This window comes from Centroberyx gerrardi, chromosome 18, assembly GCF_048128805.1.
Source record: "Centroberyx gerrardi isolate f3 chromosome 18, fCenGer3.hap1.cur.20231027, whole genome shotgun sequence".
Lineage (NCBI taxonomy): Eukaryota > Metazoa > Chordata > Actinopteri > Beryciformes > Berycidae > Centroberyx > Centroberyx gerrardi.
Genome location: NC_136014.1, coordinates 18,142,314 through 18,286,492, shown reverse-complemented (window position 1 = coordinate 18,286,492; position 144,179 = coordinate 18,142,314). Strand labels below are relative to the sequence as shown.

The following is a 144,179-nucleotide window of genomic DNA, read 5'->3' as shown; positions in this document are numbered from 1 at the left end:
CCAAGCCCCCAGACGGCACAGGCCGTGACCCGCCATCCGGCCCTGCACCGAGGATTGGCCCAAAACACTGAGAGATGTAAACACGGCAGAAGAGACTACAGTAGATGTTAGTAATTTGCAGTGCATGTAGGTCCTGACCTTGTTAAGTGAACAATAACATTACTGCGGAGACTTCATGGAGGTGCAAATTGGACAATCCAGCTTTTACTATAATGAGCTATTTCTGTATATAATTTTTCACAGCTCTTGACTCCACATCAAAGTGAGAAATGATGCAGCCTGTGTATCACTTCCAAGGCTGCAAAGTCAAGTTAGATTCATGCCCCGGACCCATACTGGTGTAGATCAAAAGTATTGGGCCTTGTAATATGATCACAGTGGGAGTTCACAATGTGAGCTAACTCGCTCTTTAGAGGAGGGGAATGGAAATAAATGTGTGATCCTTATCTGCCATTGCCCATAACCCATGCAGGCATGGTGGTAGTATGCATCGATAAACTCATAAACAAACTGTAATTACTAGCCCATTAGAGTCAGACCCTCACAAACACAGGCTCATAATCCGTACACAGGGGGGATGGAAGCTTGTCGCTCATTTTCATAACCCACTGAGCAAAAAAGTAGAGCAAAATACTTAATGATTTGTGACTGAGGGACAAACAAACCATTTTGATATAAGGAGCTTAAACTCTCGAAAGAGATGCAGCGATGTTGATGCCCATGCTCATGATTGTACACATCTCATGTTTGAATTTGAGCACTGCTTAATTTGTATTGGAAGTGGAGACAAATGGATGTTTTTATTTGAGAAGGATAAACTCATATTCCTTGACTGGGAGCAATCAGTAAAATAATTGTTCTAATCATTACATCAAATCCACTTGAGAAGTTCTCCCCGGATGATAGCCTTGTTGTTTGAACTGGACCCTGCGGAGAAAAGAGTTTTATTTTCCCTACATGTCTAGACAGAAAGTCTCTTGACAGTCCCGGCCACACTCACTCCAAGGCAAAACCAAGTCCAGAGGGATTGAAGGCAGGAACCCGGAGTTCATTCATTATACAAGGCAAGTCTCACACGGGCTCAAGATGCCACTCCACAACCCCAGCCAGGCCTGTCGCGTTTTGAATGATACCATGGCTTTCCTATGACATTTTGGACATTAATATTGCAGGGATTTGTTATATCTCCTCACCGCATCCTTATGTATTCTTATGGACTGCTTCAAAGGCACTGGTCAGGTTCCCTAACCTGGGTCACGTAGGTGCCTCTCCATCTCCATCTCCTCCTCTTGCCTCCTAGTTGGACAGGAGGGATATGATATGATCCAGAGCTGCGCTGAGATTCTGAGCGAGTGTGTGTTTGTGTGTGTGTGTGTATGTGTGTGTACAGCTCTTCTACCTAAATCTGTCTCAGCCCTAACCTTCAGCAGAGGCAGTATGACTGAGTGATCAAGCATATCAAGCCCACATCTACCTCAGCTCCTCTCTGTGGTGACATTTCGCCAAACCCCAGGCAATCCAGGCTGCCCTGATCCTCCACACCCCGTGTTTATTCAAGAGACAGGTGGGCCAGCAAAGGCTAGTGACAGCAAAGGCTACAAAAACAAGGAACTTTAACCAAAGGAGATGGGTAATACTGTTATCAGTAAGGGTGGGGATTGGGAGCAAATCAATGTGAATAACAAAGCAGCCAATATAGAACTAGAGCATCATTTGTAAAAGAAACACTGCTGGTTTATTAAAATAGGTGGCAAAATTACAATATCTGCTTTGCTTTGAAAATTTTGCCTTTGTCTTTAAAGCTGTTTTCTCTTTTACTGTAACTGAATGAAACTAATCATTGATTATTCATTAACATTTTGAAAAGTGCCAAAGATTATTCCTTTTTGTTACACAATCAATCTGTATAGCGAATAAGAATACGGCAATATTTCTGTCACTGCTCATTGCCTCAAGAAATAATTCTTCAATCATAAAATGTAAGAATTATTGAATTATTTTTCCGCTATGGCTGGAGGATAAGTTTCTATTCTATTCTATTCTATTCTATTACTATAAATGCCACAAAGCTAATAGCTATCTTTTTGCTACATGAGAGAGAGTCCTTGCATGCTGCAGAAAGGCATGGGAACACTAAGAGAAGGCACAGAACATTTTACGCCTTAACAGAACACTTCCACCAACTGTTTCACCGACTATTAATAAACTGGAGAGCGAACGCTATTGTTCTCTCGTGCCGGCAGGAACAAAATGTCTTTAGGTCGGAGGTGGTAAATAATAACCGGTGATGCTTGAGCGGGTAGAGAGGTAGTTATTAATTAGGGTACCTGGTGATGTGTTAGAGCGCAGGGTACCAGCCTCTGGAGCGCTAACGGGTTGCTAATGCGGTTAGTGTTTGACCGGCACTGAGCTCTCTAATATGTCTGCTGGGACGTCGGGGGTTCTAATTAATCCTGAGCTGACGGCCAAGCCAGGACGTCCCCTGGGAGGCATCAGGGAGAGCAAGGAGTATCACCGCACTTATCCACAGATTAGACTCAACACCCTCGCTGGGATACGGAGATGGGATGCTGGGCTAGAGGGCTGCAATTGTTCTTCTCCCTCTTGGGTAGGTAGGAAGACGGGATGCTTTGACCATATCTGAGGGAATTTGTCTCTCAGCATATCTCTTGTTAAGAAGAAAATTGAAAATGATCCTTTTCTTTTATTTTTCACAACTTATCTGTCAGTCAAATGAGAAGGTGTCATTGGAGGGAGGTGTTATTAAAAAAAAGAATATTCATGTCCTGCCTGACTCACTCAAAGTTCCCTCTGCTGAAAAGGTTGTCTGACGGAGGATGAATCTCATGCATGTTTGTCAATATAATTTGCTCTCCCCTTCACCCCAGAGGAACACGCCAATCCCTTAAGGTTTCCAACTCAAATGCCAACATCTGTCTGGCAACACAGCCGGAATGAGATGGACTAGGACACCTTCATCAGAGGTATTCTCTGGTTGATAGAAGCCACAACGTGGAATTTGGGATATGAAATAATGGACGAGCTGAAAGAGAGGCTTGAGTATGCAAATCCCCCATCGCCCCCCCCCCCACCCCCCACCCCCCACCCCCTGTCTAAAACAATCCATCTTGATTAATATTTCATGTAATGAAAATCTATTAATCAGGAAAAACTTGAAACTTTTTGCTTTCCCAGAGGAATCCAAATCCCCTGTTTGTGCCTTTTCTGATATTTGTACATGTGATGTCATGTTCTTGGCAGCCATCTTGGAAAAAAGGAGACAAAACATGCTGTAATAACGGGCCAAAAGAACCAACCTCTCTCTTTTTCTCTCTGGAATAGAGATCATGCTCGTCTGCGCTAAGCAAGGCCAACTAGGCTCGAGGTCCAAAAGCTTCAAGATTCACAAACAATTTGGCATGGCTACTCACACTTATCCCCATTCACAAACATTCATTTATGTATGTTGTACTTGGCACCATCCACCCCAGCCCCCCCCCCCAGCCCAAACACCCTACACTCAGCTGATAGACACAGTGGGTGAAAGCAGCACATCACAGTACCACACCGCTCTCTACCTCACCGCTTTCATTATATTGTCATTTTGAATTATCAGCAACGATGGGCCGGCAAGGATGACTGACACATTCCTGCGAGCAGAGCAGCTACAGCCTGGCTCTCCAGCATGTCCTGGCAAGCCCAGCTTTACGCCGTGCCAGACGAGAGAGGGCCGGCCAAGTGTCTGGCCAAGGGGCTGCACTAATACTACATAAATAGGGGGGGGAATCCCCAGCCCCCATGCTGGCTGAAAACAATACATCTATGTTCAAATGGAAAGCGATATACCTGGGAAGACATGTGCTCATCCTATGATTATATGTAATTGAGTAAGAAAGTCACATAAAAAGGCTCCGATGCAGATATGGTAGGGTGAGTACATTTTAATATCTGCACTGTATCCATTACCAAATGTCAATTTCAAGTCAAGTGTGATATAATTGAATAAAACAGATGCTCTCTTGCCAGAAATATGAAGCACTATAACTAATGTGTCAGTGAAAATCTATCTGAAACAAGTGAGGGTGACAGAAAAGATATCACTATAAAATGTGGTTTTAGCAGCAAATTAGATCGTGGAGCAACGGATTTCACCATAATTTGCATTTTGCATGTAAGCAGTGTCGAGCCAAAAATACTTGGCGCAACACCACAGCGGCAGTCTCTGAGGGCTTAACAGCACCAGCAGACGAGAGCGAAAATGGGAGAGAAAGACAATGAAAATGAAGAGGGGGGGGAAAGAGAAAAAAAAAAGGACATGCTAATAAAAAAAGGAGTCCCAACGCAGCAGGGCGAGGGCCGGGATGGGGTCTTGTGGGACGTTACATTTCACAAGACGCTGGGATCCACATCAACCAGTTAGCAGCGGTTTTACAGCTATGACTCTGTGGTGAAAGCCACTTTGTTGCCTAGGATGTAAATTATGTGTTCATACAGAATCATGGGCTCTGTCACTGAAAAGATCCAAAACACTGGTCCGCTGTTTTTTTCCTCACCAGACAACACTTCAAATTTGTGTTTTGATGAGAATAAAGTAAGACGGACATCTCATAACTAGGAACGCCTGGGCATTATGAGGGCTTGTGTTACCTGTAAGACGAGTGTGAGGGGTAGAGACAGATTGAACATGAACAAAAAGCAGCCGCTGCCCTTATTCTATTTTTTATTCGATTTTTTGACTAACACTACTTTTTAAGATAACTTATTGATTGCTTCGTTCTTTAGAGAGCTACTCTTTTAGTAATTTCCTCAGGACTTGACTAATGACAGTTCATTTGAGCTCCTAGACTTCACATAAATATTTTTGTCGGTAATGGTTAATTCCTGGACAGCTCTCTTTCATGTCATTTGTCAAGCAAGAAGAAGGAATTTGAACAGTTTGACAGCTAAACCCATGAGTTGAGGACATGAAGGCCTTTATCTAATTTGTTTAGCAAAACACCTGTGGTTTCATTAGATAAATGAATATAGAAATGAATCAAGATAGGAGACATGAGGTGAACTCTATGAACCTCCAACCCTCCAAAATGGGTTTTTTCGGGTTTTGATGTTCACAAAAATAAAAATAACTGCAGTAAGACTTGTCCCTATTACGTTGCTGGGTTCCTTAGATGTTCCTCGACAGCCTATAGGCTGTGCAGGTCTGAACATATCTGAAATAATAAAGTAATGATCAGTTCACAGCAGTGTAAAACAGAAGAACGAGCTCTGTGCAACAGACACTCGCAGTGGTTTCCCACGCCCGTCTCTGTGAACATTGTGAAATCCTTTGCTAATTTGTATCAGGGCAATGCTGGAGAAGGATTTGTTGCACCTCATTCGATCCACATTATCTTAAGCATATCTTAGCGTACACAAACACACACACACACACACACACACACACACACACACGCACACACACACACACATACACTCTCCAAATGCCAATCCCCCTTGTAAAAGCATATCGCTGTGGTGTACAAGTTCGTGTGGCAGGCTGTCTAAGGCTTACCAAGGCTCTGCCATCTCCTTGGCCAGCAAGCACAGAGGTGAACGAACGAGAGACAAACACACACACACACACACACACACACACAGTCACACACCAACTTTCCCTTGCTGTTGTTTGTGTGTTGAAGATTCTGTGATTATGCGGCAGGCTCGGTGTTTTTCCAGTTAAAATCTCATCGTGAAAAGTACTCAAAGTGTGCCACATGTCAGCCCCCTCGCCCATCCTCACCTCTCTGCGATTCTTGGAACACGCTCCGACTGGTGTCAAACTTCGTGGAACTAGATTGAGTCAGATAGGAAGGTATTGTCAGGCATTTGTTCCTATTCTGGTACACAGAACTGTGTGCACTGAGGAAACAATGCGCTCAAGGACCCGCTGACTTCTCACAATGCAGGAATGACTTCCGCTTAGAAATACTACTAAAAAAAAAAAAAACTCAGACAATTCAATTAGTGAGGAAAAAATGTCCTTTGATTTCAATGTGAAAAGAGAATGGCCACAGCCAAGGTTGGAACAGATTTTCTCCCTATCGGAAAGACCCCCGAGGGCCGAAAATGAATTATGGATGCTCCTTTTTTCTCTCTCTCTCCATAATTTCAGTATTAAAGAGAATGAGTGTTTGAGGCCGCAGCTGAACTGACTGAGGACCGGTCGCTTAAACTAACTCTGCCTATAAACATCCTGACGCCAGTTAATTGTTGGTTGGTTTGAAGATCAACCCCCCCCTCCCCCCCCCTCTCCTTCCCTTTTTCTCCCTCAATCTTCCTTTCTTTCTCTCTCGCACTCTCTCCCTCATTCAGTCTTTCACTCTCACCCCATTCTAACATTGACAAACATTGAGTGGGTGAGGCAGAGAGAGAGAAAGAGAGAGAAAGAGAGAGAAAGAGAGAGAGAGATTGCAGGCAGTGGTGGTGTGAGAAGGGGCGTATGGCACCCATTATCTTGTTTATTAAAAGCAAGTTTCTTTCCTTCCCTCCCTCCTCCCCATGCAGCTGACCGCAGATATTTCCAAGGGCCTCGCTCTGCTGTTCTGTGCCTACTTCACAGGCGGCTGGAAGGGTCACAGAAGTTTAAACCAGAGGGTGTCAATCGTCTGTTTCGCTTTGTGACCCAAAGGAGGCATCTCAAAGCTTTATGTAACGCACAGACAAAAATGTGTGCATGTGTATCAAGTATGTGCGTGTGCGTGTGTTTGTTTGCATGTGTGTGAACAAGTGAGTGCGTACATGCCTTGACTCCTACACCCAGATGAGAAGTTTACAGTGACCTGCTATGCGCTGATCAAGTCCCGATCTCTAACAAAGGAAAAGTTAGAGACTATAAAGCCTGCAGCACAGTTTGTATTGTAGCGGATGGGAAGTCCACACCTTAGTTTTTGAAGCCTGATTTTCACACGTTCTACCTTGGAAATGACATCATCAGACAGTAGTTTATTATCTGGTTTACTAGTTAATTTTTGGGTGCACTTCCATTGAAGATTCTGACATAATTTAGGATAACACTCCACACTCAGATTTAGAGTAAGGACAAAGAATCAAACATTTGATCTATTCACGTCCCATTATGTGCCATTTCTTATTTATTTAATTCATTTTATTTTCATTTTTATTGTTAGACTATTGTGTGTGTTGTTTGTAACTATCTGAATGTGTGTATGTCTTTATTCGGCACCTTACCTATCCTCTGTAATCTCGTAAATGCGTTTTGTTAGTTGTTGGTAATAATTAAAAACTTAATAAAAATAATAATAAAAAAAAAAAGTGGTGTTCTCATAGTAAACTTTGATTGATAAATGTGTCGATTCTCAAAATTGTTTTTGGGATGTAACCGGAACAACCAGACGCTGCTGTAAAGGGAAGCAAATAACGTTAACTTCATTAGAGCTTATACTAACAGGTAATGTTAAATAAATATCAGCATGCCATCGACTTCTGCTAGCTGCTAAAAGATATTGTTGGTGCAGCTTCAGAGCGTTAACGCCAATTAGCTAACAGTAGGCCAACTATATGATTAGCAGAAAACAAGTGGGTCAGATTAACATTACAGATATTCTTTCTTTTATATATATACGTATATATACAGTATTTTTAGCGTTCTTTAACGTTCCAACCTACCTTCAAAGCAGTGGTTGAAGCCAGCATCTGGCCTCATCCCAAAAATAAGTTTAAGAGTTGACATATTTATCAATTAAAATGTACTATAAAAACACCCCAAAAAATTAGCTTGTAAACCAAGTAACAAATTGCTGTCAGTGTCAATGCCACGGTAGAATGCATCTGAAATATTAAGGTTTTTATTCCCTTCCCATCCGCTACAATACAAACTGTGCTGCAGGCTTTAGAGTTTGTCTCCAATTAACGGTGGCGCGCCTGGCTCTGACGTATCTGACTTTTCCTTGGTCCCAGCGACTTGTGCCCAGCATGTCTCATTCATTTAGAGGTGAATTCACATGTTATCCAAATGTTGTCTTGTGTAACGAGGAGCACCCCGCACACTGTCAGTGGTCTTGCTTTATATTTTTTCCATGCAGAATCAAGATGCCCACATGTTACCCAGAAGATACTGAATGGTACTACTGTACACGGATTGAGTCAATTTACTGCTGGTAAAATTGACTGTAAAACATCTGAAGCATTGCTGTATCTCCTCCATCTTCTGTTAAAACAAATGGGATTCAGACTCGTGCACTGACGGCGAAAATCCACCCTGAAACAAAATTCATGTTTTTTTTTCTTTCCTTCCTATAATTGTGTACATGAATGAGTTTGTCCCAAAGCTAGAAGTAAGAGAGTCAAGAGGCACTCATGAAGCTGCTCTATATATTCTGTGTAGATGCTGTGTCGACACTGGGTGGACCGTTCCCAGGATGATTTCCCTGTGATGTGGCTCATATTTCTGGTGGAGAACTGTTAACACTGCGCTGAAGTAAAGCTTATTTGTGTGCGGAAAAAAAATTAAATAAATCTATGATACATTATTGCCAGTTCCAAAATCATTGCCACTGGAGCAGCTCCAGAAAATGTCTCTTGTAAACATCACAAATTAGAGTGCTGGTCTGGTTTATAGTTTTAGGAGAGAGTTGGTCATGTTTGCATACATAGACTGAAGTGTCATCAGAATATCATTAGGATAAAATAATATCAGACGTCTGTTTTCGGGTGGATTTTCCCCTTAAATACTGTTCATACTGTAACATGTCAGAAGGGGTAAAAATACATTAACAGATGTGACAGATGCATCAGATATTGCACACTTTCCCTCACATATGACATTTCAGTGAACCGCTGCAACGTCCCTGTTGTCCTCAGGAATAGGACGTATAAGCAATGCAAAACTGAATACGCCGCACAGCTACATTCATGCACACACGCATGCACAATCAAACATACGAACACGCACTCACAACACAAACGCACACGCACACAAACACACTCAGAACCCGTCTGTGCTCTGGTCATTGTGCGGTGTTATTATCTAACGGGGGATAAACATCTACAGCGGGAACACACCCGTTATTCAATTTGCACCAAGCAAATCTCTAAAGCTGTTCAATTCATCAGGGCCAATTACTGATGCAATGCGCTGGAGGTTATCTCCACTCGCCACATACTGCAACTGCACTCAGTCAGATGTAGAGCATCGATTCTGTTATGAATCAGGGGTGCTGCCTGCCTGGCTGCACAATGGCCTTATAGTGCAGCGCTGAGACTGGGTGGTCCAAGTATTTGACACTGCCCAGCGTAGTCAAGGACCCCACTGTACTGTAAATCCAAGGGTCTATATGCTGGGTGATGTTTCTCAAGGACACTGGTTGAGATTACCTCAAATGAAATCCATACCCATTCCAGAGTGGAAAACTAATACCGATAACAGATCAGAAAACAAAGCGGTATCTAAGTTGCTGGCGGCCGCGGCGCAGCACAGCGCAGCTCCACCGGGTCTGGTCTGCTGGGTTCTGTTTGCATGTCCTGCTTCGTGATCCCTTCTAATTGGCCGTCATTACACCCCACATTACCCTATCAGGGCCTGGCTAGAGGGGGAAGCAGACCATGGTGGCGGATGGCATGCTTTGGTAAGTCTGAATTACACAACTCCGGGGCCATGACTAATATTGTTGTAGTCGATAACTGCTAATGTAAGCAATGGAACAGATGCCTACGGTGGAATAACAACAAATATAGTCCAGTTAACCTTCTCGCTACGCTGCCTTTGACCAGTCAGAGAGGCACAGGCTCGGTCAAGCGCACATGATGGCTCTCATTCAGCAGCGATTGTGTTGCGCTAAGTGTTTATTAGTTTTAGTTGTGGGGATTTGTATTGTTGTTTGTGTGTTTTTTTGTGTCTCTGTGTGTGTGTGAGGTGTCCATTTGTCTGTGTATTCAATTGTAGTGTGATTTAATTACGGCCAGTGTTTATGAAACCCAGTACCACGAGATTAAAAGTGGAAAAGCAATCCTTTATGGTAATAATCGGTTCTCAACTGAACAAACAAATATATGTTTATGGAAGTTAATGCATGAACAAGGAATCACTTGAGACTAGCCAAAAACTAAGATAAAGACAAAACAACAAAGATTACTTCCATATTTTTGTGTGACTCATGAGTTTAATTGTTTGTTTTTGTTTGGAGAGTCTGCTTATGTTAATTACGCTGTCCTCTGTTAAGAGGAAAAAAAAAAAAAGAGTCAAAAATGTTTTTCAGCACAAACACAAACACTTTGACAGAATGCAAACACGAGAAGTCTTCCCCCCACAAATCCACACCTCTCAGCCCGTCGCTCTCACACTGAAGGAAATTAAACATCTGTCTTTTCTCTCCCTCACTCCTGCAAAAACTCGGCATCTTTGAGTAATTTTTCTTTCTTTTTTTTTTTCTTTTCTTTTTTTGGTCAGGCCTGGGATTCCCTTGCCACAGACGAATCCAATTTACAGCAGTTTTTTTAGTGGGGAGCCCAGTTCGCTGCCACAAGCTGCCGTCTCGCAGAGGAGACTTGGGGATAGGAGCGCCGGGACCGAGGGCCCGGTCCAAACCGCCGGGACGGGCCTCGGTCGCCTTCAGACCCGCTAGATGAGACTCCAGCCTTGACCTGAGTGCTGAGCTGCCTGGTCGGTTGATTGAAGTGCACCACACTTGAGAACATCAGCGCCTTGCATCCATTGAAATAATAAGCTGACCCAGAGAGCTGCTCGCCTTTGAGCTGTAGCCAAGCCATCTGAATCCACTCTGCCCAAATGAGGGCTTATTTTTCAAAGCGTCTCTCTCATGTGCGCCGGCCGACCCTGCACCCGTGCTCTGTGTGTACTGTATGTGTGTGTGTGTCTGTGCGAGTTAGTGAGCGAAGGAAAAGGGCGTCGGGGGCCATATTGGAAGGGAGCAGATCACGTCCATGGCTAAACAGTTTGTTTGGTGAGTCACACGTTCCTGGGACGTTGTGTGTTTTCACAGTTTGGATAAGTCAGAGTTCTTCTTTCCAGTTGTTTCCCCCTACTTTTGTTTGGTTTTTAACTTCAGCCTTAAAGGAATAGTTCACGCAAAAATCATGCTCATGACAGTCAAAACACCAGTGAAGTTTGCATGTCCACATAACACAGTGAGTTTGCTAGCACTGCTCCATCAGCCTTCTCCAAAAGAACTAAAGCGACCGGGTCCTGGTTCTTTAGAGTTCCAAAAAGGGCAAAAAATGACCATAAATTTACTCCAAACAGCATAATCCAAGTGTTCTGAAGCCAAATGATTGCACTGTGGCTGTTACAGAGCAGTGCTAGCAAACTTCACCAGTGTTAACGACTGACATGAAGGTGAGTAGATAATGACCAAATATTCACTTTTGGGTGAACTATTCCTTTAAAGTCACACTGGGTTGAAATATAACTTCGATGGTGTCTTGCTTCTGTAATCCAACATATTTCCAGTTGAAACAGGATGGGTCATAACGCAGGAGAGGGACTTCAAAAGTAACCAAAAAAATCAAAAATGCTTTACACATAATATTGAGCTGTCACAAATTCTGGCTTCTTCAAAATGAATAAATTCCAGCCACAGAGATGCAACCATGGTGTCATAGGAAAAGGAAACTGCTACAAGGTGAAAGTCTTTTTTATTTCACTCACCATTCTGAGGTCAAGAAAGTTAATCTTGTCTATCTCACCCTTTTAAAGTCACAATGAAACGGCATTTTGAGAGCATCTTGCTTCCTTAATGTGATGCATTTCCTGTTGAAACAGGATATTGGGGCGGGACATAACAGGGGGAGGGATCATTCAAAAGTGTAAACCAATGGGATATCAGGAGAGAAAGGAAGTTTTATTTGATGAGAGGGGTGGAGTGGTGAGATTGTTAAAAAATCTGTGATGCTTTTATTGGTTGGAATGTTTTATGTCGCCTCCTGGTACACAATGATGTCACCACTAAAGATTTTTCATTTCCCAGGAAGTAAAAGTAATGTCAAAAGTGATTTTGATATAAAACTGCAATAAAATATTTTTTTGTCATTTTTTTGGCATAAATTCGTGTATGGCACGATCGTTAGATGAGCTAAAAATATATTTTTAATTTCGTTGTGACTTTAAACTCCTCTATATGGTAAACTTGTGGAAGCAATAAGATACAATAATTTATATTATATATTATGCTAGATATAATCAAATAGATATTATACTGAGAGGTTCTCAATGTGGTTTTCATTGTCAATAATGTCATAAAGGCCAGTGAGATATCTCAGGCTCAGACTTCACTAATAACACTTACTAACCAGTCTGTCTCAGCCTTTCATTTCATCTGTCTGCTTCTTTCTTTCCACTTTGACAAGTCTTTACAACATCTGACATGTGTTTGAATTCAAAAGGCCAAGTGGAGACTCTTCTTTTTCCATCCTCATCTATCCATTACTTTTTTTTTTCTTTCATTCTTTATGCATCTCATTCCTGATTAGGACTGTCATTTGGCCATCGTCACTCTGTAGCCCCAGTCTGCCCCACCCACACACACACTACACTACACTACAGTAGCTGGTTAGTGGAATACATGAATGGGAATTCATCTGTAGTAAAGTGGATGTGTGGCAACTTGCTGTCCATAGTGGGTGCTTAGAGAAAGAGTTAGATTAGTGTGAGGTGTTCAGTGGGAGAAGGGAGAAATATGTCCATCAATGATCACTTCTCAGGCCTCAAGAGTAGAGGGAAGAGAGGAAAGAGGAGAAGAAGAAGAGCAGGAGAGGGAGAGGAGAGAGTGAAAGAAAGAAAGGAAGGAGAGAGGAGAGAAAGACGTCACCGTGCAATCTGCTCCCTCAGCACAGCTTCTCAGATGTGGTCTGGCACCTAGTTCACAAAGCCAACCAGATCCACACATTGCATTCATATATCTCTGGAAGAGGGAGGGAGGGGGGCCGGGGCGGGTGTGATGGAGAGTGAGGGGGGAGAAAGGGAGAGAAAGAAAGAGGGAGAGAGGGAGCGGGTGACAGGGGAGGGGGAAAGAAGAAAGGGAAGAGCAAGTCTTTTGTGTTTACTCACACCGAGTCGCTGCCAGAAACTTTAGACCACATAAGCGATTCACTTTTGTCATCTTTGCTGACCCAGTCCCATGTAAAAGATTGATGAGGGAGATGATGAACTAAAATAAACCAATCTCCCAGTCACTCACACAGACAGGCAGCCAAGGAGGCAAGCGAGCAGACAGGCCCTCTTCTGTGAGTAAACCCAGGCCCAGATTCTCCCTTTATGTCTCTCCGGCCAACTCTCCTTTTTTCTCAAAGAGAAAAAGGCCTGGCTGGTCAATCAATAGCAGCCTGCTGCCCTCTTTTGTTAATATAATAGCTGTACTAAACGGCTGTCATATTGATTACAGCAATATAAGACCTGCTCTTAAAAAAATCTTACATCTTTGCACTCTCCAGGGAATTAATGAAATCATAGAATTACAATGGATTGAAATTGTTCTTCCAAATCTTGATTTGAGCAGGAATGCCGAGCCAATTTTTATCCATTCTAATCCTGTGGGTTAGGCTGCATAAATGAAGCAAATGAAAACAATCATTTTGATTGGTGAAATGTGATTTTGGAGACGCATAAAAATAATTCAAGCTTTAGCTCCTTCTTTTCTTCACTTTTCCAAACTAGAATAATAATATACTATTCAATAAATAACATGTGGCAGGATAAGTTATAACAGTAAAACTGCTTTTTCTCATTTCTGTGTTCACTGCGTTGCTTGTACAGTATACAGAACTGCAGCTTTTATGAATCCATAAAATGATATCTTGTTTTAACGAGAAAAGAAATTCATTGCCACCGTAATTGGTAAGTGCCCAAATCATTAAGCCCTAATGCAGGGCATTTCCTTTGGAGGTAGTTTCCATTTAAGAGACAAGTGTCTAATTGGTGAGTTGTTGAAAAGCACCACTACCTCCCCAGAGATAATTTCTGAAATCATATAGAGGATAATTCCCTTTCAATTAAATGCTACAGTATTCCAAGTTTGATTTAATTGAATGCGTTTATTCAAATCGTGGGGGGCGGGGTGGCAGCACCGTGATTCCATTAAGGGTGGTGTAATATTACGAGGCCAGTGTGAAAATATCACTCTGTCTCAGGGAAATAGAGCAATATCAAAAATAGATTGCGTGAAAAACAGAACACTCCAAAGTAGACGGCAGCCGGCATTGGTTGCAGATTGAATAAACAATGTTCTGTGCAGAAAGCATAATGCTGAATAAAGATGACCTGCTGATGCTGCTGTATTTGAATATTATTGGAATTAATTTGTCAGCCAATACTGAACGTTGACTATTTGTCTGGAAACTGAATAGATCTCAGGCGGTTTTCTAGTAACGCATGTATGGAACACGGTGAGCGCAAATCATTTTTTGTGTAAGCTGGGATAGAGTCGGGGTCAGGACAATATGGGTGTGAGGCAGCCAGTATCGCTGCAGTGGTTCTGGAATGAGGGCATTCCCAAAACAAATTTAATTTCATGTCATTTACATTGAGTAAAAGTATGAGAAAGACCAAGACCTAGAGAGGCTCCATATAGTCAAATCATGAGTGCATCTTCTAAAAAGTGAAAGGTGAAGATTCATCTCAATCTCTTCATCTCTGTCTCTGTTTGTTCTGCACTCCTTCAGACAACTCTGCTCTCTCTCTCTCTCTCTCTCTCTCTTTCTCTCTCTCTCTCTTTCTCTCTCTCCCTCCATCTCTCTCCCTGGCAGGTGTCACACCCACACTGTGGCCTCTGGGCTGCAGTAGCAGTGCAGCATGGCGAGATAAGGGCTGTACGGAGACAAGCGCACATCCTGTATGAGGTTAGGGCCCCACCAGCACTCCGCTGCAGTGTGTGTGTGCGTCTGTGTGCGTGTGTGTGTGTGACCGCAGCTCCTTCCCGTCTCCACGCCAACGGGGACAGAGCCTGCGGTCGCCAAAGCGCAGGTGTGTGTGTGCGAGTGTGGGGCGACGAAACAGAGACCTGAGAAACTCCGTCGCGTTCTGGTCTCATGGTCGTTTTGATAAGTCTCTGAGCAAACAAGGTCAGGGAGGGTGAGGCGGCCTGCCGTTATGACGGCGGTCTACAGATGTCATGATCTCACTGTATTCAACAGCTTTCAACTCCCCTCAGTGAGGCATGTCTGCGGTTTGAGATGTCAGTGCTCAATACAAAGGTTTTTGTCTCTATTTCATTGTCAAATATCCTCACTGATCTTTTTTTCCAGGCTGTTTGGCACTTAGGGGGAGGCCTGTGAAACTCGTTGGTGGTCCAGGATTGAAATTCAAATCAGAGTCACACACCCATTTGTCAAAGACAATGTGTATAACAGTTGAACTTTGACAGTTAAAATCCAAGTTTATTCACACTTTCTTCACACATCTGGGACTGCAATGCCCTCTCATGGCTGCAGAAGCATACACCCACTGCCGTGTGGTTTGAACGGAGAGAGGGAAAGTGAAAGCGAGCCTCCCACAATGCGAGCAAGACATTGTGTCGTGGAGCAACGAGGGGAGACGTGTTCAAGGGGAATATCACATGTTGTCAATATGGAAAGGATATAGTGTTTCCTGCTCAGTGCTGCAAACTGCTCTCCCTTCATTCGAGCCTCGCTGTGAGGAAGGGGCTTCTTCTTCTGTGTGCCTCATCACTGGTGCTGATCCGTGTGCATAAAAAAAAAGCAAAAAAAAGCCCATGTTTACCAGCTTTGTGTGAACTTATGAATTTATGCATGCGCACATGTGATAACAAATTTTCCAATATTCTTAAAGCTGTGATATTGCTTGAAACTACTGAAGTTTATACGCATCCACGCACGACGACGCACGTGTGCACACGCTCACACAAGCACTCAGAGGCACACGCACACACACACACGCAGGCACACACCGGATGTCATCCACAGGCCGTCTCACAGGCCGTCCCATCAAAGGAGCGACTATTTCTCCCACTCCCTGGCTTTTTCTCTCTAAATCTGACACCGCTCTCATAATAAGCAGCCTTGCATATCAGCTCCTTGGAAAGAGATGCAACTGCTCAACTGAAGGGAAGAAGGGAGGAGGGAAGGAAAAGAGAGGAGAGGGGTGGGGAGGAGAGGGAGGGAGGGAGGGTGGGGTGTAAGGGGGGGTTGGGGGGGGATAGAAATCGCGAAGACTTCTGTCACTTCATGAAAAATAGCTTCCCCTTTGGACGGAACTTCACAGGCCACAATCAAGCGGTGCCAAGACGCTGCAATCGTGGCAAATCAAGTCAGCATCTATTAATAATATTTCTGGGGCTGCTGCGGTGAGTGCGCGGCGTGTCCTCCCGCTGTCACAGCCCCGTGATGGAGCGCTGCCTTTATCTCAGCCCTGGCACGCTTCTGTCACCGTGATAAACAATTCACACACAAATATGAATAAGGATCCTCCCAGTAGGCCCCTGCACACCCTGCCTTTTCCCCTCATTTTCTAGATGGGGGGAATGTAATCTACTGGCTTGGTCTCTCTCTCTCTCTCTCTCTCTCTCTCTCTTTCTGTTTCTCTCTCCTTTTCTCCCTTTCTCTCTCTTTCTCTCTCTCTCTCTCTTTCTCTATCTCTCTCCTTTTCTCATCTATGTCTATCTCTCTGTTTCCTCTTTTCTTCCACCCCCCCCACCCCCTCCCTCCTCTGTTCCTTCCTTTCTCTTTCTTTTCAATCTGTCTTTCAAAGATATGTAAATGACCCTGAGATGGGACCCCAGTGCGTAGGTGGTGTAGCGTGAATGTCAAAGCCCGGGCCTGTGAACCCTGCACACACACGTGCACGCATATATATACACACACACACACACACACACACACACCCCAACACATGTGCATGTGCATACACACGCATACACACACACACCTGTACTGTACAGATGTCTGCATGCTCATTCACAATCCTGATATGTTCCTGCATATAGAGGCACACATGTGTATACCATGCACAAGCATGTGCACTCCCTCAAACACACACACACACACACACACACACATACACACACACAAGCTGACAGAGAGATACACGCACACTTTCTTTCACACACATTCACACATGTCTGAAGGACACAGGTTTTGTGATTGTCAGGAAGCACAAGGACCTTGTCATACACTGTCACCTTAGTGTCACATTCCAGCTTTATCACAACTATAGTGAAAATGCTATCCATTTTATTTTTTTGAACTGAGCCGTGGCACAGTGTGTAGAAAGTGATAATTAATGGATGAAGGTATATGTGTTTCATTTCACTGCCTACCAGCTGTGCTGACTTTAATATTTTGCACCACCCCTAATGTAATAATTATTAAGGGATTATTCCTTTATTTTCATATAACTTATTTCATGTGATACTTATTAAGCCTGAGGGGGAAGAGCAGGGGCAATTGCAACATAATTCAAATGGTGTGCAAAATCGTAAAAAGCGTAAAACAAAGCACTGCTGATTTAAGGAGATTTGCCAAAAAATAATGAAACATGTCACGGTTGCCCCTATGAATCCCAATCATTTTGCATCAGCAGCAGCTGAATTTGCACAGTGAATACCAGAAAACCAAACTGAGCATTCCAGTTTTACCTGGTGCCATGGCTAATACTCAAGCTGAAGAGAGATTTTCATATCGCATGATAAAAAAAAAAAAAGAAAAAAAAAGAAACAATAAAATATATTTAGAGAAACAAACAAACAATAAAACATTTCTAAATAAACAGACAGATAGCTAGACAGACAGGCAAATAGGCAAATAAGTAAATAATCATATAAATAAATAATTAAATGAATAAATAATCATATGAATGAATAAATAATCATATAAATAAATAAACAAATAAATAAGCAGTTCGATAGATAGACAGACAGACAGACAGACAGACAGACAGGACTGTCTTCTCTGGTGTGCAGTACAGTTCACACCTGGTCTGTCTGGTGACTAATTGTCAGTGGCTGCTCCCTGCAGGTCCGGGTCCTGCTATGTCCGTGATGTAATTGTGTATTTCCGTAGTGAAACATCCAAAGAGGTCTAAATGAGATTTCACTCTGCGGGATGGAGCCTGTGCTGGGGTGCTGGTGATGAATGTATTGTAAGATTGATTAGCGCTAGTAAGATGTGTGGCGGATATGGCCACCAGAGGTGTGTGTCTGTGTGTGTGAGAGGTTGTTGATGGGGCGTATGTGTGTGTGCGTGTGTGATGTACCTTATGTATGGATGTGAGATGTTGTCAGGTGCTAATGTGTATGTGTGTGTGCGTATGTGTGATGTGTTTTGAGTGTGAGCGTGTGCTTGTATGTGTGTGTGTGTAATGTGGCATATTAGTACGTGTGTGAGTGTGCACGTGTGCATTTGAGAATGTGTGTATGTGTGTTAGTGTGTTTGGAACTGAATGGACTGCAGAGAGTGTCATTCAGGTGAGAAATGAGACCGGGAGAAGAGTTGAGAGTTGAAAAAAATGTGCGCGAAGAAAGAAAGGAAAAAAAAAAATCTGAATCAACAGAAATAATAAAAATGAATATAACATGCATTGCAAGTCCTTTCAATTAGTATTCAGTCTTAAAATCTTGTTTTTCTTAAAGCTACCACGAGTAGAATTTGAAACTTGGTGACTTTGGCGACCCCTTAAGTCCCTTAGCGGGAGTGTTTTACATCACTGCTGCAAAGACGACTCGTCACTTGTCCCCTCTCTGAGAGAAGACAAACACATATACTACAGATGAAGTGATGTGAAATTGTTATAATTTAAACTGAATAATGGGACTGGAATAAACTTGTGAGCCAAATTCAGGTCAGTCAGTCGATCAGTTGGTCTCTCTCCTCATATTAACTGATGCACTGTTAGGTATAGCTTAGCAACTGCGGTGGATAATCTATATGTGACAAAAAATATTTTTTGTTGGCGAATATTTTAGTAGCAGGGTGTGGAATTTATTAAGTTGCTAACGAAACACTTTGGCTAACAGGCTACTATGATACTGAAAGACAGCTAACCTGCCGGAGCATAGCACTATAGTAGAGTGGAGTAAAAGCGTAAAAGTAAAAGATCTGCCAATGGCTTGATTTAACTTAAATTGCAAACTGACAAATGACAGTTTTGTTTTCTTGATACTGCCTTGTTTCAAGATGTGGACCCTTGTTTTGAGAAAATCCTGATTGGAAAAGCGTTATTATCTCACGCCAATGGCACAATTTTTTGCTTGATTTATGAAAAAGATTTCAAGACGTTAAGATGAAAATCTTTTGCAGTGTAATCAGTACCAATCGCACCAACATACAGACCGAACAACACAGTGAGCCGGTACAAATCTGACCCGTTACAGTGGCGGGTCAGACAGCACTGGTACACCAAAAATGAAAAAGGAGGTCCAAGGCACTCAAGTGGATTAAGTAATTATCAGACTCTTTATTTAGTTGGGCTAAGACATTATCTTGGCTGGTGACCTATGCGTTGCGGCTGCAGAGGCCTTCATCAGCTCTGGTACACTATTTGCCCCAGACAGACTCGCTTCAGACCAGTAAGCATGGAATATATGCATGGTGTCCCCTCCTCCCTTGTCCAGCTCCATCTACATCACCAGGCGTCTCTGCTGCAGTGACAGGGCTTTAGCTATGGACCTGCCATGGATGGGCCTGCAGTGACAGCAGTAGTAGTAGTAGTAGTAGTAGTAGTAGTAGTAGTAGTAGTAGTAGTAGTAGTGGTGGTAGTAGTAGTAGTAGTAGTAGTAGTAGTAGTAGTGGTAGTAGTAGTGGTAGTAGTAGTAGTAGTGGTGGTAGTAGTAGTAGTAGTAGTAGTAGTAGTAGTAGTGGTGGTAGTAGTAGTGGTAGTAGTAGTAGTAGTAGTGGTGGTAGTAGTAGTGGTAGTAGTAGAAGTTGCTGAGGAAGGGTTACTTTAAAAGTAATTAGTTACTTTACTTTGTTACGTTAAAAAGTAACTATAGAAGTTCCAAAGTTGCTCTTTATTAAAAGCAACTCCCTATAGTACTTTTGCATTACCTAGCAAAATGGTTTGTGCAGCCAGGTGTGTTGTCGATTGTTGTTTTAAAAATCAATACAAGACTATTGCTTTGTTTTTAAAATATTGCCAATCAATAGCCAATCTCATTTATATCAAGCATACTTAGATTGCATTTTTGTCAATTAGCAGCATGTTGTTTGCATGAGATGCCGTGGGATTAATACTATGAAAGAAAAATAAACGCAACGACATGCTAATAGGCTATTAAAAAGTAACTAATAATGGATGCCAGGAATTGAAAAGCTAATGTGTTAACGGTTAAGTTACTAGTTAACAGTAATCTGAGTACAAAGTAAAGCATTATCCCCATAGTAGCAGTGGTAGTAGTGGTCGTAGTAGTGATAGCAGCAGTAGCAGTGGTAGTAGTTGTAGTAATAGTAGAAGTAGTGGTAGTAGTGCTAATAGTAGTAGTAGTAGTAATACAATATTTATCTCACAATAAGAAATTCCTTGTCACTGCAAGTAGGTTAATACACTTAGTAAAGCACAATCAAAACTCTACTCAAATAGACAGAACCAAATATGTCAGAACCATTGATAGTATACAATACAGGCTAAATAAACATCTGTATCTTTTGGGAGGCCACACTTAAAAGGATGGTCAGGTAAAATTCAGGTAAAATTCTATTATGTTAATTCCAAAGTGTCAGGGCCTGATGCCGCAGACAGGGGCAGGAAAGTGATGTTGGGATGGGAGAGATGGAGGCCAGTAACGAGACCCTCGGCACTGCCCACACCCACACAGATAGCCAACATACATGCATTTGAATGGTTTATTTGTATCTGTCAACACACAACAGAGCGAAATCTCTGAGAAATCTCAAAGGCCCCAAAGACCCTCTTACTGTATAACACCTGGTGCTCATGCATCAAGGCCCAAGACGTATAAAGAAACATTTCATTGCCACACAATTTATGAGAACGTACTCAGTCAGTTAATCAGATATGGTATACAAGTGTATACTGTAAACACATTCTCACATATTCATATACTTCGTTTTCATGATCATTATATGGCACTTCTGATTTATTACACAGTACAGAGGGGACAGTGATTGAGAACTGGATTCAAACACACAATGTTTGAGTACGTACTATACAGCCAGTCCCAAATAAAATCTGTAGATATTTCTGTCATATTCTGTGGTATTATTAGCTGAAATTCATGGAAAGTCTGTGAATTCTGCAGAGCATGTCTTTTTGGCCTTTACAAACATAAAAAACATGGTTTGTTTTTATAAAAACAAAGCAGTCCTCAGATTCCAGTTAGGCCTGGCTGTCTCATGGTAAGACACAGGCCTCTGGGCTTTGGCATAGGATTGCCCTACCTCCTTCATAACAGGGAAACGTCTGTGCAACCCTTCCACTGGAACCTAGCCACTATGCAGAGAGCCAAAAACGCCACACGGACAATTCCCCCCACTCTGTTTTTAATGGCGGTACACAGAGGCAATAATCATAAAAAGCCAGGGTCTTTTTTTTTTGAATGGTTACTGACATTCGTCTCCTACAGTAACCGCAGCCCCAGCGCTGGGCAATTTCCCCTCAACATGCAAAACTGTGGGGACAAAATGTGGGACCTGCCATTCTCCATGCATATTAAAGACACTTGTCATCAAGACGTCACCCAGGAGCTATGAGAACAAGAGGCACAGTTCCTCCGAGACAGACTCACTCACCATCAAAACCATGAAATTAGACCCGGGAAAATATCCTTGTGATGGGAAAAATGCTACACTTTAGTGCATTTTGCATATAAAAAAAACTGAAACGGATGCATGTAAATTGCCCGTGCCACAAAGACAAATTGGTAATTCAGGTTTGGAATGAAAATGACACTAAAGTGCAAAAAGGAAATGGTGCAGCGTGAAAGGAATAAGGGTTGTTAAAATGTCACATTTGAGATTCTGTGCCTTTAGGAATCGAGATGTATTGTTAGAGGAAATGTGATAAACACGAGCCAAATGTACCGGTAGCAAATAGAGCTCCATGTATACCACGTTGTCTTAGTCAACGTGTTCAGAGCTACGCCCACAGAAAAGACACAAACTGATGAATGCACAATTTGTGGTTATATACTTCCTCACTCCTTTCTTTTAGGAACACTGATTCATTTTCTCTATGACAACAAAAAGGAACGTGCACCCCCACAACGACATGCAAAGCATACTTGAAAGCAAATGAAAACCAAATGTTGATTTATTCAGAGTGTTGACAGCTCTTAATAACACTTATGCATACTGTATGTACTCACATCATTAGGAGACACAATTTTCAAATCGGCCAAATCCACGGCGTTTCTCAATCCAAGCCAAAATATTATGTCACCTCTTTGCGTACCGAGTACCTTGGACAAGCATTCTGAATACACAACCAGCACCATTGATTTAAGTATCCACCACTCAAAACACTATTCATACCCACTAACACCTAAGCCAGTGTTAGCGGGTAAACAATGGACTTCATTTGTTTATTTGTGGCCTGTGTTCAGTGTGTGCGAGGAAGGCCGGGGGAAATCGCTTCCCCCACTTGGGCGCCGGTGACACAAGCCCCCCTCGGTTTGTCCCTGGGCTCCTCAGGCCCAAGACCAGTGCCCTCCAGGATGACAAATGGCCTTAATGAAATTGGACAACTCAGCATACATGCATAAGAGGATGTTAAATATTGATAGTGAAGATCAACGTAGCGGTGCATATTCCTCTCTTTAATATTTTAAGTGTCAGACAGGCCTATTGTCTATCTATTGGGGGGGTAAATCACTTTCTGTGTCCCTGGTTCTCTTTGAGACATACGTGACGGCCGGGCAGCGTTCACTCAGCTACGGATGAAAGCACTCAGGTCTGCGCTTTGCATATATGCTCAACAAAAGCGTGTCATGGCGGGACATCTTTTCATAAATTTTCATTCTGATCAAGTGAGTTTACGACGGAGAAGCGCACGTTAGCGGGCAAATGAAAGCTACAGCCTATATTTATTTACAATGTGAGCGCCGACAATCAAAGGCCCGTCCTGATAGAGTTCCATCTGAGCAAGGACAAAGGAAGCGCTCAAATCTGGCTTCACTGATGATAAAATGATCGTCATTTTGATCTCCGCTTGAAAGGATATTTCTTAAGAGTTTGTTTTAATTTATGCCTTTGTGATCTCTTTTGTATCCTCTAACCTCTAATGTATTAAACATTTTTACATTTTATCAAGTTATGCAAGAGCATGTAATATCAAACAGAGTAGGCATGCCAACACTATCATATACACTGTACTTATCACAGTGGCAGCGCTTCTCCTTGAGGGCGTGTCGTTGCGCCGCACTGTAGCAGAGGCAAAGATCACATGAATAACCATTATTCAAATCGATTCAAATTAGGGGGGCACTCAAAGTAATCGGCTAATATCCTACAAAAAATCAATTCCACTCCCATTTGGACACAATTGAATGCGTCTGAAGAGGGCAATTATTAAACACACAGATCAGATCCATAATTGGCAGGGGGGGGATACATTGTCATGAGGGCTAATGCACTTCCAGTGAGCCAAGAGCCACAGCAGACACTTAGCGCCAGCTAGGTTGCATAGCGGGGGTAGATCGAGCTGGCAGGGGATAGGCTGAGGAGCTGCCAGGACGGGGGGTGGGGGGGGTGGAGGGGGGGTAGGGGTGGGGTGGGGTGGGGTGGGGGGGGGTACCTGGGGACTATGCCTAGCGGGGCCCATTCCCCTGCAACCTCCCCCTTAGCTCACACCCCGCCCCCCCCCCCGTCTTCCACATCCCCTGGAGGCTTGCTTCACTACGGGTCCCTGACACACCGGAGGGATGACCCTGGGAATCTCATTATGCATACAACCAAAGTGTGCCCCCCACCACCACGCCACAACCACCACTACCGCCACCCTCAACCCCTACCTCCAGTCCCCCCCCCCCCCCCCCCCCTTCTGCATTTGCATACAGAAGACAGACCAAATAAGGTAATAAATCAGCGGCCTATATTCAAATGGTTTGCAGGGAGATTGAAACCCCCTGCATACACTACCTAGAGTAAATTCACCCACATGCTGCGGAGCCAGATACCCATTCTCATCAGCGGACACAGGCGCTGCGTCCACCGGACACCTAGATATAAATATATATCCCCCTTCATTGCATCGCCCAGGGACGAACCACCTCAATATATCAATATACATATGCTTATATCTCATATGCCTTGGGCAAACTAACTGCCTTGGTTATCAGGCTGGGCTTTCATGGCACCCGAAGGTCACAGCTCATACTGAGAGAGAGGGACAATTTGAATATTGCACTTAATGTAGGTCTTTGGACACCACCTCTGCCAATTCACTTTGCCTCATCAATAATGAAATTGCCATGAACATGGAAATCAAAGTAATTTCCTTAAGGTGGGATTACAAAGGGTTTCAATTTTCTTATACCCAGCTCACTTGTAATTGAGCCCTGTTTTTTTGTGCTGGCCACAAAGTGATACTTTACTTTAAACTGAAGTGATTCATATAAGACATGAAGGAAGTCTGTAACAGCATTGCACATGCTTGATATGGCTGATCATAAAAGTCTGGGAATGAATAAAGAGAAATGTCTGGCTGTTGTGCATGCTTGAATAGGACACAGTGAGATGGAATAATGAAATCAGATCCTAAACAAAATAAGATGTATTTGTGCGTGTGTGTGTGTGTGTGTGTGTGTGTGTGTGCTGACTGGCACAATAAAAGCAGGCCTACTATGATTGCATTATGATCTGGTGGAAAATGAATTCTGTTTAACAAGCCCCCCCCCCCCCCCCCCCACCCAGCCCCACCTACACACACTTACTTCCATTCCATTATTTTCAATAAAAATGGGGAGAAAAAAGATGCATTTTAAGATACATGCAAATAGCTATCCATCAATCAATTTGTTGGTCCCAAAACTACCATCAAAGGGGCAGAGGCTGTGAAGTATGCAATTCCCCATCAACAAATGGAGGATTGAAACTGAATCCTTCAAGCTTAATTAATGGGAAGTCTGCCACTATTACTTGGTTTGTTTAACGCGCCTCACACAGAGGGCAAGTTGTCCTTTTTTGAATCACTGCACCGAATTCCACTTGTTCAACATCACTGAACTGCTTTTCATGCAAAAAAACAATCAATCTCGTTTTTAATCCTTTCCTCTCATGGGTCGACATGTCATTATTTTGATCCCCACGTACAATGGCTTCACACATTCATATCGCATCACTCTAAGAGCGCGTGGCGGTAATTATCACGAGGCAGAGAGTCCTATTTGTAGAATAACCACCTACAGTTATCTCAAGCAAACACTGCAATGAGTCTGAGTGATTGCCTTGAGTTTAGATGTGTCCACTGTTGTATGATACATACATGTTGATTCATTTCCAAAACTCTGATGCGATTGTGTACTTAACCGGAATGGTATATCGAGGCAGTAATTTCTGTTCCATCCAAAAGTTCAGTCTCGCACCAAATACCTCTCTATTCTAGATAGCCAATTACATCTCGGTAAACAGTGACTGAAAATCCTATTTTTACAGGGGCATCATTGCAAATGTATAATAATAGCTAATAAGAAAAAACACAGAAGTTTGTTCAAAAAATGTCAAGCTCTAACTTTTTGTAGAGAACCAAAATGGAAATGAATCAATGTAAATAATGGTTTAATAAAATCCCCTCCAGTGTAAATCCAATGTGAAATTCACCAAAATACGGGAAACTTTTCACCCTCTTGAGCTAATAACTGGTGACAGGAAGAGGGCTTAAACAAAAGATCAGTCAAGCGTTCATTTGAATATTCAAATCCTTTTTAATAAAACTCGGCTTGATTCATTTCCCAAAGATTTGCCAAAAACACTCGTTTTGCATTCGAGAGAACATCATTTGAATTTTATAAAAAGAGAGAGAAAGAGAAAGAGACTATTGCATTCAGAGCGCACCGGCCCACACAGGTTGGTTTGAGGTCATTGTCCCAAACTCTGAGCATTACTACAGATGTTCATAAGAGGACTCACAGTGCAAATTAATGAAACTAATCATCAGAGCCAGCTTGCACGCATAAACACGGAAGTGTGATCAACACACAACACTCAGACAATATCCACATAAAAGAATAGATCAAAACATCTGTTAGCATGGGAGCTGTCGTCACTGTGCTGTATCCGGTTTTTCTCCCAGATGTGTTTTGTAGACTATTTTTTATGACAGGGTGTGAAGGAAACAGTATAGTCCAAATCAGAATTTTTGTAAACAAACAGATTGGCTATACTTCCGGGTGGATAACTCGCACCTGACGGCAGCGGAAATCGTTCGTTTTCAGCAGCGGTAAATACGAGTCAACTAAGCAAAACATTAGCGATTATGCCGAAATCGGGTTGTGTTTGGGGCTGTAATGCCAAATGTAGCTTGGTACATAATGGATTAGGTTTAGGCTTTTTCTGTTTTAAAGCAAGCTAACGGAATCGGTGGATACAGATAATAGTTTACAGGCCGTCTGCATCTACAGAACTGGGGACAGGCTGGCAGCAGCCACTCATGGCCGCAAAACTCATGGTTTTGCGGCAGGCATTTTCTTACAGGTCAGTAATAAAAAATTATAAACATCACTGTTGGGTAGCATAACGTGCAAGCTTGCTAGAGTGACAGTAATACAGTCTCTCGGTTTTGCTAGTCTCGTTTGGGTCTAGCACAGCAGCAGCTCCGTTGTGACTGGCACTGCACTGCCAGTCTCAAGGCGTTCCATTAAAAACCGTTCGGGTAAAAATCTTTCACTTCATGTAGGTAAGGTTTCCTGACCGAAATTTTGCCAACATGATAAGCATTCTGAAATCCTTGAGCCCTTTTCTGTTAAACGAGTAAAACATATTGTCAAAGTGCCACAAATGTTTTATCCGCACAGTTTTTGATGGACCGCGGTTCTAGCACAGCACAAGTAGTCAAAGTCAAAGTGTTTTATTTATCAAATGCACAGTATCACACAAGGTCATTCTGAACAATGAAATTCTTAAAACAAGGCAAGCAACAACTACGTAGTAGGCATAAGAAAGGGAAAAAAAAGTACAAAATATTAAATGTTAAAAAGAGTCACAAATAAGGGCAAAAATAGCAAAAGTACAGCAGTTCCAGAGCCAGTAAAGATGGGCAATATGGACAGTAAGTAAAAAAAGTAAATATTATAAAGGAGTATTAAATATAAATATAAAGTGTAGGAGTGCTATTCTGTGGGTGAGTATGGGGGAGGAGGAGTAGGAGGAAATCCCTGACCTGGGACTTTCACACCTGCTTCTTCCTACCCATTGAGGTGATCATGTGATCAATGTGATCACTGCTGGTTGAGAAGCCTGATGGCCTGGGGGTAAAAACTGTTTGTGAGTCTGGTAGTCCGTGCCTGGATAGTAGCACAACACACGCAGTGGTTTGTGATCTGGCTTTGCTATCATACCCTGCTTTACAGTCAAGATGCTTTACAATCGAGTCTGAAAGTAAATAACCAACAGTCCACAGTTTCTACTATAAAGCAAAACACTACAGAATGACTGGTTTGAGGTTGCTGAATCACACTAACAGCCTACTTTGTGTCACTGGCTGTCACTGTTTGGCTATATAACATAATATAAAATAAAAACAGATGGTTAATTTGTATAAGACAGTGGCCAAAACAGAACTTTTAAGCATTTCTAAACATTTTGGTAAAATATAGTAGTTTGTGGACACATGCTTAAATAGGCTATATATTTAGGTTATGTTAGGTTATACACTAACAAATATCAACAGCAATGACATCAGGAACGTCTCGTTTTCGGTGGACAGCCAGAACTACATAATGTCTGTGTGTTTCTAATCACAAGAGCTTAAAAAGGGGTCTTACTTTGGTTAAATAACACGAAAAATACTGTAGCGCCGATGCAGCACCACCGACGTTATCCACCCGGAAGTAAGTTCTTTGTTGTTGTGACATCACACTGATATGGCCTATTGTCCATGTGGCAACTGAAACGTTCCACTGAAAGCAGTATGAGTCTAGGTCTGCTATCCAAACCATGTAAGCATCAATAAATGCTGCACTACTCAGCTAAAAAGAATACACAACTGAACTTTAACTGTACACAAGAGAGAGATGTCTAACGTGTAAAGATCAAATGACATCCATGACTGAAAATCAAACTTTACACTTAAGCAGCACAGTAGCAATACTAGACTGGGATTTTATTTTATTTTTTTCCTCATTTTGTATGGTGTGAATAGCGCTCCCTTTTGACTCCCCTGTTCCCAAGGCCTCAGCACTCATAAACAAAGTGATTTATTCAAACTTTCCATATCAGAATTCTGCTATCTAATTACTTCAGGGGGACAGCATATTCCACTCGCCTATGAGTTATGGAGAACCTTCTTTATGAGTGAAGTTGATGGAAGATCAGGCGAAGAGCTCATCATAAATCCTCAATAATGCAAACGTTTGAGGAATATCTCAAAATAAAAATGCAAATGTGATTAAGAATGGGTTAGCCTGTGCTGATATGGCAGCTTGTATCATCTAAAGAGATGCAGAGCCCTTATGGAAAAAAAAAAAAGGTGCCACGTACTTAGGAGGCACTCAAATAAATAAATAACATTCACTAGCATAGATGCTGTATGGTAATATCTGCGTTGCACAAACACAAACACGTATGTAGACACACACACACACAAACAGAGAGAAGCACACGCACACACTCACGCAGAGTCAGTACGCTTATGAAAATGAAAGTGTGCCCAACATTTTAATCTCACACCTACGTGGCCCTAACGAGAAGGCATAAACTTTTAGGAGGGAGGATGAAGTGGAGGCTTGCAGATGCAAATGGAGCACGTGGAAAATGGCGGAGGTACAATGCAGAAGCTTGTTAGTGACTGAGAGGCGAACAGTGAGGACGATCGCGACACCTCGTCACTCGCCTTTTATCTCTCGTCACCGGCAGATGAAAAATCACTGTGAATCTGCCACATCCGTCGGCATTAACATAACAAAGCCTCTGAGGAGAGAGAAAGAGAGAGGCAGAGAGAGGTAGAGAGAGAGAGGGAGGGAGAGAGAGAGAGAGCGAGAGAGAGAGGCCATATCAACTGTCCTTCTCAAATCTACCCAAAGTCCAAGCAATGTGCCGAATTGACAAATTCTGCACGCTTTTTTACCTATTATTTATTCTTTTTCTTTCTCTCTCTCTCACTCTTTCTCACACACACACATCAGCACATACATGTGCGTCACACACACGCACGCTCACACACGCGTATGAAGCCCTTTTTACCTATTATTTATTCTTTTTCCTTCTCTCTTTCACTCTCTCTCCCCCTCTCTCTCTCGCTCTCTCACACACACACACACACACACACACACACACACACACACACAGGATACAGACACTGAGAGAACAGATGTCGAGCAGGCACCTAAAGAAGATCCTCCCCAATCTTAGCATCATCTCGCCACTCAGCCAGTCTTGTCAGCACAATAGATAGGACAGAATTACAGACGGGTCTCTCTTTCTTTAAAAGCCACGAAGAAAGAAAAAAAGAGGCAAAAAGAGGGACTCATCACCCCTCTCTCTCTCTCTCTCTCTCTCTTTATCTCTCCCTCTCTACCCCTCACCCCACCCGTACATACAAAGCTCATCGGGTGGAAAGAGAGAGAGAAGGGGGGGGGGGGGGGGGGGGGGGAGTTGGATGAAAGACATTATGCATATGAAAATGTCCTGAAAGAGGTGTGATTTATGTATGCATTAGATGCAGATTCCATTACGGGCCAGTGGGCTCAAGTGAGATCTTTCCAGGAACACCGAGGCGACCTGATCAAACTCACTCTCATTACTGGCCATACAGGCAGCAGGGAAACTACTGAAGGAGGGAGAGACAGAGAGAGAGAGAGAGAGAGAGAGAGAGAGAGAGAGAGAGAGAGGGTGCAACAGAGGGGAAAAAAAAAAAAAAAAGAGATAGAGGAGGCATATTTACAACCTGGACACACACACCTCACCCACAGGGAGAGAGTAAATTGCAATCTGCCCTCCAAGACCGCGGCGGATCACAGACAGGCGTTCACCTGAAAGACGAGTGGGAGAGAAAGAGAGGAGCGGGGAGAAATAGATGGGGAGAAAAGTGTGAATATCTGTCCGTCTGTCTGGCTGCGTCTGTGGATAACTGTGGTCAACTGTGAACATTGTTGGGTTGCGTGTGCGTGTGTGTGTGTGTGTGTGTGTGTCCATGTATGCTTCTGTACTTACCTGCCTATCCCTACTTTCCCTGTCTATCCGTACATCTCCCAATATGTGTCTATACAGTAGGTTTACTTGTGCGTTACTTGTGTCTTTTTTGTGTCTAAAACGACTATACGCTATGTTCTGCATGTGTACCGTTCCGTTCCATATGCATTCTTAAAAAAAATATATGCCGGTGCACGCCTGTAGGATGGGTGGGGTGGGGGTGGAGGTGGTGGAGGGGGTTGTTTGGCTTGATAATCACGTGCCTGGTCGAGATAAGGAAAAAGTGTTTTGTGAAAAGAAAACATGGGCGGCAGTCCTCCATCCTGGCTGACCCGGGCGCTGTAGCCCCTGTGATTGGGGTCAGCCTGGAGATTCCTCTCTGGCCAGCTAATGTGATTGCATCGGAGCAATCCCCTTAAACGCCATCAGCTCTGATCTGCATAGTAATTGGCTCGACTCTCCTTGGACGTGACCTTGGGGAGGGGCGCTGTCACTCCCGCCGCTCTCTCCTGTACCGGCAATCATACACACACACACACACACACATACACACACACACACTGGTAGCATGTCCATGGAAGCAGGCCCAGACAAGGCAAGGTGAGGAACGGACACCCTGCATGCTTCGCTGGATAGTGACTGAATGTGAAAACTGACAAAGAAATCCAGGTGACAGGTGTTAATAAACTACCGGGAAACGGCTTGTAAACGTATTACATGATAACGAAGAACTTGTGTTGCACATAGATGCAGATGGCTGTTTATTGATGCACACAACGGTCAAAATCCTCATGACGCCATGACGTTTTAGGAGAAATATGCAGAGTCGGCAGGTGACATGGGTCGTAGGAAGGTTACAGGCTAATGTCACCTCATCGATCCCGTTGTAACCCGGAGGAAAAGCCCGGCGAAAAGTGCTAAAAATACCCTTAAAGCCGCTTTAAGAAGGAATTAATCCTTTTTCATGATCAATAGCAATTCATATCTTCATCTATGGAAAGTTCAGTGAGATAGGGTTAAGTTGCACTGCTGCAATTCCATTTTTCAAACACACTGTAACCTTCTCTCTTTTTGTCCTTCTTGCATCAGCACTATTTGTCGAAGATCTTAAGGAAAGACAAAGAAGCAAATGTATATTTTATGAATGTGTGCCTCTGGTTTATCTTCCTTTGTGGGGCTTGTGTATACAATCGAAACCAGCTCTCGAAGAGAAAGCGCGTTTCTTCTCCTGTCCCCCGATGTCAATGACAAGGTAAGTTGTGGCTTTGGCTGCCTTTTTGATATGCATTTCAAACGGGGAAACTTCACAACCATAGAGGCTAATTTGCAATGGAGATTTTTTTTATTATTATTATCATTCTCTGCTTCGGAAGCAAAACAGAGTGTCAAGCGAGTGACAAGTTTGTTTTCCTGTAATGATTTCCGCAAACTTGAGGTCTGTTCTGTTTTGTTCCTTAGACAGTTTGACCTAGTTGGAGTGCGAGCACGTCCCCTCTCTCTTTCCCTCACTCATGCATTGTTAAAGCCGTGGGCCCGTATTAGGCACTCCCAAGTCATCACCAGTCAGAAGGAGCTAATACAAACTGTGCGTGGCTAATAGAAATGTACGATTTTTAAAGTCATCATTGCATTAAAATAAAAAATGATGTTTGTTCTGGCTGAGTTTAAGCCAAACCCAATGAGAAGCTGATCAAGAATCCAGACGATTTTATCTAATTACCTGCAAGCAATGAAACAGACTGCCATCGGCATGAAATTCACCACAGGGGACACAGTGACACTCCCTCAACTATAATGTCTGTGTGAGTCTGACATTAAACCGCCATCTATCCTGACTCCCAAGTAACCCTCTGCATGGCCGCAGCAGCATTGGATTATTCATTTGAAACATCAGCAGTGAAACGGGCCCGATGTCTGCGAGAAAAAGTTTCTGAGGCATCCTCAAATGGCTGAGGGGAAGAGTGAGGCCCAGAGGATTTGACTGGAGCGCACCCAGCAATATTCAAGGAAAAAAAAGAAAAAAAAACGAAGAAGTGCTTTGTTAAAAGAGCGAGAGGCATCCCTTGGGCTGTCTCTTTGAATAAGCCAGGAGTAAAGCATCCACCACCACCACCACCACACCCCTCCCCCTCCTCCACTCCTCCTCTCACTCACTCACTCTCTGTCTCTACCCACCATCTCACCCCCCCCCCCACTCCCCCCTCACCCCCTCCTCCTCCTCCTCCTCCTCCTCCTCCTCTCCCTTCAGAGCGACAGAGGTATAATTGTGCCACAGGGTTTTAGGTGGTGTGACATATCTGTCACCTGGAGACGTGCTATACCGTGCTCTCCGGAGGAGCCTTGCCTTCCTGTTGGGTGTCGGATAGAGAGAGAAAGACAGAGAGAGAGAGAGAGGGATAGAGAGAGAGAGAGAGAGAGACAGAGAGAGATAGATGCCGGCTGGCTGGGGCTGTTTGCTGACTTTTTGTCACTGCACTGATGCTTTGTAAACTTTCCCCCCCGCCCAAAGTTTTGTTACCCCGCTCCAGTACATGAGGCCACATGTGAGCTCCATGGATGGGCTCCATTTGGGTGTCATTAACTTTAATATACAGTCACAGACAATGAAAGATATCTGTTTAATTGTGTTTTCATAAACTCAGAGATCCCAGGTGTTGCTGCAGAAACACATTATGTTTATCAATATATGCTAGACAATGTGGCGGGTGGTTGTTGTCCCTCCTGGCAGGATAATATGGCTTCAAATGAAAGCCCCGTTTTTTTTTTTTACATAAATTATGAAATGTGGTCCTGAACTGTCTCTCTCAAATAGTCCTTCACTCTCTTTCTCTTCACCCTCTCACTTCACAGCCAAATCAAGAATTCTGTTGGCATTGAAATATATTGAATTTGACAACTCCAAGAAAGACTTACTGGAGGATAGCGTTTTATTTTGGGTGACCTAATTGTACGCTCCCCATGGCTGCTCCTTGTGCGGTATCTCACTCACTCCTGAAACAGCTTCATTTCTACATTCAAATTATTCATCATCGCCTGGATTTATTTCCTCCTTTCTTCACTTTTCATACCTTTGGTGTTCTCTGCGGGGATTTGAGACGAGGAAAAAAAAAGTGCTTCTTTGTTTTTTTTTCGCAAGCTATTGTTGAAACACCTTAAGTCTCTGGTGTACGGGAGAAACTGAAGTGATAGACAGGGCTGCCCTATTTACAGCCAGATTAAAAAGAATCACACAGGAAGACGGTGTTAAATGATGATTGTCTATGACATTTAACAATTGATTAAAGAAAGATAAGTTTTAATAGGTGGTGGTGGTGTGTGTGTGTGAGTGTGTGTGTACGGGGAGGGAGGGGGGGCATCTGAGCAGCAGTATATTTCTTTTTTTTATTTGTGCCAAATTCTGCCGCTTGCAACGATGAAATGATGAATATAACATAAAACATCTAAACCTTATACATGATCAAAAGAGTCTAGGTATTGAAGCAAGTGATGATTCTTAACTTGTACAAACACAGGCGCACTCCTCTTCACATAACTGTAAACACACACGCAAACATAGCAATATATATTGTAAACTGTATGGGTGTTAATGTTTAATAGTTGTTTTAATAAGTGGAAAGTAACTTCTAGTCAGATTTTCTGTTTTCTTTCGAGTGCTTTCAGAAGTCGAGTGTTTTCAAGCGCGTAATCCTATATTTTCTCAGCTTTTTTCCGACATTAAGTGGAGTGAATACAATGATATTTGTCATTTACAGTAAACTACATTCATCCTACGATCAAGCTCCCATAACTGATACTGGTTTTGTTGATGTGATTAAAAAGGGAGCATCTGGAAACATTGGTCCAACGCCTGTAATGACCCATTGAGTATTTGCCCCAAATGGGTAATCAAACAATTTTTGGAAGGGACAGGTTTGGAACTTGGACAAAATTTGGAATTATTTTCATTTAAATAACAACGTACTTGAGTACATTTTTAGTGAAGTTTACTTGAGTAATCTTCTATAAAAACTTAGTCTTAGTCAAACTTGAAAAAACAGAACAGAACTAACTTTCACTTTTCTGCTTGAGTGAAATATTTCTGCACTTTTCCATATAGCATAACTACAGCTCACATCTTCAAAAACACTCAGAGAATCATAATCTAGTGGAGTGTGTTTATTAGTAATGTCAGTCAACAGCGCCAAACGTCACGTCAGTCGACCTCAGCGTGCTAATTACAGACGTGAAATGAGAATTGGGAGGAGGGGGTGGGGGGTGGGGGTGTAGCATGAATACCTTAGATAGAAACATTCATAGACAAACAGGCAGAGAGACAGACAGCCAGAGAGTCATTGGCAGAGAAGTTACTCCTCTCACTGAAACTCAAAACCATTTTCAGAACAAGAGGACAAAAGTGACAGAGAGGATATTCATGTTTTCCGAAATAGACTGAGCAACGACAAAGAGACGATCAGCGGAGGGCTGTTGTTGTCTAGGCCAGTGGTTTTCAGAGTCTGACTCAGGACTTTAAGGTAAATCATCAGGAGAATGAGGTGGGCGGCGAAATTATTTTGGAGAAATGTTTGAGGAAAGTTATTGACTATGATGCTGAAAAAATCCTCCAAAGTACTTAAACACCCCCTTGGCTACTGAGCAGCATTCTAATAACATGGTAAAATTTTTGGGTAGATATGCAAATACACTAGCCTGCTGAATCAGTTTTGGGTTGCAAGAACAAAATATTTTGAAAATGGGTGTAGAAAGGTTTGACAAAAAAAATGAAGTCAATCTTTTTATTTTTACAATAACACTACAAAATTAGAAAGCGCTAGAAAGTTGCAATCCTGATCCCATTCTGATCCCCAAGGACTAAAACACAGACAGAAAGCATACACCTGACAGATAAATTTGATCCTAGTTGATTTTTTGTTTTTTCGGTTTGCTAGCTAACGAATGCATGTGAAAAAAACAACCAAAAAAAAATGGCAAAGCTGCATCAAAACATTTCCAACCAAAACTTTCATAACAAAAAAAAAAAAAAAAAAAAAAAGAGGGAAGTGCAAATCCCACGTTATCCATCGAAGAAACGCATCAAGTTTTCCGGCGCGAGTCGACATCGACAAATACAACTTCATCTGAGAGTTTAATGACTTGAATTGTATTGTGCTGTAAATAGTCCCTCTCCACAGGGCACTGCATTGGCCTGCGGACGGTTCCCGGCATGTCTGTGAAGTGTGGCGGTGCCCTGTGGGGACGGGAACGCACACACACACCAGCCCCACCAGCATCCCCCTCGCAACAGCTGCCATGCTGCAGGAGGCAGCCGTACCCCTCGCTGATCAAATCTTGTCCGTCACATTTCCCCTAATTAACGGGCATCTGCTTCCCCCATTTTGCCTACATGGCTACACACTCTCCCTCTCTGGTTCCAATCATCTGATCGTTACGACCTTTAACCCCTCCGGCTCGTCTGCCTCGCCGCCTGCCTGTTCGCTCTGCCTGCCCTCCTTCCTGCTTACCTGCCTGCCACACACACACACACACACACCAGCCGGGGAGACGCAAAGGCACGCAAACAAATAAACAAATAAGCCTGTACGGTCTTCTGGGACGCAGACAGCACATTGTAGCACTTTACAGCGGTAATTATTTCTGCCCACCTCCTTGTAGGATTCTATTTTTACTTATTTCTTGCAGGATCTTCCACATAATTCATTCACAGGGTGGAATAACAGCGTGTAAAAAGGGGAACTTCTGTGATGGCTACATAACGTATATCTGTGACCTCCACACGGCCTTCATTTAGGTCTTTATTTCTTTGAATCGCTCTCTTACGCAGCGGTGAGACGGTGGCTAATGATTGATATTTTCCATGACGATACAGTAGTTTTCTCTGATGCTGTTAACCCACACTCACTTCTGAGTTTCTCAAAGCCAGAAATGGGCAAACCCGGCGCTGTGTGTGTCACACGCAGCATCCTGTTATGGAATAGAGGCTTCGTCAACTATTTTCATCTTATAGAATCCAAATTCAAGAGGTTTGGTTTCTCCTTGGGCTAAAGGCAACTTACTGGCAGTGATGTCATTTTGGGTCCCGTCGTCTAATTTTAAGGTAAACTTAGCTTAATGATTTTCATTTCATTGAGAGGAATGACATAATTAAACTGTGGTGTAGCACAAGTCACTTAGACCCAACACCCAACCACCACTGTCTCTGAGAGTAAGTGTCTTTCTGTGTTAGTTGAAGGTAGGAGGGTTTATGTGGTATGGAAGGGACAGGGGATTGTGTGTGTGTGTGTGTGTGTGTGTGTGTGTGTGTGTGTGTGTGTGTGCACGCGCGCATTCCGTCATTCACAACACAAGAGCACCTGAACAGGCACCAGCTGGCAATGTGAGAGGTGCGCTCTAATTTAAAATGCATCTCATTAAAAGCAGCCCATAGCCTGTCACTATAGTATTTCTCTGTGTAAAGACACAATCTGGAATTAATGGTTTTCTCAAAATCTCAAGAAAGAGCACCTATCGATGACATTCTCCTCTCGATAAATATTTGAGATAGGAAAGAATTATTATTATTAATTATTATCCTTTTTTTTTTTTTTTTAATATATATATATATATGTATTCATTTTAACCAATAGGAGGTTTATGTAGATTTTGCTGTTGAAGTTTGACCTTGAATTATGTGCATTTCTATGGAGCAGAGATTGAAGGCTTTTGTTTGTTTGTTGCTATTGTTTAAAACCCATTTCCCATTTGTAGGGAGAAATATACTTAAGAGAAGTGTTTATTCATTTGTAGAGATGGCTCCACTGCCAAGGAGAGGAGACTTGATGGAAGCTCAGATTCATTAAAACTTAATTAATATGCATCATTATGTAAATGAGGGTGCAGTTAATGAGTTTTTAAAAGAAGCATTCCTTAATTAGTTCACTTTTAATGGCATCATCATTTATCTTTTTCTTCTTTGAAGCAGAATGATGCACTAGATGCAGGCAGTTCTAAAATGCTAATCTACGTTTTATCATCTTATTTTTCTGATTTCCATGTGATAGCGACGACATCTCGAATCTTGTCGCTAATGAGGGACGTTTACACGTTTTAATGTCAGTTATTTCAATTCAAGACACTGTAAAATCTCTGAGAAGGGGGAGGACTCACAACAACACAGAATGCTTATCACATATCCTTAAAAAACGATAATTAAAAATGTATCGACCATGAGAAGTTAAATCCAACCCCTTAGGCTACTTACGAATGCAGTCTTTTTTTTTTTCCATCCCGTTTGGGGAAAAAAATATCTCAACAGTTCCATTTCCCAGAGAACAACACTAGGAGGGTGTCAGAAGACTTGACAAAACCAGGAGACTTCTGACAGTGTCACACTTCTAGATAATTGGTCCCCGGCACTTCCTGTAAAAAGCTAGCAAACTTCCTCCTTAAAGAGGTCCCAATAAAAGTTTCTTCACAGTGTTGCACCTGAACCAACACCACATTTTCTTATTCATTGTTATGCATCCCACACTGCTGTTTAAGCCGTAACGTAAACTGTAAAGGAAGTGTTTTTGTCAGATTTCAGTCGGCATCAAGTCCCTAAATGCACATGTGAGAACGTGGTTGTTGGGTGACAGAGTTTTGTCTTAAACACCTCACCTCAGAAAAGATTCAGTCTCTGTTGTCGTCTGGATAAGAGTGATAATCTTACAGCGCTAGACAGACGTAAGTGCATTTTGAAAAACTATGAAATACATAAATAAATAAATATAGCCTAAGCAAGGGAGGAGCGCTTGATTTATCTAATGCTGCAAGTGATGTGTCCACTTATGAAGCTTTTTTCACATGACACGATGAATCAAGCAGGCATCAACAAGCTTGAAGTGCTTGAAATCATTTTTTTCCATGTATGTATACCCTCATCTGTCTTATCTTCTTATCACATGATGTGAACTGTAGGACCTTGGTCTGGTTCAGTCCCCCCCCACCCACCCCCCCCCCCCCTCCCCTTCTTCTCCTCTGATGAACATTTTGATTGTTCCGCCTCAGGAGGAATCAGTTGCATCATTTCTGCAGAGGCATCAGCACTGGGCGGTACAAGCCTTTTGCATTAACAATAAATATATCATGCATGAGTGTGGCCCTCTCCTGCGAATTGATAAGTGGATATGAATAGGAAAAATGTATTATATTGGATCGCGAGTGAAAGAGGGATAAAGCGGCATAGTGTGCCTCAAAGTCCAAACATGACCACCGATTTCTTGTCATGTCCACATTCACATTAAATGTTCAGATTCTTGACATTTACATTATACGTTGTCATATCTAACTACATTAAATTCATGACAATAATCTGACTGCCTCGCAACATGAAGTTAGTTTAACTTACATGTGATTTTAGTGATAGCATGAGCACGATCAAAATATCCCTTATTGCACATTATTATTATTATTATTGTTATTATTGAATTGCCTTTGTTTGACTATTATTATCTCTCTGCTTCCTCTCATAGATGAGATGCAGCGGTTTCTCTCATTATTTAGACGTGCATTCCTGTGGAATCAATTCTCATAGACACATATAAATTATTGTTTAACGAGAAGCTGTATCCTATAAATTATTCAAAGCACCTGGGATTACAATACGAGATCAAATGATAGGAAAGAAAGAGCACTCTGCTGGAGGCAGCCCGCACACGAGCCATCACATCCCCAGTTTGATGTTCCACACAATCTGCTTATGCAGGAATAATTGGGGAGTAACAGACACCATGTGTACAGATACTCCGGCCCTGCCTTTGTACACCATATTTGGAAAGAGGTAATTGGGCCGCTGGACATGGTCACCAATGTCACCCCGACTCACGCACACATTTGTCCTCTGCTCAAGGAAAGTTGCCGAGTGTGCTCTTGAATAACAAGGAAAAAAAATGCTGCTTATTTATTTCTCCAGCAAAATCATTACAAAACTTGTGATGAAAAGAATGAAAGTTAGAGAGGTGCTACTTGTTTACCAGCATCACACCGACATATGGAGGAGCAAACTGTAATAATTTTTTTCATGGCCACTTTTCCCGTCCTGGTGAATTTAAACCGCAGGTTGCAGTAGGTAAGAATACCGAAACAGTAGAATTTATTGCTGTGTTACTGTGCCCTGATGTGTTGTAAAAAGGACACTCCAGTAGATAAGGAGAAAGCCATTGTGTGGCGTGTGACTGATGGAGAAAGGGGATTTAAATTGAGTCCTCAGTCATAAAATAAATAATGTGTATGCCACCAAAGTGGGGGACAGATAGAACGATAGAGAGAGAGAGGGAGAGAGAGAGAGAGGGAGATGACTGAGGTGACAATAATGCGCTCTCACAGGAACCAGGGGGGTTGTAGGCCAGCAGAGGGAGGGCATTGTGGGACTGTTAGAAACATGAGGGATGCAGGTGCGTTGAGGGGTGAATGTGGTTTTGCTGAGTGTGTGTGGGTGTGCCGGGATGAGGGGCACTGAGAGGGGGGCACATAATTGCCCCCGCAGATGGGTAAAGTGTAAAGAGGCAAGAAGACGGGTGTGGGGGGGAGGAGGGGCTGTATGCGCGCCCTGGGTACATGTACTATATCTGTTTCGCTCTGCAGAAACCTCAACCAAATGAGTTAAGCTGAGCAGCAATGAGCAAATCCAATGTGAAACTGAAATAGTAAACAATGTCACTGTGAAATATTAAAACTTCAGCCAGTACGGGGGGGAAAAAGTTGAAGAAAGGCAGATAAGAAGTGCGTGCATATGTGTCCAAAACAAGCATAAGGTGTACAAGTGCAAGATGTAAATTATTGTTTCTACAAAGTGCAGCAAGTTTAACAGGTGCTGCAATACCCACAACAGGACTACTTTTTCTTTCCTCATGAATCCGAAACTCACCTCTCAAAAAAATTAATAAAAAAAAATTTAAAAAAAGGAAAAAGACACAGACAGAGAGACTAGAAAACCCAAGGAGGAAGAGGGATTAAGATGAAGGAAGGACGGGCCGTGGGGAAGGAGAGAGAGAGAGAAACAAAGATAGAGGGAAACAGATAGAGGGAGCGAGAGAGTGAAGATAGAGTGGGAGGGAAACAGGAAGAGGGAGATCATAGACAGGGAAAAGGCAGAGACAGAAGGAGAGAGAAAGATCATAAGAGATAGAGATGCATTTGCACACGAGAGAGAGAGAGAGGGAGAGGGAGAGGGAGAGGGAGTGAGAGACCGTAGGGGACTGTCCCCATTCCTCCACCCCACGCTGAGAGCTCCTCTCCACGACCGTGCCACTTCCGATCAGCCACACAGACGCGCCTCAGCCCCCCTGACAGAGCTACTGAGACTGGTGGTGCCAGCTAAAGGCTGGATCCCCACTGAATACACTGACGAGAGAGAGAGAGAGAGAGAGAGAGAGAGAGAGAGGGAGAGAGAGGGAGAGAGAGAGAAGTTTGGGCTCTCAGTAGGCATGTTCCTCCCTCTCTTATTCATTTCAATTACAAGGGGCTTGTATTCCTGCAGGGCAAGGCCGTGTCGTGTGATCCACTGTAATGCAGCAAGGACGACACGGAGAATACACGCTGATGCACCATTATCTGCATATTATATAGAGCCGGTTACATTAGTGGCTGCAGCAGGAGAGGAACAGGGCAGAAAGACTCTGCTGAGAGGTGAATGAAGGCAGTTGAAATAAAGACTACAAGGGCATGGAAATCTGCATGGATGTCAATACATAAATACCAAACCTAGAGCTGTATTAGTTCAATACATCTTCAATACCTGAAAAACACAAGAAATGCTTAATTTCCGATGTTGTTACTTTAGGGTTCAAATGTGGTTAATCATGTAGTTGTTGTGCATTCCCCAGTTCAAATACTTTAAATATTTGAAACCATTCTGAAATACATTTGCGTTCACAAAACATTTGAATGATTTATTCATGTTTATGAATTAAATGAAATCACATGGTCATAAACACTTACGATGCAAATGTTTTGCAAAACTGTTACATGTGTGCTATAGGTTACTACTGCTTGGAAACACACACACGCATGCAAAAACACGCACACACACACACACACACACACACACAGGTGCACACACACATACGCACATGCAGAGCGGAGTATTGTTGCCCCTCCATTCTTCAAACACAAAACATAAATACAGAATCTATGTATTTATGAATCATATATAATATTGTCCCATAATGATTAATCTCCAACTCAGACTGTCTGGTTTGGAGGCGAAAAAATTATATTTAGCTCCCTTCTACCTGAGGTCTTTTACTTTCTCTAATCTTTAGTTCGGTTTCAGAGGCATATGGATGTTTTCTGGTACTACTTCCTTTTCAGTAAGGCCTCTCTTTGTGCCGGCAGAGAATGTGTTTTATTTGTATTTATGCATATGAATAGCATACGCTGAATGCCAATGATTAGATGGCTTAAGTTCCCCTTCAGAGTTCATATCCTCCATAAAACTGTCCAATTATCTGTTCATGAGCTGAGAGGAGGATGTGTATGCATGTGTGTCTGAAAGCATGCCCAACAGTGCCACCTAGCCCTTGAGTACAGGGGGGAAACTGTTTTTAATATGTTTCTGCATTAACCTTCCCTCATCTGTATGATCCAACTGCAAATTGCTGTGAAGTCACCGTTATTTTGTAACCCATCCCAATGTATTTGAATTCAAAGTTTTGTCCAGTTTTCATACCTCACACCTGACAGTTGTTTTGGTAAGTTTCTCATAATCATTACATTTGGGATTTTTGAATGGTTGGGGTGATATAGATAATTTCATATCCACACAAAAACAGGAAAGCAAGCAGACACTCTATTGTGAAAATTGTCGTGAAATTCCAGCACGGCATATAATATGCATACCTTGTCAGTGGTGCAATATAATACCTCACTGCGAGCGAGTGAGTAATTTTTCGCTGTGTGAGTCTGAGTCTGAGCAGGGGAGTTATTCTCTGCCTGATAACTGCCAAAATAACAGCAGATAATTAGGCCCTTTAGAGCGCTGGGTGTCTCTTAACAAAGGCACCTGCGTTTCCTGTGGTGTTTGCCGTGCACCCCGAGTGATTGTCATTTTTAATCTAGCACTCCCGCTGAGACTTCTTCGGCAGCAGCCTAGTCAGTAGGGTGCCAAAGGTACCTACGCTGGGAAGCATGTGAGTGTGTTTGTGTGCATGTGTGTGTGTGTGTGTGTGTGTGTGTGCACGTGCACACATGCATGCATATGTGCTAGTGTATCTGGTTTGACTATGCAGCCAGGCATGCGTCAATGCAAGTGTGTACATAAAAGCCTGCATTTGTGTTAAAACTTAGTGGCATTTTTAAAGCTGTGTGTATGCATACATGTGCTTATGTGTGTGTGTGTGTGCGTGTGTGTTTGTGAGCATGCAATCTGCTGCTAAAATATGATTGGGTTTAAGTCTGACATTCCCCACATAACTACGCCATAATTGCCACAAGTTAAAACAGTTGACATTAAAATTGACATCATGCCAGAGGTTAATATTATCAATCAGCCTCCACAAAGGAAATTATTCTTCCAACGTCCAGACTTGTATATTCACAAATATGGCTCACTGAGTCACAGGGACTCTAAACTTAAACAGCAAATGTTTTGCAAATGTAAAGGAATGATTTTCAATTCATCTGAATGAGACAATTTGTTTTCAACATCCCTCCCTCATCTTGTGCTTCTTCTGACTGCACTGACAAGAGACAGACACCCGCGCCCCCCTCTCCTCCTCCTCCTTCTCCTCCTCCTCCTCCTCCTCCTCCTCCTCCTCCTCCCTCCCCCGTCATCTCTCTTACTCCATTCTCTCTCTCTTTCTCCCTCTCTCTCCCTCTCCCTCTCTCTTCCCCAATAAAGAAACAAACAGAGAGCCAAATAAACCCGTTGCAATTCTTCTCCGGTGCAGCCATCCACATCCTGGACTGTGCCAGGTTAGGGAAATCATTGAAATGGTTTACACCCCCCCACCCCCCCCCCCACCCCAAACACACACACACGCAGACACACATATCTCCCTTCTTCTCCTCCCTCTCCTCCTACTCTCCCCCCTCTCTTCTCCTCTACAAAATGAGATGCCCGTGTCTGATCGCCTGAGCCAATTTGCAGACCCATGTGGCACCCTTCCCTTCAGACCTGGGCATTGTGCCTCTCGCTCCCTGGCAAAGAGGCGAGGAATTATTTTTATCCCCCAAACGCGCGGATATGCACCAATGATTTCAAATGCCTGCCTCGCACATTGTCAGGGATGATTTTGGCCAGGTGCCAAACCTATTATATTGATCTCTCTTTCTCTGTATTTCAATAGCCACAGACAATGCAGATTTACTGCAGAACATATTAGGGAAATAAAAATCAGTCTCAGGCACTAAACTCGCTGAAACTGATGGCATGCGTGTCTGTGTGTTTGTGTGCGACTGTATCTGTGCATGCGTGTGCTAAAGGCTGTTTTCTAAATTCTTGTCAAAGACAGTCATGCTGTCACACATAGGCCTATCTCTATGATAGCCTAACATTCAATGTATCCATTAGTTTACCTAATATGCGGTCCCTTCTGCAAAAATCTAACCAAATGTCTAATTACATTCTGACATATTCTTATCATGTCATTGAGTATCATAACACTTGAGCCATGATTTTTTTTACCTCTGCTTATTGCTTTGGCATCTAGATCTTGTTCCTTGGAGTGCTTTGCTGGCATGTCGGCTCTGGCTTTGGTTGGAAACGATCAGACCTCCGATGTTTGCCGAGGCACACACGGGAATATTCAAATGTTGAAACTGGCAGGGAACGGGCTGTCAGCTAATGAGCGTGTCTATGAGAAAATGATTTGGTTGTTTCCTGAGAGGGAAATCACAGAGAATGGCTAAATGGGAGCTCTCCGAAGAGACGCGGCAGAGGTTCAGTGTACAGCGATGAGACTGTGTTGGGAGGCCGGTGGATTGGATGAACACTGTCTGTCTGCCTCAGTGCCAATGTCATTAGTGCTGAGGACTGAGAACGACCACCATGTCCCTTTTGATTGCCATTAGAGCCTGGAGCCAAACAAAGAACCAAACAAAAGGCCCTGAATACGCTTGGAGTGGAGGTCATGCCAACCACAGGGAGACTTCAATAGCAGAGCTTTTAGTGTCTTGTAGCCCAGTGATTTTTAACCTGTTTGGTGCCATGGCACACTTTCACAAGACAAAACACAGGACGCACAGCAAATTGATTGATCACACACAGTTGAAAATGTTAAATAAAACCTGGTATGCTGATCATATAAAGAGGGAAGAGCAAAAATGAAGAGCTACTGAACAAAGCTTGATTAAATGGAGAAACAAAGCATGATCATAATTTAATTTCAGTGAAATTCCTACAGGAATAATATTTTTGTTTTACACTGATATTTGAGCAAAATCTCGAGGAACATCTTAACTCACTCTAAGATGCAAGAGTGTGCTCACCGTTTCAAAACCAGCGTTTAAGATGTGCTCAACTCAGTCGATGAATAGCTCCCACAGACCAAACAGTGTGCTGTACATGAGAAATGCAACATTTCTAAGCATTACATCAGCATCTGCATCTGAATCAAGTGCCGACCTAGAGACAGTGTGTTCCTGGCCATGCATGGCCAGCCATGAGGGAAAACAAATGTCTACGTTATTGCCGTTGCTTTCGGCTAAATTTACTGTATAAATTTAGTGCTGCTGTGAAATAAATTGTCAAAACTCACACAAGCACTTCACAACTTGAAAGCTGTACTTATGAGCCAACTAGCAAACTAGGGTAGAGTACTCAAATGTGTGTTTTAATTGGGCTATTCATGACAGAGATGAATGCAGAGGACACTGCATTCATGTTACATATAAAAGATAGCCGCTAGCTAGGGTTGGCTTCCATTTCAAGTGTACGGTAAATATTTAATCAAAATCTGTGTTGTTTTTTCTTGGCACAGTGCTTGCTTCCTTACTTGTGCACCCACCTACCTAGATGTTTAAGATTATTATATTTAAGATGTTTAAAATCGTTATTATATAAACCACATCTTCAAGAAAAAAATGTAGGCATGTGTCAAAATTTCATAAACTATATTAAGGTATTTTTAAATACTGTTGATTTAAATATATATATTTAACATATATTTAAAATGGATTCAAACGTTTAGAGGTCATTTGACTGTTTGTCAATTTGTATAACGGACACATGGCTATCTAGTTTATTAGAGACACAGGTTTTTCCACACGTTTTTTGCTCAAGGTGAGCATGGTTTGCATTTTGTGACTCGTGTGCTGTAACTGTCCTGTACACCTAGGTGACTTAACATCTCTCTGTGTAGGTGACCCCAACTACAGTCAGAGTAGAGAGGTCATCTTAATCTTGTCGTGGCAGTCATTTAAATTACTTAAGGGCAGGGAGGAAAAAAGGAGGCAGTTGAAGAGGGTCCTCATAGACCTCTAAGCATCTTTGACAAGGTTAGGAATCACAACACAGCGCGTCAAATTTTGGCCTTGAGGTTTCTTGTGTTGTTTAGACAGACATCCTGCGGTAATTGAGGTCAAAATGTCTTGGAAGTTGCAGACAACATACAATGCATTGATTTTGTGTTGATATTTCTCCCTCCCTGCAGAGCCGACCAGGTGCCATCATAATCTGGGTGATTGTGAACGTATCCTGCGAGGGGGTTGCTTTTACTTGTGTCATGCCTTGCCGTTCCCATTTTGATTATACTTGTTTTGTGTATAAAGTGGCTGCTGTGAATGGCTGCACAGAGATGCTATACGACCTCAAAACTAAGCAGAAAATTCTCTACTATATTTGAATGACAGTAAGACGAAGAAGAAGAAGAAGAAGAAGAAGGAGAAGAAGAAGAAGAAGAAAATATTGGGTTAAAGTGGATATTAGCTTTTATCGAAAATGCCTCAAAATGCATAAAATTTTAGTATGAGTGACCCTAGTGGCAAATGAACCCAGATATATAATAAGCTATATTATATTTTTAAGGATTATAACTAATATAATATGACATACTGCTCAATGCATTGATTTTGCGGTATTTTAGTATCTTTTGGTGAGATTCCTTGCGTCTCTTCTTCCGCAGGATTTGCGCGCCGATCCCAGAAGGCTCCTCTGGCCGGCGTCCCATCAGAACTCGTCTCTTGAATGAGAGACAGCTCGATGGTGCTCAGATGGAAAGAGTATTGTCAGAGGAGCTGCATGTGACTAATCAGGACTGGGCTCGGCTCCCTGCCTCCCAACCCATATTCTGCTGATTCAAAAGGCCACAGAGACTCCACGGTAATGGAAAAGCATGATGGGGCCATCAGAGAAAGTCGAGAAATATTATGCCTGATATTGCTTTGGTTGATGTCCAACACAATATGCGGTTATATATCAACAGAGCTGTTGAAAGTCATCATGGGATTCATTATATAACGCAGATATACAATTGACTGATCCACACCGATGCCAATAATCAGCGACAAATCAAGTTGTGGATCAAACAAATGGGGTAAAACACACACACCCACATCTAACCAGTGGTCTCTGCTGCTGTTGTTTGTGCCTTCTGCCATATGCTACCCATCTCCCTCTCTCCCTCTCCCTCTCTCTCTCTCTCTCTCTCTCTCTCTCTGGTCATCTTCTGCCTTGCTCCGTGCCTCCACACACATAAAATGGAGGGCAGCGGTGAGGTTCCAATTCAGAACTCATTTGTGGTGCTGCCGGCCCCCTACCCGCTCAGCAGTTGCCGAGGGGACCCAGGGGAGCCCTATCACAGCTCTATATGCAAATGTCCTTGCACCTGGGCAACAGCGCGGGCATGCTGGGACTGGGAGCTTATTTATGCAAATCTCAGAGAGACAGTCACAGCACAACACAGAGCCGGCCACAGACACTGGTGGCCATATCTCCCCGCCAGCACAACAACTAGTTGGGAAAACGTGCTCTGGAAAACATGAAAGATGTGGCCAGAGACAGAGTGACGAGAGAGAGAGAGAGAGAGATAGGCAGAGAGAGAGAGAGAGAGAAAGAGAGAGAGTAACAGAGTTGAGGAGAGTTGGAGAAATGTCGAAAGAGTTAGGGTAAATAAAATGGATAGATGCTGCAGGTGGATATATATATAGGGATTCAGAGGACTTGGCACCTGTATTTCAAGGACATGAAGTATGACGAGCATTGGTATGAGGAGGCTGATTGAAGGGTGACTGTACAGGTATGTGCATCGTGCATTCTGTACCTGTAATTGGGAGAGACAAATACTGTAGACCAGCTTGATTTATAAGATTTTTGATTAAGTCAACGATCCTCCTTTACATACACAGAGAGGCACTTATATGTGCGCGCACACTCGAACGCGCACACACACACACGCACGCACACCACAAAGGTGTTTGTCGACTATCACAACACCACCGACAAGAGGCAATAACGCTGAATGTGTTAAAGCGCTCCGTGGCGAAGGAGAACAAAACCAATCTTTGTGTCTCAGCTGGCCCTGCCTCCCAACTGGGCCGCACCACTGTGTGAGACATCACACAGGAAAACACTCCCTCGCCGCACACAACAGGCCACATTAATGTGCAAATGTATGCAAGAAATTTTCAGAAAAGCAGAAATTACTGAGCCAAATGAGGTAGCTGCACTCGAATTGTTGGGATTATGAATAATTACCACACATTTTCTGGAACTTTTCTCAATTTCCTGTGAAACAATGACTTCAATGGTTTAATAGAGCAAAATCCAAATGTGGAGTGAACTTGTTTTCCAGTGGCTGGAGGTACAGCTAGCGATACTCATTTTCAGAAGCTGAACCAGTGGACAGGTAAGGAGCATAGAGAAACGACCATGCCCCTTGGTTTGCTCTAAACTTTATTTATAATGTGAAATCTCCAAATGATCTTCGTTACATGCTTAAACTCACCTATTCACTTGTACAGCAGCATGAGCTATTTGAGGGGCATTAATGACTTTTAACATTTTGTCTGTCAGTAGAGAGAAATAAGTTACAGCTGTCTCAGTGTTTTGTTTGAAGTGATATTATAAGCAGCAGTTGTTAGCAATATTAGATATGGTCAATAGTGCTATAAAACATTTCTCTGAAAAATCTCCCTGTTTACTTATTGTTTACCATCTATGTGGAAGGAACTACTGTTTTTTTCTCTTTCTTTCTTTCTGAGAAAAAAGTTTGGTGCCACGCTGGTTGCTACCGGACAATGAAATACTGCAAACATCTGGATGGACTCCCAGTTCACGGCAGATCTGATAGGCCTCCCAAAAAGTTGAGCTACCCATTTAATCTAAGGACAAGTCGTTGCAGGGTGTTTTCACAATAATTAGACCGGTGGCTGACATGCTGTGTCTTAAACAGCAGTGGTCATGGAGGAGGGGGGTCTCGCACCGCTATAATTCACCCCCAAGAATGATGCACCAGCCTGGGGGCGGACTGGCAGCTTTGATGCTCTGATCACCAAGATCCTGCCTCTCACCTTCTGGTTCAAAACCAAGAAGGTGGAGAAGAGGGAAGAAACCGGGCGATAAAGAACGATGGCATACGACTCCGTGCGGTTTGATTGAGGGCAGTGACGAACGCGGATATGATGTAAGTCGTTACAAAAAATGCAGATGAGTCCATCATAAAAAGCAGATGAAAGGAGTCTTTGGTGATGTGGACCAAGAAAGGAGAAATGTCAGAGAAGAAAATGACTTAAAGAGAGAGAGGAAGAGAGAGAGAGAGAGAGAGAGCGAGGAAGGGGAGGGGAGTGAGGGAGGGCTGGGATGGCTGTTGTTATTGTGTTTGATGTAGTGCTTGACAAGAGAGAGAGTTTAGAAATCCTTGTGTAGTACGAGGCAGAGGAAGAGAGGGTTCATTTAAATGCATGCTCACTCAGCGCCCATACGGAGTGGGTGTCTGCTGAGAATTCATCATGGCCTCGCTGATAAAGCCCCGGCCTCTTAGCGAGGGGAAAGGAGAGACAGATCACTCTCTTGAGGTGAGATTGCCTCGTGGATGGACACTTGTTATGTAGAAATACACAACACTGACGGATATTACCATGGCACTTTCGGACCGGTTAGACATCCTTCCATCCTCCCTCCACCCATTCCGCCATTTCCCCAGGTTGAATGTGAAGCACTCTCCGGAGACCATAAATTGTGAACTGCATCAGTGATTTAAGCTTCAGTACAATTAGGGGGAAAGTTTTTTTAACACAATTTTAGCTATTTCTTCATATCCGTACAAAGCATACACTCAGATCTATTTTGAAATAATACAGGATGTGTTGAAAACTTACAGAGCAAGTGTTAAAGATGGGTGGTAACACCTGTTGTCTCATTTTTAGTTAGGCACAATAGACTTTGTATTACAGGTGCTATGTGTAGCATTTTAACATCAATAAATTAGACATTAGTATTCTTAGCATAAACAAATGAGACCATCACAGAGAATATTGTCTGCCTCTACCTGCCTCTACACTGTATTTTACTTTGTTACTTTGCCACCGGATCAGATTTTGCTGGGAATCTGCTGGATCGCTTTATGGCACAAAGGTAGATTGCTTTCAAAACAAAAGAGGAAGAGAGAAGAGAGGAGAAACAAGAAGAAAGACGCTGTTCTTCAAGTGCAAATGGAGCTAGCGGAGTCTCTCGCAATGGCCGAAAAGGTGGAGAAATCACTTCCAACATGTTTATCCTCTTCAGTAAAGAGAAAGCGCATGGAGAGTGAAGCCAGGGAGGAGGGGGGGGGGGGGGGGGGGGACAAGCAGCGACTCCTCAACAGGGTTTATGGGAAATGTGGTCTCAATTTTGATGAAACACCAGCACTTCCAATACCACTGGCATGAGATAGAGGCTGGCAATCATCTCCACCATGGTCTCATTTGTTTACAGTAATTATACCAACGTGTCACAATTAATTTGACAATGATATATTGATTTTGTTAAAATGCTACATGAAGCCATTTTAATTCAAAATGACATTGAAAAGTGAAGGCAAAATGCAACGTCTTCTCCCTTGTCGGTGAGTGAATAAATTAGCAGCATCAGCCCGCTCTAAATGTACAGCAGAGTGTCTCTCATTGGACTCTAACTGAGGTTTTCTTGTACACAGACATATACAGACACAGGGAGTTATCTGTTCTCACAGATGTAGATTTAACTCAGCGAACATTCATTTAAAGCACCTTAATTTCACAACACGTCATTCAGCTTTGAGGAGCAATTAACACAGATCTGCAAACACAAACAGACAGGAGAACAATGGCATTAGATGGCTGAGTGTGTGTGTGTGTGTGTGTGTGTGTGTGTGTGTGTGTGTGTGTGTGTGTCTGTGTGTGAGTGTGTCAGTATGTGCGCACACATCTCTTGGCATTGTAGGCTATATTTTTTTATTTGCTTGTTTAAAGGAGAGGACTATAATTACGAACCTTGACTTGAAATTCCAATTTACTTGATGCACAGGTTTTTCTAATAGCATCCCTTCAACATGTCTAACAAGATAAAAGATAGCAAGGTAATCTATATTTAAATGTAGGTTGTTGTATCAGATGGGGAGCTTATTCTACAACTTTTGCAGTTGATTTATCTGTCTGAATTACTTCTGTGTTTATTGTAACATACACTTTGTGTTTATTGTCTATTTTGGATATTGTGGATATTGTATTGGTTTTACTACATACATCAGTTTTACTATGTGCATTATAGCCTATCTGTATTTTCTGCTGTATTTATGTTATGTGCACCAACTCACCATGACAAATTCCTAATAATATGCTAGGTGAGTTTACTTGATTCTGATACTGAACTGTGTGCAAGAGAGGAGTAAAGTACATCATGCCTACAATACGGTGGTTATATAATGCCACTGCAGGTGAGGTTGTCTTTAAGCTGAATCAGCATGCACACCATGCTTTTTTTTTTGTTTGCGTGTTCTGACAATTAACTTCCAACCTCCATCGTCTCCTTGGACAAGAACTGTCCTACCTACATGCATCTGCCCATCTGCAGAAGGATCCTGCTGCTCATGACAGCATATTAAGAGATTTCACAAGCAAAACAATTCTCTCCCCTCTCTCTCTCTTTCTCTCTATCTTCTCTCGCCGTTTCTCTCTCCGTTTCTTTCTCTCTCGGTCTCTCTCTCTCGCACACACACACATACTGTAAAATAAATCAAAACTAATCAAAACATGATCTTCCATCTGCTTCCACTCCAATCGCTTTAAAAGTTGGACTGTTTTTTTTTTTTTTTTAAATCTCTGATGTGATAGACGGAGAAACTTTTTTGGAGTGCAGGGGGGTGTGGGCTGGCGTGGTGGTGGTGGTGGTGGTGAAGTAGGCAGCAATTAGCGTGCCGCTAATGAACTCCCTCTCATTATCAGTGAATCAACAGGCCTGTGCTAATTACGGTTAGCAGGACAGACTCCTCTCTCCCACTGCGACGGGCTTCAAGGTCCCTCCGGAGCTGCAACACACCGGATGGTCTGCCAGCAGCCACAGGTGCGAAGCACTCACTGCCAATGTTAAAAACAGAACATAACACATGCACACACACACACACACACACACACACACATGCACGCACACGCCCCCACGCACACACACAAACCAAGCAAGATACACACTGGATGTATAACACAGTATGCTCACATTTCAAATCTATGCACACACTTTCACACGTGCACTGATACCTCCCCACCACCACCCCTCCCACACACACACACACACACACACACACACACACTGATACTCTCTGTCACCTTATGGTCATCTCGTCCCAGATGGCCCCTTTACACAGCCTTTTTTTTTTTACATATTCGTTTGAAATTAAAGTCTTGTTAGCCCTTTACCACCCAACAGTACACATTTGACAGAGGTGATGATGCAACCACTTTGTTGCTTCTGTCAGAGGAACTCACCTGGACGTTTTTCAGCATCCGTTGCTCTTTCTGGTGCGCTGCTGAAGGGAAATATTTTGGTCCCTTTCTGAATGAAGCCCAATTTTGAGTTGTGTACTTTTTGTAACTGGCATATTACTGCTAAACCTGTCATCTATCTTACAACAACTTCCTAATATCCCCCTGCTCCATAAACAAGTGTTTTACAATAGGCACAGCAAGATCCATTAATCAAATGCCACTTGTAAGCCAGCAGTGGCCCTCGCCTATCAAACACGGTAAATACTTACTGAAAAGTATAGCTTCTAACTCCATTGATAAAGGGGCTGGAACTAAAGGCTTTTTAGTGAGTCACTGAGGCGGGCAGACACCAAAAAAGATTCTCAGTGTCAGCCCACAGCGTGAGCCATAAGATGGGACCTGGGCGTGTAGAATAGAGCCCCCCCCCATCCATAACTTAAGCAGAGATCAGTGGCTAACACTCTTAATCCCAAGGGGGTGCTTTCTGAGCTGTAATTTAAAAATAGCGTTTTAATAACACACCACTGCTACAGTACATTAATCTCAGAATTAATTATCTACCCCACCCCCAGCCTATTTGCTTGAAAGAGGCTCTTTGCTGCATTTCTTCTGTTTTAGTTCTATTTATTCCATGAGTGAGCGGATAAAGAGATGCATGTGGAGTGTCTTGTGTCGAGTGCAAGTAATTATGCAGTTGCTAATATATTACCAGTATGTATATGAAAACCAGTGCATGAATTAGAGCTGCAAGTTGTCATCGGCATAAACGGTCAGTAAGGTGAGACATTCTTAAACGGCTTGCAATTCAGCTCATATTGTGCAACTTAAACAAGTAACAATTCAATTAGGCCATACATTAAATAAAAATGCAAAAGTAATCTAAGTATATTGTCGCGAGGCAGCTGTGGTATTGAAGAATAACTGCATGTTCGTTTACATTTTATGCAAGAAAATGTTTTTAATCAAACGTCACTCCTAGCAATAGAAATTCAATTCCGAAGAGAAATTAAAGAGCATAACGTGACTGCAAGCCGGGCCTAAAGGCACCACAAATATTCAAAAACAATATTAAACTGTGATAAATAAAATATGAACCTTCTTTGGCAATATAACATTCAAGCGTCAGGGGACGTGGGCACTTTAAATGCAAGTTAATGAAACACAAGAATCATGTTTAAAGGCACAGCAATCACCGAGCATTTGTCGAAAGGTGATGATAGTGTTGGTGAGCCCTCTGGCAGAAGTTGCAGGCTGACAAGAGATCAAGTTGAACACTGACAGTGATTATTAGTATATGAGCCGGGGATGTTAATAAAAAAAGAAAAATCCTTCTCGTTCTCTTTCCCTCTCCTACTGTTTTCCTGATTGACTGACTGACCTCTATTGTCATAGCTCCACAGTTGACAGTGATCTCCATACATACATCACTTTGTATGTTCTCGGCTGAATAGCAGCGACGTGCATGAACTCTGCATGAGCCAGGTGCCCCCGGGTCTGTGTATCACAGATAACCTTTACGAGGAGGTGTAGTTCACGCCTCCCGGCCCCCGCACCCCCCCGCTATCAGATGAAAGGATCTGGATGTGGTTAAATTCAGAAACGGGGGAGACAGTCTAGGCTTGGCATGCATGATTGATGTCGAGTTTTAACATTAGGCTTCATAAGGTGTAACAGAGGAGGCGGCGTGAAGTGTAAGATTGTATGTGAGCCGTGCATGTGAGGTGCTGAAGGAATTGAAACTATTTGACACCTCTTGGTTTTTAGTGGCTACCTATTGGCCTTTTTTCTGTAATGGATATCTGACCATAGCTGGAGGAAAAAAATATATTCACTCGTGTTACACAATGCTGTGGTAACCCAGTCCTTTTCTATATCTCTGTCAGACTGCCTGTCTGTCTGACTGTCTGTTTATTTGCATGTCTGCCTGTCTGCCTTACTTTTTGTCTGCCTGTCTCTGTTTTTTTGTCTCTGTGTCTTCACTGCGCTCAAAGAAATCACACACTCACATAGACAATTCCTTGCAGACTTTCGTGTTTCAATTAACGTTTGATTGAGTTATGAAATATACAAGTCTTGGAACCAAACCATGACAAAATGACATACATTTTCCTTGTTTGTGACATGACTCTACTCAGATTTCTGTGTCTCCTACATGACATCCTATTAATTTTGTTTATATCAAGGCAGGTGGTTGTCAGTAAAAGTCATTTCGTCAATCAATTTTTTTCGGACTGACTATTTTTCAAATGAAAAAATAAGTTGCTAATTTTGTCAGTGCTCTTTCTAGACACTGCAGGTTTAATTGCTAATTGTTAACTGGGAATGAATGCATTTGCATATTAATTAGTTAGCCCATTTGCATTTTTAATTTGCTGCCTTCAAAGGGGGTGAGATAAAAGGTCGCACAATTCTGAATAATTTAAATAATTTATGCTCCATTGGTGAAAAGAAGCTGAACAGAAGTGTTCTGCGGATATTAACCCCTGAGAGCTTTTACCGAATAAAGCACTCCAAAAATTGTTTTAACAAATCTAATTAAACGGAAAAAGGTCTGAACACACAACCACCCAGAGCACTAGGAGCTAGAGTGTGTCCTCGGGAACAAAAAAAAAACGCTCAGGAGAGAGTGATAGAGGGAGTATGGATATGGAGGACGAGACTTCCAGCCCTCCATCCGGATATGAAGGCCTCTCTTAGTCTTTTCATCATTCAGATTGATCAAATACCCCTACAGGAATGCTGATGAAGTCAGTACTTGCTGGTAATAGTAATTCTCTCTGAAGTTAAGCTGCTCTTTCCAATGTGTCGTACTCCATAAGCAATCAAAGAGATGCATGTTCTGTGGTGGATCCTTGAAAGTTACCCGTGACTAGCTGAATTTCAACTAGACATCCAGTTCTTCATCCTAATGCATCATCATCACTATCACAAGTAAATCCATCAGATCATCAGAGGCAAAGCCAGGGATGGCCAAATGCCAGAGAAAGTAACTACAAATAGTAATTGTAGTCGCTGTGTCCCTCACTCTAATTTTCTTCGGCTCTACCAACTACTGAAGTGTCCATTTAAAAAAAAAAAAAACTTCTTTTCCATTTTTGGGTGCAAGGAGCTGATATTTTCTCTCCCACATCTTCAACCAGGTCCCGACTGCATTGTGAGACTGTCTCCTCTCCTTTGTCCCAGTGATCTTAATTACAGGCCCTGGGCCCTGAGCAGAGAGGCCCATTTAAATCAGAACACATCCAGCTTCCATTATGGGCTTGGCATTTGGTCTTTGTGCCCATGCTCTTAAATTACATGCTGCCAATCCTAGTGGGCACGGGCAAGATGAGGAGCGGAGGATGGGTGAGAGATGAGGTGAAAGGGGGATGAGAGAAAGGAGAGAGAGGGCTGAGAGAAACAGAGGAGGGGGCCAGTCTACTCTCTGCGCTTGTCGACAGATAGCCCCCCCCCCTTCTCCCCTCTTTATCACCAGATAACTTATGTAAAGTAGCAGATGAAACCCATTCCCATTCACGTCGGCCTGATTGTCAGAATAAGCTTGCATTCCTTTGAAAAGTGATTGACCGCCTGAAAGGGTACAAATTAGGGGCCTGTTCGTCTTTTCTTCTCCGGTCGTGGGGCTTATTTGCGGCAGATTCACCCAGGCCCAAAATTAAGTGAACTCAGGCAGGGATGAATGGGAGAGCTCTGATTGAATAATTGATTTCCTTTGTGCGGCCTGTGTTTAAGAGGGATAACTAGACATCCTTTGGAGTGTAATGATTGTAATTACTGCGATGACTGGTCATGTCAAATATGACACAGGAAAGGACTGTTATTAACCTTTATTATCCACATAGAAGAAAAAAACTAACCCAATATCCTCTTGTCTCTCCCGTCTGCGTATGGGTTTCACCTCTGGTGGAGGCATGGCTGGCGTAGGTTGAATGCATGGATGAACTCATTCCCTGTCTTCTACTCCTGGCCCATGAAAGGTAGATGGGTAATTGACTGTGCAATCGGAGTCACTGATGTGTCAATGACTCACACAGCTAGTGAGCCTTGGGGTAACTCTCAAAGTACAATACATTATAGCTCCAGAATTTAAGTGCAGGAGATAGGAGTTATAGCCTCATTCATGATATCTGTCAGATTCCCATATGCCTTGACCTCTCAAGCAGTGGGGCCTGAATTGCACTTTAATGCACTTGACTCATTTGAGGGCCTCAGTGAAACAGACACTCATCACATCGTGATCAGACACAGTCTGCTGAAGTTGCTGGACGTGTGATCCATATGAATCACAGATACCACCAATGCATTGAGATGCCGAACCAACTTCCTGCCCAAACAGCAAGGCACGCCTTATACTCCAGTCCCATCCCACACCATTCACAGACCCATCTAGCTCCAGGAAAAACTTCTCCTCTATCCCAGCACTTACTGCTCCTCTCTCACCTCTCGACAAACACCCCAAGCCTCGGTGCCCTTCGGATGAACCTCCAGAGTCAGAGCTGCCAGCCTTGCCAGCTGTGGAGACAACTGCAAACTTCATTTGCATATGAAGGCCTTAATTAGGTACCACAAGCGTTTGTACAGGGGGGAGTGTGGCCAGTGAGCATGAGGTGGTATGAGACATGGGGAAGTGGGCTGGGACTGCAGTAGAGGTACGACAACATGGAGCAGAGGGTTGTGGCACAAGACACTGAGGGGAAGGAAACAGGACAAGCGAGGCGTATCAGAGCCAGTGCTAGGTCAAATTGCTTGTACCAAAGAACTGAAAGCATTATTTTTTATTTGACGCCATAGGCCAGCTGACAATTCATATCTTTTCAGAAATGTTTTGGGGTAAACTTAGCTCAAATGGCCTCGAGATATTGCTGTCATTCATTTGCATTTACTTGCATCTTGAGTCCAAACACAAACCATTCAAAACCTTGGAGGAAAACTTGATCACATACCATGCGGCAAGAAGCAGCTGGTTGAAGATGGGTTTAGTTTAATACATCTATGGATGGCTCCCTCCTTAAGTATACACAACAGCGCTGTTCTCCACGTTTGTGTGGCTGCCTCTTGCACGCACAAACCAAATCAAAATTAAGCGTGACATGTGGATCAAACAAACCCAATAAATAGCAATGTGGATTTACATGTTTGATCTGTGTATCATTCTTATTCTGAAATGTCATTTTCTAAGATGTTCTAAGTTGATTTTAACAATAAAACTGAACTTGCTGGCCCTGTAGGGGTAACCAGGCTATTGTTTTTGGGTGGGGGACAATGTGGGTAGGGACAGGCTAGGATAGACAAATTTGGAGATGATTCCTTCCTCTTGTCTTTTTAAGAGACGACTGTAAACTACAACATGCAAAGTTTTTGTTTGATTTTTATTTATTTATTCAACATCATTATTTGCACACCAAGGCACTTATTTCAATAACAGGACTTAATGGCAGACAAATGCATACATTACAAAAAAAAAAACAAGTAATCACCACAAATTATGTATATTCAGAATTTTCTAAATGAAGACACAAATCCTAGTCTGGAGTTGGTTGCGACTCTGCCATCTTGCTATTTGTGTTCCTTAATGACTTTCTAATTCCTCATCAGTGGGTAGCTAGCCTCCGCGCCAGGCAGGCAGAGGGCAGTGGCAGGGTGCCATCCTGGAACAGGTGCTCATCCATGTTGTGCTTATGGTGTCCGTAGGCCTCAATTACATCCTTTAGCTTGCTTTTAAATTGGGTGCATTTAAGTCGCCTTCTTTTTATCCCCTCTTCCTGCTATACAGCTGTAAGAGAAGAAAGAATTGGTACGTTATGGGGAAAATTAAGCAATACTGTTGCCTATTTTAATTGCTTTTAATTGCCGATTTTTTAAAACTGGATCACTGTTGGATTTTATCGGACTATCTCTCAATTCCAGGGGGGTCATTTGAATCTACCTGCATGTTTCTGGGTAGTATCTGCCGGCTAGCTCGACTAGCTCAGTTTTTAGCCATCATGGTCTACGCTGCAGCTGTAGCCCCGTGTAGCAACTGCCTCAAATTAAACAAGGCATACAAGAAAATTGATTGTCTGAAGAAAGATATCCGGCGACTTCCAGATGAGCTGAGGCCCAAAAAGTGAAGCACTTCTCAGCTTCATTGACTTTGCTGCTGCTCAGGCTAAGCATCTCAGCCTTGAACTTTTCAATAGCCTACGGAACTGATGAATCACAAAATGCTCTACTTCAATGCATTGTGCAGAAGTCACTTGGGGGGTGTGCCTCTTCTGGGTGATGGGCGATGGGCGTTCTGGGTGATGGCCGTTGGGATGTTGGGGAACACCCCAACGCCCATCACATAGACGGCTGTCTCCTCCTGCTGCTATTTCCAATACCCATGTTCCTACTACCACTGCCCCGGCTGCCGCTGCTGCTCCTACCTCTGCTGCTGCTTCACCAGTGGCCGCTGCTCCTGTAACCTCTGCTGCTTCTACCGCTGCTAGTGCCTCATCTACCGCCTCGCCTGCTGTTACGGGAGCCTCTGCCTCAGTGAGGTGACCAACACCAACCCCACTGTCTTGATTGTGGGTGCTTTTATCTTGCGGCGAGTGAAGGCTCGTACGACCCAGGCTGTTGTTGAATGTTTTCCAGGGGCTCAAAGTACCCCCTAGTGAGTACAATAGTGAATCATGCTGGCACAAATTACATTTCTTGTGAAAGATCAGGCTAAGAACCTTGGTGTGATTATTGACCCCGAACTGACCTTTGAGGCACACGTTAAGCATATAAAGAAATCAGCTTTTTATCAACTTCCATCCAAGGTACGTCGGTTTTTAACACAGGAGGGTGCTGAGAAACTAATACATGTTTTTATCACTAGTAGACTTGACTACTGTAATGCCCTACTCTGGTCTCCCAATATCCACTATCAATCAATACTATCAATTGATTGCTTATCAACTGTTACTGAGTACTGATCCAATTCATCATTTTTACTGAACTAGACCATTATTTAGCTTCACTTGGCACAAAATATTGTAAAATAATGTTTTTTTCTTGATTTAAGAGATCTAACATTCTTTTGTTGGAAAAGGGCAGAAAATCAAGTTGCTTTGCTTTTGTTAGCAGTGGATCTTGGTATCGGATTTTAGTTTTGGGGAAATTCTCCAATACTGATGTCCTATTTTAGCCTGGTATCCGCGTGATGCCCAATACCAGTGTTGATCTTTGCATCCATACCTAAGACGCGCCCCACTGAAACCTGCTTTTCCATATTTCCTCATACACTATCCAGAAATTCGACAGTTTCCAGAAATTAAAAATAACCTGCAACACCAAAATTTGACTATGAACAACTAACTCAAGTGCAGACAAAAAATCTTGAAAGTTGACAGCCTTTGCCTAGAAAGAACTGACACGCACACGTCCCGGTAAGTCTGTCTGTCCGCCATGACACTTCTCCTCCACCACACTGGTCAGATCACTGAGAGCAACATAACAGTACACATCTACCGGCCCCCTCTGATCTCACCCGGGAAGGAGACAACACTTTCACATCAATAGCCTGTCATCTCACAATGTGGCGTCTTTCCCTTTGAAGGTACAGTAGCATTGTTGCAGTTGCTCAGATGTGAAACTCTAGCTTTTATCACCTGTTTTGGACAAGGAGGAGAAGAGGCGGAGATGAAGGAAGAGATTTCTTTTTAACTTGGACCCACCAAAGTAGAAAGATGCAGGACGTTGACAGGTGTGTGAAATGGGTACTGCTGGGTCAAACTAGGGAACTTCAGAGACCAGTTTAGAAGGCTTCCCAAAGTCTCTCAGAAGAGAAGGAGAAATAGACGGTCCTTGTCTGTGCTGCTTTCACCTTGGGCTCACTGGCAGCAGAAGGAGGACTATTAACACACTTGTACCTATCAGAATTGAGTGTTCAAGGCTACTTTGTATGGGCGCCTGTCCATTTGATGTGATTGTATGCCTGCACATCAGGCTGCCATATGCTCTAAAGCACATGCTTTTACTGTGGGCTATTGTTAGTTCACACAAAGCCACATAAGGCTTGCTTACTTGCACTGGTACCGGCCCTCTACCAAAGGGTCTTAAGACAGAAGCCAGAGAGATTTCCTTCTTGTCCTGAATTACCAGCCAGCTGTAAACTACAAGTCCCATTCCACAGCAGGAGGATCACTCCTCCCATTAGCCTTGGCATGCTGCCGACTACAACTGTGAGGTTGGTGGTAGTCAGGAGGCCCGGTTGGGACGAGGCCCTCTGTCACTCATGGCGACACATGTCATAAACTCATTGTCTTGCCATCAATCGGGGGACCTAACCATCTCCACAGCAGATGGAGGCCCAGCAGGAAGACAGGGGGCCATGCCCTGAGCCTTCGCCCCACACAGAGTGCACTCGGCACGGGTAAGAGGGGCCAGAACTCTAGGGGAGCCCCATACCCTAGACTGGACCTCCCATGGATGCACCTCTGGATGAAGTCCTAATGTTGTCCGTGATTAATGAGAGAGGAATGTAAGTGCGCCACCGCTGCTATTTAAGAAAATAGGCTTGCTTTTGATTTGGACATCTAGCCTGTACAATGGCTGTAGCAGCAGTGGCACTGGCCAAAACAAAGCAACAAAGCAACAAAGCTAGCGGTTCCAATCCCAAGTCCTGCATCTTATTTCCCTAAACAGCTTCTCTTCTATCTCGGCAATTACTTTGAAGCTTTGGTGTCATAACTGCATTTTTCAGTAAATATATAAGGGTCTAAAGTCAGAGTTAGCATAGATATGAAGATAAACATACTTCTTCCCATATTTAAGATTGGAAACAGCGATAAACATGGTCTGGAAGGGATAAAGGTGTCTTGCCTTCCCAGAATAGGGATATGTAATGATATTCATAAAGAGACCACCTACTGGGGGCACAGGAAAGACTGTTCCTTAGCAACAACATACACGCTCTTACAAGCTACGTCTTGGGAAATTTTGACCGGATTGGGATGCAAACAACAGAAAACCTTTAACTAGGCCATGTTATCAGTCTGCTCCCTGGGCTGAATATCTGGGTGTCTCGTCTGACAGAAATCCCCCCAGCTGATGATACATATTTCAGAGATTTCATCTGGCTTTTATTTCAAATGATTGTGAACAACTCCGCTGCTGCGTTGTATGGAAATATGCAACTTTAATACATGGCGAAATGGCCTTGTTTGAAGAATGAAGATTCTTAGTACATTTCTTTGCAATATCGTAGACCTTTATTTGTGAAAAAGTACAATACCTCGTCCTTACAAATAAGCCTAAGAAAAAGTTGAACTGAAAAGGAGCATTGTAAGAACAAGAGAATGCTTCATTGAAAAAGTGATCTATACAGGTAGATTTACGCACCATAAGATGAGTGGTCTTAGTTCGGCTTCATTTTAACATATTCCACATGTTAAGCACAAACAATCCAGACAAAGTCAAAAACTGTTGAGATACATCAACAAAATATTGAGTGAATTTTGTACACCTTTTACGCTTTCAATACAGTGAACAAAACTAAGCTTGTGTTGCTAAATCAAACTAAAGTCTTAACCTCTTCAATAGTCCTTAATTTCCAAATGTTATGTGACCAAGCAACCAAAAAGAAAAAAAAATGAATTGGTTTTGTTCACAAAACTTGTATATCACATTTCTTTTGTAATACAAATCACATCATTAATGCCACATTCAAAAATCCATCAAGGCTAAAGCTCAAGTCTTATACTCCACACAAAATTATTCTTTTTTAATTCTCTTTTTTATATTGTACAAGACAAGACACAAAGTTACTGTACAATGGATGTATACTTAAAAGGTCATGAATCGGTCAACCATACTATCTAATTCCCATTCTTTTGCCAACACTCAACATTTGACATAATCATTTATGAGACTTATAATTAGGGTCTTCCAGTTGATGAGGAACCTGTAATAGGCCAGGTGCATCAAAGATGTCTGTTGCCTGGCTGATGTTATTAATCTGTGATGCCCCTTTCACTACTGTGCATGGTGGGATTAGCTCACCGGTTTGTTAGATTACCGAGTGTCAAAAATGTTGTATTCGGTGAAAAAAAACAAAAATAATGAGGGAAGAAATCTACTCAAAACCATGTGAAAATATGAAACTATCTTGAAGATGCTTGGCGTTGGCAATATATTTCACAACTACATATAAAGCAACCTAGCCTGCTTGCTAAATACTCATCTACCTTCCTTATGATGCTGTGCCACTGTGGTACAGGTCTGGAGGACTGTATGATGTAAAAGTAGACAGTAGATACTTTAATGTACGAGGTCCATCTTACTGTCTGGCACTAGAGTCCCCACAGATGTGAGCACCATTTTGGTCAGTTGTGTACTCAAACCTGAGCTAGTTCCATTAATGGTGTTAGACTGTGTGATTTTTGGTGCAACCAAATCTTGAGTATACTCGCTACTGTCCCTTCATCCAAAAAAAACAATTAACATTGAATAACCAGCGATGTTCGTTTTTTTCCTGTCATAAATTATAGTTAATCGAAGACAGATTACCTAAAAGCATCATTGTGCAAAGAGTTCACAGATGTCCGTCGACAAAACATTATCTTCCGGTTACAGCGCTTTCAGGAAAGTTACCCCACAACAGTGACAAAAACATCTCAGTAAAATCTTTATTTCTAACATTTTTATAACGCATGTCTTTGTAGATCATCCTCACAAAGAAACCACAACATTATTAAGCAGAACCTTGTCACCGTTATCTGGTCTCCAAATCAATACAATGAGAAGGGAGAAGGAAAAGTGTGAGTAATCAAAAACACAAATTCACACCGGGGTTTTCTCATGTCATATGACATCAACATAAGGGCATCATCATTCTCCTTTCCTTTAAGAGCCAGTCATTTGCGAAGGAAGGGATTACTGAAAATAAAGATGCTCCTTTAACTGTAATCTGGTGCCAGTTTTGCATTTTCATCAAGTGAATTGGTCTTTGAACAGTGTATTTGTGTAACTTCTACCCATTGCTCCACTGTGGTTGAGGAAGAGACCAGCAGAAAGGCTTCATTGCCCTCTTGTGGTGACTGTTGTGTTAATAAGAGATAAGACATTCATCCAGCCCTCAGCTCATTTGTCTGTCAGTCTGTCTTACAACGGGCCATCCATGAATCTCAGTGTGTATATGCGAGGATGTCTATCATAGAATGGGGGTAGACTAGGAGGGAAGAGAAGGGGGGAGGCAGGGGAAGGTGAAACAAGTTTCTATGCACGTGATTCTCTGTTTCTACCTGCTAAGGCGAAGCTTGATGGAGTTCTTCACCACGGGAATGGGGTTGGTGGGGAGGAGAGGCACATCAGACAGGTCGGCAGTGGACAATCTCTGAGAGGGCAGGGGCAGACAAACAGTGAGATCAGTTACAAAATATGAACAACTTCAGACCAGTATTATATAAACTATGGATCAGGGGAACCAGACGGGTCGCGGGCCCATTTCTGTTGGATTCTCACATGACAGGAGTACTAGTATGTTTACAAGTACAATACAATTTAGTGTAATCCGTAATGTGCTATCGAGTATCAACAATACCTGAATTTGTGCCCCACTCTTCACTTCACTTGGAGAGGAAGGCATGTCTTCAGTCACCTGGAAAACATTTACAACCACATTAAAACGCACGACCACAATCACAGAACTAATGTATAGTAATTATAAACGACACCACTGAAAGAGTGACAGCTTCTTTACCTCTGCCTCCGTTGTCATGCTCTCATCCTCCTTTGTTGGCTCGGTGAATGGATCCTACAAGGAGGTGAACAAGAAAAGAGACAGAACATGATTGAGTCCTATCAGGATCAAAACTCAACATGGACATAAACTTTCCATTGTGTTTTATATGTTTTAAATGTTTTATATTTTTTACAATGGTTTCCAACAGTTGAACTTCAGGTGTGCTTGATTTATCTTGCCAGACATTTTAACTGCCTCATGAAACAATCACTTACAACATGAGACAAATCAAGCTCTGACTATGTTTTCATGTATGAAAATATAATTAAACTACTATTTTGCTCACGTCTTGAGGAGTGAATCATAAAACATACAGATACAAAGTTTCTAGCCAGTCCTCAGATATTAACTACTACCTCTGGTATGATGACAGGACTGAGCATGACACAGAAGACACATCCAAAGAAAACTAAAGAGCAAATTGTCTAATTGACTTAACATCACAGAACTACTTCAAGCCTAGTTTACCGGACCTTATCAGCTTTGAACTGCTTGGCTAGCATCTCTGACTGGGGAGAGCCTGGTGTCTTGGAGGCTGGAAGGGGGGTCTCGCTGAGCGGGAGACCACTGGTGGACCCTTCAATGCATGTGCTGTTTGTCTCTGACGCTGACTCCTGTAGCGAATCACAAAACAGATTTTATAGATACAAAGTTTCTAGCCAGTCCTCAGTGTTTAACTGGTTTTGAACAACATCTTACAGCAGGTACTACTTCTGTTATGGTGACAGGACTGAGCATGACACAGGAAATATATCCAAAGCAAAATACAGAGCAAATTGTCTCATTGACTTGGTGTCACAGAACTAATTTAAGCCTAGTTTACCGGACCTTATCAGCTCTGAACTTGGTTGGCGTCTCTGACTGGGGAGAGCCTGGTGTCTTGGTGGCTGGTGGGCTCATGCTGGGAGGGGGGGTCTCGCTGAGCGGGAGACCACTGGTGGACCCTTCTGTGCATGTGCTGTCTGTCTCCTGTAATGAACCATAAAACTGATTTTATAGATACAAACTTTGTAGCCGGTCCTCAGTGTTTATCTGGTTTTGACTGACATCTTATGGCAGGTACTACTTCTGTTAAAATGACAGGGCCAATATATGAAATCCAAAGAAAATACAGAGTAAATTGTCTCATTGACTTAGCATCACAGAACTTCTTCAGGCACAGTTTACTAGACCTTATCAGCTTTGAGCTTCTTGGCTGGCGTCTCTGACTGGAGAGAGCCTTGTCTCTTTGTAGCTGGTGGGCCCATGGTGGGAGGGGGCGTCCGGCTAGGTGGCACCGTGGCAGTGATGGAGCGCTGGCGGCTCACTGTGGGCTTTGCTCCCTCCGCTTCTATTGTGGCCTCTGTGGCAGGTCCAGAACTGGCCCTAGTGGTGGTTACAGAAAACGCAATGAAAGTTAGCTTAAAGTTTAAAAACATAAAAATGCCAATGAAAAAGACTCAGTACAATAGTTACACAAATGGCAAGCATTTTTAATTCAAAAGCCCTTCTTAATGTCACATTTTGTTGTTTCAAGAGCGTAAAAAGCAAGATGCGGGCCATGGGAATATCCTTCAAACAGCCTTTGAGGCATTTTTACAACATCTAACATAATTTATCTTGTCAAGCAGTGGAAGACACTAAGGAAGTTTCCACATTTTGTAGCTATCCTACATTAGTATTAAAGAAGGTTCCAAGCAATTACTGAAGGGGTGTAACAACAATGCAGCAGCACTTCAGCAAGGAGTGCATCTGTGGCAACACTTACCCAATAGGGCTGCAAGGGAAACCCAGTATGGCACCCTTATTTGGGGTGGAAGAGGGCATGGCTGTAGGTGAGGGAACAGACATGCTGTTGTCGCTGTCAATAGATAGGTCAAGACTGCTGTCATTCATCTGGCGAAGCCCGTCTGTGGAATGCTGCAGAAGACAAGGAGCGGGAACGGGACAGGTAACTCAAACAACTACTAACACAAAACTAAGTGTCAGAAAAAGAAGCATTTCTGACCAATAACACTGATATTTAAGATGATGACATGTAGAGGGAAGAAAGAAACCTTTCTGCGTTTGAGATTAGGCAGCAGCTGGTGAAGCTGTTTCCTCTTCACGTGCATGGCTGATATCTTCATCTCCTGCTCAAACATCTTGCTGCTAATCGCCTGTCTGTAGACTGCAACCATACAAAATGAAAAGGAGAGAGAGACAGAGGAAGACAGAGTTGTGATTTATAATCTATTACGTGAGTTGGCAGACTGAACTGCCAACTCTACTCAAATCTAAAAAATACCCTCCTCACCAGTGTCAGTGAAAGACTGGATGTCAAAGGTCAAGTCTATGTTCCGGTTTTCAGACCCCTCCAACTTCTTAAAGACAATCCCAATCACCCACATTGTGCTCAACTCCTCTCTAGAACAGACAGAAAGACAGTTCAATGAGTTGCCAAAGTAAAATGAACTAAATTTCCAATCTAAGATGTAAGACCTTTACTGCAAGTTCAAAATTCTCATGTTAATGTACATGACAGAGTAAATAGGAAGCATAATGAGAAAAACAAAAAAAGCAGAAATGGGCAAAAAGAAAATAGGAATCTCTATTAGAAATGAATATGAGTTGCATGACTCAAAAGCCCAAGAGAAAAATCCCTGCTATGATTAAAAAATAATCATCAAGTCACGTGTCCTCACTTGTCGTTGCCTTCCTTTGGGCCAGGGAAGGACTGTGGATTGACATGGGCCAGAGTAATGTGCTCGTTTTTCTCTAGATTTCCCACCAGGATTCTGATCTTCGACTCTACTAGGCCAACCCTGACGGGACAGACAAAACATCATTTTCACCCAGAGGAATGCACTGATAAACAGTTGGAAATAAAATATTAAACTGTTTTCTCACTCTGAGAGCAGCATGGCCACAAATAAGATGCAGTCTCACCCAAAGATATGAGATTATCTACAAAGACGTCTTCATTCGTTCCAGTTTCACTCACACTTGGCTACTGCTGCTTGCTTATTTTCATTTTCTTTGTTCTGGGTACTCACCATTCGAGGTGCTGCTTCTCTGTCGGTGCGCTTGCTAGCAACACAATGTAATGCCTTGGAACATAAGAGACAGAACAATGGGAACAGGGGTCACAGCACTGTACTTTTCTACACAAGTTGGAGCCTCACTACATCAATCACAAACTCTAGCTTTATCTACGGAGATAGTTGTGAATGCATTCCTGATCAATAGTCAAAGCAGGCCAAGCTACAGCACAATGATTAGCATCACTGTACACAGGGAGATGGGAGTCTGAGTCATATTTTACTCATTAACCTGTAGTCTAACATTTCTGTATTATGTCTATAAATTTCAACAATATAAATCTAACAATGCTAAAAGGCAAGAGCTACACTGGTTGCTTCAAAATGTCAGTGGTTCCTGTACTGAATCTCTGCATTTGTGTATTGAATGCCAAGACTACACAACAATTAAAAGAATTACCACCGCAAACTGTATACAACTGCTCACTCTCTGATGTCCTTTGGCATAAGCTTTTAACCAGATAATTTGCCAAATCAAGGATATTGCCTGTGCTGACCTTCCTATCGCTAAAGAAATAAGTCAATCTGAAAAAAGAGATGTGGATTTTCAGGCCACATTTGGAAAAATAAAAAATACTGAGCCCGGAACACACAACAGATTTATTCAAATATCACAATACAATGAATCCAATGTAAAAGACAGATGCTCCAGGCTGGCCTCAAAGTAGAATTAAATGAAGACTGTTTAGGAGCAGGATATTGAAGCAAGTTATATTAAGAGCTCCAAACTCAAAACAAAACTCTGAAGGCAAAAAATTCCATCTCCCAAACAATGCTGGAACAGACTATCCACTTTCTCTTTCATTAGGGTTGAACAGGCTTCAGTCTATATTCTGAATTACTAACAATGAAGTGTAAAAACAGGTCTGCATGATTAATTAAACAATTGGCATTCAACTTCTCAAGTTAGGTAGAACACATGCTCAATTTACAGCAAGGAACCCAAATGAATTACATTCTGAAATTCAAAATAACTAAGAGTCCAATAACTGTTTAAAGCATGCAAAGTACAAAGGGCCTAATTGAGAAGGCTTCCTTTGAGTGAGAATTACAAAATAAACTCAAATACTGATTTATTGGGCTATAATTGACAATAAATACAGTTATGACAAACAAAGGAAAGGAAGTCTGTAAAATCAGACTAAGAAGAAATACATAGTGCAAATTGTGAACTAAATCATTTTATTTTGAATTGAATACAAGATAAGGTACAGGGGAAACCAGGGAACTTTAATATTTAATATGAATTCTTACAAACAAGTGCCTACCTACCTTTTTATCAAGAAAAGTACAAAACATCAAATATAAAGTTGTGCTTACATTTGAGGCACAGTTAAGGAATTAGAATGATAATGGGCTTCAGGCACTGCTTGAAGTTAACACTGTATAAGCATTAATGATGCTTTGAGAATCAAAGAGAGTACTTCGGCAAGAAAGCTTTGTTTGAGTTTTATCAGGAGGAATAAGGTATATATTCAAAACATCAAACTGAATAAATATAAACATATAAACTGGGGGCGGGGGGGAATTACATATTTTAGAAAGTAGTGCGCATGTGTGTGTATTGTGGAAATGGGATTCTTTATTGAAATATCTGTATCTCACCATGTGCGTCCAACAGGATAGGCAGCTTAATACATACTTGTATTTCTGAAAGAAGTTTGGTGCTTCAAATAGTTTGGACCACTCTGCTTTATTCTGCAATATTTCGTCAGTGATGGCGAGACCTGTGGAGGAGGAAGGGAAAGCTTGTTTAACTCTGAGTAGAACAAAATCCCAACTAGATTTACAGAATAGAATAAATATCCTCGTAGCTATAAGTTTATGGTGCTTTTGGCCAAATCACTGTCAATTAATTCAAAACTGCGGCACAATAACTGAATTTGGAATGCCTGTTTGTGAATTAATTAATAATGACTTAATGATTTTGCATTAGAACAAACAGGAATGCTCTGAAGATTCGTTAAATCAACTCTGTCATCGTAAAGTTAACTGGCCCCAACCAAGAGGCAGGTGTGAGCCCTTGGTAAGTATCAGCTGAGTGACAACAGACCCTGTTTGAACTCGTCCACCATGACGGCTCGGGTGGAGGCAGACACGTTGTAAGTGGAGTTCTGCTGGGGGTATGCTGGGGTGATGATTGGCATCAGGTGGTAACGGTCACTTGGAGTAACCTGGAAATACAAAGGAATGCAACATTGTCAGTTTGCAAGGTTACCTATGCATGCATGCATGCATGCAAGGAAATTTGAAGATTATTCATTATCAAAGACAAACCCAACTGACACAACACTATATGTACAGCATAAAATATAAATGCTGCCTTACATTTTGCATTTTCCAATTGTGTAATTATAGTGTTATGCGACTTTCTCATCTATTTGATAAATCAACCATCGCTTGTTAGGACATAAATCATTTAAGATTTTGTTTGTTTGATTTTTTTGCGGCTGTTTTTCTTAGTTTTAAGCACATCCCTGGTATCATAACAATATTCACAAATTTGCATTGTCTTTTATGAACACCATCTCAAAAAGTTAATTTACAGTATTGCATTCATTTGAAGGACAGTGATTAGGAAAAAGCAATTTTACAATTTTGGTTGATCCATATAGCCAACAAAATGTTGCTGAACTATTATTACTATCATCACAGAACTGATAGGTTCTGTTTCTCCTTACCCTGGGGTCCCAAACTGGAAGGTTGAGGTTGCAGTCCTCTGGCTGCTTTAGCAGAACTGGGTTTGGCCATTCCCTGCCACACAAACAAGATGTCAAAACTGTCAGTTAACGCAACACATCTTTATCTTCATCCTTTACAAAACAAACAATCACATGCAATTACATGTTCAACTTTGTGAAAGCATCTTAGCACTAATATGATCTTTGCCTGGTGGAATTATAATGTAAAAAAAGACATCTTTGCAGTGTTGTAGGTCAGAACCAGTCTCAAATTTCTTTTTGAGACCAAGTAAAATTATCGTCAAAGTTTCAAACACACCTGATTTTACTTTAGCTGCTACTGGGTCTATAGTTGATGTTTGACTAGAAATGTTATACTGTACATACTATGCATTTAAACTCAATACTCTTTGTCTCGAAAAACACTGAAATTCTCTGATCCTGGTCTTGACTAGGACCCGTCTTTGGTCGAATAAGGTGATCTTGACTACAGCACTCAGTGCCAAGCTGTTTTTAATAAGCCCAGTTCAGTTTGTTTTGATGTAACACAGAGACTAATGATATCAGGACCACTCACCACTTTGAGAAGACCAGGAAGAATTTGTGCACGAGGGTGGAGGCTACAGCATTGGGGTAGAGCTGGCAAGTCCTGGCTACCAGCATGGCCCATGATACCCCACCCAGGAAGCCCAGGATGTTAGAGTAAATGTTGTGGCCTGGAGGAGGAAGGGTGGGGGGTATCCACAAAAGAAGAAAAAAAAAAAAGATTAAAACCACAACTATACCAAACTGCTATAATATGCTACAGTCCACTGCCAAGTCAGTATTTTGAAAGTATGGGTGTTAAATGTTGGATACTAGATTTGTAAGTCATATTATTACTACTACTTCAATTACAATATTGTGCTTGCAAATGGTATACAACTGGGGAAAACTGTACACAAAAGTGTGGTAAAGCACATAAGACAATAACAAAGCAAAAACAGCTATACAGTCGAAGAAACCTGTGGCTTTTGTTTATCCCCCAAGAACACTGATTGGACTGTGTTTGCCAGGTAGCTAATGCAAGCAAGCCAAACAAAGTCACCATGGCAACATGAGCTGCTGAAAAAAACATGAGCCCCCGTAAAAAAAAAAAAGGCAACGACACGCAGGTTTCTTTTTGCTCAAACTAATCCTGTTTTGAGTGAAGGCCAGCACAGGTCAGTTTGGACTTTGTTTACATGCCATTAAGCTGGTTTTGTGAGGAGACAAAGACACAATAGTCCCTCCAAATAGACACAACAGTCTTTTGAGTGACTACAATCATGCAGATAGCTGGCTAAACTGACATAGTTCTGCACAAAAGACAATCTTCAAAACAAAGAATATTTGGTATTCACCTTACCTTTCCATTAAAGGTACAAAAGGAATGAACAGATTCAACTCACGTTTAGCCCACAGTTTGATGGTTCTCAAAGTGAGCCTGAAGTTCTCTATATTGGGCACAAGGTGGAGAATCTCATCTGTAACTCTGCAGCCTACAAGAAAAAAAACATAAAGCCATACATTAGCACAGGGATTATGGTCACACCAAAAACAGCAAAGCACAAATACACAGAATAATACTTTGTCCTACACCAAAGAAACTTAACTGAGGAAACAACTATTAAGAAGCTTGAAAACTCTAGTCTTTCAAGCTTCATAGTGGTTATTTTGTTTAATCAGATGGCAGTGCTAACCATTGAGACTCCTTATGCAGCGGATGTCCAGGTTCTTCAGCAGCCCATCGTCCCGAAGATCCAGATTTTCGGGAATCGTTGGCAATGCTAACCGGGCAAACAGTATGTCAATCTAAAATAAAAAAAAGGAACGCAAAAACACAACAATTATTACTGCGATTAGTATTACTTATGAAAGAAAAAACAAATTTGCTTTATTTAAAGGCATAGACATTTGAGTACCTCAATTGCATCAAAGGATAGTTTGATGACCGGGACAAATGCCTCTTCCACAGCCTAGAGACAGTGTGAACGACAACATTGTCAATTACTTACATGAGGAAGGAAAATCTTCTCTGACTTGTATGCAATGAATAATTTATATTAATCACCCGCAGGTCTTTAACCTCCTCCTGCTCTTTCAGCTTCTCATAGAAAGAAGAGAAGAAGTCTGTTCTTTCTACGTGTCGAGGTGCTACACAGAGGGCATCAATGTCAGCACCTGTCAGAAGAGCACAGATTCATATCAGTGTAAAATTGCTATTCAAATATACCAGTATGTTCTAAATCAGTATCTCCATCATATTCTTTCAGCCGTGGCAGCCCACCAATGAAAAAGCCCATGCAGACAGATGCGTTCCTTGTGAAACTGTTAGCTAGCACATCTATCACATGGCCATTTCATACACACAAGCCTACTGTGATTGTCTGTGTACTAATATCATGTGCTGCTCAATTACATAGTTGTCCAAGGTAGTAAACTGAATTGCATGATTCAACTGACGTGTCTTGATGAATGAGGTCTAATCACATTTTATGAATCACAGTGGTTAAGTTTCATACTATTTAAGCAATATCACTTGAGAGGGAGTGTTGTTCTACTGTATATCACACTATATGTATAAAAGCACACTGTATAAAAGCAATATCACACTCGAGGTTGTGTTGTTACACTGTATATCAGCACAGCGTGACCAAATCACAGCTGTGCTGATATACAGTATAACAGCACAACCTCGAGTGTGATATTGCTTTTATACAACAGTTCTGTGAATAAAGCTTTTTATCAAGTAATGGCATGAATTTCCCTTTATTTTAAGGGGTTGTGAGCCAAAAGAACAGCTGTGATAACGTAAGTAAGAAACTGTTAATTACCTTTTGTGTGTACCCCCAAACGATAGGAGCCAAATGTGAAGATCTTGCCTCCAACAGATTCTATTATTGAGGCAGGTAAATTCTAAAATAAAACACACACACACACACACACACACACACACACACACACACACACACACACACAAACACAATGTAGTATCTGTGCAATAACATGTTTTGGGGTCATATATGCAATTACTTTTGCAACAAGGGAGATATAGAAGCTTCAACCAAACAAGCTCCTACCTTTTGTTCACTGATCTCTTTAATCCACTCCTTAACCAGTGTGTTTAATTTACCCAACACCATTATTCTGCAAAACAAAACCAAACGTAAAAGCACATATGAAAACGTTCTGTCATAGCTCCGAAAAAAAGGTTAGTATGGCCGCTTCCACCTGTACCACATGTGTTAACATCATTCATTGAGGATGTTGTTGTTTAAATGTTTGCTCTTCTTGCATCTGTAACTAACACCAGTAAGAGGCTTGAACAATGGCATGATAACATCCAGGACACTGGGCCACAAAACCGCACTGAAACCAATGTTTTAGGCTGCATATCATGTTGTTGTTTTGATTTCAACATTAAAACAGTGGAATAGAAAACAGATGGCTGTGCATTCAAGTTGTGTTCTTGCACACAGATCTATGTCAGCCTAATGATCAGTTTCCTTTCAGAAAAACAAAAAAAACTTTCACAGTAGGGTCAAGTTGCTTGAAAACCACCGATCTTGTGTCAGTTTTGGAACGGCTCAAATAATGACTGTGAGGAAGTGAGCTATGGAAACTGTCCAGCAGTCAAAGGAAGCTTCACCAGCCGGCGGTGCACCATACCTGTGCTGCAGCTCCAACTCCTCCTCAAACACACCATATGGTTTCAGGGTTTCAGTCAGCTTCTGGGTCAGGACCAGGTCAGCCTCCTTGGGCAGAGCCAAGCTGATGGGAGAAGTGATCCCATAGTGCTTGGGGATCTGCTGGGCTGCTGGAGCCTGGCTGGTGAATCGACTGAAAATGGAGAATTACACGTTTTGCTTAAGTGTACTATAATGTTCCCATACAATAATCAAGTTGAAGACAACAACAAGCAAGCGCCCAAAAGTGTAAACGCAAGCGTAATAAAGTATATTACAAAACCTAACAAAAATGGGAGGGGGTGTATGGGGGTGACTATGCTCCCAAAATACAATGCTTTGTACTGAGTTATTTGATAGTTGACTTTAAACCACCAATTTCTGCTTCATACATCCTTCCCATCATCCATACATCATCATCGAAGTAATGAGACGACGGCTTCAAAACACCAGTCGCACACTTGTTAACGTCATATCGGATTTCGCGAGGCACAGTTCGTGTTAAAAGTACGACAACTTAGTAGGGGTTATCAGAAGGCAAAATGCAGCAAGTGTCTGTCTAAGATCAGGAAACTAGCTAGCGCTAGCCACTTGACCCTTTACTTAGCGTGTTCAGAATTCAACACTAGCGTTAACGTTAGCTTTTAAGCTACGTTGGCTAACGTTTCAGTACACTGGCAACGTGTGAATGACTTTTGTTTCCATCGTTTGTTTTGCATGTATTCGAGTTTGTCGTCAACTAGCAAACGGACTACGTTAATATGAAGCTTGATAATATGCATTTCGCCGATGCCAAATCATAACATGCTAATGCCAGCTAACTCAGGCTCGGCGAGGATTGTGAGTTGAAGAGGCCCTGTACCAGTCCTGTTCCCCCCGGTTCATCTCCCAAAACTCTTGAAAGAAGCAGAGCAAAGCGACTTACAATGGCATTGCGGCAATAATCAACCGCTCCGTTTACTCCGTATCATCCTCGTCGTCTTTTCTCTCATCAAAATATAGCTCAATCCTTGTAATACACACTCAAACAGGGAAATCTGCACCTTTGTGTCCACTAAACATGGCGCGCGTGTAGCTTGGACTGTGCTGTAACGTTAGGATGGAAGCCAATCAGCGAACGGCGTAACGTCACCGAGGGTTTGTTTGGGTTTTAATGCTGCATTCAGGTCATACCCAGAAGAACGGAATAACCTCTCGCTGATAACTTGAAAGCGTTTACACGTTTAACTCGTTAGAACGACCTAATCCAAAATCATCTTTATTTATTCGTTTATATTCAACCATAAATGAACTGCCTTACGATATTGGCCGGGTTTCGTAAGTAGGATAACTTTTTTGATGTGAATAGCTGATAATTTCGATTATCATTGACTGCTGACATCGGTTGATTTCCCGTTATGTTTACCGCTTGTATTGACACACACACAGTTCCGCAATTCGTGACGGCAAGTGGGGGATATTGGAGCCCGTAAAAATCCCGCACATCCTATCTCTAAGAGGTTGACTAGAACGTTTTTTCCTCATTCAGCCATTTGTTTTTGCTGAAAATCCGATATGACCTGAATGCGGCATAAAGAGCTACGGTTTAAGGATCGAGAAGGACGCGAAAACAAAAATGGACATCGATCGAAAGTAGCCCAGTAAGACTGATTATTCGTCGTCTTATTTGTAAGACATTGGTGCAGCTAGCATTTAGTGACACAACTAGCGAGAAACATCCGTGCATCCGCTCAATACTGTCGTTTCGAGCATCAGCTGCTAGCTTGATAGCTAGCCTAGTAACGTTTGCTAACTTGACGTTACTATGTATCTATAGCATAGTGTTATGACATTGACCACTAAGGCTAGTAAAATAGCGTTTGTTAGCTAACGTTAGCTAACCTGTTATCAAACCATTGTTCGTTGTTGTAACTCCAGCTGATAGCTGCTACAGCAATTCTCCTAATTCCGTAGATTCCTCAGCTACCCATATAATGGATGTCATTGCTTGTGTTATCGGTCCTAAAGTCAAACAGCTGGGCCAGTGTCTTGTCAATCGTACCCTGATTTAGCAAGTAAAATTGTAATAGTACCTCTGGCCCAGCAATAGTGCTTAATGGCACAATAAAAAATGTGGAGTTTGGCTGTAATTGTTACATTTTTTGCAAGTGATTTATGATAGAGCTGTGGTGCTGCTTGCATTGTGGCAGCCTGAACGGCCTCAGGATGTCGCTGCAAGTCCTTGTATTTACTTGCATCTTGAGTCAGAACGCGACCAATGTAAAAACCTAGGAGGTAGTGATGGAAAGACCGATTCTTGTAAATTACTCGATTCTTTTGGGCTTCCATTGACCACAACTTTAGAAGCAATGCTAAATAGCTAATAGTATAAGGTCAGCTTAAATTAAACCGAGGCTAACTTAACTTTCGTTGCTTTTTCCAAGTAACATTAGGCTTGGTCAAGTCCAGTCTTAAATAATAATACATCTGAGAAACAATATCTACCGTCATGAATAATTTGCAGCTATACAAAAAATATAATATATTTTATAACAACTGGAAATGGGCTAAATGCTAATTGACCGAAATACAGAATTGGCTCATTAAAGAGTAACTAAACCCCCACCTAAATCTGTGGTGAAGCCTGACACCTAATGGTGAAAAGTAGGGTACTGAACTGGTCATCTGCTATTGGCTGGCCTTTGGTGCCAGGTAAGGTCACCTTCTATAGAGTAAGACAGGTGTTGACATCACCTCGCCCCAAAGGCCAGCCAATTTTGTTATGACTGTGGTTGCAGATAACAACTGTCTTCATGTCTTTGTTTTTTGTGTTTAAAATCGCAGTCAAACTGCAGGCACTGAACCAACATTTTGATTTAGCTCCTTTGGCCAACTGAGTTGACTCGTTCACTTTATAGTATCATTCAAATGAACGATTTATTTGTGAATTGACCCATCACTACTTGAAGGAAATCTTGACCAAAAATGGTGTGACAAGAAGCGGCTGGTCAAAAATAGATTCTGATGTGATACCTCACTCATTGTAAGTTGCTTTGGATGAGCGTCAGCTAAATGCCCAAAATGTAAATGTACGTGTGGTTGTCTGTTTCCATAACAGGCTGTCTGTGTCAGACTGCTGGCTGGCATTTAGCCAAGGACCTGAAGGGAAAGAGGTGAAGAGGCCAAAGCCCAGAATCATGGAGGCTCGGTTTGGCAATGTGGTGTTCAGCTCCAGCTTCGACTCAGGGAACCTGGCACGTGTGGAGAAGGTGGAGAGGGGAAACTCCTGCCCTCCTGCCGACACGCCCTCCACTGGGAGTGCCCCCTCAGGGCCTAACCTCACCCCTGACTACGAGTTCAATGTATGGACGCAGCCAGATTGCGCTGGGACAGAACATGAGAACGGAAACAGGTAGCTGGCAGCTCTCCTTTGCTTGAGGCTGCCATTTTACACCCTTGCTACTAAGCATTTTGTGTCATTCATATGGGTGCAGGAAATGGTGTGAGCAATGGTACCTCATAGATAGGTGTCCGTTTGCTTGCTGCACAGCCTGTACACATAGCTCCATTGCTTATGGTGTCCCACATCATGTGTTTGTTTGTTAGGTCATGGTTTTACTTCAGTGTGCGGGGTGCAGTGTCCGGGAAGATACTGAAGATCAATGTGATGAACATGAACAAACAGAGTAAGCTCTACAGCCAGGGCATGGCTCCCCTCGTACGCACTCTACCTGGCAAAACCCGCTGGGAAAGGATCCGGGACAGACCCACCTTTGAGGTATACACACACTCGGGCGGCTATTTGGAGGAGGGTGGGAGGAGGGCTAATCACCCACCACAGATACAGACACATATGCACACAAACATACACTGTGTCATGTGCTCAGTGATTTTACCTCATAACCACCACTCGTAGTAGTGGTAATTTTGGTCCTGGGACCCAGGTTTGCTCCTGGGCCCATTTCAGGATGATTTCCTTATTCCAGGACTTTTTTTTTTCTCTTATATGTCTTCTCCCTCTGTTATGTTGTTATCCAGATGGTGGATAACCAGTTTATCCTGTCATTCACCCACCGGCTGTTGGAGGTGCGAGGGGCGACCACCTACTTCTCCTTCTGCTACCCTTTTTCCTACAGTGAGAGCCAGGAAATGCTGCTGCAGCTGGACCAGAGCTACCCCAACGCTGCTCAACTCAACCCCAGCAGGTAGAGCTGAACACACACACACGCACATACACACACATACGCACACACACAAAGAACATGTTGTTTGGTACCATTTTGTTCATGAAATGATGTTACTTGCTGCTACTCCGTCTGTCCATCTCTCTCTCTCTCCCTTGCTCTCTCGCTCTCCCCTCTCTCTTCCACTATTAACTTTCTCTCTCTCCAATTTCCATCCCCAACCCAGTGCACCGGGCAGTGTGTATTACCACAGGGAGCTGCTGTGCCACTCTCTGGATGGTAACAGGGTGGACCTGCTGACTGTGACCAACTGCAGTGGGATGCAAGAGGAGAGAGAGCCCCGCCTGCCCAAGCTGTTTCCTGACACCAACACTCCGCGACCTCACCGCTTCACTAGCAAAAGGGTATCGCTCGATCACAAACACCCAATCCCTAACTCTCCCCACTCTCTCTTATCTCTCTCTCTGTTTCCCCTTTCTCTCTGTCACATTTTTTGTTAATGCTTTCACCAAGTATTGCCTTTCATAATGATTGACACCTTTATGGCTTTTTATGACAATGTTTGATAAGTAAGTACCAGCCTGTTAAGTAGAACAGTGATTATGACAGTGATGTGGAATCTTCTAGCAATGCTATCAGTGAAGCTGACTCTGAGCATTTGTGTGTGTGTGTGTGTGTGTGTGTTTGTAGGTGTTTTTCCTCAGCAGTCGAGTGCACCCCGGGGAGACTCCCTCATCCTTTGTGTTTAATGGTTTCCTCAGCTTCATCTTGAGAAGGGACGACCCACGCGCTCACGCACTTAGAAACATGTTTGTCTTCAAGCTCATTCCCATGCTCAACCCAGATGGTGTGGTCCGCGGGCACTACAGGTATGACTAGCACGTGCACACACGTACACTATCCTCACAACGACAGCGTAAGCATCTTCTGGCTCTGGGATCAGTTAGCATCAGTACACTCCAGACTCTTCTATTGGAATTACATGGTTTGGATTATGCACTGCTTGTTTCTTGTAGGTTTTTGTGTTCTTATTTGTCCATGGCTGTTAAACAGAATTTTTCAGTATTTCTCAGTAATACTACATTGGTAGTAAACCAGGTAAACCAGGCATCCCAACTTTTGTTTTATGAGCCCATAAAGAATACATAGTTATGGATTATTGATTATTTGCTAAGTAAACTAATTGTAACCGGACAGCTAATAAGATATCGTTCTAGCCCTCTCTTGTTTTTTTTTTCTCATATACTTTGTTGAGAAAACAAATTGACTGCGCAGAAATGTGGGTAACTGCTACATAAACGCCACACCTTTTGAAGATGTTGTGTATTTAACATTTCTACTAGACCGATATTCACAATAAATTAGCAAGTACACTACTTAGTGGTTGTTATTAATGTTGCCATAGAAAACCGAACTTAAGCATGGCACATAACATGCTGAAGTTGGATCAAGTTCAGCTCCAATTGTGCGCATTGTATAGTGTTTCTGAGAAGTGCTGGCTGTGCTCTGAAACTATCAGAACAGAAACAATGGGGAAGTGTGTGGTAGGGTTTCAGTTTCATTGTGAGTCGTGGTCAGTGTGATCATCTCCTAAGACTGTTATTGCTGTAGTAACGTCTCTCTCTGTTATGTAGGACTGACTCCAGGGGTGTGAACTTGAACAGACAGTACCTGAACCCCAGCCCTGAGCTGCACCCTTCCATCTATGCAGCCAAAACGCTGTTGCTCTACCACCACACACACAACCGCCTGCAGAACACACATTCCAGCACTCACGCTAACAGCCCCGCACACACCCACACCGTTCCCCTCAACGCCAAGCCCACCAATCAGCATCAAGCTCCTCCCCTCACTGCCCTTGAAGTCAGCCTGAACCAACGGAACGCGGAGAAGGACGCAAATCCTGCCCAGCCGGAGGTTCCCATGGTGACAGAGGAGAACGCCTGGGTCCCCACAGAGATGGGGAAGGGGGACCAGAACAGTTCGTCAAGCTCCTCAGAGACGGTGGCTCCAGTTACTGTAGAGGTGTCAGTCACACAAGAGGTGGAAGAGGAGCCAATCCCACCCCACGAAGGAGGTGTGGCCTATTATGTGGACTTGCATGGCCACGCCTCCAAACGGGGATGCTTCATGTATGGAAATAGCCTTCCCGACGAGAGCCAGCAGGTGAAAATTATTTTATTTATTTAGCCCCCCCTTTGCTTCCATATTTCAGGAAAACCCTCAAATTACATTCAGATGTCATTGTTTTTTGGCATCAATTTTCTCACAATTTAGAAGAGACCATACAATTGTTGCCAGCTGACATCCTTTGCTGGTTAGTCATGCTTTTAATAGTATCCTGGATTCTATGTTTGTTTTTCCCTATCTAGCAACCATAGTTGATAGGCTATTAATATCTTTGCTACTGAAATCTTAGCTCCTGTGCGCTCTGCTTCCTCCCTCTGCAGGTAGAGAACATGCTGTATCCAAGGCTGATCGCCGTGAACTCTGCCCACTTTGATTTCCTGGGCTGTAACTTCTCGGAGAAGAACATGTACGCAAGGGACAAGAGGGATGGCCAGTCTAAAGAAGGCAGCGGGCGGGTGGCCATTCACAAGGCCATAGGGCTGCTGCACAGGTCAGAGAGCGGTGGATACACACCACAGATGAAGACAGTTCTTGTTCAATTTAGTCAATTCAAATAGCTTGTGGAAACCTTTTACCTATTTTCACCACCTTTTTGAGTTTTGGAGAGTAAAAAAGTAAGCTTTTCAAGACTTCAGAGATGATTTTTTATGCCACTGTCATTCATGTATCTTTATTGTTTTATAGTGCATTTACTCAGGTTTGGCTTGATCCCAAGGTCAAAACTAGGCATGGGCAGGTATGAGATTTTGACGGTATGATAACCTTAGGCAAAAATACCACGGTTTCACGGTATCGCGGTATTGCGCACCTCTAAAACGTGTTATTGTAAAATCTCTGGGTAAAAAAAAAAAATCACTAATTTTTTGCCATTGAACAATATGTAATTTATTTTTAAATAACATATAGAACATTTGGAACATTAGTAAACGTTGTATGTTAAGTTAACATAGTATTACATAAATAATTGAATTATTTTCTGGAAAAAAAATACACTTTGATTGTTTCAATGTTGATGTTGTTGTTGTTGTTGATGTGCATGCACATACACATGTAAACACACACACTCGCTCTCTTTCTCTCTCTCTCTCTCTCTCTCTCTCTCTCTCTCTCACACACACACACACTCGCTCTCTCTCTCTCCGTATAACACACACACACTTGCTCTCTCTCTCTCAGTCTCCGCATAGCCACAGTTTGTGCCTCATTTTCCACCGGCAGGTTCAAGGAGTCTTTCATGGTCATTCTTCAGCACAATGCGTTTTGTTAAACGACCTTCCCTGCACTGTCTCGCTTTGAGAATAGTCATTTTAACTTGGGGGGGGGGGGGGGGGGGAACAGCTCATACCGTCCGAACGGTATGACGGGAAATAATAGTGGTTTTGGAACCGTGACTTTTTCAAACCGCGGTATACCTTGAAACCGGAAACCAGCCCATGCCTAGTCAAAACGCAGTTTACATGGCAGTTAAAAAATGTGCATGTACTGTAAAAAAAGTGAGGGGAAAAACTGGATTACCAGGAAACGGATAATGTTCAATCCATCACCAGCTAATGACCTGTAGCCAAAATTCAGATGTAATGATTTTTGTTTCGGTTATTGAATTGCTCTCTCATTCACTCAATTGGAAATAAAGTGACCTTAGTTCTTATATTCTCTATTTCTCTCTATGTAAATGTATTCCTATAATCATGCTTGTGTTGTCTGCTCTCCATCCAGCTATACTTTGGAGTGCAACTACAACACAGGAAGAACAATGAACACCATTCCACCTGCTTGCCATGACAACGGACGGGCAACACCCCCTCCACCTCCATCATTCCCCCCAAAATACACTCCAGAAATATTTGAACAGGTAGGAACACAAGTGCACTGCAATGGATTGGTGTTCCTTCTCTATTAGTCAGGAATGTGATTTTTTTTTTATCAGTCTTTGTTTCAAGATTGCAGGTTTTTTTAGATACGTGACTCACACGGCAGTTTAGTATTTTCCACTGACAAACTACTTTTCATCGCATGCCATCGAGCTATTGACTCCCTGTCTAGCTTTATCAACTGATGTTTGTTCATTACGGTATATTTTTTATTTTTTTATGTATTGTATTTTTGGTATATGTAATATAGATTTTTTATTCTGTGTTTTCATTGTAAACGCTGTCTGTAAACTGAATTGAATTTAACTGTATTTTGCATGTGCATCAGGTGGGGCGTGCCGTGGCCATCGCGGCCCTGGACATGGCGGAGTGTAACCCCTGGCCGCGGCTGGTGCTGTCAGAGCACAGCTGCCTGACGAACCTCCGAGCCTGGATCCTCAAACACGTCCGCAACACCAAGGGCCTGAACACACACATCCACGCTCACGCTCCGCCGCGAATACACCACAGCGGCAGCAAGGCGTCGCCACCAAAGAGCTTCAGCAAGTGAGTTCGCACGCACAAAGACACGTTATAGATTCAAGCCCCGTGAATAGCCGTGTGTCCTGTTGAAATGTTCATGAGCAAGACACTGAACTCCTATCTGCTCATGTATTGTAGGTTGCTCTGGATAAGACTGTAAGCTAAATACAAATATATACAATCCAATTCTTTCCTCTCAAAAGGATACCACAGCACTACTGGTGATTTGTATAGAAAACACCTCTTTATTGACTCAAACAGCCACAAATTACCACTTCTGTCCTCCTCTTTGCTATTCACAAATAACCTTTTCGAATGTGTGTTGCGTGTGTGTGTCTTGTTTTTCCCGGCAGCTCTCTGTCCAGCTCGGTGTCGGAGAACACCCTGAGTCGCGTTCGCTCCAACAGCCACAGTAGCAGCAGTCAGACGCCCTCCCCGAAGATTCACACCTCCCCCAGCTTCACTTTTGGCTGCCCCCCACCCCGGACGCACACGCAGCACAACACGCACACCAGCGTCCGCGGAGGCAACAAGACACTCGGCCCAGTCAGGGGTAAGATGATCTGTCCTCCATCTGCCTCTGTCGCTGTCTTCTCTTGCATTTTCTGTCCCTTCTCTCCCTGGGTGTTCCTCCACTCTCCTCCTGTTCTTTCTCTGTATCACACATCGTTTTTTTCTCTCTTTCTCACCATCCATCTGTCTTCTCGCTATTAGTATTGCTGTGAAAGCTGATGACTGCTATGTTGGCCTTCTTTAGTGAAGCTAAGACCTGTGTTAGATTATCTATGTGATAATTGGCTACTGTGTCACTGTGGTGGTGATGTAACATCAGTCCAAGACCTGGGATTGGCTTGATTTTAGAGACACTAACAAATGGGTTCATATCTTGGGTGTCTCCAGCCTCTAACCTCAGCTTGACCCCTGCATGACCTTAGCATGGCCCCAGGACCTCTACCTCTGCATGCATTTTGTTACCTTCAAAGTTAGCCCTGCCTTGACTGAAGATGAAAACTTAGGACACGTGGGTTACAGTCTTATTTTCTTCCCCGCCCCCCACATGACAAGAGCACTCGTATGGTTTAATGAGCCCTGTTTCAATGGTCCAAGACTAAATTGCAAATTTGGGTAGAAAAAGGCTTGAAGCATAACTCTGTCCATTTTCAACCAGGACCCTATTTTCTCTATTTTTATCTTTTTCCACCATAAAGATTGATTCTGACCAAAATCTCGTCAATTGGCTTTATTTTAGAGTTTACTTATGTCTTGTTAGCATGGCTGTGTATCTCTCCAGTACAGTCCTATTTGGTCAATGGACCCTCCAAAACTCAATCCCAGAAGCACCCAAAGCTTTTTCAACGCATTGAGTTGAAGGGCAACTTGGACAGGTAGCTATGTGTGTCTGTGTTTGTGTGTGTGTGTGTGGTTGTGTGTGAATGCACTTCCCCTGCATGTGTCTGAGCTGGTGTGTGTGTGTCTGTGTCTGTGTTTGTGTGTGTGTGTGCCTCTCTCTCTGTAGAAGCTAAGCCTCAGGAGAAGAGACGCCCTCCCCACCACCGCTCCGTCCTCCGGTCTCCTAGCAACAGCCACACACCCGCCCGCCCCCCACTCTCACCCCCTTCCTCCTCTTCGTCCTCGTCCTCCTCCGTCTGTGCAGCGGGCTCCTGTTCCCTGCCGCCCTCCGTCAGTATGACAGGTCTGTACTCCCTCCAGCCCCCCAGCCTCTCCACCCTGCTCCCCTCCCTGCAGGCACTGCCCCGCCCCGGGCTGCTCTCCAAACTGAGCCCCCTGCTCCTCCAGGGCCTGCCGCCCCCGCAGGCCACCAACTCTCCAACTGGGCCCACCCAGGACTGAATAGAACCTACCGTATGTGTGCTTGGGCATGTGTTGATGTGTTGATGTGTGTGTGTACGTGTGTATTGAGTGAGTGTAAGCGCTTTAAATTGCTTACTTAATTGAGTACCAGATGAGTGGGATTTGCCACATTGAACAATTATATAGAGAGCAGACAGAACAAAGTTTAGATTGTTTAACTAAGTAAGAATTCTGCAATTCACAACTTAATCTGACACTCTCAGTTGTCTTGATGTAGTAAACCCCACCCGCCTGGCGTTCCAAGGTGGTTAAATCAAGCGCTAACTAATACCTGGTCTGGTGTGCGTGTGCAGCTGAAAGATAATTGGTGCTAGCCCTTCTAACTTTTTCTCAACTATTTTACATTCCTCTTTTTTTTCCTTTTGCCTTTTCACATAATCTGTGTAATTATATGTCTACAGTATCTATTCTGCACCTTAGGGTAAATAAAAACACAATAAAACCATTGCCAACCTTGCGCTATCAAGCTTTGGATAACACACTACTGTAGAGATTTTGTGGGTTTATTTTCTGTACATAAAGCAGACTGGCCAGTGTGTGTGTTAGCCTAGCGAAGAGAGACAGACGCTGGGCTTCATAGCCTTCACTGTCTGGTAGTGCTAGCAGTATATAAGAATACTAGAAATACTATACTAATGGAATACACTCAGAACAAGCCTTCTTTTCAGTTTGTAGCCAAGTAATAAGCTAAGAAGAATTACTAAGTTGCTGTGTAGATATTTGGTAAATAACATTTCTAATGGGATCAAACTGTTTCCTTGTGTTTTATCCTTGGTTTTTCTGTTCATGATCAGATCCCTGTTAACTTGAAGGAAGTGGTTTTGCTTTTGTCATGTTGTTCTTTCAATACTCCGTGAGTGAATGAGTGATTAATTGCATTCTGATTGCACTGTGTATTTCATTTTTCTTTTTGAGAAAAGGGGTTTTCAGAATCGGCATACTGTGGCTTATAATATGTTTCTGTAAAATCTTTTAATGCACCTTCTGATCTTTTGAGTTATTTATATTTTTCCAGTGTATTTTATTTTACTTTTACATGTTTATATATACAACAGTGCAAGGCAGATGCCGACAACAGCCTGCCAGTTCACTCATATTTATAGCTAGTTTTACGGAGTAGGACTGAGCATACTCTGGATTTACTTTTTAGAGAGTGAAAATCCTGTTTAAAAAAGGACCGCCGTTTTATTTTTGTATGTAAGCCAATGATTCATTTCTATTATTGACTCGTTTCATAGATGTGAAACCTGTATCATTCCAATGTCAGTCTAGTCCTGGCTTCTGAAATGAGCTAATTTTGAAGGAGCGTCTCGGCGACATCATGACGGTCATAGAATACTGCCAGAAACATGGATCATCAATGGCTTTAATCCTTATAAGGAAGGGGAAACCTTAGAGTTGCTGTGGAAAGAGTTTTGAATTTTGAAGTTGCAATACAAGCAATATAATCTAAAAATAATTAGTTTGGTTCAGTGTTCCAACAGTTTGACTAAGTTGGTGTTGGGTAGTGTTTATATATATACATATATATATCTATATCTATAGATATAGATATATATCTATATCTATAGATATATAGATATATATAAAGGAAAATGAAACTAAGGAAAACCCCAATGTCATGTTAGGTGTAAATAATGTTCTGAGGTTTTTTTACCCACATATCTCTTCAGCGAACAGCTGAAGAAGCGGTTAAATTCCTCATTTATAATGTTGGTGATGTTCATTATTTATTCAAGCACATCTGTGTGTGTTTTCTAGTGTATATTGGGTGTATAGCAGTTCAAGTTGGATTTTTAGTAGTATCTGAACCACAAAGTTCATCATGGCAGGTATGTAGTAGGCTATAGATGGTTAAAGCTGATATATTCTGTGGTTAGCAGAGATGAGAAACTCTATCTCGTAATGTTCATTGAGTCTCAGTTGGACTACATATAGGCCTTGTGGAGTGTGATCATATGTGAGATTATAGTGTCTCGTCTATAATCTAGTTCACATGCTGTCATCCCAGTACTTGATGATAGTCTCCAGATCTATACGTCATAGAGATTTGATTGGCCTGAGCAGAGATTGTTTGTGTTTTAGGAGAGGAGGTACTGTGTCTGTGACCTGGAGAGTTTATCTGACCAGTAGATAAACTACCCCAGTCATTTCTGTGATAAATATAACATTCAGATATACAGTATCTGGCTCATGAGAAAAGTTTTAGAGTAAGCACATTCTCAATGGCCTTTCCTTGCTGTAGCTATCGTCTGTTCCAGTGCTGTGCGTCAGTGTAGCTATGGTGTGCCTTGCTCTGGTCTTTGTTGTAAACAGTAGGTGCTTGAGTCTCCAGCCATTCTCTTTGCTAGAGCGACTGGATTCCAGTGTGATCAGATGGTGGCTTCCCTCCCTTGCCTCCTCATCTCCTCTGTCCTTGAACCGGAGAAACTTATCCTCACAAGAGGCAATGAAGAAGTGAAAACAAAAGTGACTGAAAGTTTATTTAGTGGGCATTTGAGTTGACAGGCCTATAACACTATCAAGTTTAATGTCAGTTAAATGACTCAATTTTGGAACACAATATGACTACAGATAATAATTTTTGGATTATGGATTAAAGGGGCATTAAGTAATTTAGGACTTTTATTGACCTGTATCAGCGACCGATGAATTGTGACATCAGTAGGTCTAATTGACAGAAATACAAGTCACATTTTCACAATAGAATGAATAAGCTAGCTAATTAGAGCAGAGATCCAACAGAAACTTCTTAATGAAAAGGTAAAATATCACATTGCAATATAACACTGCTTTGTCATTTGCTTTTTTGGCTTGAAGAAAAAATGCATTGCGACGCCGGTTGCTCGCCCGTACCATCGTCCTCCGTCTTTGAGTAGTTGAAAATGTTCCAAAACAGAGAGTACGGGCCGGAAAGTTATTGAAAGCTAGGAAACTGATGAAGTAATCATTGAGTCATTGGTATTGATCAACAACCCTATCAACCTCCCGCAGATATGGTTATTTTGTGCTGTGGGACAGTAAAAATCTTGCTTAATGCACCTTTAACATTTACTATGTTGATAGTTCTCATGTAGCCTCTGCCCACTGCATACACTGTAGTGGGGAGGGTGTAGTATGAGCTTTCAGTTCAGAACCAATGTCCCAATAACTATTCAGAGTGTAGTTTTAATCTGCTTTCGCACTGTGAACTTTGATGTCCAGATAGTTTCAGTCCTAAAGCTTATGGCTTCATTCAAAATGACAGGAAAAGCTTTGGGCAGAAACTCATGCATACTCACATTCTCACTAGGTCTTTCTGCATTATATTCCTTATGAGAATTGTGCCGTTTCCTTCAACGTGGTGCTAACCTTCTATACCAGACTATGGTTAAGTGTTTGTCTGTAACATCTTTACCAATATCACCCTCTTGAGTGTGCTGCTGTCTTTTACCCCCTCTCTGTTTAACCTCTTGAATAAAAACTATCCCTTTGTGGAGAAACTACCGTGTGTGGGTCCTCTACTCTCTGTTGACGCTGTGTGTGTATGTGTGTGTGTGTGTCCAATTAGTTTGTTTCAGATTATTTCGATTGTTTAGACACTCTACTGATAAATCCATCTCTATCTCAAACAGATATGTATGCTGCACTCTCAACAAAGTGAGCCATAATCCCTCTTTTTTTCAGCTTCTGTCTAGAGTGTAGTTGGTAACAGTCATGTCAAAGCTGCTTGGAAGGCAAATCTCTCCGCTAGTATTGGATGAGAAACCGTCAGTCAAACCACTGATGTATATCAGAGGAAGGGGAGGATCTGTTGTAGATACAGAACCATAGGTACCACAGCTGTGTAACCACATGTTGCAGTGATCAGGAGATTAAAGTATCACAGCATTTTCAGCTCGGGCAGAAGATTTACACTGACGCCATGTATTGTAGGCACATGCACAGATGAGTAGGCACATTATCTCTAACACTGTACTGTTATGACCATTGATGCATCATCAGCAGTCAGTCAACAGCGCATTGCAGTTTCACAAATATTTCAATTTCCTTATTTTTTGTTTACTTGGATTAGGTGTCCCATCTCTGAATGATGTGTTATTCATCTGTCGCCCACTGTTTCTCCTCTCTTCCCCCTGTTCCTCGTGATGTCACTTCCTCTGGTTGACAGGCCTCAGCTGCCCAGACCTTCAGGCTGGCGGACCCAGTTCAGTGGGTCGGTCCAGGAGGCTTTTCCCCATGCGGCCGGGGCGAGGGGGGAGAGGGGGGCGGAGTCTTACGTTCACTCATCACCCTGCAGAGGCGCACACAGAGGTTAGCTTACCTGGCTGAGAGCAAACCACCTTCAACTCATGTATTACCCCTTTGTTCTGCCGTACACTGTATATTATAGACTTTACTCCTAATCTCACTCTAGTCTCTTCATCTGTTGCAGACTGCTAGAAAAATGGGGCCCGATCACATCCTTTCCTCCATCGAATTCACCAAGTGAGTCACATGTTTTGAGTGTGCTCTCTGTTATGGAGCTGTTTATAATCCCACAGGGAATATTTTGATGCAAAGGAAATGAGCAATATGGTCTGCAGCAAGGATGGGAATTGGCAAATAGGATGACATCGATGTGGAAAGCACAATGTGCAAGGAGGAAGAAAATTATGATGATGATGCATTGCCTCAGTTGTAGATTGTGTATCATGGCCTTTAGTCTTCTCCACACCCTGATTCATTAATGGGTGGTGAAAAAGCTGGTTTACACAATAACCTTTTCTGTTGCCTGCCCAGGTGTGAGCTGCAGCCTCGGATGAGCCGCATCCCCATCCGGAGGGTGGGGTCAACAGAAACCCCTCCCACATACGACATGAACTCCTCCGCTTCTAGCAATAACCCCACGTCTTCTGGAGTCAAGGAGGAGTCGGCCACCATGAGGGTCTGGAAACTCATCAAACCTGGCCTCCGCCGGCACCTGTCTCTGTCAGGCATGTGCACAAACTCACACAAGTTACTGACATGTTACCTCTGTCTGGCCTAGAGAGAGTTATCTGACCTGTAGACAGTGATTCCACCATTCAAGATAGTCAGTGGAAAAAGTACTGGGACAGTGAGATAAAATGAAATGCAAATGAGTCATCTAATATAAGATGGATTTCACATGAACTTGAAGCAAGTTTCTGATTATATACCTTCTTTGTCCTCATTGTTAAAACAATCACACCAGCCAAAAAACAACTAATTTAACTTCTCAGCAAAGTCAGTTGTATTTAGGCGTACAGGTGAATATAGTCTTTATGCCCTAGAGGTAGATATACTGCATATAATGATGGATTGATCCCAAGCAGTAATTACAACACAATTTAGCCTTGATCACAGGGAGTCACAATTTTTTATTTTATTTTTTCTGTGAGCCATTGAATTTTTTTTTTTATACAAAGTGCGTAAAACTACAAACTTACTTCTGGCTGCCCTTCTGTCCACTTGTTTTTTCCTTTTGGAACGTGACATTTTAGAGCTGTTCGACCACATTTCCTTGCTTTTCACACCCTGATGCAGGCAATACACCTGAAATATTGATCCACAAATAAGTGCCACAGCATATAGAGAGCATGTGGGACTTTTCCCTTTGTTCAATAAGTTTCCAGTAGTCTGCATCTGATTGCTTTTTAAGTGACGCTTTTCCTAAACGTACAGTGCACCTATCCACAGCTCACGTGTTTTCTCTCTGCAGGTGTATCAGGAAAAGAGGGTCCCGTACAGCTGGCCTCTAAAGCACTGATGAAGAGCACAGACAGGAGTTTACTATATAAAGGAGATGCTATTACAGAAACCACAACAGAGACTGAAGAAAAACTGCAACAGGTGAAAGCAGATACACACACAGCATTAACTTAAACACAGACTGTACTCAACAAGAATACATCAAATGACTAAGACTTGACCAGGCTGTGCCTTGTTGTCTTCCAAGGTTGAAGGAAGTCCAGTGATCTCGCTGCCTGAGCCTGTGAATGTGTGTGAGACAGCGCCCCTGTGTGGAGAGGCCTAGGAACCGCACACCTGCTCTTTCAGGAATTGAGACGCCGGTATACATGTCTGTTTGTGGCTGCTTACTGTGAGACTAAATGACCATATTGTGATCAAAACCATTTAAAACTAGAAAATGTGATATTCAAGCTAGACAGGAAGACGAGGAGAGGATATTGTCATCACAAAAGGGCAAATTAGGGGCATGATACATGTACAAGTTATTATTCTTTTTTTTTTACATTTATCCAGGTAGGATTTCCTGGGCATGCATGCTTTTTTTCAGCAGCGCCCTGCTTCACATCATACAGCTGCTTGCATTCACGCCTAGCAGCTGCCCAGTACAACCAGTCTTCTACTGTTGGGCACTGAGCTACTCCACTGGAGCAGGTGGAGGTCAAGTGCCTTGCTCAACGACGCTAGGTGTTGAGGTAGGGGAGAGGAACACATTCACTTTCCCCATCTAGATTTTCCAAACCGATACAGATACTTGAAGTAGGGCCTTTCTGGTCACAATCACCCACGTTGTACCTCTCGTTTGTGCTCTTTTAATTTTGGTGTCCTTTCCTTGTTTTTTCCCCTCAAAGTTGTGTTAAATGCACTCAGACCTATACTGTTTTGCACTGCTAAGTACCTGTTACTCCAGACGGCCACTGACACTTTTCAGAGCAAAGGGCTGACCTTTATTCACACCGGTAAGCACCTTTAAAACTTTTTCCTCCCAGTTTAACCGATTTTTAAACTGCGGCTTTTTAAAAGAATGTGTGAGTTAATTGTGTATTTCCTCTACTTATTCCAGTGTGCTAAGAGCCTCTGCATAAATTTTATGTATATCAAATTGTATACCTCTATTTCCCCCGTAACACATTCCTTTGGAGCTTTATGCTCAACAGCACACCAATATAGCAACAGGTCCTTTATAACAATAAGATGAAAATATAAATATTTTCTGTCAGGCAAAGTGTGTTGCAAGCTTTCTTGTTGTGTTTGTCTTAATGTAACGAGCATATCGTTACACAATAAGTGGACTGGTTTTTACCAAATTACTGAGATACTGTGACTAAGATAATACTGTGTTTGAACTTGAAATAAACGTTCTGGTGTTACTGTACTTTTTTTTTATGATTTTGCAATTTGTAGCCCAATAAGGATGCATCTAGTGTGCATGCATAATATAAATACTTAAGGAATTTATTGACGCAGTGATGCAAATGGCATTCTCACATATTTTATTAGAAAAACACTCTTGTGCAAGCTTGACAACGTGGAAATTCATCTATAGGAAAGAGGACTGGGAGGATGGGAATGTTGTCTCCAGGGTGGTGACACTCCTTCTCTCACCTGTGGAGGAGAATGGAAACAGTGTTAAAGAGGGTACAGGGTTCACAGCAGAGTGGGCAGCCATTATAAACCTTGGGAACAACAGTCCTATTTGTAGCTGAAAGTGCTACAGAGTATGTGTTGTTACAGCTATGTAAAGTCACCAATAAATATTCATGTGTGACCTTTACACATTTTTTATTGATGTTCATGACAGAGTGTCAACTCAACAGTTATGGATATTTATGAGCAAGTCCACAGACCAAAAACACCATTACAGTCAAAAGGTGTGTATTAAAGGTGATGGAAAAACAGAAATATACATGGAGAGAGCTGGAGCAGTGTGGTGGGTCTAGTAAGCTGTGATGTGCCTGAGCCTCAGGGTGAGAATAAATTTACTCAGTTTGGGGCCAAGACTGAAAAAGTTCAAGAACCCCTCAACTAGAGCATCAGTTCTCAACCATGTGCCATCATAACAAAAGGATGCAGGTTTTCATTCCAACAAAACACTACAGCAGCCGATTTCGCTGATCAGCACACCTTCAACCAGAAGTGGAACTAGTCAGCGAAATCAGCTGCTGTGGTGTTTGGTTGAAATGAAAACCTGCAGACTTTAGGGTCAAGATGGCACAGAGTTGAGCTGAACGAGAGAACTGCAAATTGTCCCAAAAAATATCAAAGCGACGAACCACTTTGGATAGCCTTCACTCCCTATGAAGGCAAAGGCTTTAAATCAATCTGGTCCAGAGATTGCGCTCACCTCGCCACACATACTGGGGGGCATGGTGGGAATCTCTATTCCTGTTTCTTGGGGTTGTTGACTGCAACATAGTGGTATAACACAACCAGTAGGAACAATGACACGCCAAGCATGTTGGCAAATATGGCCAGCTGCACGTCCGTCACCATTCTGCAAGGGATGAATTCACACATAAGTCACACACAGTATGCAAGGCCCATGAGAGTGGGCAGTTTTAATCTTGATAACATGAGTACCATACTCTTATCTGTGGCAAATGCACAGCCTTGATGCTGTTTCATTGAAGCGTTTGACTTTCTGGGCACTAAATATCTGTATACTCCATAGCCAAAACAGAGCTGTAGTAGTGCTGTAGTTATGATTCGGAAATTCATCCTGGCCGTTGTGGTTGTAACAATCACCTTTCCATCATTGCCAATGAATAAATGGTAAGCCCTGAGGCGCTGCATGACAGATGGACAGCCGAAAAATCAAAGTACTCTGGAAAAAGTGTCTCTGGAAAAACATTCTCTCGTTTCTTGCCATTAGACAGTTGGTGAATGGCTCTCAGCCTGTTAGAGTGCTGATTTTTACTGAGCCCACAATTGCTGCCAATTAACTAATACTGCAGAAAAATACAATGCTAAGTAAGTAAACTGAATGAAAATCTGCAACAGCCTCTGCTCTGAGCACATACTTGCTAGCGCTAAATTAGCAAAGCAAGCTAGCTAGCTGGTAAGACTCACTAAATCGTGACTAACTATAACCTAACCATAAAATTTACAACGCTACATTTGACGTCTGAACAAAACTACAACACAAAACCCATTAAAAAGGCGGTTTAGCCAACGTTAACACTTACATTATCCCTTAAATCAGGTGATTTTTCCTTGGTCAGAGCGATGCTTTAGTTGCTCAGTAGACAGACCTGTCACTTCCGCCGGCGATGAATTGAAGGCCACGTCACTTTAGCACAGCACCATAGAAACAGTTTCCATAGAGCAGGGATTCTTTCTGTCAAATACCAAGAATAACCGCAGAAGAAAACACATAAACAACTACCAGCTATACCAACATTATCAAAGAGAACATTGCCTCAAAAAACACAAGTTATAATTTTTAGCAACGCTATAAAATTCCGTGCACTTTCATCTTTCAATCACCGTCCTCCTCGCCGGAGGGGGCGGTACCGGGCCTCGGGCAGCAGGGTGTTTGCATCCCGTAGGAGTGGCCCAAATGTTTCGACATCACCTCACCCGGCGTGAACGACAGCGGCTAAAAAGCTAGATGGTACTTCGACTCTGCAGCTAACTGTGGGATTTCCAATTACACAGGGGACAGATATCCAGTTATCTCATCGTAGAGCCAGACTATACCAACCATGGCTCTTTACGAATATGTCACTCAGGAGCAGCTCTCGGGCTTCGACAAATACAAGGTATGATTGATAGATAGCCTGCTGGCTAGCTGTTGTTGAGCCGACAGCGTGTGAGTGCAGCGGCGGCTAGCTGTCACGATCCGCAGGGTACTTCTCTGGCAAAGGAGAGCTGCGTCAAGCTAGCCAGAGACAACCAGAATCATACCGGACACTGGTCGAATTAGCCTTCAAAATAAAAGCGTAAAGTTTGTTGCTACGGATTATAACCTGACTTTTTCGAGATAACTAGTCGACTGCCGTTAGTATTCTGCTGTATGTTTTGTGGTTGATTCTTTGTTTCTTTTACATATGGCATTTTGCACAGGCTTGTATGGATATCAATACAAACAGTGTGGATATCAATACAAACAGTGTAATACTTAATTGAGCTCTGTAGTTACGTTAGTTATCTCCTCAAGGTCCTAAACTCTGACAAGGTCAGAGGTTAGACCACAGCAGCTGGTAGGAAGTCAGTGCCTTGCTCAAGGATAGTGGAAGGGCGTAAACTGACGTTGTCTGGTTGAAGGACAGTCTCTTTAACATTAAGGCTGCCCGTCTGCCCCCATTATATGCTGTTAAATGTGTGCGTTATTTTCATTGTGGGTCTTTGGAAGTCATGTTAGCGAATAAGGGGTTTATTTTGAAAAGTGTGACCGGACGTCGTATTTTTTAGGATGTCTTACTTGACACTGGCGCAAAGAAGCTAATGGTTAGCTAGCGACTCTTTCTTTCTGGCCAAATGTTAGGTTCTTGAGCTTGGCTATAGTGCTGTCACACATTTTGACAGATCACTCTGTCTCATTTTTGTCGAGTTAGCCAGCTCGTTAACATTAGCTAATATCACATCCTCAGAAGAGCAAGAAAGCAAAGTAGCTGCTGCTGTTAAGGTTAGGTATTGGAAAACCACTCAACATGGGAACCAGTTGTAAGCCACACACCGGCCATAAATGGGAGATTGACTTGGTGAAATTACATACTATTAGTCTTTATACACTCTAGTGAGCTTGAAATTGTGGTACTAACAGCTCCAAAGCAGAAATTGTCCCCCTTCCCATCATAAACTCACCCTGAGTAAGTTGCTATCACACACACACACCCTTTGGTGTTGTGTTGTCCAGTCCATTCTCTATAAAGATGTGTATCAGTGTGTCACCACAGATACAGAGAGTCTTTCTGTCTTGTCTCTGGCCATGGAAGACTGCAGAAAATAGATCTGGTTATTTCAAGGACCTCACAAGGCAAATCAATTTTGTTGCCAATCTAGAGGCAATGATATGACTAATATTTTACACAAGGCATCCCTGAAATTGGTAGAGAATTGGCACATGCAATATTGTATCTGTGCATTCTGATATAAGACTATGTGCATTGCATACAGTATAGGATTTTGTAGTGCATTGACTCCAAAACTGCTCCGGGCATATGACACTTACAATTTTGCTGTGTGCTTATGGGACTGATTTGTCCATAGTGTTGTAGGCCATGCAGATTGAAACATTAGTTGTGCTATTAATCAGATCTTGAACCAATAACTGGAAAATGATTCTGTGTCAGTAATCCAGGGCACAAGGCCTGTGTGATAAATAAAACGGGTGACTGTAGCTAATATAAGACTATGAGAAGTCTTTTTTTTTGCACACACAACTCCCCATTCATTTCTAATGAATGTACTTGTTTTCCTGCATTTCTCCCCCATTATCTCTGGCTTTCTTTTTTTAATGTTTTCCTGATCACATTCCTAAAGAGCTCTCTGTGAGAAGAAGACACAAGCATAGGCCATTCAGACTTCCTCTATAACACGTCCTTCCTTGATTACTGCGTGAAACAGCTCCCTCGAGCCGTTTTATCATGAGAAGCCTTCTTGCAATAATTGCTTTTAAAGTGGAGAACTCCATGTGCTCGCTACTGTGCCTTGAGCATCAGTGGCTGGAGAGAAAGAGGAGGGGGGCGACGACAGTGAATGGAAGGATTGTAGCTCTATGTGAGATGGCTGTTGTATAGTTAAAGCTTGTATGCATATTAAACCAAACAAGTGCGGTCACCACACACACACACACACACACACACACAGTCGGAAAACACATGAGAGCGAAGGCCTTGAAACATTGTTCCACAGATTCTCTCGCTCTCTTTTTCATTCTGTCATCCCTTCTTCTTCCTGCTTTTCTCATCCTTTGTCATCACCAAGACTGCAGTGCCAGCTCCCTGGGTGTGAAAGTACTGTGTGTGTGTCTGTCTGTGTGTGTGAGTGCTTGTGTATGTGGAGTGTGTGCGTTCATTTGTGCTTTCGTGCAATCTGGGGCTGTGCGATTAGAGTTAAAGTGATAATCCTGATTATTTCTGCTGTCGTGATCATGATGATTAATCACAGTGATTAGTCTTGATGATTTGAGGAACAAAGTGATTGTACTGCACTTTTGGCATATACAACATCTTGACTGTATTCATGTACAGTGGATCTTCTGAATGAAATGTTAATATATTGCCGATATGTCAGTAGTCTATGATTTATTAATTGTGAAATTTAAAACCATGATAAGCGATCATACACGAGTAATTGTGCAGATCTATACTGTGTGTATAAGAATGGATTCTGTTTAGCAGCATTAGTCTGTCCTTGGTTGGTTGTTGTTGTATTATATGAGCTATATTTAAGGATGCGTTCATACAAAGCATTTTTGGAGCAGTTTATTTGAACTCTGGAGTGTTTACAAGAGTAAACACTCCAGAGTTCAAATAAACTGCTCCAAAAATGAATGCCTCAATGAACTGAAGGACAAGAGTCCTTCAATTCATTTAGGCAAGTGACAACGATGCCATTCGAACTCAGGTGGCAGCAAATATCCCCACCCTGAAAATGCATGTGTCGGTCCTCTTCCAAGCAAACTGCGGTGCGGTTTGTTAGGAGTGACAACATAATCTAAACCAACTACAGGAAACAACCCAAAACATGTTGACATCTGATAGCCAGCAGGAAAGCCTAGCGTAACAAAATGAACCGAGGGCAAACCGTATCCTCGACTGATGCTCATACTCAGCTATTTCTTGATGTCTTCTTAACTGGTGTGAACATCATAGAAGGTAAATTACAGCAGAACAAAACAGTCCATGTGACTTTTGTTTATAGGCCCTGGTTCGCTTATAATGAACCCAAAGAAACCAAATACAAAAATGCCACAAAGTAAACTTTTCCACTATGGTTTGGACCAAAGAAAACAAACTGTAGGTGTGATCTCACCCTAACTGATGGAATTGTGTCTCTCTTTTCAGTACAGCGCAGTGGATTCGAACCCCCTGTCTGTCTACGTCATGCACCCATTCTGGAACTCTGTGGTGAAGGTGAGGAAGACCTGTTCAGCTGTGTGTGTGTGTGTGTGTGTGTGTGTGTGTGTGCGTGTGCGCATGTCTGATGTATGCTAGTCAGAGCTACATCATTAATGAGGTTTCCAACCGTCTGCTGAGATACTGTAACAAGACAGACTCACTCACCGCCACCTCTCTCTTTGTCTCAGTACAGTCTGTTGATCCCTAACACATCAATCAATTTCTCTCTTTTTTTTATTTCTCTCTCTCTCTCTCTCTCTCTCTCTCCCCTCCATTCTTTTAACTGTGATAATCTTAATTACATTGATGTAAGAAGCTGGGAGTCTGATTGTGAGTCACTCTGATTGTAATAGTCTGTTCTGGACTATGGAGACACAGTGTTTTTTTTAAAAACCGGTCATACACAGTTGTGCCTGATAATATGTGCTGATTCTACGAAATAACTTGTGTCCATATCTTGCATAAGTAGGTCACCCAGTCCTTTGTGAACAGTATGTTTAGGCACCACTGATGCGTTTATCTAGCCTATGTATCAACTCTTTGTTTTTCAACTAGATGTGTGCTTGATGGCAACCTGGAATCTCTACTAACATTAATTATTAGTTTAGAGAAATTCACATCCATGTCCCTTATCTTGTTTTTCCCAGAATTGTTTTCTCTGACAGTCATGTAACCAAAAAGTGAGGCTGTAATTGCAGAACCATAATTACAGTCTAATCCTTTCATTAATGTGTTATTATGATGTGATGAGAAGACTTGATTTAAGAACTAACCAACATGTTCATTAACTGTTGTTCACTGTGTTTTTGTCTCTATCCGTCTCTCCCTCTCTTCTTCAGTTTCTACCTACATGGTTGGCTCCAAACCTCATTACATTCACGGGCTTCATGTTCCTTGTGTTGAACTTCCTCATGTTGGCCTTCTACGACTTTAACTTCTATGCCTCTGGTGGGTCCACTGCACGTCATGTTTTTGTTTTTCTCTCGGTGTTTGTCTAGTACAGGGGACGGATTGTTGAGCAGCCAGTTATCCCTCTTATTTTCCCTATTACATATAGATAACAAGGGGAACATATAGATAACAAGGGGAAAGCGTTGGCATGCTAACAAATTATCCCCCTTTTAAATCGGGCCTGTCTGCCTGAAAGAGGGAGAGAATTGTGTGTGCTTGTGAGTTTGTTCATGAAAGGCAAAGTCCATCGCTCACTGAAACATGACGGCATGAAGGCTCAGTGGGTTATAGCAAACTCATCGCTTCCTCCAAAACACACACACACACACACACACACACACACGTTATTATGGTTCATTGAAAAAGTAGGCTGCTCAACAATACATTTACCAGCGAGGTGTTGCAAACACTCCCTCCATTTTTAGATTAGATGAAACTTTAATGATCCCCGAGGAGATTTGGGTAAAGTTAAAAAAGGTTGAAATGTGCTAGGCTAATCTGAGGCTTTCTATGTTTTGGTGCTCTGAATGTGTGCGTTCTTTGCGTTTCAGGTGCAGGACACGAACACGTGCCGAGCTGGGTGTGGGTTGCTGCAGGGATCTTCAACTTCTTGGCCTACACGCTCGGTGAGTCCCGACCCCTGCAAACCAAACCGCACTGTTTTCATTTCATGTCGTTTTATACAGTGTGATATAGCACATCACACAAATCCTGCAGCGTTACTACAGCGCTAGAGTCGGGTTGGGTGGATGATTGTGTGGGCGTGTGTGTGTGGTTTTCTCTCACTTTTGGAGAGGCTCAGGGGAAAAGGTTTCTAATGGGATGCACTTTGTACAGTGACTCAAAATTTTAGGAGCAGGCATAAGGCTATCGAACCCTATTCAGAGCCCATATGAGTGGGACAGATGTACTAGAGGAACTTTCATGCCCTCTTCAAGGATAAGAACAAAAATACTGCGCTTTACATCCTGGGGGTTTGGATATTTCACTCTCCTTACATGGTCAAATAAACCACTTCCGTGTGTTGCGTGTTAATATGTGATTGTAGTGTTAATAAGGGAGGTTAAATCCTGTATGTTTTGCATCAGATAAAAATGGATGCCAGCTCATCATTGATTGTGTTCTTACATTCAAGAATAAACTACATTACTTTCACTAACAAAACATGTAGACAAATGGACGTGTTTTAAATTCATGATGTCCTATAGTTTTACTGAAGACGGTACCAAATTATCCATCAGATACTGTATCATCATTGTCAATCCTCTACCTTTACAGAACGCCACACTAGTCATACTGAACGTGACATAATTTAAATGTAAAACTGTAAAGAAATATATAATTTACATGGTAAAGAGCAGACAGACCCTAACCGTTTTGAGTAAAAACGGGTTATCCTAGAGCTTGTACTCTTCAGTTAGTCTGCCTCACATCTCCCAGCACAGCAGCATGCGACTGATATTCAAACTCTCTGGTTTTCCTTATACTCAAACACGCGTGTCACCCTCTGGTCATGCTTCTACAAGCCATGTAAGATTGCTGGAATCCACAGGCACTGAATAGGAAGCAATAGATTGGAGGGAGATAAATAACACAAAAACATACACTGACTCTTGACTCTGTGCTGTTTGGGTTTCTATGCTGCCTGTATAGGAGTGAGGCAAATACCATTGAATTCTCAAGCAAAACAGTGGGATAGTCGGCTGTCTTTGTAGTTTCTTTGTTGTTTCTCTCGGTGTCAGGGTGCAGTTTACAAGTGGTAGGACTATGATAAGATACCTCCACTTGAAGGTGAAAGTACATATTCGTTGATAACTTAATTGTAGAGTCCATATAATTGGTCTCTAAGTAACTGCCATGGGAGCAGCTGCAATCTACACAGTATGATTCACATGTTCATCTCAAGTTGTCTAGTTTCTAGCTTTGGGAAATCATTTTTGATGTTCACAAATAGTAAGTGGGCTGTTGCAGGCAATGAGAATAATATAATCTACAGCTGCATGGTAGCCTCATTTAAGCTTAATTGGTATTTTCAACATAAAGGGGAGATATTGGGTAATTTCAGTAAGAGTTGCATTAAGACATTATTTAACGAGGAAGGCCACACACTGAAAAGAGGTCCTAATAAAACTCCTAACTCAAGTCTCAACTCAAACTCATAATGATGTTTATTTATAGAGCACTCAAATCAAAACATTTATAGACACTCAAATCACAACATTTTTACTGTCTGTTTCACAGAATAAAAAATGAAAGCAATAAAAAAACAAGAACAAAAAAGAATAACAACATTTACCAATGTAGGGTGGAGTGGTGTTGGGATTGATCCCAGTAATAACATGGACCCTGGTTAGGGTGCGGCGAGGATTAGGAATAAGATTATGAATACCCACAAAATCAGTTTACCAGCAAAACACGCTCCTACAAAACACACCAAAAGGGCGACAGGATAATTAAAACGACAGTGAAACAAATACAGAACTTACTTGAAGCCAAACCATGCCTTAAAAGTGCTTTTTTCAATAGAGTCTAAGGGCATAATAACACTGTGGATGCCAGGCACACCAAAGAAGGTGTGGCTGTGTCTGTCACCATTAGAAAGGAAACATGAGCGGCGGTAGCCTCGAGGTTAGAGAAGCAGGCTGGAAAATGTGGGTGGGGAAAGTGAAGGAGGAACGCTGACTCGACCCTCATTCAGCAACTACTGTCGAGGTGCCATTGAGCAAGGCACTGAACCCTCAACTGCTCCAGTAAAGCTGCCCAGTGGCCAACAGTAGAAGAATATGCTTTACTGGGCAGCTCCCAGGTGTCGATGTGAATAACTGTGTGATTGTGAAGTAGGCTGTTGCTGAGATATATTCACAATATTCAAAGCATCAAGTACAGGCTGCAGCTAAAATATCTTTAATTGAGCATCAGCAGGGACACTCAGGTGGTTGCACATAATACACATAATCAGTATTTATTTATTCCCTTGTGCGTCATTTAATATGCCTGTCTGGTAGACTGGTCAGTTGGGAGGTCTGGAGTTCAGATAAATAAGGTTCTGCTGCACATTTGTGTGTGTGTGTGTGTGTGTGTGTGTGTGTGTGTGTGTGTGTGTGTGTGTGTGTGTGTGTGTGTGTGTCAGTAAATGTGCATAAAGGGGAGGCTGTTGTGCCCACGTAATCCCCGCCCCATTTGATTTGATCATTCTTGGCATCCAGATTCATTTACTGTGAAATCCCTTCTCTCAGTTGCGTGTGTGTTTGTGTGTCTGTGCAAACATCAAGGCAGACGCAAACATCAAGGCAGTCAGGAAAAAAATATTTTCAAATACTGTGAATAAACTGTGTTTAACCTTGAACTTCAGCCTTGCATCAAAGGAGAATCAACCCAAATCAATATAAAAACTTTATGGGCATTGAAACAAAACAATTGTGCATATGTGTGTTGTAGCAGTTTCCATTGAGACTGGTTTCCTTGTTCACAAAACATTTTCATATGTGGATAAGATGAGTCCAGCCCAGATTAGTTGCTGTGAAAGCCAATTCAATGGTGGGAAGTGGGAATGCATCTGTTTTCAAGAACCGTGTAGTTATGTTGGTCTGGGTAGCTAAGTGGAAATTTATATAATTTGGTAACGTTGGCATGAAACAACATTTTTGAAATTCACGTTCCACTGTGTTGCATCCGTTTTCAATGGACTAATATTTCAATGGGCAAAGTCACAATGTCTATATGTTGTTTTAGGCCCTTCCTCTCCACTGAGGGGGGAAAAAATCATAAGAATTACAAATACCGGTATACATGTTTGTGTGTTCCTGCATAGATGCTCACATATGCATGTATTTAATAACCTCTGTCTCTGTGTTTGTTTTTCTTTATTTTTGTACAGACGGTGTAGATGGTAAGCAGGCACGTCGCACCAACTCCTCCACGCCGCTGGGGGAGCTTTTCGACCACGGCCTGGACAGCTGGGCCTGCGTGTTCTTCGTGGTCACCGTCTACTCCATATTTGGGCGTGGGGAGAGCGGCGTGGGCGTGCTCACGCTCTACTACATCCTGTGGGTGGTGCTGTTCTCCTTCATCCTGTCCCACTGGGAGAAATACAACACTGGGATCCTGTTCCTGCCCTGGGGGTACGATGTCAGCCAAGTGGTAAGGACACATACACACACACACACACACATACACATACACACATACACACAGGGGCTGTCACCTTTTCAAACTTTTTCATTCAGCGTGTTGAGTTACATTTGCTGAGAAATATTAGGCTATTTTGACTGTCTTGTTTCTATGTTATCATATAGAACAAACCCCTCTGATAGTGGGGAATCTGATTATGAAGTACATCTGAGACAGGTGAGACAGGAGGCAACAGGGCTTATGGGAAATGTGGTCTTTATTTTGAGAAACACTAGCACTAACAATAACACTGGCATGAGATTGAGACTTCCAAACATCTTGAGCATGGTCCCATTTGTTTATGGTAATTATGCCAAGGTATCACAATTAATTTGATAATGATACACGTAGCACCTTTAAATGGTCATTTAAATCATAATAATTTCTGTTTCTCACACACACACACAAGTTTATCCAAACACAAGAGTATAGACATACAGAATCCATACCCCAGTTGCACGCACACACACACACACAGTGACATGGAGCGAGATGCGAAATAACCTGTAATACAAAGCCAGATGATTACCATCCAAGAGAACTCTGTCAGTAAACGTCAAGTCTTCTAATAACTGTTCCCATCTCTTGCCAGACTATCTCCATTGTTTACATCATCACTGCCGTGGTCGGCGTGGAAACGTGGTACCAGCCAATCGTGTGGCGCTTCCTCTACAGAGACCTCTTCACCGTTATGATCCTGGGTGAGCTGCGATTGGTCACTCTGTCCCGCTGTTGGTCACGGTGGCCTCTCATTGGTCACTTTTAAAATGAGTTTTTATTGAAACTTAGTATGTGAGAGATTCATTCAGTCGTTCACTTCAGCGATGCAGCTGTGCTCCTCTAATAGCTTGTGTCTGCTGATTTCCAGCCTGTTCCTTCGCTGTGACCTTACCCATGAGCCTCTACAACGTTCTGAAGTAAGTGGAGTGCTTGCCTTTAGTCAGAAGCTTTTATTATTTCCCACGGTGCTGTGAACTTTGTCCTCACCCCCTCTGCTTCTGCAGGGCGCACCGCAGTAACACTCTGAAGCACAGCAGTCTGTACGAGGCTTTCCTGCCCTTCCTGTCCCCCGTCCTCCTCTTCGTCTTCTCCACCGCCTGGGTGGTCTACTCTCCATCCAACATCATCCAGCAGCAGCCCAGGATCTTCTACCTCATGGTGGGGACAGCCTTCGCTAATGTCACCGTGAGTCTCACACACACACACACACACACACACACACAACACACACTCTCAATCTGTCTCTCTGTCTTGCTCTCTTTTCCGGGCTCTAGACAACATAGCACACACGATCCACACACTCCCGCACGTTACGTGTAAGAAGCTGTGTTGTGTATTTAATTGTTTATGTATTTGTTTATCTTGCAGTGTAAGCTGATCGTGTGTCAGATGAGTAACACGCGTTGCCAGCCGCTGAGTTGGCTATTGTTGCCCATGGCAACAGTAGTGTTGTTAGCTGTGACCGGGATAGTTGCCAACGAGTCTCTGCTGCTGTACCTGTGGACGACTGTTGTCGTACTGGCACACATACACTACGGTGTATCAGTGGTGAGAACACACACAGACACACACACACACACACACACAGTGGCTCTCTTGGATAAAAGTGCATCTCCAAAAAGTCAGCTGTTTAGGAATTGAGCGAGCCATTTTATATTCAGGTTGACAACCATGTATTTTCGAATTTTTAAACTCTTAATTCAACCAAAAAAAATGCACTCTAAACTGGAGATATGACTTGTTCAAACAACAGCAGAGATAGTTTACTGTGGTGGTGAAAGTTGCTTTTATCTCCATTGTTATGTAGATTCTTTGATTTCCTTTAATATATTACGGTCGTTTTCTCAAATGGGTTGCAGGCCTTCTTCTGGTGGGTTAGTAATTACACGTTTTAATGAGACTGGGTTCCAGGTTGAGAGACAGAATTTCTCATTTAGGTCCTGCGCTGTAAATATTTCCAGAACCCCTGATGTAGATTACACAAACTCTTTGTCAAATGCACACACATGCATTTGAATGAGGTGGAAAATAACGTTCTCTCCTTCTCTTTCCCTTGCTAGGTGCATCAGCTCAGCGACCACTTCAACATCTTCGCTTTCTCCCTGAAGAAGGCCAACAGTGACTGACAGGAGGAGGAGCGAATCGGCTTGAAAGGAGCGGAGGTTTAGGCTCCTCCCTCCGAGGCTAACCGACACTTCACTCTCATCACCACGGAAACCGCATCCCCTCCCCTCCATCCACAAGGACACTTCAAGTGGAGTGGACTGTGGCCCCGTTTTCCACTGTACCCAACACACACACACGCATACACCCTGTGACCCCCAAAACTAAGAACATTCCTAACCAACCAAACTCTGGTCTTGGCCATGGGGTGGGACCAGGGGCTCTGGCTTCCGTCATTGGTGATTGGCTAATTTGGTTGAGCCAATGAGGTGCGTTTGTTTCCTACGGAAATGTGCTTCAGTCGTGAGGACAGGAGCCCAGACCAGCCACACACAGACACACACACATACATACATGTACATATATTATTCTGCTTTCATGCAGATACTCTATATTTAGTGGCACAAACATAGCCACATACACACATGAATACAAACACATTCACACAGTTGCACTCACATAGTATTATGAATGTACAGTATATGATTGCCTTGGGGAAACGCCATTTCAGTTTGATTTAGTTAAAGAGAAGGGGCCTCTTGTAGCGCTGTTCAAACCTGACCAAACCTCTAAATCCTGGCCTTTGACCCGGCTCACACAGCCACAACTGTGTCCAGGGTTTGAAGGTTCAGTCTCTCTAATCACCTTTTATGATCAGATGATTTGCTGGTGGAAAACACCGGGATATATCTAATTAGTATTTAGCTATATATATATATGTGTTATCATTTAAGGGGTTTGGGGCATTTTATTGAAGATGATTACTCCTGTAAAACATTGTAATAAGTTCCCACTTAATAATTACACACTCTGCTCTGTGGTGACAGTTGTCATGAGTTAACAGCGGTAGATATTGACTAATCAGGGCCAGAATTGACCAGGGTAACCTCTGACCTTTTGAACTCTACTGACCTTTGACCCCTGTCTGAGCACTGACCTCCAGGCTCTCCCTACCCTCTGAGGTGTCGTGTCAACATGCTGATTCGTTCTTGTTTTATTTTTTTTATCTTTTTCTGTTTTTTTTTTTCTTTTTTTAATACATTTTATTTTTGTTTTTCTGTTGCCGGGGCATGTGTGTGTGGTTTAGTTGCGCAGCGCTTGAATGAAGAGTGCGTCCAAAAGCCGTTAACGGAGCGGACTCACTCTGAGGGAACAAGCCGTCGCACAGGACACCGCAAACGCCACAACCCCGCCTGGCGTCACACTCTTCTGCTCACACAATATTACTATCACACCTTTTATACTGTATGTCAAATACCTGTGCTTTCTTAGCTTTTTTTTTTTTTTTTTTTTTTGTCAGTACGTTAAACACTGTTCTCTTCCGTTTTTGTGATTGTTCAACACTGTTTCCACGGCAATGGCGGTGATACGGCTGCAGATCGGACCTAATGAGTCAAATGAGGCAAGCCAGGGCTTATAATTGTCTATGTCACTCAGCTTCTCTACAAAATTCTGCGGTTCACGTTGATGTTCCTTATTGCCAACATAGACAATTTGTCAGTCTGGTCGTAGTTTGGAGAAAGTAATTTATTTTGTGTGATCTCTGGCCCTCGCAAGTCCCTCTCGGCCCTGCTGTGGGAAAGGGACTAGCCTGTCCGTGTGCAAGGACTCTCCCTCTGCTTCAGCTGTCCTGTATCTGTTGGCTGGAGACAGAGGACAGAAAAAAAAGAAAAGGGCTGAATGTTCCAGCTACACTCTAGAGCTTGACTGGGGCCTCAACATTCGAGCTTGGCCTGATCGGAACCTGAATCATCTGCCCAATCCTGAATTTAGCCCAAAGGATTGAGCATTTAGTGAGGAGCCCAAACCTGACTAAAGCCGGGAATTTCTATTAATTTTCTAATCATAAATTGTTACTAACTTTATTCTTCAACAATATTTTTAAACCCTAGTCTACACCCAAAAATTAAGCGTATTGAGTCCAGTTGGGTTTGGGCGTATATGTCAAGCTCCAATAGACTCCTCACTTTTTACCAGTGTCATACTGCGGACCGGGTGGGCACAGCAGAACTGCCCAGTTAGCCAGATATCCATGGGGTAAAAAAAAATCCTGATGTTTTGAAATAAAAATGTCAAAATGAACCTGAATATCGGTTCTTGGGAATGTCTTGCTCTTGCATATTAATGTCTGTGAACAATAAGTTGGGAGTTATCTCATGATGTTTTTGAATGTTATCCGGCTGTGTGTAATCCCCTGTGTGTAACGGTTACAACCGTAACCAGTCTCTTTCAGATTGCTACCGTGAAAAGTGAGGTGATAGGTTATGAGTACAGGACGCATTAGAAATGTGAGATACACGGGGGGCCTCATTCACAAAAATGTACTTTGATCTTCAGCTTGATTCTCTTAAATTGTGCTTATGCGTTTTTAGAAATGAACTGAAACTTGCATACATCAATTTTACACACCTGTTGTTGAACAGTGGGAGCACCCATTTGATATCATTGCAGTGCTCCCTTATTGAGATACAGATGTTGACACAGCTATCACCACTGGGGGGGGGATGCAAGATCCAACTTTACTGCCATAATACCCAACAGAGTAGCCCAGGTTTGGTTTGCACGCTGCACACTCCTCCCTCAAAAGTTGCAATACCTCTGCACTGCAGCTGGGGGAAGCCTGTACACCAAATCTGTTACCTGGCATGGAGCTGGGAACTTCCTTGCCAGGCTACACCTTTTCTATATTAGTACTTTGTAGTCAGTTTCCACATAAGCACACTGTAAGTATTGAATCTGATTTGAGACCTTTTTTTATCAATGAGGCCCCACATCTGTGAGTTTGGAGACCATAGGAATAGTTTGTAGCGACGCGACGACAACTGTGGAACTGTGAATGAGATTTTGCCACCGAAACGGTCTCGCTCAGGCAAGCTGTTTTGGCGGCGGGTGTATGCACTGTATGGGTATGTGCGGCCTCAAGTATGCATGTCTCGTAATGTATGTGTGTGTATTCTCTGTATGCGTGGATATCTGTGTAAATACATATATTATTTCATCATTTTTTTTTTTTTTTTGTTTCGGTTTTTTTTTTTAACATGAACTATGAGTGAGATTGTAATCAGGTGGGCTGACCTCTCGATTCTGACATGGGGCTCAGATGGGACTGGTGAACTGGTAGACCAGGGGGAAATGCCAATCAGCAGCCATCATCATCGTCAGCCTCGTACCCTGCAATGCTATGTTTCGTTAAAAAATGTTTTGTCTAGGGAGCAGCTCTTAGACGTGACAGCACAGTTATTTTAAACCATACTTGAAATGCTCTTAATATGTTGTTAATGGCATGGTGGGAATTTCTCATCTCCCCTGCTTTACTGGCTGATTGGGATGTTCCCCGGGTCTTTTCTCTGGGATGGGTGGGAGAGGGGACCAGTCCTGGGTGTGAAGACCTCCACCATGGGCTAATAGTGCACTACAGAAAATGTTCAATGTAACCAAGGGATTTCATATTTTATTAAGAAAAATAAAAATCTGCTAATTGGGTGAGAAAACGTACCGAAATCAGGCACATCGCTTTCTGAAAACCAGTGAAATTCTCTCACCCAATTAGCAGATTTAATGTTTCATTAAAATAACATTTCTTCACAGTTGATTTCATGGACATTTTTTATAGTGTGGTCCTCGCCTTCACCCGCCACACCATAGAAAAACAGTCTTAATCACCCTGGATCAATGAACCAAGCCGTTCAATCTGTGACTGTGTTGTATAACGCTGCCCTGGGACAGACTCCAGGGCTTCGATATGGCTAATTATGATGTTGTATTTAACCAGTGAAAGCAAGGACTGTCCAGAAACAAATAAAAGTACATTTTCTTTAACCACTTCTCTGTGTGGCAGCCAGAGGTTTGAACCAGCTCTTGCTCAAGTCGACTGATGAGGGTCGACTAATGCATACAGTTCCTGTAAAGTCCACCAGGGACCAGCAGAGAGCAGCTTTGAGACTCATGTTATGGCACACCTTTCATTATTATAGGTGACTAAACATCCACATTTTAGGGAACTACAGTACCAGTCAAACGTTAAGACACACCTGATTGAATGTGTAATGTTTTCCATTATCTTAAAGCCATTTTGGTCTAAAAGCTTTTGCTTAAATGCTTGGAATTTGTTTCTTAGACAAATATAAATAGTGAAGTTGATGCCTATGTATGAATTTCTTTCCAAAGCCTTTGCCTTTCCATCAAGGCTCCTTTAAAGAATCTAAAATATAAGATAGTTTTGATTCGTTTAACACTTTTTTTGCCCACTGCATAATTCCATTTGTGTTATTTCATAGTTTTGACGTCTTTACTGTTGTTCTAAAATGTAGAAAATAGTAAAAGTACAGAAAAAAAAAATATGTGGTGTGTCCAAACTTTTGCCTGGTAGTGTATAAACTATAAACTTCACCAGCTGTGGTTACCTCCTAGCATTTGGGGTAAAAAAAAAATCGTGAGGCTCCTATGTAGCAAGATAGTCTAGTGGATACAGAAACTGTCCTTCAACCAAAGTGCTCAAGTGCAAATGTCCATGTTGTTAAGCATCTACCCTGCTGAAGTGTCCATGAGCAAGACATAGAATCACTACCAGTTCCATGGTGGCAAGCAAAAAATATAGTTTGCCTATGGGGATCAATAAGGAATCACTTTATTATCAGAGAGAACTGCACTGCATCAGGCCTTCAGCAGATGGAGCTGTAGATCAATGGATTTTAAAGCTACATGATTTTCTACTGTATGTTGGTGGTTTCTTTTTAGTTGAGAGCCAGTCCACTAGTATAAGATTCAACAGGAGGAATGATGAAAAGGTGAAGTGTTGTTTCCCCACACATTTCCCCCCCAAAAATCTGTATTCTATCAGGTAACATGATCCATTGTTATGGTTTTATCCTGAGTGTGAACATGCGTTATATTTCGGTGCTAAACTTAACACCTGTGCCTTCCTTCTGACTCATGCAGCTCCGCTCTCTGTTACATGGACTTCATTAGTAATTGATTGTCTCCTCGCCCGCCAGTTTGTCTTGCAGAAAATGTTAATGTGCGTTTGTGTTTTTTGCTCACAGCAGCACTTGGTGATGTGCAAGAGTCTAATGTTGCCTCTGACGGGATGGATACTTTTAAATGGAGTCGAATTAAAATTCTTCAAATCCTGAAAAGCTATTGCCAATGAACCTCAAATGGGAAGTTGTTTGAAAAGTTTGCCTCAAATGATTGCTTGTATATCATCGAGTCAAGATGTTTGAATGTGTATGCCCAGTATGTTTGTCTTGGAAAGGCCTTCTATTGTGTGTGTGTGTGTGTGTGTAAGTGCTGAGTACCGCCTGTCAAAACAACTGGCAGCAGATCATGACAGTCACTTATCGTGTTAGAATCCTATTCACCCAGAAATATGACTCTCATCCAGCAATGATTCATGCAACCAGTGTATTCTGAGGATGCCAGAGGTTTGTCTGTCCAGTAAACATGTGATGCACCTCATTGTCTGGGAATGATATGCAGCGGGTTCAAAATGTCTTGATACAATAGGTGTTATTTACCAAGCTTCTTATACAGGCAACATTTTGAGGCAATATACTGTAGATGGGTAATTTAACCAGAAATTATGACCTACAGTATTTTGTCTTTATACGTTTTGTTTACCTCACTGTGTTGCCCACATTAAAGGGGCCCTATTATAGGGATTCAAATTTACCTCTATTTATATACACTACCAGTCAAGAGTTTGGACACACACATTTTTCTTTATTTTTACTGTTTTTTACATTTTAGAATAATAGTAAAGACATCAGAACTATGAAATAACACAAATGGAATTATGCAGTGACCAAAAAGTGTTAAACAAATCAAAACTATCTCATATTTTAGATTATTTAAAGTAGCCGCTATTTGCCTTAATGGAAAGACAAAGGCTTTGGAAATAAATTCATACATAGGATCAACTTCACTATTTATATTTGTCTAAGAAACAGATTTCAAGCATTTAAGCATAAGCCTTTAGATCAAAATGGCTTTAAGATAATGAAAAACAGTACATTCAATCAGGTGTGTCCAAACCTTTGACTGGTAGTGTACATATATGATCAAAGATGTTTGATGTACAAATTGTTTCTACATTTGTTTGAGTGGTTAAATTTAAAGTTATTGCATTTTCAAAAATTCAGGCTGTTTTGCAGGCTGTTTCGGACTAACTCCAGTCAACACATCACACCTGGACTTGGTCTTGACTGTCCCCCCTCACTGAACAATTGCTAAAATCCTTCCAAACAGAAACGTTTGCAGCATTTGAACCGACAGCCTCACCTGGAGAGCCTTCACTCTGCAGGTTTGCTTAAATCAGGGTCCAATATTGGGACTGTTCTGCCTGAGAGGATTTAGTCTTCAAATTCATTCAATAAATGACTTTTAACTAAACCAGATTTATTTGCAAAAACATAATGAAGAACATCATTCTTGCCCTGAGCCTACCTCTAACCTTTAAATTTGTCCCATTCACCAATTACCATTCACTCAAACAGCCGTCCCTGTACCTATTGTTGCCTTCAGCGTAGGAGTGCTGTTCTGTGATCAGTGTTCAGACCACTTTGTTCTCCTCACAAACAACAATCTCACGGACAAAACTTTGAGGCGCTTGATAAAATAACGAGCTTTTGTTACCGAGATAACTCTCCTGTTTTCAGATAGCCTTACTTCTTTTTGTGTGTTAGCTTTCTGCGAGGGTTAAGCTCCCGTGTGTTGAGGTTAAGGTGACATAGTGGCCCTCTGGTCAGGGCGTCTTTTAGTGAATTGGCTGGTGTTGATCCTAAACTGACAGTTAATCAGAGGTGCCATCAATTAAACAGTGTTCGGCTCAAGTTGCTGCCCTGCGCCGCTGGACGTTTTGTGCGCCGCTGACCCCCGTGACTCATACACACACTGTCATGGCGGGCAGCCGGAGCTGAGTTAACCACCACGCCACCCTGGACCGCTCCCCTGCGAGGTGACGCTCAATTATGGATGACCATCATTAGAAACCAGACACGCCGGAACAGAGGCTTGCCCAGACTGACACACACACACACACACTGGCACACACACACGCAAACACTGTGATGGGCACAGCGATTATTCTCGGAGACACCCAAGACTATTGAAGTGCTAATGGGGTAACACCATCCATTTCATTCCATACCCACTGCACCTCTAACCCCTATGGCCTCGATGTGGCCACCAGTATGGATTTTCCATATCAATATCAGTATCAGTGAACTAATATCAGTGTCGTGTGATGCAAATGCCCGCTACTAATTACAAGCCAATGCATAAAACACATTTAAAAAATTGGGGAATCCAGGTCCAGGTTTTCATACAAAAAATATTTTTATGGCGTTCCTATTTGTTATATCTGCTGGTGTGTGTGTGTGTGTGTGTGTGTGTGTGTGTGTGTGTGTTGGGTGGGTGGGGGGTAATGGTTGAAAGCTCTGTTCTATTGGTTCTTTTGTCCCGGCTCTTAATCCTGTATCTGTTCTATGGAAGAGCTAACACAAAGGACACGTCTCTCATCAGTCATTAACGCAGGGATTAAGCTGCAATACGTCAAAATGCTGGCACACAGTCATGCATCCGCGATGTGCAAGTGCACACACACACACCGCGATGTGCAAGTGCACACACACACACACACACATGCACGGCGGGTTTCTTCTTTCAGAGTGGAATCTGGGTATGTCAATTTTCAGCACGCTTCATCGCTGCCTCTCCATCCACATCTCTATTGCTTGTTCTGTCTTTCTTCCTCATTGCATGTCTCTGCCTCGCCATCTGCTGAGGTCAGATTTCTCTTGGGTTTTCAAACTTTTTTACCTACAATTTAAAAACATTTCTGTTGCAATTCAGAATTCATTTAGCATGTTATTGCACAGGATAATCAGTCAAAAATTAACCTGTTTTTAGGCAACTAACCTAGCCAGTATACAGGACTCTGGCAATCAAGTTATAGATACAGTATGTAATTTAGTATGTAATTTAATTAGATAATTTAGGACCTGTTTAAATCTTTCTGTTTTAATGTACCTTCATTTGGATCCTGACCCTGCCTTTGTATGACATTACTCTGGGCTCGGTGGTTTCTCTAATGGGTAACTAGCTCAACCCAAATACAATGAGCATCAATCTCAGATGGAGCAGTTTCAGTTCTATACCAAGTCGACGAGTCCAGGCATGTCTGGTGTCTTGACTAATGCTAACACACCCAGGTGAACCCACAGATGACTAACTCCCACCTTGCACGCGGGCTAATCAATGACCACAACTGGCCATCTCTCTATAGCCGCCAAGCTAACGGGGCGCGACAGCGGCTGAAACTTTAATGCAGCTTAGCCTACATTCTGCCTTATTAGTAACTGAGAGCTGGAGGAATGGAACCAAGTTCGTACCGAGGGAAGACATCAGTAGCAAAAGGTCAAAGGTGAGGATGACTCCAAGGTCAAGGTTCACTTTACTGCATACCAAAGGAGAAAGCAGGTAGAGAGGCGTGGTGAGGTGGAAAAGCGATGCTGAACGTACAGAATTCCTCTCAGTGTTTTGGGCCGGTCTTCCGGGGAACAACTCTGGGTTCTGCTAAAAGCACTGAGCAGCCTGCAATCTGATTTGGTCTGTGCCACTGAGTTAGAATAACACTGTTAATGACAGGTTAGATTGAGCCGGCTGGTGTATGGAGGAAACCATGTTCATAAAAATAACAACCCTCCGATTCTCTGCAAACGGAATGGCCTGAATAAAACATATTGCTGATATTCCTACTGAATGAATAGAAGAGGCCCAGAAAATGTAGGAAAGAAATTCCAATTTCCACTGTCGAGAGGCCAGAGACCTTTTTAATATTCTCAAGTTTATCCAGATAGCTTACCATTATGGCTCCCTTCCTGGATATTCAGCTTTCATAGATTCAGCGGAGCACCTCTTATAGTTTCAAGGCCTCATGAATTGCTTGTTCTATGGAGCCTGTGACACACGAACTCTGAGTGACCCCAGCAGCCATGACCGGTACCAGGAACCTGTCTCCATCCTTCTCTCAGGATGCCACTGGGTCATATGCTGCTATACAATACTGTAAGACAGATGGAGCAGCCTGGACCACCCGCCGAAACGAGTACATAGTGATGGTACATTGATGTTATGCAACCCTCTCTCTCTCTGACACACACTCACACAGGCAGACACACATGCTGAAACACACATATACAGTCACACACTGACTTCCAGATACCTCACCCTACGCTTGCTTTCTTTACTGATCCTGGTGGGCTTTTGAAACAGGACAGAGGAGTGTATTGTGGTAGATATTGATTCTGCACAGCAATAAAGCGAGGCCTGGATTGACTCATCAGACAGCGGCGATGGAGGTGACTGAGCTACAAAGAGCGTTCAGGATCTATAGTCGTAAATCTGACTCACACAGCCAGGGAATGCATCTATTACGAGCCACGACTCACTCAAGTTGCCCTTTCTATTTATTGTCTTCAGAGAGAGGAGGTCAGTGGGTAGACGAGTGAGAATAAGTAAAGCCTGACATGGAAAGAGCATCAGGGCAAAATAAAGATAGAATTAAAGTTTACCCTAGGTGTTGCTTCGAGAATACGTGTTCTCAATGTAACAAAACTACTCTTCACTGCATGCACTGTGCAACAATGAATTACTACTGCACTTTTGCCCTACTCAAGACAGGCATTTTGTTTTCATTACTGCCATGAGAAGGCACAAGGCATAATGAGGCAAACCTCTGATTGAGAGATCTGTGTCGCAATGTGCCATACAGTTTTTCCTTGAGAGAGAATAGGTCCCAACAGCTTCTGCAGTACCAAGGCAGCATAGATGCATGATCGAGGACAATGGCTGAATTCCAATTCCAGTTGCCAACTCCTAATCTGTGGATTGGCATTCTTTGCTTTTGCTTTTGTTTTGTATTGGCTCTCATAGGCCGGGACTCGCTGCGAGTAAGACCAACGCTTAGCGTGGCAACAAATATATCATTGGTATCCAATGGCGAACACATGGAAACATATTTAGAGGCACCTCTTGATGTTACCACTACACACATGCTTTTTCAGCAGGAGGCATGTTCACTGAAGCTTGCATGTAAAAGCAATGTTCTCTCTCTCAGATGTAGCCATGGATACATCTGTATGTGGAACATGCATAATTCATCTATTTTCCATACCTAATTTGACCAATTGCTCATATAACACATGCACCACTCCAACTCGGCCCTCAGCTCACCTCTCAACACAGATTAGAACAGCAAGTATCTCCTACCCCAGCGTTTTTAAAACTATGGGTCGGGACCCAAACGAGGTCGCAGGGTTTTTTCTGGTGGGTCCTCTGCATGAGCGCTAATTGATGAGCCTGAACTGACCTAATTTCGAGTCTGAGTTGTAAAGAACCACTGCCCAATGCCTACAACTTGTTTTTTAGGCTTACTTGACTATCACAAATTGACTATCACGCAGTCTTTCTTGTTTAGTGTATTGGTATTGTGCAATGTGAATGTGTGTGTGTGTGTGTGTCTGATACAGTATCAGAGCTTACTGGTTCATATCACTGTTAAGTAGCCGGAGAGGTAACTGGAGTGACGGCTGTATACACCTCAGTGGGTTCAATCTGTCCTCACTGCGCACAGACTGTACATACACACACACACACACACACGTACGTACCCTCGCACACACACAGACCACACACACACACACACACAGTATCAGGTGCCACTACAGGCCTTGAATTATTCAGTGGCCTCTGAGCGCCACGAAGCAGCAACCAGATTCCTCTACCTCTTTGCAGCACAACTCATTATTAATGATCCAGAGATGGTGAGATGAGGAAAGAGGAGGGCAGAGACAGAGAGAGAGAGAGAGAGAGAGAGAGAGGGAGAGGACTGTTAGAGGACACTAGTCAGAGATTTGGGCTAAGATTGTTTAAGCTTGAATTTTTTAGGTATAGAGGCTTTGCAGGTACATCACAGATCTTGTAGCAGCCACGTCTGTCGCAGTCCTGGATCTCCACCGGAGAATTGGATTTGTGCAAATAATAGCTATGTATACAGTACTGTGCAAAAGTCTTAGGCACATGTAAAAAAAAAAAAAAACGTAAAACGAAGATGCTTTCAAAAATAATTAAATTTCTATTAAGTTTCTAAATATGAAAAAAAATACTATAAAGAGCAGTCTACTGGCACACTAATGCAGAAAACAAACATACAAAATGTATCTAAAAAATCTAGGGTGCCTAAGACATTTGCACAGTACTGTATAAACAGACAGAGTTAGATACCTGAGAAAGATTGTTGTGATGTGGGTTTGGGTCAGTTCATTCATGTTATAAATGAAAGTGAAAAGTATAATTTGTGACACACTTAAGCCTTGCTTAAGTAGCTAGCCCCAGCCTATTCCCTACCACAAAGCACTACAAATTGTAGCTTGAGAGGGGGTCATCCCTATGTTCCCTCAGCCCTATGTTCCCTCAGCCCTATGTGTTTAGGCAAGGAGCTCGTATGGTTGAGGTTAGGGTTAGGGCTGCTTGCGGTCGAGTGGTTCCAGGGCATATGAGGTGGTTGGGTTGAGGCATGAGGTCACTGAGGTTAAGGTTAGAGCAAGCTTGCGGTCAAGGCTGTCAGAAGGTAAGTTGGGATAGGGTTGAGGGAACATAGGCACGCTCCCCTTGAGAGAAGTCAGCTCATCAGTTCATCTAAACAGACAGTTGGTTTTTGGCTTTGTCAGCTAGCTAGCTAACTAACCAGCAGGCTAATTTAGCAAAACAACTGATGTTAGTGTTAACATGCAACTACAAGCCAGTACTAACTCTAGCTTCTACTACATACATGGGTCAGATGCATTTACAAGACAGTGATGGTTAGCTGAAAAGATACTATAGCTAACAATCTGATATTATCTAATCACAAACTCAATCAGATGCCCTGTATCAGTGGTACAATTATCACTTCCCATCCAAATACAGCATAGAAATTAAACATGTCTATTAAATTCTGTTGAGACGACCATTTGGTATCATTAGAAATGCAGCTGTTCACAGTTACTGTTGCCAAGAGCTGTGGACCTCCAACATGGCTGCCAGAGGGTGTGTTACATCATCTGAAAGCGAGGGTATGAACCTGTTTTCATGACTTGCGTTCATGTGTGAACTGGAACCTGGACAATCAAAGGACACATGAACTGGGGCCTGTTTCAGTGTGAGTACAAAAATGTATTTAAGAACAGTAAATGCAAACGGAGCCATAATTCAAGGTGCATCCAGCACTTCACAATGTGACAGGGGAGATTAACAGACATTGAGATTCAAGAAGAAAACAACAGTACGGCCAACTACTGCAGGCCAAGTTCCCTGACTCCCCATCATGTCTCATGCTCTCAGTCAAAGGTTTATTTTATTTGGCACTATACCATATAAATGATGTGTTTTGTTGTCCAGGCCAATATTTACCACAATACCACCTTATTTCAGCCCCTATGTCACTAACCCCAGTCCTATCTCCCCTCTCTGTTCACCCTCCTCCCCTCTTGTCTCCCCCTGTCAGTAGTCCATGCCATGTACCCTTATCTCCCCACTGTCACCCCCTACTCTGACTCTCTGTCAGTCAAACCAGGCTGCTGTATGCTGTCTGTAGTCTGTGTGTCAGTAGTCCATGCTGTGTAGCTGGTTCTTCCTGTCTGATTTCCCCTGCAGGGCTGCGGGAAGCAGCGGGAGGTTCAGGTCCGCCACGCGGCGCTGGAGAGACGAACGTAACTGAACAGAGTTCCTCTTCACCCCACTCATCCCTCCTCCTGCTGTCACTCTCTCTCCTCCTCCTCCTCCTCCTCCTCCTCCTCCGCCTCCTCCTCCCGACTGCTCTCTTCTCTTCCCCCTCTCCTGCCTGAGGCTCTTCATGACCAGAGTGTGTTGTCTCTGGGAGGGGAAGGCGGGAGGTTTGGACCCGTTCACCAGGAGCCCTGAGGGCCCAGGTCGGGTCAGCCCCACCCATGTCATTTTCCTGCCTCCTCCGTCCTTCAGCCCCACGTTGCGCAGGCAGGGCAGTGGGGCAGAGGGTGAGGTCTGGGCCGTCTCCATGGCGCCCAGGTGGTCTCGGTCCGGGGAGTGTGCGGCGTGCGCGTCGGCCTCCAGGAGCATCCTGGGAGAGATGCCGTTTTTCTCTGAGGAGTAGAACGTCTGCAGCTTCTCCAGACGCTCATTGATGCTCAGGTGATGAGGATGGTCGTCCTGGTGACGGCTGTCGTGGTAGCAGTCCGTCCCGGGGTCCGCCGCCGCCCCGTCCGATTGCGTCGTCCTGAGCAGGTGTGTGTGTCGGATGGGTCTGACCGAGCTGCTGTCTCTGATTGGCTCAGCCGTTATGGGGACTTGGCAAGGGGCAGAGTCACACAGTTGGGAGGCAGAGCTTTTGGGAGGAGAGATGTGGACGAGTTCCCGGTCTCCGAACACAGACACTGGAACACACACACACAAACACACACACACACAGATATAGTGTGTGGCACTATACTGGACACCGTTGTTCCATACAGAGGAAACACAGGTATAAACATGTTTGTGTGTGTTTGTCTTTGTGTGCTTAGGTTCTAATGTATGTATGCATATTTGTATGTATGTGCCTTTGTGTTTTGTAGATCCTTACCCTCAGGAAACAGCGCCTCCCTGGTGTCCAGGGTGATGGCGATCTCCTCATCAGTGATGCCGTCCTCTGCAGACAGAGGAGCAGGGGAGGGCGAGGGGAGGCGAGGGGGGAGAGAGGGGGAGGCGGAGCCAGGAAGCTGGGGGAGGGAGGGAGAGGGCGGCCGGTTCTCCTCATCATCATCCTCTCTGTGGTCCTTCCTGGGCGGGTCCTCAGGTCTCTTCCTGTTGCTCTGACATTCTGTCGTCTGCGGTTGGCTCCTCAGAGGCTTGTTGGACTGCTTAGGGTTTTTTTCATTGGTTGGTTCATTCTAAAACAAACAGTGATTGGTTGTCAGGAGGCCCTAAAAATGCATTTTACTGTCACAAATGTGTAACACTGTTATCATCTCATAACACCTGAAATAGTAAATTATCTGACCCTCCTTAACAAAGCCACAGCACTTTCTCTCCCTGTACACACTTGATCGGTTGCTTTTGTATCTGGCAAGTGCAAGCAAGGATGAACTAGGGACTTATAAACAGACTGTCCTGATTTATATGGTAGATTAAATGGTAGATTAGTTAGCTACAGAGATTTACCCAGAAATACCCAAAACAAGCCCAGGCATAAAACAGCAGAGGATCCAGGTTTGTCCAGCAAGTGTGCAGAGAAAGACAGCTACAGTAGTTTTAATATGCAAGTTAGCTTCAAATAGGTAGATACTACCTACCTAGCCTTAAACAGGGTGGTTTAGTTGCATGCATTATTAACATTAAAGAAGGATAAATTCAATGCATGCAACATCTTCATTGCAATGCAGTGTACCTGCAGTGTAAAAGACAATGCAATAATGCAGCGATAATTCACTCTCTCATTTGATATGGATGGAATTGGATGGATAGAATCACTATAGATTGAGTGTGAACCAGGTACATAACTGTTGGGAGCAGCTTCAATATTCTGTGTTTTATTAACAGTTATTAAAGTGGTGATCTGCAAGTTCCTCATTTTTTTGATTTTGGCGACATGTTTGGTGCTAAGTGGTCATTACTGTGGTGTTTCTGCTGTCATAAATCACTCAGAAGTCACTGCACAATCAAACTGCATGGCCAATACTGTGACGTCTTTTTCCTTGGATTTTCTAATGATAAGTTTCTGTCACGGTGGCTATCGCTGCTCATGCTAACTAACCCAGTTCTTCTGTTTATTCCAAACAAACTGCTGTTGCTGCTGCCAGAAAAGGCATTTGGGCAAACACCCAGGTGAGAGCAATTAAACACCGGGTGTTTAGAACAGCACATTTAAAAGCTTTCATGTAGTGGGTATAGCCTGAATCACTGTTGTGTTATATCACTCAGCGATTGTATAAAAATTGATTGTATTTATATGAAAATGATTACTTTAACATCACTCAATGAGGTGAACAATGTATTGGTGTTTATGGTGCTATATAGACACAGTACCTGTTGCTGAGTCTTGGATCCAGTGTTATTCCTCTCTCTCCATGTGTTCTTACTGGGAAGACTCCACTCACTGCTGTCTAGTTTCTGCCAAACCAACACAGTCATCTTCAGCTGTGTGAACCTTGTAGCAGAACATCTGAATACTGTTGTGTTTGTGATTTGTGTTTGTGTACAGTCATAACTTACTTGCGTGAAAGTATTATTACTAACATCTGAAAACTCGTGTTTACGTGCATGTCAGTATGTGCAGGTGTGTGTGTGCGTGCATGCATATGAGCTCATGTCTGTGAACCTTGCTGGCCTTGGCTCCTTTCTGGCTCCTGCTGAGCTTGTTGAGCAGCAAGTGATATGAGGCCATGATGGCAGAGGGTCGGTTGGTTGTGAGTGTGTGTATGACGTCAGGGAGAGAGTAGCCCAGGGTCTCCGTCATGTACGCCAACACAGACGAGTTGAGCTCCTCAGGACGCAACCTGGGAGATAACAAGAGAGAGAGAGGGATGGAAAAAGAGTTGGATAGATAGACAGACGGAAAGACAAATAAAAAAGAGACTGACAGTGAGAGAATTCTGCTTTCAAGGGTGATTAAGGATGTGTTGTTTGGATGGCCAAAGAATGACCAGTGATTGATGATGGTTTGATGATTTTCAACTGTGAGAAGTCCGGAGTTGAAACAGTTCTGGGTTAATTCATGTGGATTTCAGACAACACATTACTGCCAAGAGGAGACATATCAAATTGCATTTCCACACTCTCTCCCGAAAGTGGTAAAAGCCATTTAGGGCTAGAACAATATACAAAGCCATTACACTGCTAACCACAAAAATTTTCATTTTGTTAGAAAATTCCTCATGATTTCCCTCTCGGTTCTTTTTCCCACATTTAAGAGTCATCATAACATTTCCTGCAGGACTTTCATCTCTTTGTCTTTGTGTCTCTCTCTGTGTTGGTACAGTATGTGGTGTGTTAGTATGTGTAAGTCAGAAGTAAGTGTAGTCACATGGTGGATCTCTACCTGTTTTTATGAGAGAGTGTGTGCAGTGGTTTCTTGGCATATCCCTCGTTGATCCACCTCTCCTCCATAGCAGCTCTGATGCTGGGTCTCTTAGCTGGGTCTGGCTCCAGGAGAGACAGCACAAAGCCCACCGCACCTGCAGGAGGAAGACGGACGGATGGAGCCATTAATGCATGGATGGGGATGGAGAGGCGTAGAGGGTCACAGGGTGCGATCACACCGGTTTCTTTTCTTTAGTACAACCAGCAAACCAAGGCTTGTAAACAAAAGTCACACGGACTCACAAGTCGTTTACTGGACAGTTTTGGAAACCCATCATCCCGCAGATCAAAACAAATCTGATTTCAGTCCTTGTAACTTAATTTAAACATGATGGACTTGCCTGCGCTCTTTGCCGTAATTTACCTTGTGTGCTCTTCATACCAGTTTGGAATCCATGAAGAAATAGCTGAATATGAGCATCAGTCCAGACTGTGGTTTGCCCTCGGTTTGATATGTTTTCAGAGCAAGAGTAACTACTGGCTATAAGATGTCACCCATTAAACCTTGCGTTTTGGGGCCGTTTCCTGTAGTTGGTTTGGATTACGTTCTCACTCTTAACAAACCCCACTGCACTTAGAAGAGGACTGAGATTTTCTTGGTGAGGTTATTTGGTGGCACCCGAGTTCGAATGCTGTTGCTCTCACCTGCCCAAACAAACCAAAAGAGTTTGAATAAACTGTTCCAAACATGCTTGGTGTGAACACGCCCTCAATTTCATTCTTGTGGCTTGAATTCCCCTGTATCAGAGGAGACGGCGTGGTGAGAGGAAGGATTTCCCTTCAGGAAAACTAATTCAACCCATCTGCCTGTGACTTAGTGCTGTCCCGGAGGCAGGAGGCAGTCAAGCAGGGTTGGTAGTTTGGCTACAGATAGGGATTCCTGATAAGCTGTAAAGTCTGGAGCAGCAGACGGCTTCAAACACGACGACTGCCACAGTCTCAGACCTAATAGCCAAGACTGCCTCCGTTCCAGTTGTCAGTTGCCACTCTTTCATGACAGGGCCAAGTGGGGCTTGTCAGGGCCAGAGATAGAATCAAAAGCAGTATTTGGTGATTTGAATGTATAAACCGTGAAAATAATTAATTTCTATTGACACTCAATTTGCTTATTTATTTGCACAGTGACAAAAGTCATAAAAACACAGCGCAAAAAAATGTGATGATAAAAAACTTTAAGTGGCTTAGAAAAATCAACTCCATGTGTCATCTTTGACAGTCTTTTAGATGCATTGTATATTGGTGTTTTGCATTTTATATTTGTCAAACTAAACTAAACTAAAACTCAGACAGTAGCAGAGGAAAGACTGAATGTTAATATTAATGTCTCAGACGCCTGCCTGTGGGCATCGGTACAGTGACTAATCTGATCTTATTGCCGTTTGAGAATCAGAGCCGTATTCGTTTTCCCCACAGTAACAGGAGCTATGTTTGTTTGTGGTGACATGGCGCCATGACAGAGTGTAATGGAGTGACTATGTGTGAGAGAGAGAGAGAGAGAGAGAGAGAGAGAGAAGGAAATAAAGCAGAGAGAAAGAGAGACACTGAGGCTGCGATTGTGTAATCTCTTTGTCCAAGTCACATTTAGCGTTACTTGGTGTAGAACCAGTCAAAAGTGGAATCTTTTCTTTTTGGTCATTGAACCTCCACCCTCACCTCACTTAACCAGACTTGGTCAAAGCAATTTGATTTTTATTGTAAACTGGCTCCTCTTGCGCAGTCAAAAGCACATAGAAGTGAGAGAGGTTAGGCAGGGAGTTACTGTACCTTTGCTGATATCACTGGGGATGCTGCTGATCTCTCCGTTGACCATCTTCTGGTGCAGCTGTTTGATGTTGAACGGCTCAACAGTGAAGGGCAGAGTCCCGGTCAGCATGGCAAACATACTCACACCCCTGCACACACACACACACACACACACGCACAGGCACAATGTGCACAAACATATACACATTTGCACGCATACACATAAATGCAAACGACTGTAATTAATTTCAAATCAAGATTTAGCACCATGCAATACCACACCAAAACAACCATTACATACCGACACTTAGCCCACAGCTAAGTCCTACTCCACATGAGAAAACTCAACATTTTGTAGCGAAAAGGCAATCATGCAACAGGCCAGACAGCAAGGCCCCTCAACAGTCACACTTTGCATTTCATCACAACACTTACACGGACCAGACGTCCACTTTGGGTCCATACTTCCTGTGAGCCAGCAGCTCAGGAGCGGCGTAGGCAGGACTTCCACACTGGGTGTTCAGCAGCTCCAGAGACAGAGATTCAGCCTTCAGAGTGTTACTCAGGCCAAAGTCTGTGTGAAATATTGATTTTTTTTTCTCAGTGAATTCTTGATATTTTACATTTACAGTTGCATTTGTTTAAATTGCGCAAGGATTTTATTTGTTGAGTCATGCTACAAAATTCTTCAAGAGAGAGCTATGAGTGCCAAGTTCTGCAATACGCTGATCTGCCCTACAATCGGCACTAGTTTGACTTTGACTGCACATCTAGTCGGAAAGCTGCTCACTTCGATCACTATACAGTACAAATGAAGTAAGTCATAGTCATATTATTAAGCCTAGTAGATAATGTGACACAATCACTCAACTGTCAGTCTTACTGCTTATTTTCACTGATATTACTATGTAAACCCTATTGCAGGTGAAAAGTGTGCTGTCAGGTATGAAGACAGGAGGAGGCAGGAGTCAACATACCCACAATCTTTATGTTGTTGTGTTCATCCAGGAGGAAGTTTTCAATCTTCAAATCTCTACAGAAAGAGAGAAGGGAGGGAGGTGTTAAGAGATGAGGATGGAGAGAAGAAGAGGACAATTTTTCTTTGCTCAATAAGGAAAAAGTTACAGTAAGCTTTATTCTCAGTTAGACAACCTTACATCTTTTGCTCTCAGATGACGTTTTGGAGCATTTTGCTTTGACAGAAACAACCAGATGGGACCAGACTGGACTCAAGAGGCTCTGCACAGATCTGGCTGAATTTTTAGTGGTCCAAGCACAGTGCTGGAACCCTTTGTGCTTGCTTGCTTTCTTTCTGGCTTTCTTTCTTTCGTTCTTTCTTTCTCCACTAAAAGTGCCTGCAGCTCAGAAACCATAAGTCCAACAGCAACCATATTTAGCAGGTGGGCTCCTATGGCCCCCCACTACTCAGGCAAGGCAGTCCATGCACATTGGCCAGATGGTGGCGCTATAACAAGCAACTTTATGTTTTGGCCAATAACTTCTGAACCGTGTGTTGTAGAGAGAAAATTCTTGTATACATAGATTCTTTGGACTTTTCTGAGTCCAATCCATGTCTCACTTTCAATCCATGTTTCGCAAATCCTCCTAATGGTGGACAATTTTGGGACCGTCCTCTTTCAAAGTTGTATAAAGGTTCCCATTCTAAGGCCAAACAAAGTTAATTAGGTGCTTAACGGATTCCTGTTTCAGAAATGTGGAAAAAAAAGGACTTGTGTTCAATCTCTGTGGCACATTTTAAATCGCCATGCAGGCTCTTTGACTTTTATGAGAACAAAACAAAATGGAGATGAAAACTCAGAAATTAAACATGTGTCTTCCTTTTGACATTCTTTATTCTGACCACTTTTTGTCATGGAAAATACTGAAGGTCTACACAAGGGCTAAAATAGGAACAATGATAAAACAACTGAAACTGTTAAGTGCATATAATCAAATCAATTTTTTTGATACTTTATGAGTGTAATGAAACATAATTATTAACATAAACATGATTGAATTTTTTTACATTTGTAATGAGATGCCCTGTATTGTTGCGGGTCAAATTTACCTGTTTAAATTTTTTAACAAACTGGAAAGTACATATTTCTTTCAGTTGAATACCCTCTCTGCTTGCCTCAATTACTGTAATGAACATGTAAAAAGGAAAAAAAAAATCTCATTTTGAGTATAGGCAAGCTACCGCAGCATCTTTATGTCTCAGAGATAATGTTTGGATCAATTTGACCCGGTTAAGGATATAGAGACTAAATAGAAGTAAAAGGGTCAAAATTAGGCCAAAACATCTTTGCAAATGTTAGAGATAAAGTTGATTGCCAACTTCCTCCTTCATTTTTTCCTGCTTTTCTCAAATTTCAAAACGCAAATCCAATTTAGTTATCCATTACTCTTGCACCGTAAATTCTCTGATCGATTGGAACCATGTGGAACCATGTGGATCCAGCTATTTTGAAATCTGAGTGCTACAAATGAACAGCCAAAACATTTCTGGAACCTTGATGATGTCGGGATTACCATATCTCTATGGGGATTACCTTTTGACTAGCCAGCTCTATAACAGAAGATTCTTGCCTGTAGTCCATTCTGGGATTTGTCGTTCATTATCTATGTATTTGTCTATCAATGCTTTATTTCCATTGGCCTATTCCATTGTGCTATTTTGACATGACTGAAAAAAAGAAATAAAAATCATGGAAAGTCAAAACAAAAGAAAACTATTGGAGAAAACTATTGTTTCATACTTGACATTCATAGCCAAATATCAGCCTTCATCATAGTGAATAATAATAATAATTTTATGTATTTTTTTTTTTTTTTAAGCAAAATGGTCTCTCAGTGAAAAAACAGCCACATTTAGAATAAATATTGATTATATTGTTAGTAATAGAGGTAAAGAAAATGTTAATGGCCAACATACAGTATATTTACTAATTCCATTACACTTTCACTACTTTAGGCTACAGGTTACCTATAACTGCATGAATAAAGGTGTGCAAACAACAAAGACGTGCAAAGACACTGTAACAGTAGTGTGCAAATAAATGTATTCAAATAATATGATTCAGTTGTTCATTTGTGTAAAGTGGATAGGAAGATGACAGGAGTTCAGAAGTGGACTGCAGATGAGATGGAGTTCAAGAAGGGCTTTGGTCTCATCTCCTGCTGTTTGGCAGGTCTGTTGGAGTGGCGTCTCTGCTATTGTAGCCATGTTGTCAGCCTAAGAAGAAATAAGAAGTGACATTAATATATAGTTTTGGTTACAAAATGATTTTGCACTGGATGCAATACTATTTTAGGTTAACCAAATTGATTGAACTGTGAAAACAAGCATGAAAACTGAAACTGCAACTTAGATCAGCAGATTTCTTGTTCTTCCTCCGGAATATGCGGGATAGCCAAGAAAAGAAACCGCGCTTCTTCTTCTTTGGTTTTGTTGACAGGCTGTCTTTGGCACTGGAACTCTGAGGCCCTGTAGGTTTGACCGGTTGGATGGGTGGAAGAGTCTTTTCCAGGGTCAGACAGGACAGATCCTTGGCGTCCTTGCTCTCATGGAACAAACTGCTAGACGCCTTGATGTGAACAACAGCCTCACACACATGGAGAAGAGTGGATGAACACGAAGCTTCAGCCTCCTGAATGGGTGGAGGGTGGTCAGCCTGGTTGTCCTTGGTGTCATGGACTGCACTTGATACACTGATATCCTCCTGGTTCAGGATGGCTGCTGGCTGATGCAGGATGGTGACAGAGCTTTCAGCAGCGGCCTCAATCTGTGCACAAGAGCTGAACGTTTCCATCTTGATGATAAAAGGACATGGTTCTTCCTCCTTCTCCAAGTCCCGGAGGAACAGCATCAGTTTAGAATCAGCTTTGACGATTGGTTCCCATTCATCAAGATGACCTTGAGTAGGGGCATGGTGTGCAGCGCAGGCAGCCATAAATGTAGAACTTGCTGATGAGGAAGCATTCATGTGCTTTTCACCAAGTTCCTCCTCCTCCAGGAGGACTGAGAGGAACTGCATCAGGTGAGAATCAGTGCTGACAAGAGGTTCCCATTTGTCAAGATGGTCCAGAGATGGCCCATGCTGTGGGAAGCAGTCAACTACAAATCTAGAGAGATGTGATGAAGCGTAGAGGAGCTCCTCACCAAATCTCTCCTTCTCCAAGTCAAAGTGGGATTTGACCAGTGGCTCCCACTCATCCAGGCAGCCCAGAGTGGATCCACAGAGTGAGCAGCAGTCAGCCACAAATCCAGATGTGTCGTATGAGGGAGCATAGAGGTATCTCTTTCCAACTGCCTCCAGGTGGTAGTCATCGTCAAAACCATTGGGGGAGTGCTGAAGCAGCCACAATCTCTCAATGATTTTGAAGTCATCAGTCATTGGAGCCTCGTGGGATGGAGCCTCAACAAGGCGGAGCAGGTTGGATTGAGCCTCTACATGCTGAGCTGGGTGGATGGATGCTCCAGCATTACCTAACGCTGTGTCCTTGATCATGAGAGGAGACTCTTTCTTTGTGGGAGGAAGGTCTCCTTTGTCCATATCCAAGAGAAGTTTGCATGCTGATGAAGCTGTGCTGGCTATTGGTTCCCATATATTAGGTGACAGGGCACAGTCGAGCTCAGCAGCCACTCCAGAGAAACTAGAGGCTTCAGCATAAAGGTACTGCTCCTTGTTCAGGACTTTCGCAAACATGCAGTTGATGTTTTCATGGCGATCGTCATTAAGGGCACTGAGTTGAGCGACCAATTGCATGGATGCTGAAAGAAATGCAATGGCAACATCTTAATGAAACAAATAACCATGAGGCCACCTGATGTAGCTTCATTCAATATGCTTCATCATAGCTTCATCTTATGCCTTTCATCATAGTTTTGTTTCAACAACATATCTAACTGTGAATTTACAATGTAAATCAAACTACGGAAGTACTAGACACAAATATAAATCCTTCAACACAAACAACTAATCTATCCTGACTGTCTGTCTCTTGTACTAATCTTTTTATGTTAAATAATAAAATTAAAAATACATGTGGCTTACCAGGATGGAAATCACTCTCCATGTTTGCCTTTCTGAACAGCGGATATTGTTGTTGTTTCTCCAAATAAATGCAACGTGGGATTTCTTTCTCAATGTGCAGGTGAACACCGATCAGAGAGGAAAACTGTGAGTCTGAGTCTGTGTTCAGGTCAATCGCTCCTTTATGACTCTGACATTCTAAATTCTATGAACTCTGCTGCATTCTGTCCAGCTGCATTATGATTCATCAGATGAAGCTCGGGCCCCAGTAAACTTTGATGACAGAGATGTCTCGCTTTGTATATGGTTTATAACCTAAACATTATTAAAAAAACACATAATTGAATATTTGGAATTTGTATTAAGATACCCTATATATCTTTGACTATTTAATTGCTCATTCCTATTGCATTTCACTGTTTTAAGCCATGAAATGATACATTTGACAAAGGTCACAGGCTAACATAAAATTAACTATAACTAATAGACTGTGTGTCTGATCTTTACAACTTGTCTGTTTGTGTGTGTCTCTGTCTACCTTCTGTCATGTTTTGTCTATCTGTCTGTCTTTTCAAATTGTGCTTGGACCCCGCAATCGGCGCTTGTGGCTATATTTCCATTTGGGTTTGGGCAGGATTTGGGTTCTAAAATATTGCTGAAAAATACTTATTTGCAATTTCTCAGGCTAAAAGCTTCTTGGTAATTTTGGGCATTAGTTTGGTTTGGGCTCACAAAAAGCTATACCCATCAAGTTCGGTTCTGGTTTGGACAGAAAATCTTCAGGTCAAGCCAAGCTGGAACTTTCAGGCCCGAGTCAAGCTCTGCTCCTTACTCTCTACCAAAGTAATATCTCTGGGTTCACCTGGAAAAGTTGCCTCGGTCTCCTGAAAATACCCCAACCTTCTCACTAGCAACCACACTGCCTGCTCTAAAACTACCCAGCTAAATGAAAAGCTGCGGTTAGGAGGGAGTGATCCCCTATAAACTATAGCCTGGGAATCAGCCATGTTCCTTTCATCTGCCTTCATCTAACCAACAGACACCCCAGGTCACAAAAAGCCAGGGAACACTGCTCACACAACCCGAAAAAGTTCAAAGACAGAGAGAAAGAAAGAGGAAAAGAGAGAAGGAAAGAGAGAGAGCAGACATTGTCATAAAGGAGAAAATGTATGTGGTAAACCTACAGAATGTGGGTGGCAGGAGGTGCATTTAAGTGCAAATTTCCATTTATTTCCAGTTTAATCATCTCTGTGTGGTACTGTGGCAGAGTGGGTCTGAGTATGTGTGTGTGTGTGTGTGTGTGGGTGTGTGTGTGTGATTGTGCCTGTGCTTGTGTGACAGAGAGAGGTGCTATTGAAGGGTTGAGAGCGATGTCGTTGGGGGACTTCATTAGAGAGGAAGTCCATGATGTTGTGATGATGTGTGAATCATGGCGCCGGCGCAGGATGATGAGGTCATTGCCTGGTAATCACATTCCCACCTTGAGAGGAGCCAAGGTCTTAAACCAAGGCCCAACACTGTGCATGTGTGTGTGTATGTGTGTGTGTGTGCGTGTGTGTGTGTTGGGACTCTCACACCTACACATAGTGAAATGGCACTAAAATAACACTCTCAATTCCCACACAGCACTGGGCACACACACTGCCAGATATTGCCTTTGTCACAGCTTTTCCTCCCATGTAGGCTGTTAATGCCCTGCAAACTACTCTGTGTGCAAGTGTGTGTGACTGTGTGTGTGTGACTGTGTGTGTGTATGCTCACAAGCGTCCATCTGCACATGTGTTTATGTATATAAAGGGTCTTAAATTGCCACCCGCCATGCGCCAAATACCGGTGATATTTTTCTTTGCTGTATAAATCTGTAAAGGTCACTCACTTTTTGAGACAATAACATTTAAATACTACAGTCTACGGTCTTTGCCTATTCTCATCTGAGCCAATCAATTCAAAGCAAAACAATGGCTCTACATCAAACAGGCTTCTGATTGGCTGCCTCTATGCTTCTCTACAAAACGTCTAAACTTCTATACAACTTTACCTCCTGTTTCTCTGCTACATGGATGGTTTACTAGCCTAACGTTAGTTGAAACTTAATGTTATTCCCATGTGGCGGCACATAGCAGGAGCCACCAAAAAGAAGAAATGAAGATGAAGACCACAAAAGATGCATCGTTTAAGTACGTTTTTAATTCAAACTAAATCTGCTCTTGTCTCTTTATTGAATGTTTAAGACAGTACCTGATTCTGTACAAGAAACAGCACCGAAAACAGGTAGGGTGACATATTTCTATAAAAAAAATGTATATTCATTATTTTGGCAGGCAAAAATGTATATATTTTTGGACACTGTGCATATGTAAGTCCATTGAAAGAGAGAAAGAGAGATGGTGTTAGGAGATGAGGATGAAGAGAAGATGAGAAGAAGACATTTTTTCCTTTGGTCAGTAAGGAAGAGTATAGTTCACTTTGCTGAGCTTTTTCCTTAGTTAGACAACCCTACAAGGATTTATGTGTTGGCTTGTGTGTGCACATGTTCCTGTGTGTGCAGGTGTGTGTGTGTGTGTGTGGTCTCACCTGTGCACGATGCCGTGTTTGTGCAGGTGCTCCACTGCGGACAGGATCTGCCGGGTGTAGCGCCGCACCTCCCTCTCCTCCAGCCTCTTCCTCTCACAGATCCTGTCCATCAGGTCTCCTCCGGCACAAAGCTCCATGGCCATGTAGTAGCTGTTCTCCGTCTCCAGAGTCTGAGACCAGACACGGGACTCAGGGTTTGACAGGGTTGGTGTGTTTGTGAGTGTGTGTGTGTCTACTGTGTCTTAATGACATTATTAATCTAACTAGCTAACTATCTAGCTGTTCTGTCTCCCTGTCTGTTTCTGTCTATATAATTGTCTGTGAGTAAGTGTGTGTGTATGTGTGTGTGTGTGTGTGTGTGTGTGTGTGTGTGTCTGTAGCTTGGTCAATAGCAGTAGATGCACGAACACCTAAACACATGCTACACACACACTGCTGTTAACTGGTGTTGTTAATGGACCTAGATGTGAACTAATGTAATGTTTTTGAGCTCATTTACTAATTTATGTCTCTTGTTTGTTTCTGTCTGACCTTTCTTGACTTATGTGGACTGCTTGTGTGTGTGTGTGTGTGTGTGTGTGTGTGTGTTTATGATGGTTTTTCTGTCTGTGTATGTGTGTATGAGCATGCATATGATACACGTGTCTTTCTGAGTGTGTGTTTGAGCAGACAATATGCTTCTGTGTTCTTTACCTCCAGCAGGACGACGATGTGAGGATGTCGCACCATCTGATGGATTCGAGGTTCTCTCTTCATGTTCTTCAGCACATACGAGTCCTGACGAGCTTTCTTCTTATCAATCACCTTTATGGCCACCTAAGGCACACCCACACACACACACACACACTTACTTATTATGTTTGTAACCTTTATCCAAGGAAAATCAATTGAGCACACCCTGCTTCATACATTACCAACACATTTACAGTGTTTTACTGTTGGGAGAGGTTGGAGTTGAGGGCCTTGCTCAAGGGCACCTTGACAGTGGTTGTTGAGGGTCACCGGTCAGATTCAAACCATCAACCTGCTTGTCTAAGCTCTAGACTACAACCGCCCCAATATAACCCCAAAATTCAACATTAACCCAGATCACCACACCAAAATCTAACCTTTACCCAGAGAAATAAGTTGGTGTCTGGAGGGTTTCTGGTTCAAATCCCATCTGGAAAATCTGGGTGGGGGAAGTGAATGCAAATGATCTTCTTCCCTCAACAACTACTTTTTCAAGGTGCCGTTGAGCAAAGCACTTAACCCCCAAGTGGAGCTACTCAATGGCCAAGTGGGAGTTTATGGGTATAAATGTGTGTAAATGACTAAGTGTGTATGTCACTACTGAAAAAGAGCGTACATGCTCAGCAAACTAAATGAAAAAATAGCATGTAGCGATTTTTCATTATTATTGCACTGTCAAATATTTGATGGAGAAAGTGCACTTTTACTGCAACAAACAGCAGACCTAATTATCTGCTTCTCCCTGTTAGTATTGGGAGTTTCAAGCCTGTTGTAGATCATTTTGGCTGCTGTTTGTGTCCTCACAACCAATTTCACAGCCATATAATGATGATGGGGTAATGGTAGTACATGACATGTTTGATGAATCAAACACTCCTTTTGGTTTTAGTTTCAGGCGTTGAAAATTATTCAGATGATCCAACTCATGTAATTTATCTCAGATAACCGATCAGGTAAACTTGTGGGTATGAATGAGTGACGAACAGGTCAACTTGACAGCAAATTGTAGGCAAGATTGAGAATTTAACAACAACCCTGCATTATAACAGATTATATTGTAGGGAATGATACTAGGCCCATTCAATGATTTCATCTTCTTTATTTCCTATTCAGTGATTTCATTGCCTTTATTTCCTACCATACTGGTGTGTCTGTGCATGTTTGCACACATCACCTTGACAGATTGTGTCCCCATACAGGGTTACAAGGGTTAAGAGGAGCAAACACCCTTGGAGGTGAGTTTGGTCATTACTATGGCAACCGGGTCAGGTACATAAGAGTTAGGGGTCAGGGACTCAGTGACCCATGAAACAAAGTGACACAAACACATAGACATAGACACACACTTAGGCACACATACATACACATGAATACACAAACACTACCTCCATGACATAATCAATACAGACCAACACAGTCCAGGTTTAGACTTTCAGCATCAAACATGGGCCAAACATTTGCTACATTTTGGATAGTTAAAAACAGGATGACCAATAGATGTTGGCTATTAATTCAGGCCATCTTTTCTTGACTTGTCTTAAATGAAGCACACCACATATTTCAAATATTTGAAGCCATGTTTTTCTAGGTCTCCCCATGTTTAAACACATACAAGGATGTGTAGAGAACAACATTCTGCATACTTTCTCTGAAAATGTATTTGTTGTTTCTGTATATTACACACAAGATAAATCACACGATAAATTATAACTGTGACTTTGTATTTACTCTTACGCTGCATTCTGCTTGTTCCAGGATCAATTTGCACTTTTTATTTATCACAACACCAAAAGAAACATAATAAGCTAACTGACTAAATCTGTTCAGAGAAAATTCTGCTCATGCAAAATCTGTTTTCGAGTCAGGCTAACTAATTACAGATGGGTCTGCCTGTGTATTTGTGTACACAAAACAAGAATAATAATGGGCCCCTGCGCTCTTCAAACTCAAGTGCGTATAATTATCAGTATAAGTATACAAGGCACAAATCGGAACCATGTAATCATAATCGTGTGCGTGTGTCATCTTTTCCTACACCGGTGTGCCGCCCCTCCCTCTAAAACACAACAGACTGATGCATGCAACTTCAATAGACTTTCCCAGCTCTACTCCTCAAATCAGTTTGTAACGGGACGGTGAAGAAACACAGCTTGAGGGTGCGTCTGACCTTTTCCCCCGTGCCGATGTGCAGCCCCTCCATCACCTTGGCAAAGGAGCCCTTGTTGATCATTTTCCCCACCAGGTAGGACCCCACCCGCTTGGAGTGGGGGAAGCTCCGCAGCAGCTCCCTGGGGACCTTCAGGCAGGGGAGAGGCGGCCGCTCTCTGCCCAGCCCCGGGGCTTCCCACTGGGACACGCCGCGCTCTCCCTCGCCCCCTCCCTCCACCACCATGCCCTCCGGAGCTGGCTTCACTGCAGCGGCTGGCCAGCGGGCCCCATGTGGCCGCCACTCACACACACGGTCAAACCCAAAGACAGGACAGTCCACATGCAACGCAGATGCCCCTACACAGACACACATAAACACACACACACACACACACAATGGATTGGTTGGCTTGAAGGAGCGAGAAGGCTGCTAAAAATAGAGGGAGGATCCAGAGCTTTCTTCAGCAGCAGGTGTGTGTCGGTCAGACAAACATCCTCGGCTCGAGATTTCTGTTTTCCTTCCACTGTCGGGAAAGTATATCCTTCATTCCAGACCGGACTCCTCTTCTCTCCTCCTCCTGTTTGTTTTACCGTTCATCAGGTGCAGGTGCCCCGACACGGCTCTCCTTCATTCTAACTGTGCAATACTCAACACTGGCTCTCTCTCTCTCTCCCTCTCTCTCTCTCTGTCTTTCTTGTTCTCTCTCTCTCTGTCTCTCTCTGCCGGTTAGTGGATGATTAACCGTTGTGTTCCTGGGTCAGCTCCAGTGATGAGAAGGACATCCAACACCGTAATTACCCCCCCTGCACTCAAACTCTCTCTCACACACACACACACACACACACACAGTTATACAGTAACCATTCAACCTCTGTTACTTCCTTGCCCCCCTATTAAATCTAATTTTCCATTCCTGTATCACTGTCTGTTTCAGTTTTGCACCGACACAATCAGGCAGTTATTATGGTTTCCACAGCCAAAGAAGAAAAACAAGAAAGGTTTCATTTCAAAATGAGATATCCACCATTTAAAAAAAGCAAAAATGATACCCATCCTTCCATATTGACTGCTGGCATGAAAGTTAAGCACATTATGGGTTAGTAATGAAGTTAGGAGTCATCTTAAGACATTTGCTTATGAAATAGTTAATTTTTTGAAGACAGAATCATCTATGTTTCTCAAATATTGCCTGAGGAATTTCAGGTTGCAATTTTTCCAATTTCCAAAATGTAGCGTTTCAGATACTGTAAAGAGTTAGAGTTAAAGTTAAATTGGTTTATACAATGTATCAACAGAGGTAAAATATATTATATTATGTGATTTAAATCTGATAAAATATATGTATTAGAATAGTATTACAACATCACAGTGAAGCTTTGAATGCCTAAAAATCTTCCTTTAACAGAATGGATGCTCTAACCCAGAGCCCTGCGCGGGACTGTTTTCTTAATCCCGGTCCCGCTGGATTTCTGACCGTTACCGCCCGCTCCCGCAATGTGTGTGTTATTGACCGCCCGCTCCCGCCCGCAGCAAAATTAAAACTGCCCGCGGGTCTCAATCCCAATGCAGTCCTCTAATCCATATATCTGTTGTATTGGCACATCCATACGTTTCGACGATGGGCTTTATCTCCGTTGCCACTGACGCCTGCAGTGCCTGTGCTCTCCCCTGACATGTCTGGATACAGTGGTTGGGTGAGGCAGAACATCTTTTACATCAAATTTGCCATATTTAGCGGCTACATTAACAATGTGTTGAACTATGTCAACAAAGCCTTTCATACGGCCGAATGTCTCTGCAGCAAAGTGCCACACATTTCTCGATAGTATCTTGTTTAATATGTGTAAGAAGAAGTGCTTTATCCTTGAAGAGCTTACTTTGACCGGGGAGAACGGAGCAGGTATGTCGCCCCAACCCAGAGGTGCCAGATTTGTGCCCGTTGTAGATTAATACTTTTTCACATTTGTCGCAACTAACAAAGTCCAGTTCTTTTCCATCTTTGTCAGTAACAACTGAGAAATTTGTCCAAATGTCAGACTTGCCTTGCTTTGCTTTGGTATTACCTGCTTTGATTTTCAACTGCATTTGTTGACTCCGTCTCCATCCTTCTGGTTAGCTAGCTAAATCCCGGGACCCGCAGTTTATTTTTTGACCGCCCGCTCCCGCCCGCAGCAACGTTAAAACCGCCCGCTCCCGCGAGATTTGCGTTGGGTCCCGTGGGACACAATCCCAATGCAGTCCTCCCAGCTTTTTTTTTTATGTTGGAGCAGATGGTTTGAATCTGGCATTTTTCATGTCTCTGTCATCAGATTAAACTGTCATTACATCTTCAGTCAGTATCAGCTTTTCAGGAATTAATCAAAAACAGACGCCTTGACTGGCATATGAATATACTATCATCTCATATATTTACAAATTGAGTCTTGAATGGTTTTCATTAGCTTTATTCAGCACATTAATAATACTAATGCTAATACTAGTACTACTACAGGGATCAATAATGAAATAATGAACTCTGACCTCCCCAGAGAGGTCAAAGGTCAGGGTCAGCTACAGCTCAGCACCCCTGCAGCTGGTAATGGATTCAAGGTCTTGCTCAACGACACTTCAGCAGGGCGGACGGTTGCTGATATGGGGGCTTGATACCAAATCCTCCTGTTAAAAGCCTATGATGGTTTCCATGTTTTTATTTTAATTGCAAGTTTACATGAAAACACAATCAATTCAAGTGAAAGTTCAAGTGAAAACCACCATGGAGTTAGGAGGTTTTTTCAAGTGATAATCAACAATATGATGTAGTAGAGAGAGGGAGTTGAGTTATAGAGACATTTGTTATGTCAGAGACGATCTATGGAAAGCAACATTGGGGTTATGCACGATGAGCTATGGCTAGTACTGAAGTATGTCTGCTTTTCTGCTACTGTGTGTATTTATGTGTGTGTGTGTGTGTGTGTGTGTGTGTGTGTGTGTGTGTGTGTGTGTCTGTGCGTGCGCGAGTGTGCATGTGCACGTCAGGGTCAGATTGCACCGTGTTGCTGCTCAATTCTTCCTCACTCAGCTGATGAAAGGAGGGATAGAGCGGTATATCCGCCTTGCAACCTGATACACACACACACACACACACACACACACACACACACACGCGCGCGCACACACTCAAACACACACACACACAACCTTACACAACCTTTAACTGAGTGGCTGTGGCAGCCCATTGAAGCTTCTAGAGTTACCTTATTTTGTTTTTAGCATGTTGATACTGTATAATTTGAATTGGCGTTCAGAGCAAATACACAGAAAAACACTTGCAGGGTTAGAGCAGCTGTGGCAGTCTTCCTCCCTCTAACGCACACTCAGGCGCCGTTAAACTTGGTGAAATCACAATCAAAACACTTCGCCGGCCATTTTTTTTTCCTCCAGCAGACTCAGTGCCACCATGAAAAAAAACAGTTCTTTATGAGATACCATCAGCACCTCTATGCAACACTGACCGACTCAAATCCCAACCGCCTAACCCCTAAAGAAAAAAGACACACAACACACACACACACACACACACTGGTGTCACTCTAACAGTTTTCCAGAATATTCTGACAGGGGAGGAAAAGCAGAGAATGAGTCCATTCGTGGTTTCACATCAGTAGAATCCAAAACGCTGTGAAAACACTAACCACCCCCATTCAAAAAATCATTAGCTTTTAAATCTGATCGCATCTCACGCTCACTCTCTCTCTCTTCTTCTCTCCTTCTCTTTCTCACACCCACCTAACTATTTGTCTGTGTTTGCATCTGTGTGTATTTCTGCTTGTGTGCGTGTGTGTGTGTGCGTGTGTGTGTGTGTGTGTATGTGTGTGTGTGTGTGCGTGCGTGTGTGTGTGTGCGTGCCTGTGTGTGTGTGTGTGTGTGTGTGCGTGCATGTGTGTGCCCATACTCCAGGAGCCCTACACTTCATAAACGGGTCTTAAGGCCCTGGCGTGTGTGTGGGAGGAGGTGTTAACACACCCTCCCTAATGCCATGGGTAAGTGTCAAGCTGTATGTGGCTCTGGTAGTGAGACAGAGAGAAAGAAAGTGAAAGAAATAGAGAGAGAGAGAGAGAGAGAGAGAGAGAGAGAGAGGAAGCAGTGCGTTCTGTCATTGCTCCAGAGAGTGAAGGATGAGGGACACGGCGAGAGTTCGGAGGACGGACGTACGACGACGAGACAGAGAGACGGGATGAGTGAAAAGGAGAGAAACCGAGCTTCACAACTGAAAAACAAATCTGAATTAATAAGACCTCCAGGGCCTTATTATATAACCTCAGCTCTGCCATGTTTAACTGTTTTGGAGAGGGTTTTCTGTGTGTGTGTGTATGTGTACATGTGTGTGTATGTCTGCATTAATGTGTTTCCATGGTTCAGAAAAGGTCATTCTCACCACCAGAGACCACAGTGTATTTCCGTGTGTGTGTGTGTGTGTTTGCACACGCACACACATCCATAAGCTGCTTGTAAATGTGTTGTGATGCCTATATATACATGTAAACCGTTGAATGTGTGATTCTCTGTACGCACGCACATACACAAGATGTATTTAAATGCATTGCAGTATAAGTAAGCCTTTATATGTTGCCGAGTCTGTGTGTGTGTGTGTGTGTGTGTGCGTGCGTGTACATGTGTGTTGCGTTGGTGCCGTGGAATGCTGGCTTGCCTGTAGGACTTGGCGAGCTTCTCGGCGGTCAAATTAAATGAGAAGAGAAACCCCCTTCTGCTTCCTGCCTGTAATAAATGGATCCCCAGCAACCATTAAGGCATATTTTAACACCAAATAACTCCCCAAAACCACACTAGAACAGACACACTCAATCCCCCCGCCCCCCTCACTCTCTCACAATCTCTCTCACTCTCTCTGTCTTCCTTTATTTTTCGCTTTTTTTCTCCTTCTCCCTCTCTTTTTTTTAATACAAAGAGAGAAAGGGAGAGAAGTTGAATTGCGGCTGGATGGAGAGAAGATCTTAGTGGTGCACTTCAGTGCCACAGCATGATGTACTTCACAGTCATCCTTTGTAGCCTGTAAGAGTTTTTAATGAGGGTTATAACTCTTGACAGTCTCTTAGCGAGTGAGCAGCACTGACAGTCTGAAATTGGCCCTTTCATTGTCCTGCTGCAAATGTTTTAAAATACATTTTAGGGCTTTGTTGTCAGAAAAAAAGCGTATTCCGAATAAGTTTGCGCCCAGCAGTTTTACAGTGTACTAAAAATGATGGGATTCAAGTTTCATATATACTGTATATAATCACTATGTTTGCATGCAGCCTGGTAATCCGTTAATAGGACTGATTAAGTGTCGCTCCAAATGAAGCAACCTCATATAAGCATTTGAGTTGGAGTAGAATAAACAGATCAGCCTCGACTGGGCTGAAATATCGATCCAGTAGAAAGATCTGGACCTGGTTCACCCTTCTGAAAATATGTTCAGTGGGACAATTTTAGCCCTATACTTCTATAGCAATAGTTGATCACATGAAACACCTGTATAAATGCATTCATTTACAAACATTTAGGTATTTAGCTGGCAGTCTCATCCACCACAAGCCTGGGTGATAATGTGGCAATTTAGTTAAATGACTACAGGTTAAAAGAATAGCGGCCTAATATTTGCAATGCGGAAATACTGTATTCAAATCAGTCAATGACAGAATGAAAGATTCTGGGTTTAAGTGAACCATTGAACTCATACATGCACATATACGTATGTGCACAATCTGGCAAATTTTAATGTGTTGTTGTAGATTGGAGCGGGTAATGAGCTGTGCGAAGACCATTTCCCTACCTACTATACATATTAATCTACATTGCTCGTCAGGTTACCTTTTAAATAAAAGCAAACTCAGCTTCAATTAGATGATTACAGGCTGTAGATATGTACAGAAGGGTGTTTCTTTTCTCATTTAATTTGTTTAACAGCTACCCACATGAACTCCTTCGTAGACTTCGTCACCCACCTCCATCATTCAGTCCACTTCGATCAGGTTTAAATAAATAATCCGATTGCTATCTCCATGTAAATGTAGTCACTGAGTAGCCAAGCACTCCGACTGGCCACATAGGCATTAAAACTGAGCTTTATGTGCCTGTGAAGTAAATCTACCTGAACTGCTACCACCTTACTTTCCTTACCAGGTCCCATACTTTGTAAGCTACATCACTGTCATAATGTCACCCATGAATGAGTAGGACCTATACACGAGTTCTGCTCTAAAAATAAGTTGCATGAAGGATTTGTGCATGGATTTGTTTATGTTATATTCAGATGATTCCGATTATTATTCAGATTTATTATATTATATTCTATATTATTCAGTGAGCCAAAGAAGCTACGAATGTGAAACACAGTCCAGGTAATGAGAAAACAGAATGTCCTTACTGGTCCATCACTGATCCTCTGGCAACATGACATTTCTCATGGTCCTTGAAGGAGTTCTGCAGGTCCCCAGACCTCATGTTGAGAACCACCGACCTAGAGGGAGAGTATGACATGTGGCAAAAGTGGTGAGCCGGTTTCAAACCTGCAACACTGCCAGTATATGGTATGTTCCTTAGCCTGCTGAACCAAAGAGGTGCACAAGATGACACCACCTCATTAAAGCCTTATGTATAATATTATACAATATAACATTTTCAGATCCAGCCCAGGTAACCATTAGTAACTAACTAGTGTTCTCACCAGTGTCCACCTCTGTTAGGGTTTCCAGACACGCTGTCGCTGTCTGCCCTCCAGTGGAAGTAAAAGTTGCTGCAAGGCCAATCCACACCCACACTACTGGAGGAAAGAATTTATTAGAGGATAATTAGAAAAGGTGTTATGATCCTCCTCGCTCTCTCTCTCTCTCTCTCTCTCTCTCTCTCTCTCTCTCTCTCTCTCTCTCTCTCTCTCTCTCTCTCTCTCTCTATGTGTTTGTGTGTGTGTGAGTATGTTTGAAGGCCTTTGAACACCACAGTTTCTCCAGCTGTTTGGCAAAAACCTGAAGTAGCCCTCAGGCAACTGATTCCCAAAAGGTTTTGGTGTCAGTCCGTCAGAATAAAAGAGCAAGGGCTTCTTTCTAGATTCACCATTTCGCACCGACGTTCAACAATCATACAGGGAGAAATCCATCATAGATGAGGAAGAGATACCAATTTCTCTACCAACAGAAGCCTCAATAGACCAGAATGCAATCCAGCAACAAGGCATGTTGTGTTTTGAGTAAGCAGTGCGACTCTCACTTTTTCTTAACTGGCAAAACTCGCTCTCTTGCTCTTACTATGCAATCGCTATCACTCTCTCCGCCTACATGCAAAACCCACAGCTGAATGCAACAAGTTCATGCCTGTTCATGACTTGGGGTTGTCGAAAGGAATTCTGGGAAAGGTAGGAAATCACTAACTGAAGTAGATGTAGAAGAGGCAGATTAAGCGAAAGTAAATTACAACACTTCACAAAGTAACTCCTGGAATGCATTGAACATCACAGATTGATGATATATAACAGTGTAAAATTATACTAGGGTGGATTTTTTACTAAGGAATAAACATTAAAACTGACAATAAGAAAAAGGCACAGTAAGAAAGATCAGGGAAGCAAAAAGAAACTTCCTTTAGTTAATCAATAAGAGGAAGCATGTAAGCGCTAGTTCAATTCATATGCTTTCCATTATGGTTCCTTGGTGATTGACGTAAGCAATGTGGCTGAATTCTCGTTCCAGGATTGGTCCTTGACGTGATGATGTCACTGTCTGGTCCTGCATCATCGCTCCTCTAGGTTTGCAGTGAGGCGGGCCGCTGTCACCCGTTGATGACTCCATCAGCGGCTGCAGCCTCCTCAGTGTGTCATCATCAGTCAGTGCCACCCACCGTCTCTTTACCATGTCATCAGTCAGCGCAGCATGGCAGTGGGTTATTTGGTTAGCGTGTCATCAGTCAGCGCCTGGTGCTGTGGTCTGAGCCTCTCTTGTTCTGCGGTCTCTGTTTCTGTGATGCTGATTGGAAATGGTTTTCTATGGTTTCTAAACAGACAAACAACATGCTGAACTCTGAAATTTTCATCTGGGTGTCTTCCAAATAATAAACCATGAAAACAGAATATAGACAAAACTCCCATTTAATCCTTCATTGCTGCCCACAAGAGCATTTGCAGTGAAGTCGGGACACGAAGACACTCTTCTTCAGCACTGAATTTCAGCACCAGAATTTCCTTCGGGATCAATAAAGTATCTATCTATCTATCTATCTATCTATCTATCTATCTATCTATCTATCTATCTATCTATCTAATTTAATCAGCAATGGTGCCAAATTACTTCTTCAAGCAGTCTGAAGAAGGATGTTTTCTAAAAAAGACCATGCACCAAGAAAAAATAAAATAAGAAATAGGGCAAGAAAATTCAATAACACCGGTAGTATGCCTTGATTGAAGGCTGTCTTCCATCCTTTATCAAATCTACACAAAGACAGCCTGCAATACTCAAGTGTTGAAGCATCAGCTATACCCTCCTGCAGCATCATATGAAGAAGAAGAAGGATGAAACGGAATGACACGCTCCTTTTTACCTTAAATTATACAGTATATTAGATTTAAGGCCTGCTCTTTTCCAGCCTTGTTAAATTTCAGAAAATCTCCCACTGAGTACAGTCTTCCTAATCTAAATTACTTTGGGTAGAGGATTAAATTGACGTAGTCTTGATTTATTACAAGTCCAAGAGTTTTTCAACATGTACATTCTGAACACCATGCACATTCAAAGTAGATTCAAGAGTAGAGTTGAAGAGTAGATTCAAACAACTACAGATAAACAACAGGATACATTTTCATATCTCTGTATATTTCTTACAATTAACCTATTTTGATTTTGATTTGAAGTTCAGACAAGCAAGGTATATTTTTACCATAAAGTTTTAAGTTGAGTTTTGTCAGGCTAATCTCATATCCATCAGGAATAACATACTGTAGCTTTACTGGCTCCCATATGAAACTTTACATCTTATCTCTTGATCTGTCTGTGTGTGTTGAGTGTATGCGGACTACTTGTTAAAGGTTTCACTGGCTTTAAAGTCCTTTTGCGTTGCCTTAAAGGCCACTGTGCGCAGCGCCATACTATAGGATGCAGCTCAAACACACACACACACACACACACACACACATACACATACATACATTAAAAAGAGCCTGTCTCTCCCAGAGCCTCAGTCCAACCAACACACTCTGCTAATCCCACACAATCCTGACCAAGCCTGAAATGGGAGTTTGTGTCACGGGTGGCTTAGAGGTTTTCTACTGTCAACAAAACACTGACGGAGAGAGAGACGGAGGGGGGGAGAGAGAGAGAGGGAGAGAGCGAGAGAGGAGACACAAGGGGTCTGAGGAAAAGAAAAGAAAGGGATGAAAAAGAGCCCACCCCTCGGAGCTGAGAGGCTGAAAACGGAGCGATGTAATAGCAAAGAGAGCACTCCCACCGTCGCTAATGTGGACCGTGTGTGTCTGTGCCTGAGCACACAAGCGTGCGTCTACAAACGTGCGTGTTTGTGTATTTGTGTGTATATGAGTGTGGATGTGCGTGTGTGTGTGTGTGTGTGTTGGAGCTGCCTGCTGCGCCGCTCCCAAATTGAAATGTGAAAGAAACGTGTTGGAAGGTGATGACAAGAGTGAAGTGAACCAGTCGTTTCCTGAAGGGCCAGGCCAGATGTGTCGCACACAGAGCCTCAGAAATCTGCAGCGCATTTCTATTTAATAACCAGGATATTTAACCAGGGGAGGTGGGAAGACGGGGGCAGGAACTGAGCGCGCGCACGTGTGTGTTTTTGTACCTGTGTGCATGACTGCGTGCGTGTTATGTGCTTGTGTTTGTTGGGTAAATGCATGTGAGTGTGTGTGCGCATGCGCGTGTGTGTGTGTGTGTGTGTGTGTGTGTGTGTGTGTGTGTGTGTGTTTGGGTGGATGGGGTGGTTCATTACTTTAATTGGAGTTTTTGAAACTGCAGTGCTACAGACTCAGAGGGTGAGGAAGGAAAGGAGGAGCGACACGAGAGGGAGAAAACTAAAAAAAGAAAGAAGCCTGACAGCCTGATGGCCACACCTCCGATCACCACTCAGGACACACATACACACACACACACACACACACACACATACACACACACACACACACAGGGTCTATTCCATACTGTACTCAGCTACTGACCACAATGCCCACCACTTCCTCCAAGAGTGAGCCTTGGCGCCTAGAATAACAAAGAAAATATTCAGCTCCATACTGTCTGATGTCTTAATATTTCCAACCCCTCTGTTCTCATATACGCATGATTCATGGATTATAACTTAGAAATACAATCAGATCCTATTCCACTGATCCTCTCAGCCAGTTCAATAAAGCTTTTTGAAAAGAAACTGCAGGAGGAAATGGTGGAGTGGTAGTTGAGGTGGTGCACAGTCTGCTAAGGCTAGCATACTATAAGTTTTAATAGGGATTTGGCAAATGGGAGTATATAGGCCTACTTTAAATACCCAGGAAAGGACGGGGATATACTGATTTTTCACACAGGATTTTAAGCTTTTTAGAAACATAACATAACAATAAATCTCTAAAGAGATGAAAAACACACACAAACACATACGCACAATTATTTACTGCTATTATTGTGTTGTTTTAATTGCATCCTTTTATAATTACATATACATACAACTACACCAGAGACAGCTGGTATTTATAATTTCCATATTCAATTTTCAGTAATTCAATATCTTCAGGGATGGGACAATATGCTTATCTCACGATGCGATTTGATAAGAAATATTGGGTTCACGTTTCAATACAACCACGTTATGATGTAATAAAAAAAAGTTCAATGACAACAAAGTCTGACTGTGCAGAATTATGTTTATTTCTATCAGTGGCATTGGCTTGCTAGAATGTAAACAACAATTTAAAAATGTCATTACAAAGTGCAAATAATATAATTTGGATGGAGAGCTTGTGAAAGTGTGATGGGCAAGCCGTCTCATCTGTGATTACTACAGCAGAATAAAATGGAGCTAATATGACGATTCACTTTTTGGCCCCACGATACGTATTGTCACATTTCTGTATCGCGATATATTGAATTTCAATATATCGTCCCATCCCTAAAATCGTATGATAAATTGAAAAAAAAGTGTTTACGTTGATCCTGCTTCAACTGTCGCATTGCAAGCAAGTTTACAACATCAGTTCATTTACGTTTAAGTTTTTTACCTCATTATAATATCAAATGTACAGAGAACTTGACTTCTCTCATCAGCTGCTGCATCTAAATGTGATATGTGGAGTATTTTCCTACCCAAGACCCTGGAATCAGCTTCACAATCAGTTGCAACAGGACAGTGTGAATGGAAACATTGTGAGTGCTGCAGAAGAAGAAGAAGTGTAGTTTGTTTGGGCAGGAGGAAACAGCTATTTACACAAAAGGTGTTAGACCAGCACATACATTTCATAGCTTGGTTTGTGTGTGTGTGTGTGTGTGTGTGTGTGTGTGTGTGTGTGTGTGTGTGTGTGTGTGTGTGAGTGTTAAGTTGTGTAGGTGTGTGTGTGTGAACATAATCGCCCATGATATACAACATTATGGCCGTTCCTTAATAGTGGTGTTTTAAGAACAGCCATTAATGCAGCTTGTAAAATATTCCCAACACCACGCCAAACACTCACTTCAATTTTACCTCCCTCTCTCTTTCCCTCTCTCTCTCTCACTCGCTCTCCAGCTCGCTCCACTTCTCTCCATCCCGCTCTCTCTCTCCCTCACCTCATTTGTGGCAGAATTTATTTAACTCGTTAAAAACAATTCTC

The 144,179-nt window shown here is 42.7% G+C and overlaps 5 protein-coding genes across 7 annotated transcripts; 2 read left to right on the top strand and 3 right to left on the bottom strand.

Annotated features, from left to right (window-relative positions):
- Nucleotides 1-61,363: 61,363 nt before the first annotated feature.
- On the bottom strand, nucleotides 61,364-74,408 carry LOC139931404 (poly(A) polymerase type 3). 3 transcript variants are annotated; one of them, XM_078289884.1, is made up of 23 exons: nucleotides 74,274-74,408; nucleotides 73,332-73,502; nucleotides 72,743-72,809; nucleotides 72,497-72,578; nucleotides 71,734-71,843; nucleotides 71,585-71,638; nucleotides 71,363-71,474; nucleotides 71,072-71,161; nucleotides 70,219-70,357; nucleotides 69,642-69,714; nucleotides 69,014-69,134; nucleotides 68,603-68,687; nucleotides 66,916-66,969; nucleotides 66,565-66,684; nucleotides 66,177-66,286; nucleotides 65,938-66,050; nucleotides 65,649-65,800; nucleotides 65,074-65,266; nucleotides 64,730-64,870; nucleotides 64,375-64,515; nucleotides 63,860-63,913; nucleotides 63,701-63,757; nucleotides 61,364-63,493 (listed from the first exon to the last, which is right to left on the bottom strand). In XM_078289884.1, exons 1-23 carry the CDS (start codon nucleotides 74,279-74,281, stop codon nucleotides 63,398-63,400), a joined length of 2,343 nt encoding a protein of 780 aa, XP_078146010.1. In that variant the 5' UTR covers nucleotides 74,282-74,408; the 3' UTR covers nucleotides 61,364-63,397. The 3 variants fall into 3 exon arrangements, with proteins under 3 accessions (XP_078146010.1, XP_078146011.1, XP_071781004.1); XM_078289885.1 differs by lacking the exons at nucleotides 61,364-63,493; nucleotides 63,701-63,757; nucleotides 63,860-63,913; nucleotides 64,375-64,515 and having other exon boundaries at nucleotides 64,766-64,870; nucleotides 65,062-65,266; XM_071924903.2 differs by lacking the exons at nucleotides 61,364-63,493; nucleotides 63,701-63,757; nucleotides 63,860-63,913; ... (9 more) ...; nucleotides 69,014-69,134; nucleotides 69,642-69,714 and having other exon boundaries at nucleotides 70,215-70,357.
- A 528-nt stretch (nucleotides 74,409-74,936) lies between these two features.
- agbl5 (AGBL carboxypeptidase 5) lies at nucleotides 74,937-90,969 on the top strand. The gene is made up of 17 exons (XM_071924911.2): nucleotides 74,937-74,988; nucleotides 76,446-76,739; nucleotides 76,934-77,105; nucleotides 77,366-77,532; nucleotides 77,738-77,915; nucleotides 78,202-78,380; nucleotides 79,146-79,677; nucleotides 79,962-80,131; nucleotides 81,358-81,493; nucleotides 81,841-82,058; nucleotides 82,388-82,587; nucleotides 83,551-83,727; nucleotides 88,057-88,199; nucleotides 88,321-88,373; nucleotides 88,668-88,861; nucleotides 89,608-89,738; nucleotides 89,845-90,969. Exons 2-17 carry the CDS (start codon nucleotides 76,525-76,527, stop codon nucleotides 89,920-89,922), a joined length of 2,943 nt encoding a protein of 980 aa, XP_071781012.1. The 5' UTR covers nucleotides 74,937-74,988; nucleotides 76,446-76,524; the 3' UTR covers nucleotides 89,923-90,969.
- Nucleotides 90,970-91,112: 143 nt separating this feature from the next.
- Nucleotides 91,113-92,129, bottom strand: ost4 (oligosaccharyltransferase complex subunit 4 (non-catalytic)). The gene is made up of 2 exons (XM_071924908.2): nucleotides 91,981-92,129; nucleotides 91,113-91,241 (listed from the first exon to the last, which is right to left on the bottom strand). Exon 1 carries the CDS (start codon nucleotides 92,127-92,129, stop codon nucleotides 92,016-92,018), a length of 114 nt encoding a protein of 37 aa, XP_071781009.1. The 3' UTR covers nucleotides 91,113-91,241; nucleotides 91,981-92,015.
- Nucleotides 92,130-92,941: 812 nt separating this feature from the next.
- Nucleotides 92,942-107,803, top strand: selenoi (selenoprotein I). Its single transcript, XM_071924906.2, has 10 exons — nucleotides 92,942-93,397; nucleotides 96,647-96,715; nucleotides 97,540-97,648; nucleotides 98,203-98,277; nucleotides 101,529-101,791; nucleotides 102,414-102,522; nucleotides 102,690-102,738; nucleotides 102,826-103,006; nucleotides 103,190-103,369; nucleotides 103,882-107,803. The coding sequence occupies exons 1-10, from the start codon at nucleotides 93,341-93,343 to the stop codon at nucleotides 103,987-103,989; spliced, it is 1,200 nt and encodes a 399-aa protein (XP_071781007.1). The 5' UTR covers nucleotides 92,942-93,340; the 3' UTR covers nucleotides 103,990-107,803.
- Nucleotides 107,804-116,196: 8,393 nt separating this feature from the next.
- LOC139931419 (uncharacterized) lies at nucleotides 116,197-132,592 on the bottom strand. Its single transcript, XM_071924926.2, has 11 exons — nucleotides 132,368-132,592; nucleotides 130,162-130,284; nucleotides 129,469-129,638; nucleotides 122,836-122,891; nucleotides 122,294-122,432; nucleotides 121,880-122,007; nucleotides 120,075-120,210; nucleotides 119,355-119,532; nucleotides 119,063-119,146; nucleotides 117,621-117,927; nucleotides 116,197-117,432 (listed from the first exon to the last, which is right to left on the bottom strand). Exons 1-11 carry the CDS (start codon nucleotides 132,590-132,592, stop codon nucleotides 116,627-116,629), a joined length of 2,352 nt encoding a protein of 783 aa, XP_071781027.2. The 3' UTR covers nucleotides 116,197-116,626.
- Between the last annotated feature and the right edge of the window lie 11,587 nt (nucleotides 132,593-144,179).

Bases quoted from the DNA above. Each gene is read 5' to 3' on its own strand.
- ost4 (XM_071924908.2), bottom strand. From the start codon at position 92,129: ATGGTGACGGACGTGCAGCTGGCCATATTTGCCAACATGCTTGGCGTG.
- LOC139931404 (XM_078289884.1), bottom strand. The intron at 71,639-71,733 runs GTGATTAATATA...CACTGTCTCTAG, and splicing joins AGGAGGTTAAAGACCTGCGG to GCTGTGGAAGAGGCATTTGT. The intron at 66,287-66,564 runs GTGAGGACACGT...TGTCTGTTCTAG, and splicing joins CCAAAGGAAGGCAACGACAA to AGAGGAGTTGAGCACAATGT.
- agbl5 (XM_071924911.2), top strand. From the start codon at position 76,525: ATGGAGGCTCGGTTTGGCAATGTGGTGTTCAGCTCCAGCTTCGACTCA. The intron at 77,106-77,365 runs GTATACACACAC...GTTGTTATCCAG, and splicing joins GGGACAGACCCACCTTTGAG to ATGGTGGATAACCAGTTTAT. The intron at 77,916-78,201 runs GTATCGCTCGAT...GTGTGTTTGTAG, and splicing joins ACCGCTTCACTAGCAAAAGG to GTGTTTTTCCTCAGCAGTCG.
- LOC139931419 (XM_071924926.2), bottom strand. From the start codon at position 132,592: ATGGTGGTGGAGGGAGGGGGCGAGGGAGAGCGCGGCGTGTCCCAGTGG. The intron at 119,147-119,354 runs GTTCACAGACAT...TTGGTTTGGCAG, and splicing joins AAGGAGCCAAGGCCAGCAAG to AAACTAGACAGCAGTGAGTG. The intron at 117,928-119,062 runs GTACTGTGTCTA...TGTTTGTTTTAG, and splicing joins GATCCAAGACTCAGCAACAG to AATGAACCAACCAATGAAAA.